Raw genomic sequence first — 130,556 nt, forward strand, 5'->3', positions numbered from 1 at the left:
CGTGCTGATAAGCACATTTCAGCATATTTGTGTTCCCGAGCTAGGTGTGTTTTTGTCGGAGTTTAGATTTTACGTGCTGGAGGGAAGAAAGTTCCTTCAGTCAGTTTATTTGCATAATAAAAACACCAATAAATGACATTTTTGACAATTATCACTTTCAGCCACTTGGGGAAAGTAAATTTTTTTTTTCATGACCAAGGTTAAAAGACTATCTGATTATTGTTGGGTGTTTCTCTTTGGTTTTAAATTCTCTTGTTTTCAGAACATGCTCAGAAAAAGGGTTAATCTTGAGACCACAGGTAAGAACAGGTCTAGGTATGTGATATGGTTTTGCAAGGTGCTACAAATGCTGCCTGAGTGTAATGTGACACCAGGTAGGCCCAAGTGGCCAATGATGGGAAGTGGAGAACAATGTGAAAGAACCGGCCTTTCAGGTCTGGGGAGTGAGTAATTGCAGCCTGTGCTCTGAGTACTGGAACTGTTCTGGGGTGTCAGCAAAAAGGCCAAGCATAGAGAAGTCAGCCTGTTCCCTTGATCATATTGACTTTGTGGGGTTTTTGTTGTTGTTGTTTCATTTTAGCATGGTTGAAGCTAAGGTGAGCTTATTCAGGTTTCCAAGGCCTGCTTTGGCTTTGCATATATCACCAGAATACAAAAAAACATCAATTTGTGTTTCATTCACATGGAAATAAAAATATACTTTTGAAAAAGATCTAAGTACTTCACTTCCCCTGCCCTCCCCCTCAGTTTCAATGAAAGATGTCTAAAGCAGCAGAGCTACTTAAAAGATACAGATGGTTATATATATGGTACTTATATGATTCCAAGAACATATTTTTAAACTTTTTCTACATTTTCTTGAATTCCTTGAATATTTGAAATGAGTTAAAGGTGGTAGTAGAGAAACATTTTCTTTTTGAATTAAGAGAACCCTGAATGCAGTAGGGAATGATTTGCTCCTCTGTGACATTTACTTGTATTTTTTCCTCTTCTATTTTGTGTATAGAGTACATGATTTAGAGAGTGCTATGCAGTGAGATTTATTTTACAATTAGTGTCTTTTTTTGTTTGTTTGTTCCCTTATTCAGTAGAAACTGAGGGACTACCCTTGTTGGGGGAGGTTAAAGTCTGGTTACTTAACTGTAACTACATTTTGATGTGTTTATTATTATTTTTTCTTACCTACAAGTTTTTAGTGTGATAGCAATAGTGTCTTCAAAGAACTAGCAAGAAAAATGTCAACAGAATTTATTTTAAAGTATTTTAATGTGTTATTGTGGTAGCTTTATAAAAAGGCTTACTGATGTTTCCTTTTCACTTTTTTAGGCTGAGTGAAAGGTAAAGCAAGATAGTATGATATGATAGAACTTGGAAACGAACAACAATAGTAAAATTTTAAGATTTAAAGCAATGATAGAAAAATCTAGAAACTCCTCTTTTTCAGTTATTCCACATAAAAATGTGGAAAATGATTTACCAGGTAGCAAGTGTGTGTAAGGGATTTCTTATTTGTCCAAATATTCTACTAATGAAAAATACTAATGAAGTTCTATTAATGTAGAGAATTGGGCTGGGAATTGGGGAAAAGTAGAGAATTGTTGCTTTCTTTGTCATTAACTGTCTGCGTGACCTTGGACAAGTCAGACTGGGCTAGGCCCAAATTCTCTAACTGTTCAACAAATGCATTGTCCTAGGTAATCCTTACATCTTTTTTAGTTCTAAAAGTGTATGATTCCACACTTTTCAGATTGAGAATGGGCAGACCCTTGGAAGATTGTATAGAATTTATCTTGTTACCACTGATTTATTATTTTCATTTCTGCTGGGAGCTAATATAAAGCATTCTACCATACTAGAAAACAACTGGAAAGGCCTAACTATGGTCTGTTACGGAAGAATTCCATTCATTACAGTTTATGGATTTATTGCTTGCTTCTCATTTCTAACTTGAATAGCTTCTCTTCTCTCACGTTTCTTACTCTATTTTCTTTAATTTTTATTGTATTTCTTCTAGTTTCATGGTTTTTCCAGTATACTTCCTGTTCTTACAATGGGTGTATCTGTATGCTGAAAAGGGTGGTTTATCAGGTTACCACTTCATATAAAAATACTTTCTGTTCAGGTACTTGGCATCTGGGGTTACTACATAGTTCTAGTTCTTTAGATACTCCTCGCCTTATAAATACACAAACACACACACACATACACACACACACACACAGTCTGAATACTTTTTTAGAGATAGTCATTCAAATTAAAGGTAGTCATTCAACCACCCATTGCTCTAAGTTGGTGTATTTTACCTTCTTTGGGCCAGTACTGTCTAATCTAGAAACTTGTTCCTCTTTTATTTGATTGGTTCCCTTTGTCAGTTTTCATATTGAGCGTAATGAGTTGGTAACCTAATAACTTCCAAAGGTTGGCAGTGATTATTTAAAAATATCATTATGAATAAATGGGTTTATAGACCCTTGTGTTTAAAGCCCTTTTGAAGGGAACTTAAATTTGCATTCAATTAGGGATTAGAAGGCAAGTGTGAAAAGTATTAAAAACTGATTTTGACTATCATATGTTTATAATACCTGAAATCTTTTATAATAAGTTATATAACAATTAACCATTGAGTTGGTTTTAGTAGCCAGTAATGTGGCTAAGGCTTTTGTATTTACAATCAGTAAATTCATTTTGTTTGGATTAGGGACATAATGGAACTCTGTGTTAAGGGAGCCTTGCCAGACAGGGTGTGGTCCTAACCTTGAAGCAACTGGATTTATCAAACAGGTGCCAAATTTTTAGGCACTGGAGTAGAATTATACTTTTGTTGATAATGGGGCTATAGTGTTCTTTGTTGGAGTCTAGCAAATAGCTGTGGTAAAGGAGACTCCTAGGGAGTATGGAAATGAGACTTAAGGAATAATTTGTTATCTGGCAAGCATGTGTTACATATCTCTTGCACTGTACATAGATTATAATGAAGCTAATGTTTATTGAGTAAAATTTATATGCCAAGCATTCTGCACATACATTCGCATCTCATCTTCACAGAAACTCTAGATGTTGGTGTTGTTATGCCCATTTTACAGAATGAGAAAACTGTGGCTTATACCTATTTTGCAGAAAGAAGAGACTGACACTAAGTAAGTAACTTGTCCAAAGTCACAGTGCAGAAGATTCAAACCCAAGTGGTCTGATTCCAGAGCCTGTGCTCCTAACCGTTTCGCTTGAGCTACTACTTTACCTTAAATTTGAAGCTTAGTTTGGCAATAAGCGGTGAGGACCTCATTGATGAGACATTCCTTTGGCATGTCTCCTTGAAGAATAAGAATATGGTCCTTACCGAGTTGAAAGATATGACAGCCAGCTTGGGGAGTTTTTATTATTTGGTAGATTCCCAACTGGATGACTGCACAAAACTGTGAAGTAAGTTAACTGTCTGTGTCTTTGTGTTGAATTAATAGTTTTCACTTTTTACTTGTTATTTTATAAAGACTAAGTGACACTTTGAAAATGAAATATGTTTGGGAACTATTAATACAGCAAAGTGTTCCTGAATATAATACATATAGCTAATGGTTAATGATTCAACCAATTTTTAAATTTCCTGAAGACCTTATAATTTTGTTAGAGTAGAAAAAAGGCCTCTGCTTTACGCTGAGTACCCATGTTTTTTCCACACTAGAGCAGATTTGAGGAGTAAAACGATAAGTTTAGTTTTGGACATGTAGACACGTTGACTGTGAGGAGCACTGACACGGACTTATCCAGTAGACAGTTTAGTGAGTGGATTTGGACATCGGGAGCTGAACTAGAGAAGGAAGTTTGTTTTTTTCTAATTTGATATATGTATTTACTTAGAAACCTGTGTTCTAGGGAATTCCCTAGCATGGCAGTTCAGTGGTTAAGACTCCGTGCTTCCACTGCAGGGGACACGATTTCCATCCCTGGCCGGGGAGCTAAGATCCCGCAAGCTGCACGGTGCGGCCTAAATAAATAAATAATAAGAAAAAAAACCTTAAAAAGAAAAAGAAACCTGTGTTCTGAACTATTACAGCATAAAGGATTTGGGTAGATTTAGAGGCTGTGTGTATTGTAGTCATGGACAGAGTCCTGATTGAGGAGATGAAGATTCTAGTTATAATTCTGTTAATGCTTTCAGATTGTGAGACCCTGGACACAGAACTCAGTTTACTCATGAAAAATTGAATCATTGATCTAGGTGTCCAGTCTCATCTCTTGCTGAAAAAATTTTAATACACTGAGGCTGTGTTACTTAAGTACCTCTAATATGTAAGGGTGGTACCTCTGGATCAGGAATTAGAAAAATTCTTCCCAAGAACTACCTTGGTGCCGTAGGCTGTATAACTACTCAGAGAAGAGGAAGAGCAGTGGGATAGAGTGAAAGAAGACAGAGGGTCAGAGGCCTAATGAAGCCAATAAAATAATGCAGGAGCTTTCCTTTACTTACACATTTTTAGTTTATGAACTTCTATATAGAAATGAACAGAGTAAAGGTATCTCTTCCTATCGTAACAAAGGCTTAGTGATCATGGGCTGTCATTTCAGTTTCGGTTGATTACTGTTGGTTCCTAGTGTGTACTGTAAGATATAGGTATGTTGATTGCTTGTCCTTATTTTTGAGACTAAAAAAAAACATTTATTAAAGAACAGTAGCACTGTGGAAGTGCTAGTAAGAAAAGGTTTATGACTGCAATGGAAAAGAAAGTGAAACTTCACACAGATGTGTTCACACTGGCCATTGGGACAGTGTCACCTTTGTATTTATGAATAAATGGATTTTGGAATAGTCTTTTGGAATCTAACCTTTTACAGAGAAACTTTTCTATCAGGAAACATCCCTTGATTCTGGTTATACTTTCTTACTGTGGTTCTTTAAGTTTAGAATAATGATTTCCGTCTTATCAAAAGTATTACAGTAATTCTTTCAAAGAACATACATAGAGCGTAAATATCTATGATAGATTTTCAAAACAATATCTGTCATTAATATTGTCCTTTTTATTATTAGTATTATTATCATTAATATAATCCTTTTTATTTTTATTACCAAACCGCAGAGGTTTGGTAGGTACAGAAGAAACTTTAGACAATGGTTATTTATCCAGAGAAGTTTTGCTCTAATTATTTTGGTGCCTGGTACATAGCTTTGCAAATAATAGATACTGAAACACGTACTCAGTTGAATTAGGGGGACATAATTTTCAAGTGTGAGAAGTGTATAGTTAGTGCTAATTTGGTGGTAGGGGCAATAAGTACTGTATTTTTGAAGGCCCATGTAGGTCAAGGCATAGAGGTTGGGAGGCTCTGTGAAAGAAATGGAACTTGAGCATTGAAAGATAGAGAAGATGGGAATGGGTACTGAGAAGTGGGAGGGGAATTCCAGGAATGGGGAACAGTAGAAGTTGAAAATGGAGGTAAGAATGAATGTAGTTTGTGTGGAGGACCTAAGAAGGAAAGCCTAGTACAGAAGAATTAGGTGAGAGTTTAAAGGAAAATATTGTATGTATGTTTTATGTTTCTATGTCTGTCTGATGAATTTTGGTCAAAGTACTTTCCCCCGCACCAGACATGGTGCAGTACTCAAAAACTAACTAAATAGTAGTGCTAAAAATACTTTCCCAGTGTTGGAGTTGAAGTCTTTATTAAAAGAGATGAAGTGGGTGTGGGAAACTGCTGGGTTAGAATTTAGTGAGTAGAAATATTGAATTGAATTGAATTCTTAACTTTTTTTTTTGATTTCCTGTTAGGGAAACCACAGGCATCCATGATGACCCCCTAGAGTCTGCAACATATACGAAATTGGCTTTACTGAAATTAGGAAAATGAGTATGTGATTCAGCTAACACATACTGGCTGGATTTAAGTTTTCAGGGAAACTGATTCACGAGATCAGCTTCATTCCTGAACTTGTCTCTTTAAAATTAAAATTGTAAATGCTGTTTCAAAGAACTAGATGTTATTTAATGTGCTTATTTTTATGTCTTTGTCTTTTCATGTCGTATTTATGGCCATAACCATGTGAAGCAATATTTAATAAAATTGTGATAAACTTTTAATTTCCCTTTACTTTTGTTAGTAGTGGTAACTTTAAAAAAAAATACTGTTAAATATGCAAACATCTTTGGCAGGCACTCTTTAAAGCTTTTCTCCCTCTCCTGCGAAATTGTTTTCACTCTTAAGTTGCGTTTCTGTTTTTCTATTGTAAAGTGCACTTCTTTGCATGTTCTAATTTGCCATGACGTGGTCAAGTGCTGTTTCCTTCCTGTTGCTTGCAAGCCTGTGTTAGAGATAAGGATACATTTCAGTGCATTAAAAAAGAAGCCACCGAAGACAGGCTTAAGCATGGTAAAGCAGTCTACTTATCAGAAACCTTTTTAAAGAACAGAAAGAGTGAGCTTTATTTGTGCTTATTTTTAAAAGCTCTTAAAATAGCACTATTAAACTTTAAATGTATTAGACAGATTTTAAATCCTTATATATATTAGGCCTAACAAGGATACTGTCTGAATGTTTCTATTAAGGCAAAAATATATGTTATGAAATTACTCATGGAGTAGGAATTCCTATGTGTGTGGTTTGCTAGGTTAGTAGGAAGAAGGAAATTGTTTATATATGCTTTATTACAATTACAAAAACCTAGTTATGGCTGGGTAGATTTTTTTTTTTTTTTAATAAATAGTACTTTGTAGTTTATTGGGGGTTCGGGTGAGGGGAGAATGGCTTCAATTTTCAGTAATGAGAGGTGATCTTATCTTAGCAGGAATGAAATCTTAAAAGAAAATATATGTCTAGTTTTTTTTTAAAGAAACAACAACCCTGTATTCTCACTAGTCATGTTGGTTTTGTTTAAAAACATTAACAAAAAAATGCTTTGGAAACATTGCTGTCTGTATTAACTGTTATATTCAAAATAGTATGATTGCTTTCTCATAACTAACTTATGTTTTTCAGGTCAAGAAGTTCTAGAGAAGAAAAATTTCAGAAAAATTGCCTCAATTTAAGTAAAATCCCAGTGAACCAAGAAAATTTGAAGCACCTTCCTTAAAGAAAACCTGGTATACAGTAACTTCACAGACTTAGCTTGGGTTATTTACACAAATTGGTCACTGGACTCTGCTGCCTGGTACTTGAACCTGTTTGGAATTTTTCTCATGTGGATCTAAGGGGAATGCTTTATTATGGCTGCTGTTGTCCAACAGAACGACCTAGTATTTGAATTTGCTAGTAACGTCATGGAGGATGAACAACAGGTATGAATGAGACTTAGAGAAAATTGGATTTTTATAAATTTATTATTTTACTTTTTCTATTTGTCTCAAAATTATTTCCTTTAAAAGACAGTAGGAGAAACTTTATTAATGTAAAAATTTAGATATTAAAAATGTGGAGGTAATGTGATTTTATATGTTAAGTACTAGTTAATTCATTAAGAAAGAATCTTATCCTTAGCTTTGATGTGGTAACAAGGATATAATACTTTTGGGGTTAGCTTGTTTTTCTGTAAAATGAGACTTAACAGGAAATACCTTAAGTAATTATTTCAGAGTACTTTGAAAAGTTCTAGATGACATACTGACAAGACATGTAAATTTTTCTTAGGACTGGTGATTGTAATAGTTGCTTGCAATTACACAGTTTTAATATATGTGGTTAATTAAGATTTATAATCCTGGACTGTTCCTTCAAGGGGATGGAAAGATGTTAGCAGTCTCATTATCAGACATCATTTCAGTCCAAAGCATGTGACTCTGAGGAAGTTACTTAACTTCTCTAGATCCTGATTTCATCATCTGCTGAATGAAGGGATTGAACTGAAGAATTTCTAAATTGGCTTTCTTTTATTGAATTTATACAAGATGTGTAAATTACTATTTCTAGAGTGTAAGAAAGATCCAAGAGATAATGAGAAAAGGACTGAGTTAATTCTGGTCTCCTCCCTCCCCACTAGAGGTTCTTGGGACTTGATAATTTACTTCATTTTGAACAGGTTATTTGGGAATGTAAGACGTGATGTGAGAGAAATCATGTGTTAGAAAGATTCATTGTACTGGGAAAAATATTTTGAGGGCTAGTAGACTTAAAATAATGTCTAATAAAGTTGATTTAAATATTGAAATAAGCCTAATCCTAAATATCTAACTTTAATAGGCCAATTATAATGTATCATGCTTTTATTCTAGGTGATTCTTACTTTTGGCAGGGTATTGTAATTTCTTAGTTCTTTGTATTGTACTGTTGAGTGAAGAGACAGAATAAAACATTTATAAATAAACCTACAAACGGTGAGAATTTCGATTAAGGTGCTGTAAAATCAAGGTGAGCTTTGGCTAGGGAGGAAAAAAGTGTGAGGGAGCAGATTGCATCCCAATTAAAAATGGTTTATGGATTTAATCTAGGGACAATAGAAAAGACATTTTAGAAGGAGAAAGTGTTTTGAATTTGTTTTAAAACAGTATGTTTCTGTATACGTTAAGGTTTGAAAACTGTGTGTTTACTGTGCAGCCCTCGAAGGTGAAAGATGTGGTGAGGTTTGTTCTTGGGATGTGGCCACAGGGGACAGAGCTCTAAGCTGCTCACTGGTATATGCTTCCAGTGCACTGGCTTTGACACTCTTTAACCATAAGAAATACGTTTTACATCATGGTGCAGCATTCATACGTGTATCTATATAGGCTTAGAATAAGTTTTCCAAGACAGTACCTACCCTTACCATCTGTGATGTACTTAGTTTAACTTGGAGAGGTTATTAATGACTTTGGATAGGGAGATGCATTAACATCACAATGCATGTATATATATTTTATTTATTTATTTATCTATTTATAAAAAGTTATTTATCGTTTATCTAACAAAATGAATATGTATTAGTTTTTTCAGATATTATTATAAGGACTTAACAAATGTGAAACATGGGGCAAATACTATCATCCCTAATTTACAATGAGGAAATTGAGAGAATAGATAGGTTGAGTGACTTACCCGAAGTCATACATACAGTTGGTAAATATTGGAGCTACAGCTTGAACCCAAGCAGTTTGACTCTCACTAATGATGTTGAATACTCTTGCCATGATGTACGCTGATTGTACTATATTATAATCAGTTGGCCAGGTTTAGGGTTTTTCCAACTGTGGCCATGAGCACAGCAAACTTAACTTGATGCTTGCAGGGGTAGATCCAGTAGTGTCAGATTTATTAGCATCTTATCTATTAAGTAGATGTAGCTCTACTTTGTTGTTTCCTTAAATTTGTTTTTGGTATAAAAGTCATAGCATGCCAATTATAAAACAAGTCATCTAATAGAAAAAGAAATTAAATAGTGAGAGTCTCTTTTCACTTACTGTCCCTAATCCTGTTCTCCCCAGAAGATACCAGTATTGACTATTTGATGTGTAATTTTTTGGACAAAGGCCTAAACAAAAGAACAATATACATACATACCAACCTATATACACAGGTTGTTTTTAAGATACAAATGAAAGAATGTAATATCTTTTTTGTGACTTATTTTCAGTTAATGTATTATAAATATTTGTGTGTTTGTATGCCGGCTCTGCATCATTTATTTTTCCACATGGTGGATGGATTATAATTTATTTTACCAGTATTTGATCATGGGCAATTGGCTATTCCCACTAGTTTGCTAATATATTATAAATGAATATCCTTGTTTGGGAGGCAATAGACCTATAATGGTTAAGAGCTCAGATATTGGAGTCAGAGCACCTGGATTTGAATCTTTGCTCCACTACTTATTATCTCTGTGACCTTGGGCAAGTTACTTAACCTCCCTGTGTCTTAGTTTCCTTACCTGCAAAACAGGGATCATAATAACAGACTTGATATTGTAGTTAGGGTTGTGACAATTAAATGTGTTGATGTATATAAAGTTCTTAGAACTGTGCCTGGCACATAGTAATATTTACTGAGCACTGTCATTTTATTACTTCACGCGCACGCGCATGAAGTGTGCAGTGTATCTTCGTACACTTGTGTGACTATTTCTGTAGTAAATTTTTAAAAGTAGAATTACTGAGTTTACTAAAAGTATATTCAAAAAACTGTATCAGTTTCTACTACCACTAACAGTATATTTCTCAAACCATCACTAACAGAAATCCTTTTTTTGTTCAGTCTTTTGGGTGAAAAAAATTACATTAAAAAAAATTACATTTTACCATTTAATTTGCATTTTCTTGACTACTAGTATTGAGGTTGTGGGATTGTTCCATTAGCTTTATTTATTGTTGATTTGAATTTTCTTTGAATTAATAATATCCTTTTACCTGGTAGGAGTTCTTTATATATTATGAATTTACATCAGTGTCATTGTCTTCTAATTCACTGTACAGTTAATGGTTAACTCTCTTTTTATGACATGTGATGCAGATATTTTGTCCCAATCTGGTACTGTCTTTTAACAATATGATATCTTGTGCCCTATAGAAATTTTAAATATTTATGTCATAAAATTTACCAGTTTTTTTGGTGATTTTCGTTTAGGAAAGCTTTTCTTACCCCTAAAACTATTAAATATTCTCTTATATTTTCTTCTAGTATATTTTATAGGTTTAACTCCTTAGTCCATATGAAATCTACTTTTTTAAAAAAATTTATTTTATTTATTCTTGGTTGTGTTGGGTCTTTGTTGCTGTGTGTGGGCTTTCTCTAGTTGCGGCGAGCGGGGGCTCCTCTTGGCTGCGGTGCGTGGGCTTCTCACTGTGGTGGCTTTTCTTGTTGCAGAGCACAGGCTCTAGGCTAGTGGGCTTCAGTAGTTGTGGCTCACGGGCTCTAGAGCGCGGGCTCTAGAGCGCAGGCTCAGTAGTTGTAGAGTATGGGCTTAGTTGCTCCGCGGCATGTAGGATCTTCCCGGACCAGGGCTCGAACCTGTGTCCCCTGCATTGGCAGGTGGATTCTTAACCACTGCACCACCAGGGAAGCCCTGAAATCTACTTTTGTAGGATGTGAGGTATAGGGATCTGATGACTCTCCTCTTCCACAAATGGGGATATTGGCCCTTCACCATTTATTGAGTGTTTTATGATTTCCACACGTAGACTGCTGCCTCTGTTGTATACTAAATAACCATATGTATAGACTTTAGTTTTGAACTTGCCCTAGTGTGTTTTATTCCATTTACCTGTTTTGTATTGTGCCAATCTCACATTGCTTTCATTAGTATCACTTCATAGATTTGATACCTGATAAAGGTATTCTTCCCCCCTCCAAAATTGGGATAGAGTTTTGAATGAATTTTAGAACTGACTTGTTAAGTTACATAACTCTGTTGGGATTTTGACTTTTCAAAGTTAAGAAGTATTTGTATCTTTAAAATAATTTGTTCTGTTTTATGATCCTATATTGGTTTAATTGGTTGGTCTTTATAAAATCACTGTTTGAAGGTATCAGATTAGAATGTATTTCCTGTTTTTAGTTATGGTCTGTGGTTATTAATGTAGTCTTGTAAAGAAACTGACACCATTAATGTGTGGTTTCCACCATTTTGATCATTTTCCCTTATATCAGTTAATACTCTTTTCAGAATTGCTTGGAAGAACTTTAGGCAGGAATGAGGAGAGGGGTGTTAGAAAAGAAATATCAATATTGTTATGTCTGACAAGCCATTTAGAAGTCTGTTCTTGCTATCCATTCCAAACTGGGCCTATTTGTAGGTGAGAGCGAGGTACTTCTGTGGGAGAGCAACACTGTCGGTATTGAATTACAGTATACTTTTATTTGAAAGTGCCTTGGTTTGACCTTATTGAACAGGTATGTTTGCCTGGTGAATGTATGAGATAAAAAGAAAGCTGAAGGTTGTGGACCTAAGTATCTAAAGAGGAGGAAACTTGACTATATGCTCAAATATTCCAGAAGTTAATTGAGTGAAAAATAGCTGTTACTTTAATGCTTTTTATAATTTTGATATATCATTACACTATATGTTTTTTCAGTTGTTGGTTCTAAAAGTAGAACTTAGCAAATCATAGTTATTTGTGCTTAACGGACTTAGCTCACTAGGGAGAACCTTGGTGACATGCTAGGGAAAGTAAAAAAAATATTTTTATAGAATCCCGTCCCAATGTAAGAAGGTGGTCTTATGACTTTCGTCCTTAGGGTGTAAATTGGCTCACTCTGCTGATTCCTAGAAGCTAAAGTGTAAACTGCTGTCTTTTCACCAAGCTGCCCGTTAATTCTCATTCAGTGTTTGGCAATCACTACCCAGTGTAACAGAGGTCAGCACAGAGTGCTGTGGATACAGAGAAAGGAGCCTTTGACGGCACTGCAACTTTGGGAAAGCTTCACCATGGAAATTACATTTGAACTGGACCTTGAAGGAAGATCCAGTTTATCTGACAGATGAAGAAGAGGAAGTGTTTCAGAACAGTGGACTGTACCGGAAGTTTTGATGTATTTCTCTTGACTGTATAATCAAACTAAACACCTTAACTTACGGTTAGAAGCTTTTCATAGTGTGACTGTTTCATGCTCTTTTCTTTCTTGTACTACATTAGTTTTGCCAGCCTACTGTATGATTTTCCCAAATGCTTTTCTGCTTCCCCACTGTTTGATCTTCCACATTCATACCTGTTACCTGTTTAAGTTCTAATCATCTTTCAAGATTTTAGGACAAAACCTACTTATTCCAGGAACTTATCCTAAAATCATCCCTTCAGGAATTAACAACTTTATCCTGTTATTCCTACATGACTTAATGTCATTATCATACATTTGCCCGTTAAATTTTTGTATATACATTATTAATTTTCCAGATAAATGCTAAACTACTTGAAGAAAGGGTTTCCTCCCTCCCTTAATATTCCCCATGCCTTTAACATAATTTATCATATATTTATTGGTTGAATCCTTGTAAAGTTTCTTCTTCCTTCTCGTAATCTTGTTGGTAAAATGGTGTGGGATCTATATCTGTTCAGTTATGGCCCTTATTACATCAGAAGCCCTTTTGGTTTGTTTGTTTTGCTTTTGTTTTGTTAACATCTTTATTGGAGTATAATTGCTTTACAAAGGGGTGTTAGTTTCTGCTTTATAACAAAGTGAAACAGCTATACATATATCCCCATATCTCTTCCCTCTTGCGTCTCCCTCCCTCCCACCCTCCCTATCCCACCCCTCCAGGTGGTCACAAAGCACTGAGCTGATCTCCTGTGCTATGCGGCTGCTTCTCACTAGCTATCGATTTTACATTTGGTAGTGTGTATATGTACATGCCACTCTCTCACTTTGTCCCAGTTTCCCCTTCCCCCTCCCCATGTCCTCAAGTCCATTCTCTAGTAGGTCTGCGTCTTTATTCCTGTCTTGCCCCCAGGTTCTTCATGACCACTTTTTTTCCCCCCCCATATAGGTCCATCCACCTCACTACAAATAACTCAGTTTGTTCCTTTTTATGGCTGAGTAGTATTCCATTGTATATATGTGCCACATCTTCTTTATCCATTCATCTGTCGACAGACACTTAGGTTGCTTCCATGTCCTGGCTGTTGTAAATAGAGCTGCAGTGAACCTTGTGGTACATGACTCTTCTTGAATTATGGTTTTCTCAGGGTATATGCCCAGTAGTGGGATTGCTGGGTCATATGGTAGTTCTATTTTTAGTTTTTTAAGGAACCTCCATACTGTTCTCCATAGTGGCTGTATCAATTTACATTCCCACCAACAGTGTAAGAGGGTTCCCTTTTCTCCACACCCTCTCCAGCATTTATTGTTTGTAGAGTTTTTGATGATGCCCATTCTGACTGGTGTGAGGTGATACCACATTGTAGTTTTGATTTGCATTTCTCTAACGATTAATGACGTTGAGCATTCTTTCATGTGTTTGTTGGCAATCTGTATATCTTCTTTGGTGAAATGTCTATTTAGGTCTTCTGCCCAGTTTTGGATTGAGTTGTTTGGTTTTTTTGATATTGAGCTGCATGAGCTGCTTGTAAATTTTGGAGATTAATCCTTTGTCAGTTGCTTCATTTGCCAGTATTTTCTCCCATTTCATCAGAAGGCTTTTGAATGAGAGGTGATATCCTGCCCCACAACTCTCTTGACTACAGTACTTTTTTTTTCTGGGACCTGTGTGTCCACATTCTCACTTAGTGCATGGGCAGTATGGCATGTCACCGCAATTCCAAAACCAGAAACAAATATTCATCGAGTTTTTTTCTTGAAAATGTATTTAGAACTATTGTGTTAAATGTGTTTAGTGAAAACTACCTCAAATAACTTAAGATTTGTTATTGAAATAATCAGTAAGTAAATATTCATTTAGAGTTTTCATGTTTCTTGGGAGACTCGTTCAAGTTGTAGTGAGGGAGTTTTTGACATGGTTGTACCTTGAGAACGAGGTTGTATTTTGTAGACTGAGAAAAATATAGATCACATCAACCTGCCATTTTTTAGCTGAAATGGTAAAATTCTGTTAGGCTAGGGAGTTAGTGTACCTTAGAGTAGAAGGAATGTGTTGACAGTATTCTGTGTGTAACAGCACCAGTGTTGTGGAGACAGGAAGTTGGAATGATGCTACTAACCTGTGCGTGGACATGGTAGAACCTCTTATTTACATACAGTTCCAGATTATATTGACCAGTCTATCTGTTCCTGTTGTCCTCATTCTTAATCTTGCCAGGTCAGATTTATCAGACCCATTAAAAGTTTGACCATCTGTGAAACTAACATACAGAGATTGCTTGTTTCTTTTCTGTACATTTGGAAAAGCCTTCATCAAAGGAGTTATGCTATAGAGCCCCCATTACAAGCCTTATTATCTTTGGGAAAAGTCTGACTTGGCATAAGGTCTAAGGCCCTCTTCAGGTTATATGAAGGGCCAACCCTGCCTGTGGCCTAGAGTTTGGCCTGGCTTATCTCCCTGCCGACTACCGGCAGCAAGGAAGCTGATGGTTGTTAAGAAAGAAGAGTTGGTGAGGGGAGCAGGAACTTACTATCACTCTCTTTTGCAGAGTCTTCCTCTAAGTGTCCCCCAGCCATCACACAGAGGCTCCATGACAACGTCTTAAAAATGAATATGGATGAGATCATTGCATAGGGTAGGACATGGACTGGTCTGGCTCCAGAAACATTCAGTGCTGAATTTTAGTAACTGATGTTTACTTAGCATTTTGTTCTGCGTACTTTGTGCTTTACAGGGATTGTCCTAGTTGATTCTTACAACAACCTGATGAAATAGGTATTCTAATTCTCAATTTACAGAAGAGTAAAGTGAGGTTCTGAGAAGGGGAGCAACTTGCCTGTAAATGCTAAAGCTGGGAATTGCATCCAGCTTGTGCCTTAAACAACTATATTTGGATAATTCCAGCCACTAATGCGTGTAAGTGGTAAAAAAGTAGTTTTAAATGTGGAAGAATTATTATACTTGCATTTGTTATGTTAGCAAAAAGAAAATGTTATTCACTGTAGTTAATTTGTTAGTATAGTTACAGGTTGACAGTCTTCATGCCTGATAAACCTGTGTATTTCTTTTTTTAAAAGAACAGTTTGTTTTGTTTTGTTTTTGCTTCTTATTTTTTATTTGTTTTGGCCGCACCGCACTCGGAATCTTAGTTCCCCGACCAGGGATTGAACCTGGACTCCCAGCAGTGAAAACACCAAGTCCTAACCGCTGGACCGCCAGGGAATTTCCTAAATAACAGTTTTATTGAGATATAATTTATATGCCATATAATTCACCTATTTAAAATGTGTAATTCATTACACATCTAGTATATAAATGGCATCCATCACCATAATCAGCTTTCAAACATCTTAATTATCCCCAAAAGAAACCTCTACTCATTAGCGGTCATGCCCTATTCTTTCCCCCACTCCTAGCCATTAGCAACCACTAATCTACTTTTTGCCTCTATGGATTTGACTATTCTGGACATTTCTTATAAATGGCATACAATATGTTATCTCCTATGACTGACTTCTTTCACTTAGTAGAGGGTTTTCAGGGTTGTAGCACGAACAAGTACCTCCTTTTTGTTATTGAATAATGTTCCATTGTATGGATAATACCACATTGTATTTATCCACTCTGTATACCTTTCAGGAGAAGCTATTTTTTCAGTGAGGTTTGTGTTGGTCAGTTTTTTTTGAGGATAGACTTAGCAGTCTCTGTTCTCCCAGATAGTACTCCATCTCCTAGAGCACCCTTGCTAAGTAAGGAAATTAGTACCTCTTTGATGTATCTCAGTTTAGCTATGTAATCTTGACATTTTTTTGCCCCCATTCTGTTTCACTTAACACATAACACGTAAAGGATAAGCCACTATATATACAGGTGGTGTTACTATGTTACTGGCCTTTCCTGTTTTAAAAGCCATGGTCACCTTCAGTACTATTTAGAGAATACTGATGAAGATAATGTCCTTTGATTTAGTGAAATAAAAAGAAAACTGATAAATTAAAAGAAAAAAAAACTGTTAATGGTTTGTTAAAGTGTGAATTTAACAAAGTGATACCCTTAATAATGTTCATGAATCTAATATGCCTAATATGAAATAAGCTAGAATACAGGCAGGATATTTTTTTTTAACACGGTTATAACCAAAATTCTCAATATTAGGCAATTCTTTTCTTGGAAAGAAGAATTGTAATGACTTGGTGATACGTTTGTGAGCTTATCTGTTTCATCTGTTCCCACCTCTTGTCAATTAAGAGTCTTTGTGATGTAGCATCAAGTGTATCAGCTTGGGGATGAGGCTCCACAGCTTACTAGCTGTATGATTTCAGACAAGATTTTAAATTTCACTGAACTTTGATTTCCTCCACCAAAAGTGAAAGTTACTTCCCAAGGTTATGAGCAGTCAATGTTTATGTAAAACATTTAGCAAGAGCATAGGGCAAAGAAGTAGTCAATAAATGTGGCAGTTGCTGTATTAGTGACCTGAGGTAAATCAAGAAAAGGCATTAAGGTTTGTAGTGTTGCACTGTGTACTCTGCATCACTCAGTTGTTTTGGATAAGTGAGGTAATGAAGGCAATTTTTATGACTTGGATACCAGATAGACAAATACATTCACCCTTTTTTTTTTTGTCTTAAAGTTTTCCTATTTTTTCTTTGATACTTGAGAATGACTGACTTGTTTCTAGAATAAGCCAATAAACTTTTCATTCAGGATTTTAAAAATCTGGGAGATTCATTCTGTAGGGGAGCACTCTCCTTTAACATCTTAGCATGTTAAGTTTATTTTGATGTAGTTTGATCTGGAGTTCAATTTTTTGCAGTGACTCTAATTTCTGTCATTGTCTGTGATCATCTAGTGTGACTTTTGATTCTGGAAAAGGCTTTGTTGTAGCTAAACTGCCTATGTTCACGGATGCCCTGGCTCATTTTATTCTACGAGTTGTGCATATATAAGATTCTTGTCAAAGTTCATCTTTTAGAAGTAGGAATTACCTCTTTAATTATGATTTTACTTAAATTCTTTGAGTTATACAGAATCCGCATGTTTAAAACATTTATCAGTCTGGTACTGACTGTTGTGATGTTGCCTAGTTAGTTTGCAAGTAAACATTTAAACCTGGTTAAAATTTACTACACCTCCTAAAATTTATCTTTTTTTTTTAACCTTGTAATTGATTCTGTTCATACTTAGCTAGACAGACAGACAGACAGACAGACACACACACACACACACACACCCAGTATATTAAGCTTTTAAAGTGGGCACTCTAGTAAAAAAAACTAAGATTGTTTTCAGTGATTATTTTACTTTTTTGAGATGCATGGCCAAGTTGTAATTTATCCTGACTGAAAAAAGAAAACTCTGGGCAAAGACTAAAGAAGGCCAATTGTCATGAAAGACCTAAAATGAGATTAGACTTAGCTAAATCAACTCCACAGGGGTTTACAGTGGAATTTCAGACATTATCTTGGGGAAGTCTGGAGAAAAGACCATTTTACTTAGACCTTTCTGTTTTTCATGGTGCTGTGCAAGAGAAAAGGTTTCTTCAGAAACACTCATCTCTACTGGAGTCAACAGAAATAAAACAAAATTTTTCAGCTGTAGCTTTAACAGTGTACATTAAGAAAAAAAAAAAATATATATATATATATTTTTTAAACCCACACTTTAGCTGAGATGAAACTTTTATTATGACTATAATTTATCTGTAGGATCCTGTACTTGTGGACTCTGGAGTCAGATTGCCTGGGTTCAGATTTCAGCTCTGCCTCTGGCTGACCAGTGGCAACAAAACAACAGCACAGTGTTGTGGGTTAACTGGCATAAGCCATGAGAAGTGCTTAACATGGTAACTGCTTTCATCATCACCACCACCACCATCGCCACCACATTAAGAATATCGTTTTATTTTTACTTTATTCTATTTTATTGTTTAGTGAGGAGCTCTCAAAAATAGAGACTGGAGGATACAACATTGTAATGAGTTCCTTTTTAATCAGATTAAGGAAGGACTTTGACTATGTTAATTACCAGGAATTTGAATCATTTTTCCCTTATACCAAGCCCCTGGCTGTAACATAATATTTATCTACATCATGGTATAAAAGGTACGTAACCCATGAAAGCCTAGGATATTGGAGAACTGAGGGGACTGATAGAAGCATGTATTAAAATTTTGTGCCTTGATGCTGCTTTGGATGTTTACCTGTGTGCCAAGAAAACATTACCTGCTGTATTGTTGAGTAAAGTGTAAAAATAACACTGCCTAACATTTTGTAGAGCCGTTTATAGTTTACAGAGTCTTCTCCACGTACTCTTTGATTCTCACAAATCAACCTGCAATACAGTGTTCTTTCTGTTTCCTGTAGTAGACTACTATCTTGAATTTATTACTGGATGACTAGAAGCACTATATTAGAATCCTGTAATAGATTCCTAGGGCAGGGTTACAAAGGTACGCAGAGTATTGTTCAAAATAACCTAGCTTATTTACTAAAGGTATCTAGATTCCTATTCTTTTTTAAAAAAAAAAAAATTATTTATTTATTTTTGGCTGCGTTGGGTCTTTGTTTCTGCGCGGGGGCTTTCTCTAGTTTGCGGCGAGAGGGGGCTACTCTTTGTTGCGGTGTACGGGCTTCTCATTGTGGTGGCTTCTCTTGTGGAGCATGAGCTCTAGGGGTGCGGGCTTCAGCAGTTGTGGTGCACGGGCTTAGTTGCTCCACGGCATGTGGGATCTTCCCGGACCAGGGCTCGAACCCATGTTCCCTGCATTGGCAGGCAGGTTCTTAACCGCTGCGCCACCAGGGAAGTCCCGTCCTACTTTAATAACATTCTTTTAGAATATCAGTTAGTAGATGGTTTGTCTTATTATTTGTTTATTTCCTCATTAATTTTTTTGACAGAACTTGATTTGTTTATATTTCTATTAAGAGATGATGCAGAACTGTGTAGGGATTTTATATACTGCTTTAGCTAGTGCATTGAAGTATTTTTAAGTTTTCGGAATGTTAGTAACCAATGTTTGGTGTTTCGTTTAAAATGAAAATGTACTAGTAACAACAACAACAAAACCTGGGGAAATTGCCAGGGAACAATCTCCATAAGCATAAAACTGGTAGGCCCAAAGCCTTCCATGGGTGAGTTATCTTAAACTTCAGTGAATCATTTAAACAGTTTCAGTTCAGAGAGAGAAGTTCCCTAATTCATTTTTACAGAGCCAATATAACACTGATGCCAAAAATTGGCACAGTATATGCATACACACATGAACAATAGGCTAATTTCAAGACGGATATTTTGTTTAACTATATGAGGTAATATTTATTGTCTCTTAGCTTTACCAAGTCCTGTAGGTGATGTGCATTCTCTCGATCCTCACAATAAACCCTGGTACAGTATGGCAACTGTTTTCCCCATTTCATGAATAAGGGAAGTCTTTGTAAAGAGGAATCTCGAGAGGTTTGAATGAAGGAATGAGTATTGCCCAGAAACACAACTGTAAAGTGGCAGAGCCTGCATTGGAGTTGAGTCTTTGACTTGAGAAAGTCCAAAATCTTAACCATTATGCTAGGAGAGATATAAGAGATAAAAGGAACTTTGAATGAAAGAGAGAATCTGGAAGAATATTAAGTAAATAGCCTTTTATAGGGATTAAAATTGTGATAAATACAATAGGATTTTTATTTTCTCCCTAATACATTTACATATTAAAAAAAATTTTAATTAGATTCATGTACTACACTTTCAGTCAGGAAAACTGTTTATAAGTTAGACCCGTGTGTTGTTGGGTAATGTGCACTGCAGCTCCTTAAGACTTTTCTGCCTGATTGCTAAAACTGCTTTTCATTTTCTTTTAAAATAAGACTAGAAGGGATAAGCTCCTATAAAGAGAACTTGAGTCAGTCAACAAAAGTATTCTCATTTGCAGATAATGAAGCTGTTTTAATGACAGATTTTCAAAGTATGCAAGGAATCTGGCTGTGAAGAATCCTTCACAAGAACTTAGTGCTGAGCCCCAGAGACCAGCTATACAATACTGGCTTGTTTTATGTAATACATTAATTCCTGAAATCATTTAAAATGCACTTTGGAAATTGGTAACAGTGGTAGCTATTGGGGATGGCGAACTATATAGAAAGGGGGACAGTAATGTTTTACACTCTTGGAATATAAATATGTTCATATATAAATCTATTCCCCAAAATAATTTTTAAAAAATGTTCCACGGGAACTTGTATGAAGGATTTTAATTTTGACTCATTTCGTTCACCAGTCACCCTAATTTTGTGCGTGTATATCCACATAGATGTGCTGTGTCTAGAGATTTTCTTTAATATTATTATGGTTCGTAGGAGGGGATGAAGGAAGACCATCCTAGTGTTTGATCTGGTCCCAGTCTCCTCCCCCTAACTGCTCTGCTTTCACTTCTGCCTGAGAATAGTGCTCAGAGCTGAGAGAACTAGAGTACAGTGAATTGAAGGTATTTTCAGGTTCTTTTTCTCCCATCATATGGACCTCTGCTTTTTAAGCTTTTTATTGAAGTATAGCATAAACACAAAGATGCACAAATCATAAGTGTACAGTTTGATAAATTTTCACAAAGTGAACACACATATGTATCCAGCTTTTGCTTTTAGTGGAAGCTAAATGGTTGTTGCTGGGAGTAGATGGTTTATGTTTCATGCAGCAGTTTTCTAAAAGGACTCTTTCTTACTAAAAACAAAACAAAAGGGACTTCCCTTGCGGTCCAGTGGTTAAGACTCTGTGCTTCCAACGCGGAGGGCGTGGGTTCGATCCCTGGTCAGGGAAGTAAGATCCCACATGCCAAGTGGTGAAGCCAAATTAAAAAACAACACAAAACAAAAAAACATGCCTGTCAATGTACGATTGTAGTAAGCCAAGTCCTGCCCCCCCAGCTTTATTACATATAACATTGTTTAAGGTGTATACAATGTGATGATTTGATTTGTGTGTTTGTATATATGTATATATAGTAAGTCAAGTTTTAAGAGTGTTTATTTTTATCTAAGTCAAATATTGAAGGATTTTGATCATCAAAAAATTCATTGAATGCTTGCTATATGCCATGCAGTATAAGTGATGTATTTACATGTTATTGAATTTTTACAACAACTCTAGAAGATACTATTATTCGTATTTTAGATGGACACAAAAACTAAATCCTAGAGAGACTGAATCATTTGCCTGAGTTCAAGCACCCAGGGCATGGTGTGCAGTCTGGCCTTAAATAGGGTCGTTCTGACTCTAGGGCCTGAGTAGTTACTGTTATATCCTGTTTTCGCTATGTGTATTTCTGGTGCATTTGCTGCATGGTAAATATTGTCAGATTGTGTCCTGATAGAGTAAGGGGTGGGGTTTTTGTTTTTTACATCAAAGGTGGAGGAAGTCATTTCAAAGCAGTGTCTTCATAGGATGAGGCTTCGGGACAGCATTCTGATCGGAAGAGAGGGCACAAGATAAGTTTTTCCAAGTGCGCTGTGCTTAGTTAGTTTGCATGTTTTTGGAATGGGAGATACTGAAGGTATCTCCCATATCCCACTCCTGGTATCGCCTTGACCCGAGGCAGAGAGATGGTATAAACTACTGGAAAGGTGCTTATTTAGCATCTTATCTTTAAAGAGGATTATCTCCATTGGGGAATTTTTCTTTTCTTTTTCCTTTTAGCCGCACCTGCTGCAGGGCATGCGGGATTTTAGTTCCCCAACCAGGAGACCAGGAATCGAACCAGCCCCCTGCAGTGGAAGCACCGAGTCTTAACCACTGGACCACCAGGGAAGTCCCTCCATTGGGGAAATTTTTAAAGACTGTTTTTAACCAGCTTTTTGTTTAGGAAAACATTTGATAGATACATTCATTTCAAGCAGTTTCATAGGCGATCGGCAGGACGTTTCACAACAGCGCGGACCAGATTGAGCTCTGCTATTGGAGAAGCTTGGCAAACAAGTTATTTGAAAGTTCTTTTGCTTTTTTATATCCGAAAACTTGTTGAATAAACTTACTTAATAGAGTTGGAATAATGATCCATAGTTTCTTAAGTATCTGCCTAGGGCTTTGGATCATGGTATACTGAGGAAACAAGCAAGCCTACTCAGGGTAGTAACATATTGTACTGCTTACAGATTGGTCACTTTCCTCCTCTTTTAACTTGATGGTGTTTCCACATATATCATCAGCCACAAATGGCAACTACATCGTGGACAATGTTGAAATTTGGGGAATTGTTTCTCTTCCCTGCTAACACTTGGTTTGATTTTTATTACTGCTGCTAAAAAAGATTGTTAATTTTGCTTTCATCACATGTCATAAATTTACCTGAAATTAATAAAAAGGGAAACCGGTATACGTATTTTTCTGTCCAGACCTGTTAACACCTTCACTAAAGTTACAAAACAGTCAAAAGTCAGTTTTTCACTACAGTTTAATTTGCTGTGGAAGTAGAGGCTTTAATAACTCTGATCTTTAACAGATTTTAATTCTAAGAAGCGTTCCCTCTCTCTTCTCACCCATCATTTGTGATTTATTTTAGTTCTATTCCAAAAGCAAATGGGAAAATAATCTGCAAGTGCCAAATAGCAGAAGATCTCGTAACATAATAATACAACTGTTTGTCTCTTTGGATTACTAGTATCTCAGACATTGGCATAAACAATCAGAGTTGACTCAATTTAGGGAATGCAGTTTAGAATCTTGTAATTCTTTAGAGCAGTGGTTCTGACCCCTACATACTCATTGGAATCACCTGGGAAGCTTCAATAACATGCTCTGGTTACATCCTTAGATATTCTGATTTGTTTGATCCCATATAGGTCAGGGACTGATATTTTTAGATGTTTCCCAGTATATAGTCAGGGTTGATAACCACTGGTAGTTTACTGAGGTTCCCTGGTTCAAATAAAAGGTACTGAAGAGGCAATGCTTATTTAATCTAATTATTTAAATGAGGAGAGGGTTTAGAGCTGATTTAGAAGATTTGGAGAAAAAAAATTTTTTTGAGTAGCCAGCCAAATGAAATGTAATATTTTTGTTCGGGCATCAATGAAGTGTTGACTCCCTCATTTCTTAAAAGGAGGTGACAGATCTTATTGCTAACTATTAGAAATGTGGCCATTTTATGACTAGCTCTGACCTTCCTGAAACTCTCTTTTTAAATAAATCTTGGGAAGGAGTCTGGTCAAAATGATGTAGAAAAACTAGGTGGATAAAGTTTGATGGTCTTCAGCAAAGAAACTTGAAGAATAATGTCTAACCTTAATTTGTGAATAGTAACAAGAATATATATATATCTATCTTTACTGCCATAAGCTGCCATAGGGTAAAGGGAGCTGGTTGTCATATGAGAGATTTAAGCTAAATAAAATGGAGTCCTGTTATGGGCTGAATTGCCCTCCACCCCCAAAATACATATGTTGCAGTCCTAACCTCTGATATCTCAGAGTGTGACCTTGTTTGGAAATAGGGTCATTGTGGATGTAATTAGTTAACATGAGGTTATACTGGAATAGGGTAGGCCGCTAATCCAGTATGGTTAGTGTCTTTATAAGAAGAGAAAACTTGGACACACACATATACAGGGAGAACACCATGTGAACATGATGAGGGTCATTTACAAGCCAAGGAGAGAGGTCTGGAGCAGATCCTTCCCTCAAAGCCCTCAGAAGGAACCAACCCTGCTGACACCTTGATTTCAGTCTCTAGACAGACAGTCTCTAGACAGACACCTTGATTTCAGTCTCTAGACAATCAGACACCTTGATTTCAGACACCTTGATTTCAGTCTCTAGAATTGACAGACAATACGTGTCTGTTGTTTTAGCCACCTAGCCTATGGTGCTTTGTTACAGCAGCTCTAGGAAACTAATACAAGTCCTAATATTTTATTTATTAAAAATTTTTAAATCTAGGAAAATTCAAAATTTGGAATTTGGCAATTTTTTCATTTAAGAGGCTAGGGTCCATTTCTTTATATGGAATGTTAGAATGTGTGGTTATGAAGTTTTTAGGTTCCTGAAGATTCAGTTACTAGTCAGTCGGTTTAGTCAATCAGTTTATAAGGCAGGAGTTTACCATGAGCCCAGATCGGCAGCTGGAGTTTCTGGAGTGTGTGTTTTCCTTCTGTTTATGGTAATAGAGGGAGAGATTCTTTCCAGTCACCTGAGAGGGGTTTCCTAGATCTATTTTGTATATACAGATTCAGGCTTGTTACCTAAGATTCAGAGTTGGTCTGTTTATTGTACGTGAATTAATAGCACCCTGGAGAAATTAGAGATGAACAACTTTGAATATATATCTCAGTGGACTAGAAAAGAGTGGCCTGTGTTTTTCATGAGAGGAGCAAGTATCTAGAAGGAAAAGACAGTATGGCTAAATTGGGAGTGATCCTGGGAAGTCCCTGGGGACCAAGAGGGACTGGCTGTGCCTTCAGGATAGTTTATAATAGATTTGGATCGGAGAAGCCCTGAAAAAAGATAATATTGAAAGTCATACTGCAAACAGCTCCTTGCCTATTCTGTTTTTCTAAGCAGAGCTAAGTAAATATGCCAAAAAAACAAAAACAAAAACCAATCCCAAAACAAAATGGCACCATGTTTAAGGCTGGTTATAGTAGGGAATAGGTAAAGAACATGGACTCTGGAGTCAATTTAACAGTCTTCCGGGGACTTCCCTGGTGGTGCAGTGGTTAGGACTCCGAGCTCCCAATGCAGGGGGCCTCAGTTCGATCCCTGGTCCAGGAACTAGATCCCACACGCATGCTGTAACTAAGAGTTCACATGCCACAACTAAGGAGCCAGCAAGCTGCAACTGAGGAGCCCACATGCCACAACTAAGGAGCCCGCCTGCTGCAACTAAGACCCAACGCAACCAAATAAATACTAAAAAACAGTCTTCCATTAACAGTAAATTATTTCCTTTCTCCTTGAGACTTCCTTTTCCCATGTATAAAACAGATAATCTTATGTGTCTCCTTAATTGGATTTTGTGATGATGAAATAAGGCGGTAATCCATGTGAAGCAATGAGCAAAATGCCTGGTGCTAATAATATTAGCTAACAGCAGTAGCAAAGCCAGAATGTTTGTGACCACTTGTGCATGCGACTCCCTCCCCCAGTTTAGTCCATAAGAATGAGTAATCTCTTCTATTGTAATGTTATCAACAGGCAGTTTTCAAATCCATACCTTTAAAATACATCTTAAAAGCCGGAAGTGCCCTTGGGATCAACTGGTGCTCTTCTTTCGTTTAAAGTGAGGAAGATAAGATCATGACAGTAAGATTGGAGAAGGCCTTGGGTCTCCTGGTTCACAGTCTTTCTTCTTAACTACAGGTTGCCACTCTCTAAATCACACAGCCACATGTCTCTTTTCATCCTTAAGTAACCTTTTGCTTCCGTGGAAACTAATTTTTTCTCTCTACTTTTTGTGTGTTTGAAATTTGTCTTAAACAGTTTTTAAATTATTTTAAAATTTGAACTGAAATTAAAAATGATTGTTTAACGCAAATTAGAATATGCTTGATTATCCACAGACTGCCTCTGTTAGGGAACAAAGAAATTGGCAAGAGTGGTTGCTTCTGGAGAGGGGCACTGAAGTAGATGTAGCATTGATTATAGTGGTATATGACAGGGTGTTCTAACACCTGTACATCTGGAGACTAGAGTCATCAGCTCCAATCCAGTTACAGAGTAAGAGAATAGGACAAGGCAGAAAGTAGTAACACATATCTGTAGTTCTTTGAAACTTGGGAACTTTATAGGTCCAGAAAAAATTTTGGAGATATCCCTCGTAATAGCCACACTCTAAACACTCACTACCCAAACTTAAGGAGCCAAATAGATGTGGGTAGAGAGAAATACTTCGCTTTCATTTGAGGGCTTCTCCTGTGAATTGCATCGACCTGCCTCTGTCTCTGACTTAGTGGTGATCTTGGGTAAATTTTTTAACCTAATTCTTTATCTGCCAGTGGATAGAAATGATACGCCCTGTCCTTACCTGGTACATGGAGTTGTTGCGGCTTAAAATGAAATCATGAGAATTAACTCAACTCTGGGCTCAGCCTTGTCAGAAGACGAGGAGCTTAAGTTTAGCTCTTAGGAGAGAAGAGGAGAAGTGCTGTCAACAAGCATGTGCTCATGCTAAGTTGGGTTGCATGTGCAGCATTCACTCTCAAAAAAGAGAAGGCAAGGCAATGACTATACTTTGGCTACTCTATATGATACTCTCTCTAGTGCCTTCCTGTGTGTGTTTTACATTGTAATGTTTGAGCCTCTTTCTGTTTTAAAACTTATGATTTGGAGAGCCAGTTCCTTCTGACTAACTTTCCTCTTTTCTGAAATAGGAAGAAACATTTTAAAATAAAGCAATCCAAATATGTTTTAGTATTAATGTTATCTTTAAATTTCAGAACATAACATTCTTGAAGGCACAGACAGTATCTGTTTAGTACCTATGATGCCATATATTTAATTTAGGTAATTAAATTCTTATATAAGAAGTAATATTTAACTTCTGTGCACTGCTACAAACATTAATTTTAAAAGATTGAGGCTGCTTAGTTATAATGAAATCATAAATAATATTTTCAATATATATATATATATTTTAAGAAACAGGATATTTACATGAGCTATCTTCCCATAAGATACTTATTAATTATGAAAGGAAAAATAGTAACTTTATGGTAGAGAAGCCTGGTAGACCCCACCCGAACTGAATGATCAAAGTTAATATCACTAGGAATGGGACAAAAAGGTATTTTTTGACCTCCTGATAAGATGTATTTGAAAGGACACAAGATTACTTTTTTTTTATTCTAGCCAAAAATGCAGACTGAATCTAATGATGAGTTAATACCACAAAAACCCAAATTGGGGGACATTTTATGAAACAAATGGCCTGTATTCTTCCAAAGTGTCAAGATCATGAAAGACAAAAACTGAAGAACTGCTCCAGATTAAAGGAGAAGAAATTGTTCTAGATTAAAGGAGTTGTCATGAAGAAACATGATATTTACTAAATGAAACTTAGGATCCTGATCTCAATTTTTTTTCCCATTTTTTGAAAAAAAGACATTAATGAGATGGAGAAATTTGAATAAGGTCTATAGATTAAATAATAGTACTGTATCAATGTTACTTTCCTGGTTTTGATAATTGTGCTATCTTTGTATAAGATAATGGTCATATATTTAGAAAATATATACTTAAGTATTTAGGGTTAAAGGAGCAGTATGTCTACCACTTTCAAATAAGTCAGAAAAACTATGGATATAGAAATGATAATATAGAAAGAGGATGATAGACATGATTAAGTGTTAAAATTTGGGGAATGTGGATGAAGGTTGTAGGAGAATTCTTGGTACTACTTTTACAACTTTTTAAAGTCTGAAGTTTTTTAAAGTAAAAGAGAAATGTAATGACATCTTAATCGTTTTTTTTTTTCATCAATAGACGGTTTAGTGTATATTAGTGGTTTAGGGGATGATGGGGATGATGTGGTTTAGGGGTTTGATGGTGGTTTTTTTTCATCAATAGACGGTTTAGTGTATATTAGTGGTTTAGGGGATGATGATTTGCAGAGAAATGTTGCTATGAAAGTGTAACAAATGAGCAGAACCCTCACCATATGACAAGTAGAGCAATATAAAACAAGTTAATAAATGTCAGCATTTTTGCTATATTTAAAAAGTAATTCTTTTATAGATAGCCCTTATTATATAGTATTATGATTCATGTATACTTAGGTACATTCAAAACATTTTTTTATTTGGCTTTCACTTTTAACATTGAATTTTTTCATGACTAATTAACTGATTTTAGAGTAGGCTGTTAAAAATCCTCTCTGCCTCAGTTTCCTCATCTGTAAAATGAGATGGCTAGACTAGAGTTCTTCCAGTTCTCGACTTCCCTGATCTTATAACCAGATAGAAAGTGAAAGTTAATTTTCCCATTTGAATCAAAAGCAGTTAGTTGTTAAACACGGCCTGTGTGCCAAGTGACAGTGTAATATTTGTTAAGCTCACAGATTTTTTTCTGTCAAAGAAACTTTTGGAGATTTTAGTTGTACATTTTATTTGTATGCCACTTCTTATGCATTAATGATACTAGTTTTTTTAATTTAGTGAGCTTTAAAAACATACTTTTATGGAACTTCCCAATGAAAACTTGGCTGTTAAGACCCAAAATTGGTAATGAAAGTTTTATTTGGTCTTAGTAGATATATATTCTCTGTATCATAGAAAGGTTGTCAATATACAAGTAGCTGATGTTGTGAAAACTGAATTGTGTAAAATAATTTGGGTTGTATTTAACAAAAGCAAAACTTGTTAATCCTTTTTTTCCTTCGCCCCTCCCAGCTTGGTGATCCAGCTATTTTTCCTGCCGTCATTGTGGAACACGTTCCTGGTGCTGATATTCTCAATAGCTATGCGGGTCTAGCCTGTGTGGAGGAGCCCAATGACATGATCACTGAGAGCTCCTTGGATGTCGCCGAAGAGGAAATCATCGATGAGGATGACGACGACATCACCCTTACAGGTGTGTGTGCCTCTGACAGCACCTTCCTTCAGCATAGTTTTAGTCAGTGGGTTAGCCCTGTGATTTGGGGGATATAAAAAGTTCTTGACTCGGTTTTGAGTAACTCCGTTACCTGCGGAAGCTAGAGCCCTGTGGGAAGAAGGAAATGACGTTTTCTTTCTCATCTGCCTGTGCTTCATGGTGCTCGCTTATCTCCTCCTCCTTCTTTCCTAAATAGACAGAGATGAACGTGACGAAATAGAAGGTGTGTAAGAGGAACCAAACCAACTCGGTTCACCAAGTTTTCACTGAGCACTGTTTGTGTTGCCTAGCTCTGTACTCCTGATAACAATGAAAGGTTGTTTGCAGGGCAAAAGATAGGAATATTCTTTTGTTACTGCTGCTGCAGGAAGCAAAATAGGAGGCCGTGACCCAAATGTAGGATAAGGTGCCGAGGTTTAAAGATTTGTTCAGTCAGAACTAGTAGGATATTTCACACTGAATGTAAGTGTTGAGGTGGTGCTTTGTTCCATCAGTTTTAGAAACTGGTGCATGCATTTGTAATTTTATACATTTACATTCATATATCTTGGCCAGAGACGTTTGAGAAAGTTAATTACTTAGAAGCAAAGATTATTTGAATATTTATTCTTTTTTTTTTTTTTTTAGTTTTATTTATTTATCTATGGCTGCATTGGGTCTTTGTTGCTGCGTGCGGGCTTTCTCACGAGTAGGGGCTACTCTTCGTTGTGGTGCGTGGGCTTCTCTTGTTGCAGAGCACAGGCTCTAGGTGCGCAGGCTTCAGTAGTTGTGGCACGCAGCCTCAGTAGTTGTGGCGTACGGGCTTAGTTGCTACACCTCATGTGGGATCTTCCCAGACCAGGGCTCGAACCTGTGTCCCCTGCATTGGCAGGCAGATTCTTAACCACTGCGCCACCAGGGAAGCTCTGAATATTTATTCTTAGATTAAAAACCAGAAATTAACATTAGTCACAGTATTATCAACTAAACCTGGACTTTATTCCACGCATTTCACGCTAACATCCTTTTTCTATTCCAGGATCCTATCTTGAATCTCACATTGCAATTAGTTGGTAATTTTTCCTAGTCACTTCCAGTCTATGACAGTTCCTCTGTCTTTCCTTGTCTCTCATAACCTTGATGCTTTTGAGGAGTACTGGTCAGACACTGTACAATGCCCCTCAGTTTTATTTCTGTGATATTTTCTCATGATTGGAATGAGATAATCCATTTTGGGCAAAAATACCTCCCAAATGGCATTGTCTTCTTATCATTGTATCATATTAATATAGTAGATTTTTTTTAAAGTACAGATTTAATTCTCACAGCAGAAAAAGAAAACTGAAATTAGAGAAGTTAAATGACTTGCTTATGTCATGCACCCAGTGACTGAGTCATTGATAACTTTGATGAACAACACTTAGTTTTTGTACTGTCCTCTTATTTTTTACAAAGCATGTTCTCATATATTCACATTTTTGTTCAGAGCAACCCAATGAAAGTTTTTGATAAATCTATATTTGTTTCTCGCTTATCAATAAGACAGTTGGATTAATCATATTAGAGGTTTCAGCTCATCACTGACTGTGTACTTCGTGTTTTATATAACAGAATGACCACCACTATGCATGTATGTGTTGTGTAGCTAATGGGGTTTTCGCCACAGTGTGTTCTGACCTACTTTCTTGATGCCTTAGGGTAAGGCTATACTCTTTGTGGATTGGGAACCAGGGTCTTCCCTGAAGGGGTGTTTATTCCTGGTTTTAGTCCCTAAGGAAGATACTGGCCCTCAAAGAAGAAGTGGAGACTAGGAAAGCAGATCTTGGATCTTTAGGGGAAGGAATTATTTCTTCCTTCCAGTTGTTCACTCTCTTGGGCTTAGACTTGAAGATAGCTGATGACGAGATGCAGACAAGCTCCTTCCTTCCTGGAAAACAGAACTGGTATGGAATGGATCCAGAAAATAAGCCACATCTTGAAAATCAGATTTGCTATTTGCATGTTTCTTCTCTCTTGCCTTTCTTAACTTCCAACCCAAGCCTTTGTTTAACTCTTCTGTACTTGTTCGAGTCACGTCATGAGAAATGAAAGGATCTTATAGCCCTCCTTAGTCCAGAGTGGGGAAGGGGAGAGTACTGCGCTTTTGAGAAACTACAGGGACGATGATGATGGGGATAGGACAGTTTATAAACTAATTATGGGACCTAGGTAGCACTTCAGATGATAAGGAATATTGTTAACATTTTTAGGCATGATGATAGCATTGTGTTAGATTCTTCATCTTTTAGATACATATGCTCAAATACTTAGAGATAGAATACAGTGTCATGGATTCCTTCAGAGTAATCCTGGGGGTCAGGGTGTGTGTGAGGCGACCTTGAGCAGTAAGTGGAGTATGGATGAAAGATCGACTATGTTCTGAAAATGATTGATGCTGAGAATGGATATGTGAGAATTCATTATATTATGTCCCGTAATTTTGATTCTGTTTTGAAATTTTCAATAAAAAGGTCAAACTATTTTTATGGACTTGAGGGTTATATTAGATGGCAGCTGTCATTGATAACCCCTAATTTCAAATTTTCATGTTCATCAGAACACTTTTTTTTTTTTTGGTACGCGGGCCTCTCACTGTTGTGGCCTCTCTCGTTGCGGAGCACAGGCTCCTGACGTGCAGGCCCAGTGGCCATGGCTCACGGGCCCAGCCGCTCTGCAGCATGTGGGATCCTCCCGCACCGGGGCATGAACCCATGTCCCCTGCATCGGCAGGTGGACTCTCAACCACTGCGCCACCACCCAAACACTTTCATTTTTATCATTTATTTATCTCATATCAAGTTTGATATAAATTTTAACCTTTAAAATGTATAATGATAAAATACTACTTTTATCTGTTTATATGTTGGGGTTTTATATAACATTTCCTTTGAAACAAGGCTGTGCTATAAAAAAATTATGAAGAGCTTTTGACTATGAGCTTTATCTATGTGGAGATCCTTCCATTACCAGTCTTGAGTCTAAAATTGAAATTATTAAAGGAGATGGACCCCTTTGGACCCCTCAGCCAGCTATCTGGGATCCAGCCCCACTCACAGGTGGGCCAACAGCAGCTTTTGGACACCCTTGACCCCACGGCCAGCTGTATAAGGAACTGGCCCTGCCCACCAGCAGGCTGACACTAGATCTTGGGATCCCGAGCCCCACAACTACCCACTCTAGAACCTGGCTCTGCCCACTTGTCAGCCAACACTAGCCCTGGGACCACCTGGGGTCCCTGGCAGCCTCCACGCAAGGCAGGACCTGGCAAACAACTGGAGCACAGGCCAGCCACACCTACCAGACCATCCACAATAGTTAGCCTATCACAAGGGAAGGACCCACGCAGTCCACTAGGGAGCACCCCAGAACACACAGCTCTGGTGACCAGAGGGGAGACCACTGCTGGGATGCATAGGACGGCACCTACAGAAGGCCACTTCTCCAAGGTCGGGAAATGTAACCAACCTACCAAATACATAGAAATAAAAAGAGCAAGTTAGATAAAATGAAGCGACAGAGGAATATCTTCCAAATGAAGGAACAAGATAAAACCCCAGAAGAACTAAGTGAAGTGGAGATAGGCAGCCTGCTCTGTAAAGAGTTCAAGATGATGATCGTAAACACGTTCAAGGAACTATGGAGAAGAATGGGTGCACAGAGCAAGAAGTTAGAAGTTTTTAACAAAGAGTTAGAAAATGTAAAGAACAGCCAAACAGATGAAGAGTACAGTAACTGAAATGAAAAATACACTGGAAGGAATTAACAGTAGACTAAATGACACAGAGGAACAGATCAGTGAGCTGGGAGACAAGAGTAGTGGAACTCACTGAAGTTGAACAGGAAAAGGAAAAAAGTATAGAAAGAAATGAGACAGTTTAAGAGACCTCTCAACAACATCAAGCGTACTAGTATTTGCATTTTAGGGGTTCCAGAGGAGAAGAGAGAGAGAAAGGGGCAGAGAACATGTTTGAATACATAATAGCTGAAAACTTCCCTGACCTGGGAGAGGACACAGACATCCATGTCCAGGAAGCACAGAGAGTCCCAAACAGGATCAACCCAAAGAGGAACACATCAAGACACATTGTAATTAAAGTGGCAAAAATTAAAGAGAGAATTTTGAAAGCAGCAAGGGAAAAGCAACAAGTTACATACAAAGGAACTTGCATAAGGCTGTGAGCTGACTTTTTAGCAGAAACCCTGCAGGCCAGAAGGGAGTGGCTCAATATATTTAAAGTGGTGAAAGGGGAAAACCTACAAACAAGAATACTCTACCCAGCGAGGCTTTCATTCAGGTTTGATGGAGAGATCAAGTTTTACAGACAAGCAAAAGTTAAAAGAGTTCAGCACTAACAAACCAGCTTTACAAGAAATGTTAAAGGGATTTCTCTAACCAAAAAAGGTCACAACAAGAAATATGAAAATTATGAAAGGAAAAATTATGAAAGGAAAAATCTCATTGGTAAAGGCAAATATACAGTAAAGGTAGTAAATCAGCCATGTATAAAGCTAGTAGGAAGGTTAAAAGACAAACATCGTAAAACCATCTGTATTCACAATGAGTAGTTAAGGGATACACAAAACAGAAAGACGTAAAACATGATGTCAGAAATAGTAAACGAGGAGTTGGGGAATAAAAATGCAGGGTTAAAATGCGTTTGAAATTAAGTGATCAACAACTTAATAGGTATATTGCTATATACAGTGTGGAGAATACAGTAAATAACTAGGTAATATCTTTGTATGATGTGTCTTAACTAGACATATTGTGATCATTTTGATATGTATAGCAATAGCACATCACTATGTTGAGGAACTAACAGTGTTGTAGGTCAGGTGTACTTCAAAAACAAATAAACAAACTCATAGAAAATGAGATCAGATTTGTGGTTACCAGAGGCAGGGGTGGGGGGAATGGGAATTAGACCAAGGTGGTCAAAAGGTACAAACATCCAGTTAGAAGATAAAAAAGTACTAGGGATATAATGTACAATATGATAAATATAATTAACACTGCTGTATGTTATATATAAAAGTTGTTAAAAGAGTAATTCCTCAGTTCTTAACACAAGAAAAATTTTTTTGTGTTTCTTTAACTTTGTATCTGTATGAGATGATGGGTGTTCACTAAACTTATTGTGATAATCATTTCATGATGTATGTAAATCAGATCATGCTGTACACCTTAAACATACACAATGCTGTATGTCAATTATAACCTCAATAAAATTGGAAGGAAAAAAAAGCCTGTGGGTTTTATTGTTGCTTACAAGAAATTTTTGTAATCCATTTAATGAAGGGCAAACATTTTCTCTATATTTTTAAAAGCTTAGTTGTACTTTTTTTTGGTTTTCATTCCTGTTTCATGTAGGAGCCACCAATTTATTTTGTATTTCCTGACCTAAGCACTGAAGCTAAGTGGAATAAACAAAGTTTTACAGATTAGATTACTGATATTAAGCACATTAAACTTGCCTTACGTTTTTGCAATTCAGAAGGTAGCATGATTTCTATAGATAGTTGTGGAATGATTTCTATATATAGTTGTGGAATGATTTCTAGTGTATATGAAGTTTAAAAAGCAAGGGTCAGTACAGCACGAATGGTTACCTATATTTAAGATAGGGGAAAGAATATAAATGATATGTATGTGTTTGCTTACATTTAAAAATAGAAAGATATGGGCTTCCCTGGTGGCGCAGTGGTTAAGAATCTGCCTGCCAATGCAGGGGACACAGGTTCGAGCGCTGGTCCGGGAAGATCCCACATGCTGCGGAGCAACTAAGCCCGTGTGCCACAACTACTGAGCCTGTGCTCTAGAGCCCCTGAGCCACAACTACTGAGCCCACGTGCTGCAACTCCTGAAACCCACATGCCTAGAGCCCGTGCTCCACAGCAAGAGAAGCCACAGCAATGAGAAGCCCGCACACCACAGCAAAGAGTAGCCCCTGCTCTCCACAACTAGAGAAAGCCCGCGCCCAGCAATAAAGACCCAACACAGCCAAAAATAAATAAAATAAATAAATTTTAAAATAGAAAGATAAAACCAAAAGCTAATAAAAATATTTTAAACTTAGTGGTCACTTTTTTTTTCTTAAATACTTATTTATTCAGTTGCGCCAGGTCTTAGTTGCGGTACGAGGGATCTTTTAGTTGTAGCATGCAGGATCTTTAGTTGTGGCATGCGGGCTCTTAGTTGGGGCATGCGGGATCTAGTTTCCCGACCAGGGCAGGGGTCAAACCTCGGCCCCCTGCATTGGGAGCATAGAGTTTTAACCACTGGACTACCAGGGAAGCCCCAGTGGTCACTTTTGAAAGATCCCATTTATTATTCTGAAAATCAGTAAATAACGGAAAAAGAACCAAGCGTTTAATTTGCCTTTATTGTATGAACCGTAGCTCAGGGTAACCAGATAGTGTATGACAAAGTTCTTCCTTATAGAGAATTCTAGCTAATAAATGCTAGAGGAATGATAAGATTAGAATTATCACCATTTTGAAATCCCTAATGAAATAGTGCATCTAGGTAACTATCATCAGTAACTTCTAAAGCCATTAGGTAAAAGGCTGATGGAGAATTTTATGCTGGATAGATCAGGTTGGCAACACCTGAACCTGCTTCTCAATCCTCGAAGTACTGAAGGAAGACCTACCTACCTTCAAAAGGCCCATTGAATCACACAGCATCACCTTTGAAGTATTCTTGCCAAAGAATTGAATGCGAATCAAATCAATCTTCTAGATGTAACTACCAGTTTACGGGAAATACACGGGGGGAGGGATATGGTAAGTGACACCACAGATATATAATCAGCAAAATTTAGAATGTGGGAAACTACAAACAGATGACCCTGTTTCTCCTAAGATAAACAACAAAAATGGAAAAAAGCCAAATACTAAGGAAGGTATGTGCCGCCAAATGTAATGCGTGAACTTTGTTTGAAATCTGGTTAACAAACCAACTTTTTCAGATTAAAAAAAATCTGAGACAGAAATTTCAATATTAAGTGGATATCTGATTTAAAGAGTGATTTTTAAAAGATGTGATCATGGTATTGTCTATATACTGTAATATTTACGATTGAATGATAGTCTCTCTGGAGTTCACTTTGAAATAATCCCGTGTCTGTGTTAGGCCAGGGAGTATAGATTAAGGAAGATTGACTGTTAAGTATTGAAGCTGGGCCCTTGATACATTCAGTTCATTATAAATATGATTTCCTATATGTTTATATATGTTTGAAATTTTTCATTATAAAAAGCTTGATAAAGAAGTGATTTGAAATTCTCATTGTATTTTCTTAATTGATAGGCAACTGAATAGTTATACATACTAATTTTATCATTTTCATCGACCCAGTAGACTTTGAAATATTTATAAAACTTATTTATATAAATGAATATTTAGAGTTATATAAATGTTTAGAAGATGGTAATTAATTATGGAGCTACCTGTGCCTTACTTGCCTGATTTTTTCAAAAATTTAGTTTTAGGAGGATATTTTCTTCTATTCATAGAATTTCAAAGCCTTGACAGAGGAGCAGTATGCTTTTCTTCTTTTTTTTTAAAATAAACTTATATATTTATTTATTTTTGGCTGCATTGGGTCTTCGTTGTTGGGTCTTTGTTGCTGTGCGCGGGCTTTCTCTAGTTGCGGTGAGTGGGGGCTACTCTTCATTGCCATGCGTGGACTTCTCATTGCGTTGGCTTCTCTGTGGCAGAGCTTGGGCTCTAGGCGTGCAGGCTTCAGTAGTTGTGGCTCGCGGGCTGTAGAGCACAGGCTCAGTAGTTGTGGCACACAGGCTTAGTTGCTCCAGGGCATGTGGGCTCTTCCTGGACCAGGGCTCAAACCCGTGTGTCCTGCATTGGCAGGCAGATTCTCAACCACTGCGCCACCAGGGAAGTCCCGCAATATGCTTTTCTACTATGCCTTAAATCTACAAGATTTTAAATAGGAGGCTTAAGTTTTTAAGAGCAAGTGTTACAATGCCTTATTTTAATCATTTTGCTAGACTTTTTGAAGTATTTATCTTTTCTGGTTTTTACTATTATGGAGGAATTGGACTTTTAAGCACTTTTTAAAAAAAATTCTTTTAACGTTTTTCTTGGCGTATAATTGCTTTACAATGGAGTGTTAGTTTCTGCTTTATAAAAAAGTGAGTCAGTTATACATATACATATATCCCTGTATCTGGCCTCTTGTGTCTCCCTCCCTCCCACCCTTCTAGGTGGTCACAAAGCACTGAGCTGATCTCCTTATGCTCTGCGACTGCTTCCCACTAGCTATTTTACGTTTGGTAGTGTATATATGTCTATATATGCACTACCACTCTCTCACTTTGTCCCAGCTTACCACTTTCTCCCAGCTTACCCTTCCTCCTCCCCGTGTCCTCAAGTCCATTCTCTAGTAGGTCTGCGTCTTTATTCCCGTCTTGCCCCTAGGTTCTTCATGACCGTTATTTTCTTTTTTTTTAGATTCCATATATATGTGTTAGCATACGGTATTTGTTTTTCTCTTTCTGACTTACTTCACTCTGTATGACAGACTCTAGGTCCATCCACCTCACTACAAATAACTCAATTTCGTTTCTTTTTATGGCTGAGTAATATTCCATTGTATATATGTGCCACATCTTCTTTATCCATTCATCTGTTGATGGACGCTTAGGTTGCTTCCATGTCCTGGCTATTGTAAATAGAGCTGCAGTGAACATTGTGGTACATGACTCTTTTTTTTTTTTTAAATTTAATTTAAGTTATTTTTTTATGCAGCAGGTTCTTATTAGTCATCCATTTTATACACATCAGTGTTTACATGTCAATCCCAATCCCCCAATTCATCACACCACCACCCCCACCCCCCTGCCGCTTTCCCCGCTTGGTGTCCATACGTTTGTTCTCTACATCTGTGTCTCAATATCTGCCCTGCAAACCGGTTCATCTGTACCATTTTTCTAGGTTCCACGTATATGCGTTAATATACGATATTTGTTTTTCTCTTTCTGACTTACTTTACTCTGTATGACAGTCTCCAGATCCATCCACGTCTCTACAAATGACCCAATTTTGTTCCTTTTTATGGCTAATATTCCATTGTATATATGTACCACATCTTTATCTGTTCACCATGACTCTTTTTGAATTATGGTATTCTCGGGGTATATGCCCAGTTGTGGGATTGCTGGGTCGTATGGTAGTACTATTTTTGGTTTTTTAAGGAACCTCCATACTGTTCTCCATTGTGGCTGTATCAATTTACATTCCCACCAACATTGCAAGAGGGTTCCGTTTTCTCCACAACCTCTCCAGCATTTATTGTTTGTAGATTTTTTTTTTTTGCGGTAAGCGGGCCTGTCACTGTGTGGCCTCTCTCGTTGCGGAGCACGGGCTCCGGACGCGCAGGCTCAGCAGCCATGGCTCACGGGGCTAGCCGCTCCGCGGCATGTGGGATCTTCCCGGACCGGGGCACGAACCCCTGTCCCCTGCATCGGCAGGCAGACTCGCAACCACTGCGCCACCAGGGAGGCCCTGTTTGTAGATTTTTTTGATGATGGCCATTCTGACCAGTGTGAGATGATATCGCATTGTAGTTTTGATTTGCATTTCTCTAATGATTAATGATGTTGAACATTCTTTCATGTGTTTGTTGGCAATCTGTATATCTTCTTTGGAGAAATGTCTATTTAGGTCTTCTGCCCATTTTTGGATTGGGTTGTTTTTTTGTTTTTGGCTTTTTATTTTGCAGTACGCGGGCCTCTCACTGTTGAGGCCTCTCCCGTTGCGGAGCACAGGCTCCGGATGCGCAGGCTCAGCGGCCATGGCTCACGGGCCCAGCCACTCCGCAGCATGTGAGATCTTCCCGGACCGGGGCACGAACTCGTGTTCCCCGCATCGGCAGGCGGACTCTCAACCACTGCGCCACCAGGGAAGCCCTGTTTGTTTTTTTGATATTGAGCTGCATGAGCTGCTTGTAAATTTTGGAGATTAATCCTTTGTCAGTTAAGCACTTGTTTTTGATAGAATATATAATTAAAATTTAATTGATTTATTTTTAATTATAATTAGGGGAAGTAGTTTCGTAATGAAGACTGTGAATCTCCTAATGAAGTTTTGTGTATCTTGGTATGAAAATGAAAAGGACACCTACTTTTAGAATTAAAAAACTAGTCAAAAATATATTCAGGTGCTCTAGAGTGCTTTTTGTAGTAACTCAGAAATGTGAGCACTGGCCTTAAGAGGAAAAGCTTAAAGCCTTTAAAAGAGGAAGACTCTATAAGGGTTAAATTGCTGTTAGAGAAATCCAGGCTAGATTAAAATCCTTGCCTCTTTTTATGTTGGCTGTCTTCTTGTTCCTTGTCCTCCCTGTGACCTATAGATATTTGGGTTCAAAGATATTAGCTGAGGGAATGGCGCCCAGAAGGTTGGAATTCTGCAGATACATCTTTCATATCTGGAAGAAGGAGGTTCTCTTCTGGCTTGGCAGGTTGTGGGTACTCCCAGTGTTAGCCAGTATTTTATGAGAGAAAATGTGCTTTGTTGGGAGTTTTTCCTAATTGAGAGGAGCTGACTAGTATATAATCCAAGATCCAGAACTTCTTTGAAAGCATCATTCAGGAATTGTCTCTGGTCTCTGCTCCTTCAGCAGACCATGCCTTCCATTCCTACTGTGGGATTCCTCCCTTGGGGAGGCAGTCAGCCACATTAGTCTATTTGTAAAGCAAATTACTTAATATGCTGTTATTATAATAATCTTTAGCTGTTACACATTTTGCTTTCTAATGGTATAGACTATCTCATTTTCTTTAAATGCATAACACTTCTTCTCATGCCCTTGCTTCTACTATTATTCTTGCTTTAATTCCTCTCTCTTCCTCTCAAAGTATTTAAATCCTAGCTATCTTAAATGACTCAGCCTAAACCCATCTCTTCAGGAAGCCTTCCTAACTTATAATGATATACAGTGCCTGTAGTCAGTCTGCTCTATACTGTAAAACTGATCACTTTGTTATTTTCTTAGACAGTATCTAAGTATCTGTTACCAATAGATAAGGAAAAAGGTCATGTCCTATACTATTGTATCTTCCACATTTCCTTGTACAGTTACTTAAGAGTGATAGTCATTCTATGTTTTTGCCATCTGGGGATTTGCAATCAATGAAGAATTTTGTAGATTCTTGGAAATCTTCAGTCTAAAAGAGAGTGTGAACTGTTTAGGAAATATTTAGGATAATAAATGTTATAATATTCTAATGGAAAGTTAAGGTAAATTTCAAAGAACTACAGATTTCTTGGAAATCTGGTTATAATCTTAATAATGAACAGGAAAATGATTTTGTTGCTTCTCTGGATTGAATAGGAATAGGGAGAGGACAGTGTATAAATGATCACTTTCATTCATTTGATTGAGAAAAAGAACTTTTACTTTAAGTACTACGTTTATATTTACTTTCTAATGTTTTGTAAAATTAAAAGGCTTATATTCATTAAGTTATAAACTATCAGTCCAACCCTGAATCTGAAAACCATGATTTTATTTATATATATATATTTTCAAACTTTAAAAAATAACATGTATAATTTTGTCAGTATTGAGGGGAAAATGTAGCAAGTAAGTACAAGGGATTATGGATGATAAATACCACATTCAGGAAACTTGAGTTTATCCATGCAAAGAGAGCATTGGTAGCTCTATTTAGTTTCTTGGTGCTGATCCTGGAACTGAGGGGCTAAAAGCCATTCAAGGAATTTGCTGTGCAGCTATTTCGGACACTTCTTTGGGATGCAGAGAAGTGTCTAGTGTCTAGCATGTATTTGGATTAATTTTCATTTGTATTTTAATATTTTTAAAGAACAAAAAAATAACTTGGACTAGGCACAGTTCACAGTAGGGAAATTAGTGTTCTATGTTACACATTAGAGAAGAGAGGTACCAGAATACTATAATTATCAAAGAGTGTTTAGATTCTAATCATGTGACTACGACTAAAACTTTTGGTGATGATGGCAATTCACTAATTACAGAAGAAGATTCAGAAATTAACAGAGACTCATATTCATTCCTGTGAGTGAACTAAGAGTATTGCAATCAGTGTTAGAGCTAAAAGGGACCTAAAACTATCAACCCAGTCGTTTTAAAGTATGGAGTCAACAGAAACAGCACGACCTGCCCAGTGACATCTTAGTTTACTATTCATGTAAATACAAGAATTATCAGAAATGACTGGTGTTTTCCTCCTAGAGTACGAGTTCTATTTTGCTTACTTTTTTATCTCCCAGTGTCTTACAGAGGTTTTTGGTTGTTGTTGTCGTTATTTTTAATAAAACCCCCGCATCTTGCAAAGTTTTAAATGAGAAATAGTGATTTTCAGTATAGATTTTATATGTTGAGACAAACTATTGTTACCAACCAGAGTATTAAGTGATGTATCCTGGTTCAAGAGATGAGAATCTATGCTTTTTAATTCATTAATTTATTTATGTATTTATTTATTTACTTAGACCATGCCACACGGCTTATGGGATCTTAGGTCCCCGGCCAGGGATTGAACCTGGGCCCCTGGCAGTGAAAGTGCTGAGTCCCAGCCACTGGACCACCAGGGAATTTCCGAATCTGTGCTTTTTAGAAGAACAAATGTCTTGTAGCTAATTCTGTTTTCTCTTTAAATGTATTGTAGTTGAAGCTTCCTGTCATAATGGGGATGAAACAATTGAAACTATCGAGGCTGCTGAAGCACTCCTCAATATGGATTCTCCTGGCCCTATGCTGGATGAAAAGCGCATCAGTGAGTGTTGTGTTATGACTGTTCGTGTTTATATGCTTTTTTTTTGAAGTATAGTTGATTTACAATATTGTGTTAATTTCTGCTGTACAGCAAAGTGATTCCGTAATACATATGTATACATTCTTTTTTGTATTCTTTTCCATTATGGTTTATCATAAGATATTGAATACAGCTCCCTGTGCTATAGTAGGACCATGTTTATATGCTTTGAAAAGCTCTTCTTCCATCTCTCTCTCAGATGATAAATATCAAGAGACCAGAGACTATGTTTTATATTTTTTTGGTCCCAAGTGCATCTTAAGGTACAGTACTAGTTGAGGCACCTTTGCTAAAGTGTTCAGTTAAACAAGATTTTTTTTTTTAATTTAGGGAGTGAGGACGTTAAGGATAAAAAAGTAATTTAGTTGTCAAATAGCAGATTATGCAGAATTTCTTCTTAACCTCATTTGTGAAGTATTTAGGGCCCAAACTATTATAATTTAGTGATCTTTAGTCAATATTGATCTTTATTGATCAATAAAAATTGATCTTTAGTCAGTATTCATCAGTGAATAGGCAAAAATCCATTGCAATGTTTTCTTAGACTTGATGGCATAAAATTCACTGCCACATTTATTGATCTCCTTTTAAATCCATGTTCTCCTTTGGATGTAGTCAAACTCATAAACTTAATTATTATTAAATCAATTTAAGATGTTTATTGAATATTTTCTATACGCACAGCAACGTATCAGGCAATAACATGTTATGGAAATGAACAGATCTTGTTTCTTTCCTCAAGCTGACAGTTTTCTTTTGAAGATAGTTGTTTATGTAAATAACTGTAAAAGCCAAAAATAAAGGCCATGAGAGGGATAGCAGAGTGTTCTGGAAGGAGAGATTTCTCTAGCTGAAAACACCTGAGACAGGCTTTATGGAGGCAGTGTTTTGACCTGGGCGATTAGTAACAAATAAGCTTTTCATGGGTGGAGGAGACAGGAAGGGGCATTCAACATAGGCAGAGGCAGACACAGACCTGTAAAAAAAAAACAATGAAATGTTTGAGATTCAAAATGCTTTGGTATAGCTGAAGTATAAGCTTCATAATGGTTTGTAGATTGTGGAACCTCAGAATGGCATGCTATGGAGTTTGGGTTGTTGCTATCTTTTTTCCCCTGTAAACTATGGGAAGATATGTTAATTTTATTTTTCTTTCTAATCTTCAGGGTGTAAAGTTTTTATAGAGAAGAATAATATGGTCAGGCCAGACTTAGGTTTTAAAGAAAAACTTTAGCGGCAATGTGAAGAATGGAGAAGACAGACAAGATAGACTGGGGATAGGAAGTCAGGTAAGGGAGGCGTTGAATAGTCCCATCAAGCCTGGGCTGCCTCAGGGTACTTGACTTAGGGCAGAGGAAATAAAAAGCAGGGACTAGATTTCAAAATCTTATTTCTATTTTAATCTTCAAAGAAACAGGAAACATTTTATGAAATTATTTTGATTTATAATACAAAGTTGATTACAATTAGTTGATTTTATTTCCATTAGATAATAATATATTTAGTTCATCTGAAGATGACATTGTTGTTGCCCCAATCACCCATGTATCCGTCACATTAGATGGGATTCCTGAAGTGATGGAAACTCAGCACGTTCAAGAGACATATGCACATTCACCAGGACGCTCATCACCAGAACAACCTAAGAGAAAGAAAGGTGAGTGGTTAATTTGTTAAGGGAAAACAGTCAACTCTTGATGTGGAATCTAAATATAACTTTTATTCAAGGATATTTCTACCTGAATTAAAACTTATGTGAGAAAAAATTGAATGTACAAAACAGAGTTATTTCTTCGTATTAGATGAATTTAAAGAATTATTTTATACTTTTTTATACATTTAAAATACTTGATCTATCTCACAGAAAAGGGATTTTCCAACTTTCTAAAGCCTCAATCTTTTATCTAAACTCTTTTATCCAAGCTCAGAAAGAGCTCAGGGGTAAGGGCTGAGGTCAGTTTCCTTCTGCAGAACATAGTTTGAAAACCACCAGCATAGATTCCAGTATAAGATTCCAGTGGGAAGAATACAAGTTGGGAATCAGCAGGTAAGTAACTGAAGAGGGAAATGTTAGAATGTGTTAGAGGGAATTTTAAAGTTTTCACAAATTAGGACCATACTTACATTCTAACACTGACACTCTTCCCATTTCATTGCCTTTTGATTCTACTCCAGCTTGTTTGATATTTTGAGTTTAATATCTTGGTTGATGGCATCACCAGCCACCACATAACCTAACTTCACATGAAAGTAAGGGAAATTCCAAGAGCCAAAAATGCAGAGGAAAATAAGAGTGACCTGACACTGCAACAGCTCTGAGGGCTGAGAAGGACATGTCAGTCTGGACGTCCAAGGGGCTTGGTTTTATTGCCCCCATAGAGGCAGATGCTTAAGTCTTGGTCCAGTGCAAGATGGGCTATTAGACAGAGACCTCAGCATATAATTGGGATCCCTTAGCTATACCCTAAGGGGAAAAACAGTCCACCCTTTGGCACAGACAGATGTTAAGAAGCTTGTATTTCTTAGCTGGGTGGAAAAAATTTTTCCTTTGAGAATTCATAATCCTAGGTTTGTCTTAACTTAGGTTTATGATTAGATTTTAAACTGTTACTGACTTTAGGAATTTCCAGCCACGTAATTAACATAACAATGGCCCCAGGCTGGCAGTAACTTTGGGCACCAGGCGAAGCTCTTGTAAAATTGCTGTGGCACGTCATACGTTTAATCCAGGCTGCACAGTATTTCTTCAAATAAAACCCTGTTGAAGGTGAACTCACATTTCAGTATCACAGAATGCATAAGAAAGATACTTCCTGAATGAGAAGCAGCAGACATAGAAAACCCTAAGGTTAGTTTGCTAAGAACCTCAGATAATAGGATTATCAAATAGAAACTTTCAACGAATATGATTGTAATTATTAATGCAAGGGAATAAAAAGCATTGTCAAAGAATGAGACTATTAAAAAATACCAGGTGAAACTTCCTCTTCTAGTCCAGATGGAGTAACAGAACCTGACTTGGCAACAATTTTTTGGATATGTCACCAAAAGCACAAGCAACAGAAGCAAAAATTAATAAGTGGGACTACAATAAATGAAAAGACTGCACGGCAAAAGAGACAATCAACAACATGAAGATGCAACTTACAGAACAGGAGAAAATATTTGTAAATCATACATCGGATGAGGGGTTAATATCCAAAATATATAAACAATTCATATAACTCAATAGCGAAAAAAATCCAATTAAAGAATGTGCAGAGGACCTGAATAGACGTTTTTCTAAAGGAGACATACAAACAGCTAGCAGGTACATGAAAAGATGCTCAGTATCACTAATCATCAGGGCAGTGTAATCAAAACCACAGTAAGATACCACCTCACACCTATAGAATGGCTAGAAAAAGTGATAGAAAAGACAAGAGATAGAGTGTTGGTAGAGATATGGAGAAAAGGGGATCTTTCTGCACTGTTGGTGGAAATTTAAATTGGTACAGCCACTGTAGAAAACAGTATGGAGGTTCCGCAAAGAGTTAAAACTAGAAATACCGTATGATTCAGCAATCCCACTTCTTAGGTATATATCCAAAGGAAGTGAAAACAGGATGTTAAAGAGATACTTGCACTCCCATATTCTCTGCGGCATTATTCACAGTAGCCAAGATTTGGAAACAACTAAGTCTTCATCCACAGATGAATGGATAAAGATGTGATATATAAATAAACAGAATGGAATATAATTCAGCTGTGAGAAAGAGGGAAATCCTGCCATTTGTGACAGCATGGACAGACCTTGAGGACTTTCTGCTAAGTGAAATAAGTCAGAAAGACAAATACTGTATGCTATCTTTTTTTTTTTTTTTTTGCGGTACTAGGGCCTGTCACTGTTGTGGCCTTTCCTGTTGTGGAGCACAGGCTCCGGACATGCAGGCCCAGTGGCCATGGCTCACGGGCCCAGCCGTTCCGCGGCATGTGGGATCTTCCAGGACTGGGGCGCGAACCCATGTCCCCTGCATCAGCAGGTGGACTCTCAACCACTGCGCCACGAGGGAAGCCCTATGCTATCATTTTATGTGGAGTCTGAAAGAGCCACACTCATGGAAACAGAGAGAAGAATGGTGTTTGTTGCAGGGTGGAGGAAATGGAGAGATGTCAGTCAAGGGGTACAAACTTCCATTTATATGATGAGTAAGTTCTGGGGACTAATGTACAAGCATGGTGACTATGGAAATTTCTAAGAGAATAGATCTTAAGTGTTCTCAGAAAGGAAGTGATTATTATGTGAAGTGATGGGTATGTTAACTAACCCTACTGTGGTAATCATTTTGCAATATATAAGCATATCAGATCATCATGTTGTACCCTTTAAACTTACACAGTATGTCAATTATATATCAATAAAGCTGGAAAAAAACCCCAACAAAAACAGAACCTGGATTTACCCTCCTGTTTGAAACAGCTAAAACCACAGATAAAATATATGAAGCAATGGTACTAAAGAAAGTGGTGGACATCTGTCAACAAAAGTGAGTGATCCCTGGGAAACAGGAAACCAATGAGGTGAGCCCTATGATTACCCCACCTTCCTGCATGGAGGAAATATTTTTGGAAAACAGTTTGAAAATTCCTTAAAGAACTTAATGTATACTTAACATGTGACCCAGCCATTCTACTACTCAGTATTTACCCAAAAGAAATGAAGCCATACATTTCACAGAAAAACTTATGCATGAATGAAGGTTCTTAGCAGCTGTATTTGCAGTAGCCCCAAACTGGAAATGACCCAAACGTCCATCACCTGCTGATTGGATAAACAAATTTGTGGTATATCCATACAATGAAAGACCATTCAGCAATGAAATGAAATGTACCATTGATACATAAAACAAAAATGGATGAATTTCAACATAATTATGCTGAAGGAAAGAAGGCAGACTCCCTCCCCCTCTGCCAAAAACAAGAAGAGTATGGTTCTGTTTATATAAAATTGTACAAACTGTAAATTAATCTGTAATGACAGAAAATATATGAGTGGATTGGGCAGGGTGGGGAAAGGTGAGATGTGAGGATTACAAAAGGACACAAAGCATTTTTGGGGGCGAAGAATATGTTTATTATCTTTGAGTGTAGTGATGATTTCACAGGTGTATACATATGTCAGAACTTATCAAATTGTAAATTTAAACATAAGCAGTTTATTGTATATCAGTTATACCTCAATAAAGCTGTTCTTAGAAAGTGAAAGACTAACATCCTATTTAATGGTGAAAGGCTGATATGATAAGGAACCAAATAGAACACATAATATATGGGTTAAACAGCAAATGAGTCACTGCTTAAGAGAATTAGTGAGCTCCAATACAGATCTGATGTAGAATAAAAAGTATGAAAGAGTTAGAGATGTGAGGATTGCGTGAAAAGGTCTACATGTTTAATCAAAGCTCTAGGAGGAGAGAATGTGTAGAGTGAGGAAGAGGCAGTATTCAAAGATAATGACTGAGGAATTTTCAAGAATGATGTTAATCCCAGCATGGTGAATCCTGAGTAGCATAACTAAAATAGATCCAAGCCTAAATATATTATGGTAAAAATGTGGAACATCAAAGACTCCCCTCCACCCCCCGTCAAAAAAAGAAAAGAAAAAAAAAAAAAGAAGAAGCAAACCAACCAGGGAGGATCTGCATTACCTGAAGAAGATTGATTATTGGATTGGCAGCTTACAAGCTCCCGGTAAAGGCTGGAAGGGCTGGATATGTTCAAAGCACTGAGAAGAAATAACTGTTACCAGAATTTCTATACCCAACTAATCTGTAATTCATGTGGAGCTGTGTACATTGCCATCGTGAACAGTAAGGAAGATGATGGAGAGGATGGATATTGGGTAGGCTACTGACAGTATCTGCCATGACTAAAACGAGTGGAGGAAAACTGGAGGATAAAGAAAATATTATCTATCAGAGCAAGTCAATAAATAGCATAAAGTAAGATGGGAGGAAGGATAGGAGCTAACTGAAGTCTGGCTTCTCTCAGTCCTTACTGTCATGAACACAGTTAGCTAGAAGTCTCTGTGTCATGCAGAGATTCTCTGCAGATGTCTGCAGTGATGGAAGTTGAGACACTGGGCTCCTACGGTCTACGTTTGTACATCTGATAGTTTCAAGAGGAACCTGGCCTTAAGAGTGACTTTTTTGACCCTCTTTTCCTTGACTCTTACCTTAACTTCAGAAATGTTTTCCTGGGAATTCCCCAGCAGTCCAGTGGTCAGGAGTCCATGCTTTCACTGCCCAGGGCCTGGGTTCAACCCCTGGTTGGGGAACTACAATCCCGCAAGCCACGCGGCATGGGCAAAAAAAAAAAAAAAAAAAAAAAAGAAACGTTTTCCTATTCAGTTTGTCTTGGGATGTGTTGTCACTAACCTTGTGACTTTAGCTCTAGGATTCTGCTTTTCTGAATTACTGCCTATATTATATTACCCCAGCATTCACCCTTATGATCTAAGATCAGAGAGTCAGCTTCAAGAATGTAGGGGTAAATGGTACTAACTAAAGTATCTATTTATGCTTAATCTTCATTGTCTCTCATATACAGGGTGGTAGTCTGTTCAGACAGCATCATCAGCTTAACCTAAATCATAGGCAACGTTGCTGCCGAGTTGTGGTTCTAGATAAGTGGCAAAAACAGATCACAAACACAGTTTTAGAATAGTTGGTTGACCCAGACTAAGGCTGCACAAAATATAGTTTAACTCTGTTGCATTGGACTTGTTTAGGACTGGATGATGGATAATCATAAAGTAAATTTGTTTGCTGTAAATTGAAAGAAATATAGAAGGATGAGATGTTTAAAAATACACAAGAAAATAAAAATGGACTATGTGGTTCACAAAAATTTAGCCTCACTTATTTTTTATATCTCTAGAAGTTTTGGGTAGTTTCCAGTATTTGAGAACTAACCAAGAGGCAGACAAACTGTGTGGCTTATTTTTTGAGCCCAAGTTTTATCAGCATCAAGAATAGTCCCCCAGATTTTAAGAAAGCACTGTCAGTATTGTCACCTCAAAGACAAAATGTAAAGTTTAAACTTAACCTCATTTTTACAAATGAGCCAAAGTATCGTTTTCTACATAAAAGTGTTTGTGATCTAACCTAAGTTAACGTCAAATTTTTACTGAAGTTATTTTCCTTTTAATAAATAGCACTTAGGAGACCAATATATGTGTTCCATGTATAAAATATTTGGCACTTGAAATTTAGGATAAATGACAAAACAGCATTTATAAACAGCTAAATTGTCCATTCCCTCTCTCTTTTGAGGGCAAATATTTATGTAGAGCCATTGTGATTTCAGGGAGAAAAACTAAACCACCACGACCAGATTCGCCAGCCACTACACCAAACATATCTCTGAGGAAGAAAAACAAAGATGGGAAGGGTAAGTACTACTACTGTAACTTCCCTATAATACTTATGGGTCAAGTAACATTCCGATTGCTTTAAAATGTCTGCATATTTTAAGTAGAAACCACCAGCTTTCATTGAAGTGGATCTTATTGCTGCCACATGCTTAGAAGGTACGGTTACCACCTTCTGTAGAAAGACTGGTAATAATGTAGTCCAAGAAATTCATCTAGGAGATTTTCACTTACCTGTCAAAATAATCCATCCTTTCATTTTTTTTTTTTTTTTTTTGCGGTACGCGGGCCTCTCACTGTTGTGGCCTCTCCCGTTGCGGAGCACAGGCTCCGGACGCGCAGGCTCAGCGGCCATGGCTCACGGGCCCAGCTGCTCCACAGCATGTGGGATCTTCCCGGATGGGGGCACGAACCCGCATCCCCTGCATCGGCAGGCGGACTCTCAACCACTGCACCACGGGGGAAGCCCATCCTTTCATTTAATAAAGAGCCTCTTGGAAGAATTCAGCCACGTTAGGTTTTCAGTTCATAGACACTTTATTATATTGTCTTGGAGTTTTAGTATTTTCATAACTGCTACCTAAATTTGAAGAAAATTATTAAGGCTAATCTTCTGGCTCTTTATATAAAAAGAACAACTATTGAAAGGTTTTGTACAACTCTTTCTCAGTTTCTTAGGCGTAATAATGGTTCTTAAAGAGGCTGAAAAAAAATTTGTCTCAAAGTGCTTTCTCCCTAAGTCATTGCACATCTAATTGGCAGGATTGCTCTGTTCAGACATCTTATACGGGACTAATAAAAAGATCTATGTTAGACCCTAAAAATTATGACCATTATATCACCAGTACTAACTGAACTGTGTAGTATGTTTGTATAATTATAGATGGAACTTAAGAAGACCTTTAGTTGTGTTTTATTGTGTTCTTTCAAATGAAATTTGGGGCAGTTAAAAAGAAATTGCTTTTGTTTCAGGAAACACAATTTATCTTTGGGAGTTTTTACTGGCACTGCTCCAGGACAAAGCTACTTGTCCTAAATATATCAAGTGGACCCAGCGAGAAAAAGGCATTTTTAAATTGGTAGATTCTAAAGCAGTGTCCCGGTTGTGGGGGAAGCACAAAAACAAGCCTGACATGAATTATGAGACCATGGGAAGAGCCCTCAGGTACGTGAGGCTTCTGTAGTTCACTGTGTGACCAGTAGTGGTGCCTAAATACTGAAAAGTAGGTGACTTCTAAAAAGTGCGTTGGTTAAAGAAATGGTGAATTTTATTGTTGAAGGGCTAAAACCTCACTGCTTATAGAAATGAGTATTTAAGTTGAAATCTTATTTCAGTCTGGGAAAACGTTCTCCTTCCTCCCCCTAAATCTTCATGCAAATGAGATATTTTATTTATGAAGGGATCAGAAAATGTTAAGCTGTCATCAGAAATTGTAAATTGACCACAAGGCTCACGTTTTGAGTCATTAAACTTAAGTTCAGCACAAAGTAACAACTAGTGGTAATGCAGGTACTGAATAAGAGGGTGCATTTTTAAACATGAATCTCAGGTATGATGTGTAATATATTGTGTTGGAATAAATTAATGCTTCGAGCATAATATTAGCCATTGTGAAAATGTTGAACAAAAGTATCACTTAAACCCACTTTTAGTTTGTTTTTCTTGTGATCATGTCATTTAGTCTTCAGGATCTGGGTATATTTGAGAAAGATTTATTAGAAATATCAGTGATCTGAGAACTCGGTAAACTTTTAAAACCAGAACTATTTAGTTACAGTTGGCATTTTATATTTTAACTCACGCTTTTTAAGTTCTTGATTTAATTAAAATAAATGACAGAATTTGAATCACTTCTATTTGTACATCATTAAGTTTTATACAGAAAATTGTTTCAGATTTACTGAGGCAGATTTAAACAGGTTAGGGACATTATAATTATAGTAAGCTATGGAAGAGAAATAAAAATAGCTACCCTTCATTTAGAAAGTCTTTTCTCACCTGTTTGTTTCTAGCTTTAAACTTCTGTTTATGATTAGGAAATTTTTATTGTGTTGAAGATTATTTTAGTTTATGTATAACTGAATACAATATTGATGAAATTGTCTGCTTTGAATAGGTACTATTACCAAAGGGGTATTCTGGCAAAAGTAGAAGGTCAGCGCTTGGTGTATCAGTTTAAGGATATGCCGAAAGACCTTATTTATATAGATGATGAGGATCCAAGTTCCAGCATAGAGTCTTCAGATCCATCACTGTCTTCAACAACCACTTCGAGTAGGAACCAGGCAAGTCGATCGAGAGTATCTTCAGGTCCAGGAATAAAAGGAGGAGCCACTACAGTTCTAAAACCAGGGAATTCTAAAGCTGCAAAACCCAAAGATCCTGTGGAACCTGCACAGCCATCAGAGGTTCTTAGGACAATGCAGTCCACACAGACTCCATATCCTACCCAGCTCTTCCGGACTATTCATGTAGTACAGCCAGTACAAGCTGTTCCAGAAGGAGAAGCAACCAGTAGCATGCAGGACGAAACATTAAATTCTTCCGTTCAGAGTATTAGGTGAGAAAATTAAACTTACTGGTGCAGATCATTGTGCGATGTTTCTGACCAGAGTCGTCTTTAAACGTGTCAGGATTCAGAAGTGAAAATAAAACTTATATACATGTCAAGCTAGAATTCTTGGTCAACAGATTGTTTCAGAAGCGTTGCATCAGTCCTGTGATTGTATCAATGATTCCTTATTTTTATTTATTTATTTTTAAAGCACTCTTTTTTTTTTTTACAAATTTATTTACTTTATTTCTCTTTGGCCGCGTTGGGTCTTCGTTGCTGCGTGTGGGCTTTCTCTAGTTGCGGTGAGCGGGGGCTACTCTTCGTTGTGGTGCACAGGCTTCTCACTGCGGTGGCTTCTCTTGTTGCTGAGCATGGGCTCTGGGTGTATGGCCTCAGTAGTTGTGGCGCATGGGCTTAGTTGCTCTGCGGCATGTGGGATCTTCCCGGACCAGGGTTCGAACCCATGTCCCCTGCATTGGCAGGCGGATTCTTAACCACTGCATCACCAGGGAAGACCCTATACCTTACTTTTAAACTGTGACATTACTTGATGTTATTCAATCAATTTGAATCAGTTCTCTATAGCTTTGTGTAACTGAATTGATCCATATAAGAAGGGATCCACATATAAGAAAATCCAGAGAATAGTTTCAGATCCTTTTTCAAATAAAGTTAGAAGCTGTAAAAATTTAACATAAATTTACATATCATGACCCTTTGGAATGCATTGAGTTCTAAGAAATCCACATTAGTCTTTGGGAAGATACTATCTTCTCAGATAGTATCCAGCATAGTTCTAAAGTTCAAACAGTTGGAGGCCAAGAATCGAAGGTCCTCTTTTTTGGGCTTTTAGAGTGGCAGAGTTGGAAGAATAGTTTTGTGGTTTAATCGAATCTGCCTCATAACCCCAGAAAAGGCAACAAATTAGAAACAACAAATTAGACTGCTCTATTGCAGACACTTGGGACTGGTCTTGACTGATTTAGAATGGGGAAAAGGGAGGAAGGCAGAAAATTAGATGGACATTTTCAGGTTCTGTTTTTCCATTTCTACTGCCATGAATTTCCAGAACATGAATTATAATAAAATATAGGAGCCCCTCCAAATCCAGTAAAAATGATTCTTTGATTATTTTCATTAGCTGACTTCAATCTTACAGTTGTATATTCTAGAATATAAATGCTGGGTTTTTGTTCAATTGATCTTGAAGTATACATTACCTAGAATCAAAACAGACTTACAGACGATTCAGTCTTCCTTGTATGTTCCATTTAAACTTTTGACAAGTTTGATTTAAGAGAATTGAATTCTCTTAAATCGTTGACTTGTAAGGAGTATAAAGATCACATTTTTTCCATCTTAATTAAAGAAGTACTTATTTAACTCTGTATTTTCCCTTTAATGTTGTATTTTCCTCTAAGTTCTGTTGGTTACTTATGATGACTGAATATCTAATGGAAATTATGTGGTTCCTCGCGTTGATTTCTGTGCTCTTTGTCATCTTATCATTGTATGTATTTGTGTTGATATGAAACATACAATGGCCACAGCTGATCACTGGGACTCCCTTCTTGGACTGATTCAGTTGTTTTTTAGCATCTCTAATCAAAGTTTCCTTTTTAGACCTAGAGAATAAAAACAAACCAGAAGAAAAACAAGAAGAGCAACAAAAACACATACCTTTAGCTCTGAAAGATAGTAAATTGTGTATTATATTGGATAGTTTATTACTCTGAATGTCAATTTCTGAGTAGGACTCACTGCCAGATATTAAAACATTGTAATTACACTCCCTACCTCTGATTTTCAAACCATCTTTGGTGTACCTTTCAGAATCTTCATTTCCACAGTCTCAGAGTTCTGTGGACTCTCTGCCTGCTTCCTGTTTCTCCTATTTTTTTCTCTGGCAACCTACATGTTACCGATGCATATCATTATGTGATGTTTCTGACCAGAGCCATTCTTTGTTTAATGGCTCAAGAGTCAGCATTCGTGACAGTGCCTTCTTGCAGCTTTCGTTAGATCTATTTTGCACACAGAGTGCAGTCCAATTTCTGTAGCCTCCACTGCCAGCTCTCACTCTACTCATAATTCCTTCCTTGCTCTCCAGCTAAAGCTTACTTCTTGCCTGTACCACATTCTGGTACATAAACCAGGTGTTTCAGGTGACTTTAATGCCTGTCTCCTGCTATGCATTTAAATCTGTAGGAGCTAGATTCTATTCATTGTTCTTTTCCTAACACCTAACATAGTCTGACATATAACACCCCCTCATATTTATAGAATTTATTTTGAAGTAGTGTATATGATCATTCTTTATCTCCTTTTAGAATAATGAGTTCTCTACGTGGACTACTTATAAAATGAAGAAATATAAAATTTAACTTTTCAAACTTAAAGACAGTTTTTTTCTTTTCTTTTCTTTTTTTGACCATGCTGTGCGGCTTGTGGGAGGGATCTTAGTTCCCTGACCAGGGATTGAACCCGGGCCCATGACAGTGAAAGCGCTGAGAACTAATCACTGGACCAGCGGGGAATTCCCAAAACACAATTTCTTCTTGTAGAAGTTATTATGTATTTATATGAATGTATGTATGTATCCACATACATTCTTTTTTTTTTAATATAAATTTATTTTATTTATTTATTTTTGGCTGCGTTGGGTCTTCGCTGTTGCACATGGGCCTTCTCCAGTTTCAGCAAGTGGGGGCTACTCTTCCTTGTGGTGCGTGGGCCTCTCGTCACAGCGGCACCCCCCATTGCAGAGCACGGCCTCCAGGTGCGCGGGCCTCAGTAGTTGTGGCTCACAGGCTCTAGAGTGAATGCAGGCTCAGCAGCTGTGGCGCACAGGCCCAGTTGCTCCACAGCATGTGGGATCCTCCCGGACCAGGGCTCGAAACCCGTGTCCCCTGCATTGACAGGAGGATTCCTAACCACTATGCCACTGTGGAAGCCCCACATACATTCTTAATCATTCATTTGACTTTAAAAAAAATTATTTTCTCATTTGGTTATATTTTATTTCCCCCCACAAATCCTACTTATTTTCACTGTAATTATCCCAACTTTTAGCTATGAGAAATTTCAAAATATGGGAAGGCTGAAATAGTACACCGAACAACTATACCATCCACCTGGATTCACAGTTGATAGCATTTTGCCTTATTTGTTTCCTCTCTATATTTATTTATACCCTTTTTTTCCTGTTTGGCTATTTGTCAAGTCAGTTGACATCACCATGACATTTCACCCCTAAATACTTCAGTGTACACTCTTTAAGAATAGAGACATCCTAAATAATCATATTATCACTCCTAAGAAAAGTAACAGAAATTTGGCTATATCTTTCTTGACTACTTTTTAATAAAATCAAAGACCTTTGAAATATTTTTTTCTATAGTTGAGGGAAGGTCAAATGATTATGACTTAAATTTAGATTATTAAATTAATATACAGCAAGAGATGATACTTTCAAAAAACTCTATATTCATACACTTTACATATATTAATGTATAGAAAATTCTTATTGCTCAGTGAGGTGTAGGTAATATTCCTGTTTTACAGTTGAGGAAACAGAGTCAAGGAGAGGCCACGGAGCCTGGTCACCTTTAGTAAGTGGTGAAGGTAGTGTTTTAATGCAAGCAGTTTAGTCTAAAGCAGTGAACTTAATGAGTTGCCATACTGTCAGTTAATTCACATAATCACATGAATTATCACTTACCTACAATGAAGTAGCAATATATTTTTTCTCAAGTTTTTCCTTTGCTCTTTTCTTTGTATCTCACATAATTGCACATAGAGTTATCCCTCAGTATCCTCAGGGGATTGGTTCCAGAACCCCCTTTGGAGTCCAAAACCTGAGGATGCTCAAGCCCCTTATGTAAAATGGCATAGTATATGCGTATAAGCTCCATATACCCTCCCATATACTTTAAATCATCTGTAGATTACTTATAATACCTAAAACAGTGTAAGTGCTATGTAAATAGTTGCCAGCATGTGGCAAATTCAAGTTTTGTGGTTTGGAACTTTCTGGAAATTTTTTTTGGGGGGGCATGGATATTTTCCACCAGAGAGGTTGGTGGAATCTGTGGATGTGGAGACTGTGGATATGGAAGGCCAGCTGTATCTATATTGAAATTGATTAAATTTCCTTAATTGATTTAGGGTATATATGCTCAGTTTTACAAATTTTAACTTTGGCTTCACAAAAATAAACCTCTGGTAAAATATTTTCCTAAAATTGTTCCTTGGTAAATCTGCAAGTCCATATACCAACCCAGTATAACTTATTTCTCTATAATGTTTATCCAAGTACTAATAGTTTGTCTTAGAGTCTTTTAAATAATTAGCCTCTAAAAATGTATAATGTATACATTATACATTTTAAAGCAGTGTAATGGAGTAGGAAGAATGTGGGCATAACCTTCTCGCCCTCCAGCCTTGTCAATTATTAGATGTGACGCTGGATCACATTAACTAACTATTCCGAGTCTGTTTCCTCCTCTATAAAATGAAGATGATATTATTTAAGCTTATAGGTGGTTGTAACAATTAAATGACACTTTCTGACATCTGATATTCAACAAAAGCCAAATATTATATTGTATATGTTTCTTAGCTTCAGAAAGTTTGAGGAATTTTAAATTACCAATATTGTACCAGTTGGTTACGAGCAGCTTAAGTTTTTTAAAAGTAGTTAACTGTAATATAACCTTTGTTATATAATATAATGAGACACAACTGACAGTTTAATCATTAACTAAGAAAAAAATAATTTAAAATTCCTTTGTTTAGGAAAAGGCTGTGTAGTATTTAATCCTTTAATCTCTGAATTTTTTATTAGTGAAAATTTATTGTTTTAGAATTTGTTCAAATAAGCTAATATATTTATATTGCAGATATATATATATATGTATATGTCTCAGTATATATATTTTCTGGCAGATGGCAGTCAGGTGTTCAGGAAAGGGACATCTTTTTCTGACTTGAATAAAAGCATTGAAAGTCTAGTGATAGCCCTGATGAGCAATAGGGAAATTTTCCAAGTACATTATTGCTCATGCCACATCTGAGAGAAGGAAAGGGGAAGGGGGAGGGGTATGTATTAAAGGTTGTTAACTCCCCACAGTTTAAAGATCTAATAGAAAGTATTCAGCTTTGGCTGAAGTTATTCAGGACTTAAGAAGTGACAGTATGTTGTAATGGTTAAGCACATAGGCTCTGCAGTTGAATGACCCCTTTTCTTATCTAACTGCTCACCTTATGCAAGCTGTTCAACTACTTTGTGCATTAATTTTTTCATATGGAAAATTGGGATAATACTTATAGGGTGGCAAGGCTATACATATTTATAGATACAATCTGTGTGCTTCCTATATGCCAAGTTCTATTTTATCTATACATACATGTACATGAACTCTTGGCATGGGAAGCCCTTGGGTCTTTTTTATTTAAAAAATGGTATCTGTCAGCTACCATTTGCAGGCTTAGATTCCACCCAAGATATCCTGATTCAGGCGGGCAGGGAAGAAGGGAGGCACAGTGTATTTTGGAAAAGTGCCCTAGTTCCCGAAGTTATTCTGTATCCTTCCTACTCATCCCTTCCTGCCCAATAGTATTAGTACATCTGGCCATACCCTGCCAGCCTATTAAATCTTCATTACCTGACTCATATTCTCTTCTAGCAGTGTCCTTCAAGAGAGCTGCCGATCTCCTGCTGTAGACTACTCCTCACAGTGGTGACTATGGTGGCAAACTGAATTTGGGAATCAGTATCCTACATGTATGGGTGGGCTGCAGTTATCTTGTGTCTTTCTGCTTCCTTTGAACTTCTTCTGAGTTGTGCTGAGTCATCTTTCCATCTAGCCCATTTGTCTTCTCCTCCAGAATTTCATTTCTCACATGTGACAGGCCACATAATTGTAACTTGCTAAAATTTACCTGTGATAGTCTCCTGGCAATAATTAACATTTGGTTTACGGGGACTAATCCAGCTCCTAGCCATTTGGAGTAGCAATCATCTCTCTTTTGTAAAATAGCTTTATAGAATTCAGAGGAAACAGAGTTGAGATCCAGATGCTGAGTTTTTTCAACAACATTTGTTTTATATTAACAATGGCCATAACTGTAAACTTCACAGCTGTGAACTTTTAAAATTAGATTGACTTATAATATCATTTATGTACCACTTTTCTTCAATAAATGGAATTAAAACCTTACATAAACTGGATTTTACGTTAAAGCATTTTAAAAATTTTTTTTGCGGTACGCGGGCCTCTCACTGCTGTGGCCTCTCCCGTTGCGGAGCACAGGCTCCGGACACGCAGGCCCAGCGGCCATGGCTCACAGGCCCAGCCGCCCCGCGGCATGTGAGATCTTCCCGGACCGGGGCACGAACCTGCGTCCCCTGCGTCGGCAGGCGGACTCTCAACCACTGCGCCACCAGGGAAGCCCACGTTAAAAGATTTTATGTTAAAATTGTATCTTTATGACTAAAATTTGTGAAAATTACTTGAGCTGAGAAAACTGCTAAAACACGCCTCTATTTTTGCCAAGGGTTGGCCTTATTTTTTGTTCTATCTGCCAGCCTAAAGAACCCTCATGAGTTAATTATATTCATGACTTGTTTTATGTAATATGAACCGTGAACTATTAAAATTCTTCTAATAATTCTGTCTCATACATTTAAGATTGTTTTTTATTTTAGTTAATTGAGCGTTTTCTCTATATATAGAAAAACAGGTTGAAAACAATTATAATCATGTGAAGTTTGGTAATTTGGTTGGGTATATTGATGACATTACCCCTCAAATATTAAAATGATAGTGAGTCCAATATGTTTATTTATAAGTCCCTAATTTTCTTTCAGGCAGCTTTTACATAACTTCCTTGGGAAACATTTTGATATCCTCCTCCCCCAACAAAATTGCTTCCCCGTTTGTGTTAATATAGCACTTAGTATAGACTTTTTTTTTCCCACCAGATGGTATCATAGTTAATGGACTGAGAGTTTTGTGTTGGGCATTTCTGTATGTAGAGTGTTTAATGCAGGGTCTGGCGCAATGTTTATGTTGTGTTGAAAATATGGGAAGGAGCATTTGAAATGAATAACTCATGTTTTGTCAAAGTGAGTTGTCAAATGTTAAGTTTTAAACAATGTAGAATATGCTAATTTCCTCACTTTTATTTCATAATCTCAATAGGACTATACAGGCTCCAGCCCAAGTTCCTGTGGTCGTATCTCCTGGGAATCAGCATTTGCACACAGTAACACTTCAGACAGTGCCAATCACAACAGTTATAGCCAGCACAGATCCATCATCAGGTGCTGGATCTCAGAAATTTATCTTACAAGCCATTCCATCATCACAGCCCATGACAGTACTGAAAGAAAATGTTGTGCTCCAGTCGCAGAAGCCGGGCTCTCCTCCTTCCATTGTCCTGAGTCCTGCCCACGTACAGCAGGTTCTTACTAGCAATGTTCAGTCCATTTGCAATGGAACCGTCAGCGTGGCTTCATCTCCGTCCTTCAGTGCTACCACACCTGTGGTGACCTTTTCTCCTCGCAATTCACAACTGGTTACTCACCCACCTGGCACTGTAATCACTTCAGTTATCAAAGCTCAAGAAACAAAAACTCATATACAGGAAGTAGAGAAAAAGGAGGTTGAAGATAATTTGAAAGAAGGCACTGGGGAAACTGAGCAGCAGTCACAGCCTTATGTGATGGTGGTATCCAATGGATTTACCTCTCAGGTAGCTATAAAAAACGAACTGCTGGAACCCAACTCTTTCTAAGTAATATACCAAAGGAATTACAGATGGTGGTTTTTTAATTGAACATTTTCAGTTGTATGCAAACTATTGATTGATTCTAAGGTAAATTCTCCAAATGTTCCTAATTTTATAGTTACTTGTTAAAAATAATAACTTAGAGTTAATTTTGACTTTGTTAGATGAGGGGAGGAAAACCCAAGTGTTTCCTTTTGTTCTTCAAATGTTTCAGAATTCAATTGTGAAGGAACAGGCGTTTTATACTAGGAAGACATTCTTTTGAGATTTTTTCCAGTGGCTATATCATAAGCATTTTTAAAGTTTCTTTTTAAATTTTACATTGTATTAGCTTTTCTGATTCTTCTGTAAATACAGTACTTAAATATGACATCAGGAAATTTATATAGGAGCTATTTTCATTCCACTTGTATAGGTTAAGTCTTGACTCTTTCAAATGCAAGACACCTATTTTATGCCTTGTTAAAATTATGATTTCACTTAGATCGACTTTAGTTTGTTGCACTGTATATTGAACTATTACTATGTAAATTATAACATTAAAAATCGAAATGTGCCCATGATATCATGGCTGAACCTGTTTCAGAAGCAGGATAATATAAAAGTATCAGCCTAAGAGTGGCTCTCCTACTAACTAGTTGTATAACCTTGGGCAAGCCACTTGATCTTTCTGGGCATCATAAGAGGAGGGATGCATTGGATTAGATTAGATGATCTCCAATTTCCTATCTAGTTCTAAATTTTATGATTCTAAGCCCTATGTTTTAAGCGTATCTCCTACTGTAAATATAGCTAAAATATTGCAGAAAAATTAATGACCCTACAAAATTCATTTTGCTGTTACCTGTTAAGATTTGCCCTGAACCTGAATTCCTCCTAAATACTTTGTTCATTAACTCTTTAGGCCACTGTGCACTGTGGCCCACTAGTAAAAAACTTATGTTGCTGAGTGCTAAATGATATACTGCTATTCTGAAAGAGTCAGGGCTCTTTAAGGCCCCAGAAAGCAACCAAGCCTTGGGCTAATCTGGCTGAGTAGTCAGTTGCTATAAAAGCATAATTGCTTTATATTTTGGATCATTTTTTTTAATTGAGAGTGGGGGGAGGGGGAATTGCATACAAAGATATACATTATATATCCCAGTTTCTGAAATGCAATAGTTTTTAGATTACTTTTTCAACTGTAAATAATGTACATTTAATTTCACAAGAAAAATTGTTTTCTGCAAATTTTCTAGTATAGCAAAAAGAAATTTTTGTAGTTGAAAGAATCATTATGTTTAGAGGTCTAATGTTATATGTTTTCATGTTACAGAGTGAATTTGTATTTAAACAAAAATTTAAATTTTGGAATCCTCTAAACGTTTTTGTATCTTTAATTGGTTTATTATTAAATAAATCATGTAAAAATCCTGTGTTTTTGTTTTCAAGAAAATGTTCCTTAAGAACAAGTATACAGACAATGTTGCTAGTATTACAGTGTTATTAAACGTTTATATAACAGCCTCCATTAGTCAGATTAGAATTGCAGAATGTCATCCTCTCAGTTTTCCTTTCTACCATGCCAAATGGCAGTTTCCGGACACGACACAATGGATTACAAAGCTCCAAAAATTAGAAAATAAAATGTTCCCAGCGATAATATTAAACACACTCTAAAAAAAGTGTTTTCTAATTAGAAATTAGATCAGTTAATTGTTAAACTTGGAAAACACAGAAACAGAAAAATGTAACAAAATTAAAATCTCAATCCAATATGCCTATACCCAGTAGTAACTTCCACTTATTCATTTCCTCATGTCAGTTAATATTCTTCCCAAATATGATTTTTTTTTTTTTTTTGCAATACGCGGGCCTCTTACCGTTGTGGCCTCTCCTGTTGCGGAGCACGGGCTCCAGACGTGTAGGCTCAGCGGCCATGGTTCACGGGCCCAGCCGCTCCCCGGCATGTGGGATCTTCCTGGACCGGGGCACGAACCCGCGTCCCCTGCATCGGCAGGCGGACTCTCAACCACTGCGCCACCAGGGAAGCCCCCCAAATATGATTTTTAAAGGAGCATTCTTATCTCTGAAGATGGAGGGAAACAGAAGAATCTGAAGGAAAAGACCTTGCTAGTTTTCTCCAGTTTACTACCCTTAGCTCATACCCTTCTGTTCCATTGTTTTTCTGTGACTTTCCATTCTTCATCAAACCTAGTATAAAAATGTTCAGGCTTAACCATTTCTTTGAGTCTTCATTTCCTTATGGAGGCTCCCATGTTACAGAAAACTTAAATAAATTTATATGCTTTTCTTCTTTAATGTCTTTGTCAGTTTGAGTTTTAGGCCCAGGCAGGGACCCTAAGAGGATCAAGGAAAAGTTTTCCTCCCTTAGAACTCTAGCCATGCATCCCCTAATATAATCTCCCAGTACTGAACTCCTGAACAGGGACATAACTCTTACTCAGTACGTGGCCTTTCTACATCAAGTCATTGATTCAACATGTATTAAGGAAGTACCTGCAATGTTACTGTCACTGTCCTTAACTTATAAACCTGCTGCTTTCCTCACTTTCCATTCATTCTTTTTCTTAAAAATTTCATTGAAGTATAGTTGATTTACAGTGTTAATTTCTTTTATACCGCAAAGTAACTCAGTTATACATTTATATATTCCTTCTTTTTTTGGCCACTCGGCATGTGGGATCATGGTTCCTTGAGCAGGAGCCAGACCCGCGCCCCCTGCAGTGGAAGTGTGGAGTCTTAACCGCTGGACCACCAAGGAAGTCCCTATATCTTTTTCATATTCTTTTCCACTGTGGTGTGCCGCAGAGTATTGAAAATAGTTTCCTGTGCTATACAGTATGACCTTGTTGTTTAAACATGCTATATGTAATCGTTTGCCTCTGCTAATCCCAAACTCCCATTCCTTCCCTCCCCTAGCCCCCCCACCCACCCCGCTCCTTGGCAACCACAAGTCTGTTCTCTGTATCTGAGTCTGTTTTTATTTCATAGATGTGTTGATTTGTACCATATTTTAGATGCCACATATAAGTGATATCATATGGTATTTCTCTTTCTGATTTACTTCACTTAGTATGGTAATCTATAGGTCCATCCATGTTGCTGCAAATGACATTATCTCATTCTTTTTGATGGCTGAGTAATATTCCATTGTATATATGTACCACATCTTTATCCATTCGTCTGTCAGTGGTTCTTTAACCCACTGTAGTAGTACATTTGCCCTATCACCCTGAAATTACTGTTGCAGAAGTCACTAAAAAGGAATCAATTTCCATATTGCCAGATTCCCCCCTTCTTCTCTTTCTTGACCTCTCCAATATTTGATAACCTTTTATAACTCACTGTTCCTTTAAACTCTCTATTGCCTTTACTTTTGTGCCCAACTCTCTCCTGTCCTCTTCCTGCCTTTATAATAATTTCTTAATGTTCCTCTTGGGTTGCTCCAGAGACTTTTTCAAAGGTTAGAGTTCTCCCAAGTTTTATCTAATGATCACTGTTCTTCTCTGTTGTCTTCACCTTGTCCCCCTTCAATGTGTTCTTCCCCAGTGCAACAGGGGTGCACTTAATTGTACCAAGCCATTCAGTGGTTTCTTACTATTCTCAGCTGGATTTGAGGCCCTGCATGGTTTCACAAAACTCCTTGATCCCACCAGCCTTATCTTCAAATTTTACTCTCCAAATCATACTGTCAGATAGGATTTGGATGCTTTCAATTGCAAGGAACCAAAAAACCCTATTCAAAATTACTAAATAGTACAAAATTAGAAGTCTAAAGTTCGGAGGTTTCCAGGTTTGTTAATTCAGGAGCACAGTAGTGATATTGAGCAACCAGATTTCTTCCATCTTTCTGCTTTTCTCAGTATTTTGGTTTAGTTTCCAGGATGGCTTCTGCTGTGCTGCAAGATAGCTGCAGTAGTTCTTCTATGTTTCTGTTTATCAGTAAGGAGACCTTTCCCAGAGCACCCTGAGCAGCCATCTCTTCAGAGCTCATTGGCTAGACTGGTCATATATACCCCTTCCTAAACCAAGTGCTGGCCAAGGAAGCAGGATTACCATAGATGACATAGTCATGTGTTGGGGAGATGGACAGTCAAACAAAATTGGACTCCATAGCAAGGAATAAGGGAGGAATGATGTAGTCTACTGTCATCTATACACAGCCTTCTTCCCACACATATACTTCCAAAAATGCTCACACCTACAGGAAGCATGATTTCTCTCCTAAAGAGAGATCAGCTGAAGTGTCATCCAGCTACTTGATCCAGTTTCATGACTAGGGTCTTCAAGGTGATTCGCAGTCCTCTGTTTCAGACCACCTGTGGCCCCTGCTTTCTTGTCCTCCACTGCCACACCAGCATGAGCACTGGGAATAAATCTCTTTCCAAGGCTTCTCAGCTTTAGAATACATTTCTTGATGGTGTGAGTTTGATGTCCTGTCTCAGGGTCACCATTTTCCCAGTCTGGAGTAGTTGTCTTCAGTGCCTTGCATCCTTTCTTTTCCATCTGGCGGGTGATACATACTAGAGTCTGTTTTGTAGCATTCCACTTCCAAATACCAAACTGTGTGTCAGTTTGGGTTCTTGGTCGTTAGCAACAGAGATGGATTCTGGTTTTCAGCATAAAAGAAATTTTATTAGAAGAATATCATGCAGTTTACAGAATAGACAAAAAGACTAGAGAATCGGGGTCAGTCTGAGTCACACAGTTAAACAAATCGCAAAACCATATTGCACAACTGGTCCACTTGTAGCCACTGTTGCCAAGCACCTAAACACCGAGCTTTGTACCACTGTCTCTACTGCTTCCGAAATTTGAGAGAATAGAATTTGCATCGAGAGAGAATAACCAAGGTCCTTCCTTGACTCCTTACGTTAACTAGCTACCAATTTATGTGACTGGCTGCCCAAAAGAATGACCGACGTCCTCTATCGGGGCAAATCTAGATTTTTATGGGGTACACAGTTTGGTGGTTGGATGGGTGAGGGGAACTTACTTAGGAAAAACAGAAAAGTAGAATACCAACTTAGAGGGTTTGAAGGGGCTTATGCAAATGAACAGCTCTAAACGCTGTACTTGCCAACTCTTTGAGCTCCCTTTACTTTCCAGACCTCTGCACTTGCTGTCACTCTGCTTGGCACAGTTGCTCTCATTCTATTTGGCTAAATTCGATCTTCTACCTTCAGGCCTCAGCTTAGACATTACTTCCTCTGAGAGCTTTCTCTGAGTTCTTAAAAGTTCCCCACTACTGTCATAGAGCCTTTTAGTTTCTCATTTGGGCACAGATGACACTATAATAATTGACTGCTGGTATGTGTGATTCCAACACTACATTATAAAGAGCCAAGACTGTAGTCATTTTAGTACCCTCAGTCCCTACTGTAGTATCTCCACATAGTAGGTACAGTACTCCATAGTTATTAAATATGTGACTAAGCTACATACATGTTCTCCTTACCTGTTTTTATGTTCATGTTCTCATGTTGCTAACCACCATCTGTGTGCCAATGACTATCAATTCTTACCTACAACTCCGAGCTTGTTTTACAAATAGCTTTATAGAGCTATAATTGACATACAATAAGTGGCACGTATTTAAATAGAGTATAAAACGAAATCATCGCCATAATCAAGTAGTGAACCTACTCATGTTTGGTGAACATTAGCCTAAAAGTTTCCTTGTGCCCCTTTGTAACCACTCCCTTCCTGCTGATCTGCTTTCTGTCTACATAGATTATATTAGTTTGCATTTTCTAGTATTTTATGTAAATGGAGTCATATAACATGCGCTATATTTTTGGTCTGGCTCCTTGCACGTAGCGTTAACTTTTTTGAGATTCATCCATGTTGTAGTCTGTATCAGCATATTTTTCCTTTTATTACTGAAAAAATTCCCTTGTTTTCTTATAGTATTCTATTACATGGATATACTAGTTTATCCATCCACCTGTTAATGGACATTTGGGTTGTTTCTAGTCTTCAGCTATTATCATTAAAGCTGATAGAATATTCCTGTACAAATCTTTATATTGGACATGTATTTTCATATCTGTTGAACAAATACCTAGGAGTGGTCTGGCTAGGTCATACGATGGTTGTACCATCTTACATTCCCACCAGCAGTGTATGAGGCTTTCAGTTGCTCTACATCCTCTTCAACATGCTCTTTTATATTCAATATTTTTGCCATTTTAATGGGTGTGTAGTAGTATCGCATTGTGGTTTTAATTTCCCTAACGACTAATGATTTTGAGCAATTTTCATGAGCTTACTTGACATCCATGTATCTTCTTTGATGAAGTGATTGTTCAGGTTTTTTTGCCCATTTAAAAATGCCCTTGTTTTCTTATTACTGAGTTTTGAGAACTCTATATATTCTGAATACTAGCTCTTCATCAGATATATGATTCACAAATAACTTCAAAGTGCAGAAACTTCTAAATTTTCATAAAGTTTATCAACTTCTTTTATGGATCATGCTCTTGGTGTCATATCTAAGAAATCTTTGTCTAACCCAAGGACACAACAATCTTTTTTCTAGAAGTTTTATAGTCTTAACATTTAGGTCCATGATCCATTTTGAGTTAGATTTTGTAGATGGTGCAAGGTATATATTGAAGTTCACTTTTTTGCTTTTGTATATCCAATTTGTTGAATAGACTATCCTTTTCAATTGAAAAGTCTGAAAAGACTATCTTTTTCAACTGTCCTTTCTGCCCTCAATTACCTTTGGACCTTTGCTTAAAATCAGTTGTTCATACACATACGAATCTCTGGACTCTCTTTTCTGTGCTATTGATTTGTCTATCTTTGTACCAATACACAAGATTGATGTGTTGAAATCAGGTAGTGTTAGTTCTCCAACTCTGTTATTTTTCAAAGTTGATTTGGCTATTCTGAGTCTTTTGCATTTGTATTTAAATTTCAGAATCAGTTTGTCAACTTATAAAATGGAAAAAGTCTTTGGGATTTTGATTGGGATTGGGTTAATCAATAGATCAGTTTGGGAAGAACTGACATCTTAAGTCTGAATCATGAGCATAGAATCTCTCTCCATATGTTTGTTTAAGTGTCTTTAATTTCTCTCAGCAATATTTTGTAATTCTCAATGTATATGTTTTGCACATCTTTCATCAGATTTAATTTTCAGTATTTAATATTTAATGCTATTGTAAATGTCATTTAAAAAATTTCAGATTGATTTTTCATTGCTGACTTTGTTTTAATCTTTCCCCCTGTTGAAGCATAAAGTGCACAAATCTTAAGTGTATAAGTTGAAAAAATTTGATATGTGACTACATTACTGTAATTGTCACCTAGTCAAGATATATAACATTTCCCACATCAGGAAGTCTTTCTTCCTCATGGCCCTTCCCAGCCAGGAGATCACTCTCTGACGTCCCTCACAATGTTTTTTATTTTCATATAAATGGAATCAACCAGGATGTACTCTGTCTGGCTTCTTTAGCTCAACATTATGTATGTGAGGTTCATCCATATTGTTGTGTGTACTGGTAGTTCATTCTTAGTCTTTGATCTCTAGTATTTTTCTTCTGTGAAAGGACATTTAGGTTATTTCCAGTTTTTGCTACTGTGACTAATGCTGCAATCAATATTCTTGTACACAAACTTAAGTATTCTTTTCTCTTGGGCATATGCCTAGTGGTAGAATTACTGGGCAATAGGGTTCATGTATGACTAGCTTTAGTAGTGTCAAAGTTTTCTAGAGTAGCTATACCAATTTATACTCTCCCTAGCAATACGTGAAAGTTACAGGTGTTCCATATCCTTGTCAATGCTTGGCACTGGAATTCCTTTTAATTTTAGCCATTTTGGTGGGAGTGTTTAGTACCAAATTATGATTTTACTGTCCCTGATATAGCTATTGATGTAGAACTTCTTTTCGTATGCACATTGGCCATTTAGAGAACATCTGAAAATCAACCAAAGTAATTAACATTAACTTATTAAAGAAAAAATAAACATGGACATTTCAATAAAGGCAGAAAAAGCATTTCATATTGAATGCTTTCTCCCTAATGTTACAATCAAGATAGGAAGTCCATCATCACTACTTTTACTCAACACTATAGTAGACATCCTTAGCCAGTGACAACCAGCAAGAAAAATAAAAGGTATAATGATTGCACAGGAAGATGTCAAACCATCTATCACAGATCACAAGACACTGTGATGACTGAAATTCTAAAAAAGTCTACAAAGTATTAGAAATAGTAAGGGAACTTAGCAAGATGGTTGAATATAAGGTCAATATGTAAAAACCAGCAGTGTTTCTATACACGAGCAACAAATATTAAAAATTTAGAATGCCATTTAAAACGCATAAAAACCCTCAAATACCCAAGAATAAATTTAATGAAAGATATGTAAGACTTCTACACTGTAACCTACAAAACACTGCTGAGAAAAATTAAAGACCACTTAAATAAATGGAGGGGTGTATTATATTCATGGATTGGAGGAATCAACATAAAGATGTCAGAAAAAAAAGAAATGGAGGCAACCTAAATGTCCATCAACAGATGAATGGATAAAGATGTGGTATACAGATATACAATGGAATACTACTCAGCCATAAAAAAGAATGAAATAATGCCATTTGCAGCAACATGGATTGGTACAGAGATTACCATACTGAGGTAAGTCAGACAAAGGCAAATATCATATGATATCACTTAATATGTGGAATCTAAAATACGATACAAATGAACTTATTTACAAAACAGAAACTGACTCACAGACATAGAAAACAAACTTATGGTTACCAAAGGGGGAAGATGCGGGGAGGGAAAAATTAGGAGTTGGGGTTAGCAGATACAAGCTACTATATATAAAACAGATAAACTACTGCATAGGATAGGGAACTATATTCAATATCTTGTAATAAACTACAATGGAAATGAAAAAGAATATCCATCTATCTATCTGTATCTGAATCAGTCTGTGTACACCAAAAAGTAACACAACGTTGTAAATTAACTATACTTCAATTAAAAAAAAATTAGGCAGTTTTCCCCAAATAGATTGATCTATAGATTTGATGCAAGCCCAGTTAAAATCCTAGCAGGATTTTTTGTTTTGGGGGGTTCTTTTTTTTTTTTGAAATTAACAGGTTCTTTCTAAAATTTATAAATAAATGGAAATAAGTTCTATAAAATGTATAAAATGTAAATACAAAGGCCTTTGACTAGCCAAGGCAATCTTTAAGAAAAAGTTATAGGGCTTCAAGACTTATAAAGCTACATTAAGATAGTGCGGGACAAGGTTAGACAGACCAACGTAATGAGAACCTGGAAACAGACCCTCATATATGTGGTCATCTACTTTACAACAAAGGTGCCATAATCATTTAGTGGGGGAAATGGCAAATGACAGCCTTTTCAGCAAGTAGGGCTGGGTCAATCAATCGGCTATCCATAAGGGGGGAAAAGGAAACTTGATCCCAACCTCCTACCTTTCATAAAAATGAATAAACCTGTCTGTGAAAGGTAAAATAGTCAAGCAACTAGAAGAAAACACAGGTGACTATCCTCATGGCTTTGGAGCAGACAAGGCCTTACATATGACACAAAAAGCATTGATCACAAAAGGAGAGATCAGCAAACCCAGACAGTTTTACCTCAATTATTTCTGTAATTCTTACGATCCCCTACAATCACTAACCTATTTAAGAGTCACTTGGCCTGTAATACAGCAGTTGTCTCCCAACAACTGTTCTTTTCCCTTTAATCAGTCTTCCATAGTACAGACAGAATAACAAACATAAAAATGCAAATTTAACTGTTACTGCCTTTTTTGAGTAAAAATCCTATAACGGGTTAACATCTTTAAGAGAATTACATCCAAACTTCTCAGCAGATTACAACTAGCCCTTTATGATCTGGCAGTTACCTGCCTCTCCACCACCCATTCAGTCTGCTTCTAGCTTGAATTTTGGCTCTACCAATTTCAGAGTTCACATTATCACTTTCTAACATTCGGCCTATTCTGCCTGAATTGCCTTTTCCATTTCCTTCACTAATTCGAATTCATCTTTCCAGACTGAGGTTCCGGTACAACATATTTGAGGATTCCATCCCTTGTTGCTATCACATCACTGACTATTGCCCTTCTTTGGTTTTAGCACTTTGAACAAAACTGGCTTTAAGTTTCTGGAAGGCGTTAACATCACTGAATCCCAGGACTTAGTTTAGATTCTGGATGTGGCAGACACTCGAGTTCAGTTACTTGTTTACCTCTACTGAGAGCCGCTCACTCCCACTCCTTCCTGCCCCCCTCACCCCCGTCCCCATCCCCGTCCCGTGGAACTTGCTGGAAGTTTTTTTCTATCTGAATTGCACGGGTCAAAGGGCGGTGACGGAAGGCCTGACCAAAGAGGTGGAAAGTAAAGCAGCACTGAGACAAATTCAGGCCACCTTTCTCCCTTCAGTGCCTTCGGATGGTACACGTTTTTCTTCTGTCTGGGAAGCCAAGTAGGAAGAAAGCCTGGGCCTGTGTCGTTCTGGGGAAAGGAATAGTCCACCCACACCAGAACCAAAAGGTTTCCTCCAGTGCAGCCTCTGCAAGGGCGGAGCGACTTCCGGCGAGTCCGAGTCGTTTAGGGTTCCCAGCGCCAAGATCCCGGCATCGACGCGCCATCCGGAACTCGCTCCCGGAAAAGAACACGTAGCCGAGAACGTCACGGGTCACGAAAAGCTTGGCTGTCTCCGGGAGCCATGATGAGAGCTGCAGAGAAAAGGGAGCTCGATGTGCCTTGTGTTATTATTATTAACAGACATACAAACGACCCCAAACGCCACACGTTCCTGAGCGATAACAGTACGACACAAACGTCCTTTCGACCTACCACCCACTGAGTCTCTGCGGCTGTGTGGGTGCGCGCTGGGACTGGTTTACGCCGCCGCCCGCGTAACCATGGCTGCAGGGGGCGGGGCCTGACAGGCTGCTCGCCGGCCGGGGGTGGGGGCGGGGTGAGCCAGGAGAGACGGTCCTCCAAGGTCCCAGCCCAACCCGCGCCCGCGCTTCACCTCCCCTCCCCTCGCGGCACGCTACGTGGCTGCTCATTGGCTACGTAGGACGGATGCTCGGTTGGTGTTTCTCCAGAAGTTTCCCCCTTGGGCGGCGGCGGAGCTGGTAACCTCGGTAGGAGCAGCTCCAGCAGCGGTAACAGTAACTATTAGAGATGGCGGCGGCTGCTGCGGCACCTGCCGCAGCCCAGAGGTGCGTGTTTTTCCTTCTCTTTGCTATCATTTGTATCCCCCTTCGTCTTTCTTTAGTTAGAGATCCCTGCTGAAGTCGTTGTTTTCCTGGCAGGTTTTTCCGGAGCTTCTCTGATGCTCTGATCGACGAGGACCCCCAGGCGGCGTTGGAGGTGAGAGAGCCGGTTCACTGTGCTCTGGGGAACGCAGCCGCGTTGGGTTCCGGCCCACCCCGCCTCTTCCCAGCACTGTCTTCCTGGGGTCGGGGCTGCTGCTTTTCCTGTCTCAGCCCCGATGTTGACAGACTCCGCCTCTCCCTTCTGTGTCCCGCAGCGGCCCGGTTACGCTTCCCATCCCTAGTCCGTTCCTGCATCCTTGGAGCTGCTTAGTAAAACCTGCTCTCCATTTTGGGGGTAGAGGTAACATTCATAGTTGGTCTGAAAGGGTTGGTTTGTTTTTAAAATGGCATTTGTGACTGAGAGCAAAAAGTGAAATCTAAGGCTTGATGTTTATTCATTCGGTTTTTCGTTTGCCATTTCTGTGTACCAGGTTTGTGCTGAGTGCGTGTATGAACTCACACTATTGGAACAGAAACCTTTTCCCGTGTGTGCCCGAAAATTTACAGATGTCCAGTCACTGTTCATTATCCACTCATTTGTTTATTCCTCAAAACAATTTCTTGGGGGCAGCTGTGTGGAAGGCACTGTCTGCTCTGGATTAAAGTCTTATTTATGTATTTGACTGACTTGGAAGGCACTTTGTGTTAAGTGAAAAACTATAACGCTGTGAAGGAAAGCAAAAGAGCAAGAGTTAAATAATAATTTGAAGTAATAAAGAGAGCCCAAACTAAGAATACATGATGTAGTGGGTCACAAAATTTAGCCAGGGGTTTCTTGCTTTGAAGCATAAAAAAGAGGAAACTTTGTTTTGCTCTTATGGCTTAACATATGTAAGGTTAGGAATTTGAGGCAAGAGAACCTTTTTCCTAGCTATGACTTCTAAAAGAAATTTGTTCCGTGGTTAGTAGAGGAGGTGACATTTGAGAAGAGGCATGAGGGAGTGAGCTTGGAAGCTCTGGGTAAAGATTATTTCAGGCAGGAAGAGGAGTCAGTGTCAGGATGCTGAGGTAGGAATGAAGTCAGCTGTGCAAGGAGCAGCAAGAAGGCCCATTTGGTTAGGCTGGGATGAAAGTGGAGTAAGAAATGAGGTGGGGAGGAAACCAGGGCGTGGGTCCTTTGGGGCCTTTTAGATTGGATTATGCTTTTGGGGCTGGGATACGAACACCTTCAAATAAAGTGGTTGATTACTTGGTAGTGCTGTGATGTTTCCTAGTGATGCTTTTGGGATCACTATTAGAGTAATGTTACCAGAGGCACTGAGAGTTTTTCTCCATAATTCCTTATGTCAGCTAGATAGCTGTTAATTTTCAGAATCTACCTTTGTTGTGGTCCTTTTAGGCCCCATGCCTCCTTTGGAAATCTAGTTTATATAATAGTTGCTATTAAAGGATTAATGTAATGAATTCTTTGTCACGTTACATCTCAGTTACTTTTAAAATTATTTATTGAAGTGGGATATCTAACACAAATATTAAGTCTGTACTAATGAACTTGAAGTTTTACATGTATGTATACCACCCAGATCAAGATATAGAATACTTCCATTCTCAAGGCTTTCTCATGTTTTTCCCCAGCCAGTAATTCCTCTTACCCACCTGTTCTGTACTCTGTCACCATCAGTTAGTTTTTCTTGGACTTCATATAAAAAGTATCATACACTAGGTATTCAGTTGAGTGTAGATACTCTGTCTTGCTTTAATCATTATGGGAGATACATCCATAAGTTGTTTGCTTTTCACTGCTGTGTAGTATTCCACTGTATTAATATAGCACAGTTTATTCTAACAGTGAACATTTGGGATATTTCCAGTTGTTAGCTAGTATGAATAAAACCACTGTGAATTTTCTTGTACATGTATTTTGGTGAACACATGCAGTCCTTTCTTTTGGGAGTGCATTTGTTTTTTTCTTTCTAGGAGTGAAATTGGATAGTGTAGGTGTGTGATTAGCTCTAGTACATTTGTCCGTAAAGTGTGGCTCTTGGACCAGTAGCATCAGCATCACTTAGGAACTCAGAAATGCAAATTCTTGGACCCCACCCCAGATTTTGTTTTTTTTTTTTTTGGCTGCGCTGCAGGCATGTGGGATCTTAGTTCCCCAAACAGGGATCAAACCCGTGTCCCCTGCAGTGGAAGCACGGACTGCCAGGGAATTCTCCACCCCAGATTTTCTGAAAGTACTTATGACTCCGGTAGGCCAGTACTCCTTACCCGTGCATCTTACAGAAGAAAACAGACCAAAAGAAGTCCAAGTGATCTGTCATAGAGATGTATGCGGCCAGTTAGAGGCAGAATAGGGGCCTCAGGACACATGTTTCCTGATTCTTAGTCTAGTGCTGTAGAATAGCGGCTTTCAAAAGCATGATCCCCAGACCTTCTGCAGAAGCATCACCTGGGAATTTGTTAGAAATGCAGATTCTCAGGACCTACCACAGACCTGAATCAAAAACTGGGAGTGGGGAGAATGATCATGATAAGAACCAGCTTGTGTTAAGAGGAAATGTTCTTTTTAAAACTTAAGATGACCTCACAGAGATAAACAGGCAAATGTTAATTACTAAGTAATTGGTAATAATGAGTAGGGCCGGAACCTTGATGAGAAGTGAGAGTCTGTTTCCCTCTAGATTTTCCCAAGGGTTGGTTTAACAGTAGCTATTTTAAAATTAAGGTCGCTTGATATTAACATCAGTTAAAATGTCACATTTTTATGTAAGACCATCAATTAAGAATAAAGAGAAAGTGTATCAAGCTGATTACATTTTTCATTCATTAAACAAACAACGTTAGTGGCAAATGCTGTACTGGGAGCCAGCGAGCTAAAGATGAAACTACTATAGTGAGGGAGTTTGTAGTCTAGTGGAGAGAGACAGGCAAGTCAACAGATCATTAAAATATAAGTACTCCAGTGGAGTGGTGTATCAGGTACAGTAAAGAGCATAGCAGAGGCTAACTGGGGAAGTAAAAAAAACTTTGCAGAGGAATTCTCAATTCAGTAGAGGGAGAAAACATATATGTGGATTATGAGAATCTTTTGAGGTCCAGTGTGAGTAGTGCTTAAGAGCGTGGGCTCTGGAATCAGACTGCTTGGGTCCATATCCTGGTTTCAAGAAAGTTCCTGCTATCACTTTTCTGGATCAGATTTCCTGTCTGTAAAATGGGATTAACTAGGACCACTTGAAAGGGTGATTATGAGGATAAGTAATGTAAGGTACAAGGGTGAGGCCCTTGAGGTCGACATCTTATAGTTTCTCCTCTGGGTTCTAGCCACGCTGGCTTGCTTTCTGCTACCCAAATGTGTTGAGCTCAGTCCTGGTGCAGGGCCTTTGGACTTGGCAGTTCTTTTGCCTAGAACGTACTTTCTATTGACTACCTCTTGTTTTGCTTGGAAATGCTCATCACTCTAGATTTCTCTGAAATGTCACCTTCTCAAGGAAGATGTTTTCTCTGACGACCTTATCTGAATTGGGCCCCAATGTAAGCTTCAAGAGTGCAGGGGGTTTGTGTATCTGTTTACCACTGTGTTCTCAGCCTAGTGCCTGGGATGTAGTAGGCACTCAGGTGTGTTAAATGATTCCTACCACAGTTCTTGGAACAACTGTGAGGTGCATTTACAAGGACGCTGAGGCTAAAGAGATTAACTTGCTCAAGGTTATCGAATTTAGAAGTGACAGGTCGCAGGTTCAAGGCATCAAGGTCATCCTCTGGAGGAGTGGGTAGGATTGGGGTGTATGATATAATTGTTTGGGAGCTGACTTTGAAGTAGTTGACCACAGGTAGCTTTGTTGAGGGCATAGCTGGTTAGCGTAAAGTATACCAGTTCTACATGGTTATGTGATTTTTCTCCAGGGGTGCTTGCTAGTTTAGGAATGGAGAAGGCTTGATCCTCTTGTTTATCCATGATTGGGGTTTAGCTGTGACTAGAAGAAAATGGCAAGTGGAGTCAGGCTGAGATATCCAGAGCTAAAGGCCTTTAAATGTTAGGTCAGTCTGAGCAGTCTGCTTTTGCTTATAATCTTAACAACAAGTAACCTTTTTGGATAGCATTTTAAGAGAGCCTAAAGCTCTATAAAGATTTGGAAATTAATTTTCTAAGATCCAAGTCTTAAACAATTTTAATGCCTTAAAAAGGAATTTTCCCCCTCTTGTTCTGTGTTATCAGGGTACTTCCTTTATCATTATCTTGTTAAAGATTTCAGTGTAATTATATTTTACACTTCATGGGTTTCTTTACTTTTGTGAACTATAACACAACCCATTTTCTGTGAGAAGTACTATATCTTTGGATACGTTTTGTGTAAGTCTGATTAAATAGCACTTTGCTGCCGTGATTCAAATGTTGGCACTGAAGTCCTTGCCTTTTGAGATACCTCTTTAGTCCCTTTGTATTCTAGCAGCCAGCAGCTGTTGTTACAGAAACAGTAGAACACTGAAAACACTGCCACAAGTCAGATGTAGTTAAGACAACCACAAGTAATTATTTTAACGTCACTTTTTCTGGTGTATTCCTTATTCAAAATAAATTTATTGTTGTGTTTTATTCATGACTTACAAGTTGGTGTGTTATAATGTTCAGTTTGTGTTGAGTGGTTTTTTGGTAACTTTTTTTATTGATAGCCTAATAAGTCAGTTGCTTAGTTTATTTAACTGAATGACCATAACTGGTTCTCCTTAACCAACAATTGGTTTGTGTTTTTAAAGGTCACTTGCAAGTTGGTTCAAAATTCAGAAGTTTATACCTGACTCCTAAAGAAAAGGAATATTTTATTCATCTTTGAACCTCCAGTGTCTGGCCTATGTTTATTCCATAATATGTGTTTAAAAATACTTTTTGAAAAACAAACAGAAAAACCTGACTACTGAAAAAAATACTTTTTGAATTGATGATCCAGATATTATTATAATCTGTAACAGCCTTTTTGACCTATAATATACATTTTCTTGGTGAGGAGAGGCTGGAAATGTGGTTTTATGATATATTTGAGTAGATATGTAAGAAGCCATCAGCTGTTTTCAAAATTGTTTGAAAGCTTAGTGGAAGATGGTGTTTTTAGCTTAAGAATTTCAAAGTATTAGAAAATCTTGTATTAATACAAATGTTAGATGGTGTGTGAAAGAAACTTGGAGTAAAATTTTACCACGAGGCAATGTTTAGTGGTTAAAATTTGATTTGGAGTCAGACAGACCTGGATTTGAATCCTATCTCTGGCACAGTCACTGACTAGGAAGTGAGGGAATGGATTTTCTGCGCACATCTGGGGGAAGAGCATTCTAGTGAGAGGGAGCAGCAGGTGCAGGGTCCTGAGATGTTCGAAGAACAGCAAGGAGGCCATTGTGGCTAGAATGGTGGCGCAAGGAGAAGAGTTTTAAGAGGTGAGATGAGAGGGAGAGCAGAAGGTTATATCAAGGAGGGCCTTGCAGATCATTGGAAGGACTTGGGCTTTTGCTGTGAGTCAGCTGGAAAGATGTTGGAAAGTTTTGAGCAGAGACATAGTAACAAGATCTGATTTTCATTACTGCTTGGATCAGGGTGATAGGGGTTAAGATAGTAAAAAGTGGTTTAGATCTTAGGTATGTTGGGTTTTAGGTTTACGATTACCAAGTATAGTATACATTGCTTTGTGAGAATCACACTGCGAGGTTCAAGCAAAGCCACACGTGTGGCTATTGAAGTAATTTTGCCTGTTAAGAAAACTACCAAGTCCCTAGGCTGTGTGGGCAATGGGTAGAGAATCAAAGCCTTCCTGTTTGCCTGCATTTGTCCTTGGCTTCACTGATCGTGCTCTCTCTTCTTGCATCAGTATTGTTCCAGCTACCACTTATGAACTGTGACTGCCCAGACTGGCAGAGTTTTAATCGCTCTGTTAATTCTTGATCAACTGATAGTAGCTATCTATGAGATATTGTATCTGGGCTTTTGACAGAATGCTGTAATTTCTTAGGCCATTGATAAGAGGATAGGAGAGGGCCAGGTAAACTTGATTATGTATTTATTGGTTCCATTAACCTCTTTGAGCTCTAGGTTTAACTTCCATTTTAAAAATTTTTTAAATTTTTGTTTTTATTGGACAGCTTCACATTTTCTAGGCATCTCAAACTCTACATGATCTTTGAATCTTCTCCAAATTAGAAGGAGAAAATCAGTGGTGGTCAATGTATATGAACTAAACTCTCCAGAATAAATGAGGTGATAATAATTACCATTTATTGAGTTCTGCTGTAGGCCAGGCACTGCTAAGTGCTTTAGGTAGATATTACATTCAGTTGTGGTCTTTTGAGGGGAGAAGGGAGGAGAAAGGGGGATATTGATCCTCTTGGAAAGAAAAGCTCCAAGCTTGTTTCCCTGTTATCTTTCCTCCAAATACTTTATGATAATAGGTTATTTGATTAAAAATCATGTTTAATTAGAACTCGATGGCTTTTAAAAAACATTTACTGACACTCAGCGTGTTTGTATTTGTAGGAGCTGACTAAGGCTCTGGAGCAGAAACCAGACGACGCACAGTCTTACTGTCAAAGAGCTTATTGTCACATTCTTCTTGGGAATTACCGTGGTAACTTTTCTTAAAAGTATATTGACTCTATAAGTTACTTACAAATTTTGCCCAAGATACAATGAATCAAATAAAATAAAGGTTATCTTCCAGGATTTTTAACTTGGTCTTTCATACAAGGTAAAGTAGCCGAAATGTGACAAACATGTTGAGCATCACCCATTTAAATTTTATGGTTGTCTGTTCTTTCTTCAGTGGGTGTAGAATTTGTACAGATTTCATTCATGGTTACTGGATATGCTAACAAAGAATAACATCAAATTTACTATTTTACAAAGTATTTAAATGAATTCCCTTGTTTTATTTTTTATAAAAAGAATGTATTTCTATATTCTGTAATTTTAATTATCTGGATAGATAATCCGAGTAGGGAGAAATTAAATACCTTGAGTCAGATTACATAAATGATGTTAATGAGAAAATTAGATGAACTTTGTGATACAGAGCTTTATTCATTGCCTGAAGCGCTTTAAGAAGGAAGCTCAATATTAGGTCATTAGGAAGGTATGAGGGTAATTTTATTTTGGATTAACTTTTCCTAATTTAAAATCATTTGTCCATTCCACCAGCTTGAAAACTTAAAAATCAGAGGCTAATTCAAATTTTGTGTGTAGTATTTGTTAGGGTCCATAAGTCACTGACTAAAACCCCATTTTTTTCCATATGCAGATGCTGTTGCTGATGCAAAGAAATCTCTTGAACTTAATCCAAATAGTTCCATTGCTCTGCTGAGAAAGGGGTATGCAGTAACTACTCTTCTTGCTGGGTCTGGACTATAGTTTCTTGAATGAATTAATTGTAAGCTTTATATAAATAGTAAATTCTGTATTTATACATTTTATAGCTGAGATAGGATTCAATTTTAGGTATATTTTATACTTTTATTGTAGTATAGTTAGTATATATATATATAGTTTAAAGTAGTGATGGTTGAGGGCAAAGTCTAGATGAAACTCTTGGATTTCACATCCCTTTTTTGCTTCATCATTTGGAATTTACTGTATTTAATTGACCAGAGAACATCTGTTCCTCACCCAAGCTGGACAGGCTACATTTAATGAAGACTCTGTTATCTGTGTACTTTATATCCCAGTTTGTTTCTGTTGATAAGTGTGACTTTATTCTTTAAGAATCAGAAACGTCTTTAATTCCTTAATATAACTATATTTTGGAATAAGCAAGTATATACAATTAAAATCAAGAAATTCCTTCTGAAATGAGTTCCAAAATTGGATTCTAATGGGAATTATACTAGATATTATAGTAGAGTATTTTAGGAAATCTCTTGGCTGGCTTATTAACATATACTTAAATTCTTACTTTTAATAGTAGGGAAAATAGTTTCTTTTTTTTTATTATTTAGAAAGAAGGCTGTTTTTCATGATCTCATGTATGTGTATTTGTTTTTAATATTCTCATGCAGGATATGTGAATACCATGAAAAAAACTATGCTGCTGCTCTAGAAGCTTTTACAGAAGGACAGAAATTAGATAGTAAGTATTAGAATTATATGTTAGTACACTAATCCATTATACCTATGTGTCTTAAATACCATAGCTGAATTTTGTTAGTGTAATCTCAAGTTAATTATAGAAACCCAGCTTTTTTCTCTTCTCGATGACATTTCGTGTTGATTGCAGAATTTGAATTTACTTAAAAATTGATTAAATTGGCCTTTCTTTAGCACTTAAATCACAGATAAACTATCATCAGAAGCAGAAAACTATATAAACACTTAGTGTGCTCCCAAGTACTTAGTCTGGCTTTATTTTTTTTTTCTAATGGATAAGTGAAAGTATAATTTGCTCTCACATTCAGAAGTCTATTTAAGTTATTATCCAGACGGCTGAGATAATGAAATCTTACAATGAAAATTTTTATTGAGAAATGAAGTGTTAAGTTTGGGGTAAAGTATGATAGGGTATTGAAGAAACATGGAGGTTTGAGAGTATTGTGAGTTTCTAATATCACCTTTTTGAGAGAAATAGATGAAAATTATCACAGCAGTATAGATATCTGTGCATAATATATAGAAATTGTAAAAGCCAAGTATCAAAAACTCTGCAGAGTACAAAAAGGTTATAAGTAATCTCATAGATAGTTACAGTACATAATCCTAATTGTGTACTATCATTTTATCTTCATCTTATGATAGAGTGTTATCACAATTCTCTAAAGCAGTAGCTCCTAACTGGGAATGGTTTTGCCCCATAGGGGACATGGAGCAGACTTCAGTAGTTGTGGCTCGCGGGCTCTAGAGCACAGGCTCAGTAGTTGTGGTGCACGGGCTTAGTTGCTCCGTAGCATGTGGGATCTTCCTGGACCAGGGATCGAACCCGTGTCCCCTGCATTGGCAGGCAGATAAAATTGATTTTTTAAAAATCAGAATTCTTCAGGATGAACAAGTAACTAATAGGTTTAATATTAGGATAGCTATAAACTCTGTTAGGACAGATATTTTTGTCTAATTCACTGTTGCATCCACAGTGCCTAGAATAGTGTTTGGAACATAGGTATTCAGTAATTTATGTTGAATGAATATGTGAGGTTGTGCGGATGGGTGATGTTACAGTAAGTTTGTTCTTTCTAGGTACGGATACTGATTTCATTGTCTGGATTAAAAGGTGTCAAGAAGCTCAGAATGGTAAGTATGCAGGTTTCCTGTGGTCTTTCCGTTTAAAAAGAAGTAAATGTTTGACATTTGTTTGTTTTGAACTTTATAACTTATAATTTAAGTAGTGGATGTTCTCTTAGGTTGGGCATTCCCAAGGTATTTTGATTTTTTACCTCATTCGATATGTTGAAAGGGAAATTTGGATGGATTTGTTTTGCAGTGGTATTACTGGTAAGAAATTACTGAGGAGTCTCAAGTGACTCCAGGATGCAGTTAAACCCCTTTCCCTTATTAGGTATGCATGGAGAATTGGTTTGCTTAATCACTGTTTGTGCCATAGAAATCATATATGTAATTTTGCCTATACATGTACTGTTACCTGAAAATGTTTCCTTTTTATGTTTTTAACAGGATCACAGCCTGAGGTGGTAAGTCCAAAGGTTTTATCCTTTGTGTGTGTGTGTGTGTTTTTTTTTTTGGCTGTGTTGGGTCTTCGTTTCTGTGTGAGGGCTTTCTCCAGTTGCGGCGAGCGGGGGCCACTTCATCACGGTGCACAGGCCTCTCGCTGTCGCGGCCTCTCACATTGTGGAGCACAGGCTTCAGACGCGCAGGCTGAGTAGTTGTGGCTCACGGGCCCAGCCGCTCCGCGGCATGTGGGATCTTCCTGGACCGGGGCACGAACCCGTGTCCCCTGCATTTGCAGGCGGACTCTCAACCACTGCGCCACCAGGGAAGCCCCTATTCTTTGTGTTTTTACTTAATTATATTATTACTAAGTATATTTGAGGCTGGACTCGGAATGAGCTTTCTGTCAGTTACATATCTCTCTAGGGCTGTTTTACTAATTTTCTTCCTCCAAACGCTGTCTCTTCCCTTCTTACTTAGGGACAACTTGGAGGCCACCATTGACCCAGGACAAGTTCTTTAGATTTACAGTCTGAACTGGCACACGTAGTTTAGAAAAGTTTGGATTGGTTAAGAGTCACTTTGTTTCTCAGTGGTCGGTGTAGAATGTTTGTAGCAGAGAGGCCAGCCATAAATGGTGTAAGACAATATCAGGAAGGCACCATGGAAATAGTGCTTCATATGTTTTTCCAGAGCAGTTTGATGCCATTGTTAAGCCTGAAGGTTATACTATAATCTTAAAAATGTTTTTTTAAATGTTATTGTTATTTTCAACTTAGAGAGTTACTGAATCTTGGAACTGGACATTTTATATGTAACCTTTTCCAAACGTATCTTCAGAAATTTTTCTGTTTTTTATCCTTCTTTTAATTTAGAAGAAAAACGGTTTTTTGTAATTGAAACTCATAAAATTTAAAAAATGCTGAGTAACAGGGAGATCAGCTCGGTGCTTTGTGACCACCTGGAGTGGTGGGATAGGGAGGGTGGGAGGGAGGGAGACGCAAGAGGGAAGAGATGTGGGGACATATGTATATGTATAACTGATTCACTTTGTTATAAAGCAGAAGCTAACATCATTGTAAATCAATTATACTCCAATAAAGATGTTAAAAAAAATAAAATTAAAAAACAACAACTGAGGGCTTCCCTGGTGGCGCAGTGGTTGAGAGTCCGCCTGACGATGCGGGGGACACGAGTTCGTGCCCCGGTCTGGGAAGATCCCACATGCCGCGGAGCGGCTGGGCCCGTGAGCCATGGCCGCTGAGCCTGCGCGTCCGGAGCCTGTGCTCCGCAACGGGAGAGGCCACAACAGTGAGAGGCCCGCGTACCGCAAAAAAAAAAAAAAAAAAAAAAACAACAACTGAGTATTCTAATTCCTGTGAAGATGAGTATTATTTAACAATTATGGATACCATGCTCTGTAAGAAGTTTTCATGTAGTTATTCCATATCAAAGTATTCCATATCAAACTATAACACTGGGTAAATTAATAATACATGCATTTTTAATATGCAGTTACTAAACTAACTTGTAAAAATCTTTCTCTTTGAACTTGTCAGAATCAGTCTGCATCCCAGAGGACTTATCAGTCAAAAATCAAGTAAGTGTTTGGTTTTCATAATGCGTGATAAATATGCCTAAAGGGAAAAAACCCTGTTGTTTAATAGTAAGCAAGTCCTTACCTGTGATTTAAGTATTTCTTAGTTTATAAGAGAAATCATATTAAAGCCTTGAAAAACTAATTGTAAGACTGTTAACTGATTTGAATTAGTGTTTATATTAAGGTTAAAATCAAATCAATTGCCAATTAAAACTTACTTCACCTGATTCCACATTATGTCACCTTTCCATGTATTAAAGAGAGTCTCTTCCATTTAAGTTATTGCTGTTACCTAGGTAAATAAGTTAGTAGACTTGATAGAATTGTAACTCTACCTGCCTTTTATATGTGGAGTAAATTTTTCATAGACTAATTTTGCATGAGTTGAAAGTCACTTGCTGAGGGCAGCAGTTACAATCATGAATAAGTATTTAGCAAGGATTTGAGTTATTTTTAGTTGTTCATTAGCTGTGTGTACAGCTTGTATTCTTAGTGTAACAGAAAGAAACACAAGGCATTAATCTCGAGCTTTGCATCCTAACTGAATTTCAAAGGAAAACTGTGAGTCTTTTAAAGATCCAGTGCTTTTGACGTAAAATGGCTTGAAAGTGTTAAAACAATTTACTCATGTTCTTTCTGGGGAGATAACAGGATGACTCTCCAAGTACCTAGTAAACAAAGAACTTTAGTGACAGGAGCAGGGGTAGGGTACATAAACTTAATAATTGGAGCGTTCGGAGTATAAAATAATCCCACATTGATGTAATAAATATACCATGTATCAGGGTACTGTGCTTAGTCCTGGGAATGTGATAGTGGCAGGATAGATAAATAGCTCTGCTTTCATGGAGTTTATAATCCACTCTAATTTGAAAGTGATGATATATTTTTAGAGCTTTCAGTGGGAAAGATACACATAATTAGAATCTCTAGGCACACTAATCTTTCCACATACTTTGAGATTGAAGGAAGGTACTATATTTAATATTGTGCCTGGCAGAATGAGTTAAATTATTTTAATTTTAGCTCATTTGCTTCTGTTCCCTGTGCTCAGGGCTGTTTGCCCTCAGCTTCAGTAAAGAGATCCTGGAGTGCGGGGTCAGGTTGACCTGGGTCCAGTGTAACACCTGCTACTGATGTGCCAGTTGCCTCACCCTTCTGAGCTTACTTTTTTTTTCATTTGTAAAATAGGGATGGAAGTGTTTACTTCTTAGTATTAGGTTGAAATGAGAGGATAAAACTGTTGGTGTATTAGAATTGTTACCTGTTAGAATAAATTTTATCTTTAAAACTAGCTGTGCATGTGTCCTCATGCTGTGTGGTGTGGCCAAAAAAAACCAATTAGCTTAAGCACAACAGTATTAGAGATATGTTAGAACCTAGAAAATTATGTAAGTATTTATTAAATTCACTGGAGGGGTTTTGGACATCATCAACCTTACTTTTCTCTTCCCTTAGTACAGGTCATATGAAATTAGTTACATAAAATTGTTTCTGTGAATCAGCAGCTGCTTTGCTATTTTGTTCCTCAAGGTGGCGCTCTTGTTGTTCATCAGATTATATACAGTTTTTATCTTGACAAAACAAGCAACAACTTTAAGAAAATTTAAGTTCTCTTTTAAGTTTCCTTTTTCTTTTTTATAGGTATGACTGGTATCAAACAGAATCTCAAGTAATCATTACACTTATGATCAAGAATGTTCAGAAGAATGATGTAAATGTGGAATTTTCAGAAAAAGAGGTTATTACAGTGTTTGAATTATTTTTGGTTGAGGTTAAATACGTTTATTTGTAAATATAAATATATATTGCAGAGTAATCTATAGCAGTCTATTAGATATATATCATTTTTTCCTGAGATAATGTGGAAAATGATGAAAATCTGAAGCATTGCTTTTCCATTTGAATCATTTTAAGTTTTGAGATGAGTATGTATACTGTAGGTTATAGCTAGGTGTGCATTGTTTTCTCTTTCTTTAGCTTTGGAATTCAAAGCAGAATTTGGTTGACAAATATAAAAGACATTAGTAAGATACGTGCTTTGGTTACACATATGTGTGGTATACTTCATGAAAAAGATCCACTTAATTTTTGTGACTTATATATCTTAGAATTTACTAACCATATTAAATGAGTATAACTTTCAATAACTTGGTTTCTTAGCATTTAGTAGAAAACCTTGTGATAGATATTTAAGAGAGTTCATGGTAGAACTAGATGTTTTGCACATGAATATTTCTTTGTTACGTACTGTATTATTTTGTTCTTGTAGATTGAGTTTCCTTGAGATTTAAATGTTCAGTATGTGTTATGAAACATACTCTGTTCTGCTACTTAATTATGTATATGAGAATTCATGAGAAGGATACCAGATATTTAAAAGATTATTTTGAGATTCTTAAGTCTGATATTCCATAGAAAGTTTTGAAAATAATCTGCAGCATGTAATTGTAGTCAGTTTAAGTACTTTACCCTTCTTTAAATAAATTTATAAAATGTGCTACTAATTTTGTGATCATTAGTTGTCCGCATTGGTGAAACTTCCTTCTGGAGAGGATTATAATTTGAAGCTGAGACTTCTTCATCCTATAATACCAGAACAGAGCACATTTAAAGTACTTTCAACAAAGGTAAGATAATTGAAAAGGGTTGTCAGTGGTAATCTGTGATTGTGAGCTTATAGATCCTTCCAGCCACATATCTTTAAATTAAATACAAACAATAATTTTTGAATAGTTTTTCCACCTTCCCAAATTCTAGGAAAATGGATTGTAAAAATCTAACCTCAAAAGTGTTTATATGCTTATTAAGATAGGTATAATACTTCTCAATAAAGAGGTTTTCATAAAAGATACAGTGATCAGCATTTTTTTAAGATTTGATACTGACAGTGTCTCATGTCTTGAACTTGTCATTTTGGTCTGTTGTGATATACAAATACTTCTCTCACACTTTCTTATGCAGTTAAAAATACAGACTACTATCAAGATGAATCTGCTTTCTTGTTTTTTAGTTAAGCTGACTTTTAGGTTACTTTGTTATGAAGGATTAATGAATAATTTAAATTGCTGTTTGAGTAACCATAATTTTTAGATTCCTTTATATTTTCAAAAAGAGGTAAAAATATGCAATAGAATTAAAATTCATGGTATATATCAGCTACCAGTCAAAAGATGTAGTACGAGTAGGTAGAAGTATAATTTAGCAGGAATAATACTAAGCTGAAAATCAAAAAATCTGACTGGTTCTTTGCTTGCCCTGTTAATTTAGAGTAGTTACACATAGGACAAGATTTTCAGCATCTGTAAAAATGAGAGGGATATGGACTGTGAACTCTGAAATCCTTTCATCTGTAAGATTGTATGAAGGTATATGATGAGTTAATGAGAAAGAATGATATAAATTCCATTACTAAACCTTTTTTATGCATATGTCCTGCATGCAACACAGTGTGTTATTTAACTTTTGAGTTTAGTTGTGTAAATTTTCCTATCATAGAATAGAATCAGGGTTGGCCTGTGTCATGAAGAATGGTAACTGGGCCTGCAGGAAGAAGGGGACACCTGAAGAGGGTTGGAGCAGGAAGTAAAGAAGTAAAGAAGCAGTAGTTTTTGCATCTAGTTAAAAATGATCTGCTCATTTATCTATTTGAAATGTACAAAGTACAAAGCTGTTTACTTAAGAGGCAGAGATAGGAAACAGTTGCTTGGACAATAGAAAGTGAGAAAAAGGGTGACATACTGTGAAGATTTTCATCTTACTGGCCCCATCCACATTGGGTAGAATTTAATAAGATAATATTGGGTACAATAAGCACAAAACTATAACTAGATTTGAGAGGGAGATAGGTCAGAAAATTAGGAGTTTGGCATTTTTGTACATCTTTCTATTGAGAGGTTGTTAATGCATGTTTTTTTGAAGTAATTTAAATATAAATTGATTTGTGTGATAGATGGCAAATAACTTAAAAACCTGTGTTACTGAGCCACCTTGTATAATGGAATTGTGTGGTTGGTGAATACACAAGTATGTGTGGCTACAATTGAGGTTTTAATTAAGCAGTGTCCTGTCTTACTCTTGATTCTCCTTTGAATCTTGTGAGTGCTTATTGATTCTAACCATTCCTCAGCCCCCCTTACTGTGTTCCCAGTTTACTTTTTTTGCCCCTTGCTCCTTTCTTTAAATGCTACATAACTACTTTCCTTTCCTGTATACTAGTTTGTTTATATGTACACATTTATTTCCCTTACTCTTTTTTTTTTTTTTTTTTGGCGGTACGCGGGCCTCTCACTGTTGTGGCCCCTCCCATTGCGAAGCGCAGGCTCAGCGGCCATGGCTCACGGGCCCAGCCGTTGCGTGGCATGTGGGATCTTCCTGGACCGGGGCACGAACCCATGTCCCCTGCATTGGCAGGAGGACGCTCAACCACTGCGCCACCAGGGAAGCCCTATTTCCCTTACTCTTAGTAAGTCTTCTGAAGATAAGAAGGTGTCATATTTGTGTCTATTTATGTGCTTCATGTAGGGTTACCAGATACAGTATAGGATGCCCAGTTAACTTTCTGTTTTTATTTTTCTGAATTTTATTTTATTTATTTATTATTTATACAGCAGGTTCTTATCATCTGTTTTATACACATCACTGTGTATGTGTCAATCCCAATCTCCCAGTTCATCCCACCACCACCCCACCCCCGCTTTCCCCCCTTGGTGTCCGCTTTCCCCCCTTGATGTCCATACGTTTGCTCTCTACATCTGTCTCTCCATTTCTGCCTTGCAAACCAGTTCATCTGTACCATTTTTCTAGATTCCACACATATGCGTTAATATACAATATTTGTTTTTCTCTTTCTGACTTCACTCTGTATGGCAGTTTCTAGGTCCATCCACATCTCTACAAATGACCCAGTTTCGTTCCTTTTTATGGCTAGTATTCCATCGTATATATGTACCACATCTTCTTTATCCATTCATCTGTCAGTGAGCACTTAAGTTGCTTCCATGACCTGGCTGTTGTAAATAGTGCTGCAGTGAACATTGGGGTGCATGTGCCTTTTCATTTTCGACGTACCACAGTTTATTTATTTTTTAAAATTTATTTATTTTTTAACATCTTTATTGGAGTATAATTGCTTTATAATGTTGTGTTAGTTTCTGCTGTATAACAAAGTGAATCAGCTATAAGTATACATATATCCCCATATCCCCTCCCTCTTGCGTCTCCCTCCCACCCTCTCTATCCCACCCCTATGGGTGGTCACAAAGCACCAAGCTGATCTCACTGTGCTATGTGGCTGCTTCCCACTAGCTGTTTTACATTTGGTAGTGTATATATGTCAATGCCACTCTCTCACTTCATCCCAGCTTACCCTTACCCCTCCCTGTGTCCTCAAGTTCATTCTCTATGTCTGTGTCTTTATTTCTGTCCTGCCCCTAGGTTCTTCAGAACAATTTTTTTTTTAAGATTCCATATGTATGTGTTAGCCTACGGTATTTGTTTTTCTCTTTCTGACTTCACTGCGTATGACAGACTCTAGGTCCATCCATCTCACTACGAATAACTCAATTTCGTTTCTTTTTATGGCTGAGTAATATTCCATTGTACATATGTGCCACATCTTTTTTATCCATTCATTTGTTGATGGACACTTAGGTTGCTTCCATGTCCTGGCTATTGTAAATAGTGCTGCAGTGAACATTGTGGTACATGTGTCTTTTTGAATTATGGTTTTCTCAGGGTATATGCCCAGTGGTGGGATTGCTGACTCGTATGGTAGTTCTGTTTTTAGTTTCTTAAGGAAACTCCATAGTGGCTGTATCAATTTATATTCCCACCAACAGTGCAAGAGGGTTCCCTGTTCTCCACACCCTCTCTAGCATTTGTTGTTTGTAGATTTTCTGATGATGCCCATTCATTCTGACCAGTGTGAAGTGATACTTCATTGTAGTTTTGATTTGCATTTCTCTATTAATTAGTGATGTTGAGCATCTTTTCATGTGCCTCTTGGCCATCTGTATGTCTGTATGTCTTCTTTGGAGAAATGTCTATTTAGGTCTTCTGCCCTTTTTTTTCAATATATAAAATTAATTTAATTTATTTATTTTTGGCTGCATTGGGTCTTTGTTGCTGCGTGCAGGCTTTTTCAGGTTGTGGTGAGGGGGGGCTACTTTTTGTTGCAGTGCGTGCACTTCTCGTTGTGGTGGCTTCTGTTGTTGCGTAGCACGGGCTCTAGGCGCACAGGCTTCAGTAGTTGTGCGGCACGTAGGCTTAGTTGCTCTGTGGCATGTGGGATCTTCCCAGACCAGGGCTCGAACCCACGTCCCCTGCATTGGCAGGCGGATTCTTAATCACTGCACCAGCAGGGAAGCCCTTCTGCCCATTTTTTGAGTGGGTTTGTTTTTTTAATATTGAGCTCATGAGCTGTTTATATATTGTAGAGATTAATCCTTTGTCCGTTGATTTGTTTGCATATAATTTCTCTTATTCTGAGGTTTGTCTTTTGGTCTTATTTATGGTTTCATTTGCTGTGCAAAAGCTTTGAAGTTTCGTTAGGTCCCATTTGTTTATTTTGTTTTTATTTCCATTACTCCAGGATGTGGGTCAAAAAAGATCTTGCTGTGATTTATGTCAAAGAGTGTTTTTCCTATGTTTTCCTCTAAGAGTTTTATAGTGTCTGGTCTTACATTTAGGTCTTTAATCCATTTTGAGTTTATTTTTGTGTATGGTGTTAGAGAATGTTCTAATTTCATTCTTGTACATGTAGCTGTCCAGTTTTCCCAGCACCACTTATTGAAGAGACTGTCTTTTCTCCACTGTATATCCTTGCCTCCTTTGTCATAGATTAGTTGACCATAGGTGTGTGGGTTTATCTCTGGGCTTTCTTACCTGTTCCATTGATCTATATTTCTGTTTCTGTGCCACTACCATATTGTCTTGATTACTGTAGCTTTGTAGTATAGTCTGAAGCCAGGAAGCCTGATTACTCCAGCTCTTTTTTTTTCCATCAAGATTGCTTTGGGTATTTGGGGTCTTTTGTGTTTCCATACAAATTTTAAGATTTTTTGCTCTAGTTCTGTAAAAACTGCCATTGGTAATTTGATAGAGATTGCATTGAATCTGTCGATTGCTTTGGGTAGTATAGTCATTTTCACAGTATTGATTCTTCCAATCCAAGAACATGGTATATCTCTCGATCTGTTTTTGTCATCTTTGATTTCTTTCATCAGTGTCTTATAGTTTTCTCAGTATGGTCTTCTACCTCCTTAGGTAGGTTTATTCCTAGGTATTTTACTCTATTTTGTGGCAATGGTGAATAGGATTGTTTCCTTAATTTCTTTCTGATCTTTCGTTGTTAGTGTCTAGGAATGCAAGAGATTTCTGTGCATTAATTTTGTATCCTGCTACTTTACCAAATTCATTGATTAGCTCTAGTAGTTTTCTGGTGGCATCTTTAGGATTCTCTGTGTATAGTATCGTGTAATTTGCAAACACTGACAGTTTTACTTTTTCTTTTCCGATTTGTATTCCTTTTATTTCTTTTTCTTCTCTGATTGCCGTGGCTAGGACTTCCAAAACTATGTTGAGTAATAGTGGCAAGAGGGAACATCCTTGTCTTGTTCCTGATCTTAGAGGAAATGCTTTCAGTTTTTCACCATTGAGAATGATGTTTGCTGTGGGTTTGTTGTATATGGCCTTTATTATGTTGAGGTAGGTTCCCTCTATGTCCACTTTCTGGAGAGTTTTTATCATAAATGGGTGTTGAATTTTGTCAGAAGCTTTTTCTGCATCTATTGAGATGATCATGTGGTTTTCATTCTTCAGTTTGTTAATATGGTGTATTAATTTGCCTATACTGAAGAACCCTTGCATCCGTGGGATAAGTCCCACTTGATCATGGTCTATGATCCTTTAAATGTGTTGTTAGATTCTGTTTGCTAGTATTTTGCTGAGGATTTTTGCATCTATATTTATCACTGGTACTGGTCTGAAATTTTCTTGTTTTGTAGTATCTCTGTCTGGTTTTGGTATCAAGGTGATGGTGGCCACAAAGAATGAGTTTGGGAGTGTTCCTTCCTCTGCAACTTTTTGGAAGAGTGTGAGAAGGATGGGTGTTAGCTCTTCTCTAAATGTTTGATAGAATTCACCTGTGAAGCCATCTGGTCCTGGACTTCTGTTTATTGGAAGATTTTTAATCACAGTTTCAATTTCATTACTTGTGATTGGTCTGTTCATATTTTCTATTTCTTCCTGGTTCAGTCTTGGAAAGTTATACCTTTCTAAGAATTTGTCCATTTCTTCCAAGTTGTCTACTTTATTGACATAGAGTTGCTTATAGTAGTCTCTTAGGATGCTTTGTATTTCTGTGGCGTCCATTGTAACTTCTTTTTCATTTCTAATTTTTATTGATTTGAGTCCTCTCCCTCTTTTTCTTGATGAGTCTGGCTAAAGGTTTTTCAATTTTGTTTATCTCCTCAAAGAACCAGCTTTTAGTATTATTGATCTTTACTGTTGTTTTCTTTGTTTCTATTTCATTTATTTCTGCTCTGATCTTTATGATTTTTTGCTTCTACCAACTTTGGGTTTTGTTTGTTCTTCTTTCTCTAGTTCCTTTAGGTGTAAGTTTAGATTGTTTATTTGAGATTTTTCTTGTTTCTGGAGGTAGGATTGTACTGCTATAAACGTCCCTCTTAGAATTGCTTTTGCCACATCCCATGTGTTTGTGTTTTTTACCTTTTTTTCCCTGTAGTTGATTTCTAATCTCATAGCATTGTGGTCAGAAAAGATGCTTGATATGATTTCAGTTTTCTTAAATTTACCGAGGCTTGATTTGTGACCCAGGATGTGGTCTATTCTGGAGAATGTTCCATGCACACTTGAGAAGAAAGTGTAATCTTCTGTTCTCGGATGCAGTGTCCTATAAACATCAATTAAATCTGTCTGGTCTGTTGTGTCACTTAAAGCTTTTGTTTCCTTATTAATTTTCTGTGTGGATTATCTGTCCATTGGTGTAAGTGAGGTGTTAAGTTCCCCCACTATTATTGTCTTACTGTCAATTTTCTGTTTTATAGCTGTTAGCATTTGTCTTATGTATTGAGTTGCTCCTTTGTTGGGTACATATATATTTGTAATTGTTATATCTTCTTTTTGGATTAATCCCTTAATCATTAGGTAGTGTCCTTTCTTGTCTCTTGTAACATTTTTTATTTTAAAGTCTATTTTATCTGATATGAGTATTGCTGCTCCAGCTTTCTTTTGATTTCCATTTGCATGGAATATCTATTTCCATCCTTTCACTTTCAGTCTGTATGTGTCCCTAGGTCTGAAGTGGATCTCTTTTAGACAGCATGTATGTGGGTCTTGTGTTTGTATCCTTTCAGCAAGCCTGTGTCTTTTGGTTGGAGAATTTAATCCATTCACGTTGAAGGTAATTATCGATATGTATGTTCCTGTTACCATGTTTTTAATTGTTTTCAGTTTGTTTTTGTAGGTTCTTTTCTTCTCTTGTGTTTCCCACTTAGAGAAGTTCCTTTAGCATTTGTTGTAGAGCTGGTTTGGTGGTGCTGGATTCTCTTAGCTTCTCCTTGTCTGTAAAGCTTTTGATTTCTCTGTCAAATCTGAATGAGATCCTTTCTGGGTAGAGTAATCTTGGTTGTAGGTTCTTCCCTTTCATCACTTTAAATATATTGTTCCAATTCCTTCTGGCTTGTAGATTTTCTGCTGAGAAATCAGGTGTTAACGTTATGGGAGCTCCCTTGTATTGGTCGTTTTTCCCTTGTTGCTTTTAATAATTTTTCTTTGTCTTTAATTTTTGTCATTTTGACTACTATATGTCTCAGCCTGTTTCTCCTTGGGTTTATCCTGCCTGGGACTCTCTGAGCTTCCTGGACTTGGGTGGCTATTTCCTTTCCTATGTTAGGGAAGTTTTCAACTATAATCTCTTCAAATATTTTCTTGGGTCCTTTCTCTCTCTCTTCTCCTTCTGAGACCCCTATAATGTCAATGTTGTTGCATTTAATGTTGTCCCAGAGGTCTCCTAGGCTGTCTTCATTTCTTTTCATTCTTTTTTCTTTATTCTGTTCAGCAGCAGTGAATTCCACCGTTCTGTCTTCAGATCACTTATCCGTTCTTCTGCCTCAGTTATTCTGCTATTGGTTCCTTCTAGTGTATTTTTCATTTCAGTTATTGTATTGTTCGTCTCTGTTTGTGTGTTCTTTAATTCTTCTAGGTGTTTGTTCTTTAACTCTTTGGGGTCTTCGTTAAACATTTCTTGCATCTTCTCAATTTTTGCCTCCATTCTTTTTCCGAGGTCCTGGATCATCTTCACTGTCATTATTCTGAATTCTTTTTCTGGACGGTTGCCTATCTCCGCTTCATTTGTTTTTCTGGGGTTTTATATTGTTCCTTCCTCTGCCTTTTTATTTTGTCTATCTTTCTGTGATTATGGTTTTCATTCCACAGGCTGCAGGATTGTAGTTCTTTTTGCTTCTGCTGCCTGCCCTGTGGTGGATGAGGCTATCTAAGAGGCTTGTGCAAGCTTCCTGATGGGAGGGACTGGCGGTGGGTAGAGCTGGGTGTTACTTTGGTGGGCAGAGCTCAGTAAAACTTTAATCCACTTGTCTGCTGATGGGTGGAGCTGGGTTCCTCCCTGTTGGTTGTTTGACCTGAGGTGACCCAGCACTGGAGCGTACCTGGCTCTTTGGTGGGGCTAATGGCAGACTCCAGGAGGGTTCACCAAGGAGTACTTCCCAGAACTTCTGCTGTGAGTGTCCTTGTCCCTGTGGTAGCCACGTCTTCCCCCTGCTTCTGCCGGAGTCCCTGCAATACTAGCAGGTAGGTCTGGTTCAGTCTCCTATGGGGTCACTGCTCCTTCCACCTGGGTCTTGGTGGGCACACTACTTTGTGTGTGCCCTCCAAGAGTGGAGTCTGTGTTTCCCCCAGTCCTGTCAAAGTCCTGCAATCAATTCCCACTAACCTTCAAAGTCTGATTCTCTAGGAATTCCTCCTCCCGTTGCTGGACCTCCAGGTTGGGAAGCCTGACGTGGGGCTCAGAACCTTCACTCCAGTGGGTGGACTTCCGTGGTCTAAGTGTTCTCCAGTTTGTGAGTCACCCACCCAGCAGTTATGGGATTTGATTTTATTGTGATTGCGCCCCTCCTACCATCTCACTGTGGCTTCTCCTTTGTCTCTGGATGTGGGGTGTCTTTTTTGCTGAGTTCCAGTGTCTTCCTGTCGATGATTGTTCAGCAGTTAGTTGTGATTATGGTGTTCTTGCAAGAGGAATTCGCAAGACACAGTTCTTGTCTTTTTTTTTTCTTTTCCTTTGTGCTTCCTCTAGTTTCACTTGTTCACAGGGTGCTTCATGCACAGGCCTCACACCTGGCACTTCACATCAGTGACTATTGAGAAATGGCTGATGTGACATCTCAGCTTGGCGGGCTGGCAAACAGTGAATAATTTTTAAATATAAGTATGTTTCATTTGCTAAATTTGGCATCCTTAGCCATATGGCACTGTGTGTAGTGAGTGAGTGGTCAGTAATTTTTCAGAGAATGAATTTATGTTGGATTCTGATGTTGGCCTTATGAAGTTGGCAGGGTGTAGTAAGTATTTTCCTTCTTAGTTTTACAGGTGAAAAGAAATTGAGGTTCATGGACTTAAAATGCCTTCCCCAAGTTCACAAGTTACTAAATTGTTCAGTGTGGCCCAGGAAAAATACTTACCCTTCTGTAAAGCAGTTGCTTCTTTTCATAGGTTTTTCTCTCTGGACTAAAGAATTTATATTTGTAGGATATATTCGGGAGGATGATTATTTTTATTGTCCTAACCCGAAGTAATATATATTACTTGGTTAAACTACCAGTTTTTAAGCTGTGTTTTATGGGAAACAAATGGAAAGAATTGTACTTAATTATATCTTAATGGAAATGATGAAATTTTTGAATCTTTTTTATACAGCAGAGGGAGACAATGTTAAAATACTGAAAATCTTTCTCTGGGTTACTGAGTCTTGTTTAGTGATGACACTAAAAGGGAAAAATAGTAATTTGCTTTTCATACATTTGCAGGCGTCTTCAATCATTTATGTGGTTTGATAAAAGGGTGCATTTTGCTTGGGAAAATATTCCTGAAATTAGAGATTCTGTAAAATCTGTGGTTTAAAAGGCCTATTTCTTTGCCTTTTGAGAATCCTGTTTTCTTTCTCACCTTCAAATATGCATGTTGCGGGCTTCCCTGGTGGTGCAGTGGTTGAGAGTCCGCCTGCCGATGCAGGGAACACGGGTTCGTGCCCCGGTCCGGGAGGATCCCACATGCCGCGGAGTGGCTGGGCCCGTGAGCCATGGCCGCTGGGCCTGCGCGTCCGGAGCCTGTGCTCCGCAACGGGAGAGGCCACAACAGTGAGAGGCCTGCGTACCGCAAAAAAAAAAAAAAATGCGTGTTGTATATTTATGTATAACCATTGGTTAAGTGTTATTAATTCAAACTAAATCTAATTTGCAATGAAAAGAGGAAGAGGTAGTATCCTTACAATACTGAAATAGCATTTCTTAACTAAATTTTTTTTTTTTTGGTGGGGGGCGGTGGTGCCGCACTGCTCAGCTTGCAGGATCTTAATTCCCTGACAGGGATTGAACCTGGGCCCTGGCAGTGAAAGTGCTGAGTCCTAACCACTGGACTGCTGGGGAATTCGCTTAATTAAATGTTTTACAGTGTAATATGTAATATGTTTTTCTTAGTCAGAATTTATATTTTTTTAGTACCTTTGGTAGTTATTTCTATGTTTTACTGAATACCAGCTTACATATCTGCCTATTAATCCATTTTTTTATTAAGAAGCTGTAATGGTTCTTTTATTTCATTTTGTTAATATCGTGACAATATTCTCTTAACACAATCACAGGATTATAACTTCAGTAACAGCTATGCTGTGAAATATTCATTTTAAAGATTAATATTCACTCCCTGTAAGAAAAAATTAGAATTCTCAGAATCCTTTGGAGTAAATTTGCCCTTGTGGAAATGTTCTTGTGTTCCTATTTTTAGTCAAAGTAATTTTTTGTATTATATCACTATAAAATATGAAGGCTTTTAACTGAAATTGTGGGAAATAAAAATGTGTGTCTTAGAGACAAAGAGCCCCCTTCTGCCTTCTTAACCCACTGACATTTAAAATTCCTTTACTTGATATTCATAGAAGAATCTTAATTATGATATAATGGGGTTGGAGGTGTCCCGGCAGGATACTACTGCTTTTTGAAACACACAGATGTGTGTGGGGTTTTGGATTATTGTTTTGTTATGCCTTTTTGATATGGTCGTGGTAACAGGGTTTTTTTTGTTGTTGTAGTTGTTTGTTTTTTTAAATAACTTTAGTTGCTGATACCCACAAATTGTAGAGCTGCCTTTTCTATTAATGTATATACATTTATTTTCAAAAGAAAAGGATTTTACTGTCCATACTGTCTGTAGCTGTCTTGTTAAACTTATTCATTATGGGTATTTTTTTATGCCCTTAGATGTTTTACAGCAAAGTATTTCATGATAGACATTTACTGTAGCTTATTTAGCCAATGCCATGTTGTTTGACCTTTGGAGAATTACAGTAGGTAACTGTTTTGATTGCTGTGTATTATCCCATGTAATCCTCACAGTTACTGAATGGTGTAGGTATTGTTATTACCTCTTTACAGGTATGGAAACTGAACCTAGAGATGTAAAATAATTTGCCCAGATTTTCAGCTAATTGTAACAATGATGAAGATATTCATAATAGCATTCAGTTGTTACTTGCCAGACACAATGCTATATTGTTTTCATACGTGGTTTTATTTAATCCTCAAAAGAATCCTAAGTGAGGTAGACCCTATTAATCCCATTTTACAAGCGAAACTGAGGCTCAGTGTGATTAGTCATACATCCAGCAAGTGGCACCTATTTGTGACTCTTTGGAATTACACAACTGACTGTTTTTGACTTGTCCTCAACCTCTGCTTATTTCTGAGGAAATAAAATAAGTAAAACTTCTAGCAGAAAAAGACACTTCCAGCAGGTTACTCTATTTATTGGCTCTCTCATCTCTAAAATATAGGTGGTTTTCTCCTCTCACTTTCTGTTAAGTGAGATGATATATATGAAGCACTTAGTACATGGGGTATATAAGTGCTCAATAAATATTACTGCTATTATTATTTAATACTGATGATTTAGTTTTTATTCAGGTTGTAAAAGCAATAAATGCATATCATAGAAAATTTGGAAAGATGTAAGTGAGCTGAGAATGTAATCACTCAGTCTCATTACTGATGACATTTTGGCATACTTCCTTCCAGATAATTAGATATTTCCCAAAACTTAGGTCTGTCACTACAGATGATGGATGCTGGAATTTTTTGTTTATGGGAATGTGTCTTCTGATTGATTTCTTCAAGAAGAATAGAGGTGGTGGTCTTATGCACCAGCATAGTGCCTGGCTCACAGTAGGTACTCAATAAATACTTGAACTGAGCTTCTAGAACTTCGGAGAAGTTTATTCAGTTCCTCTTCATTCATTACCATCCTTTGCTTTAAAAACAATTATAGGGCTTCCCTGGTGGCGCAGTGGTCGAGAGTCTGCCTGCCGATGCAGGGGACATGGGTTCGTGCCCTGGTCTGGGAAGATCCCACATGCTGCAGAGCGGCTGGGCCCGTGAGCCATGGCCACTGAGCCTGCGCGTCCGGAGCCTGTGCTCTGCAGCGGGAGAGGCCACAGCAGTGAGAGGCCCGCGTACCACCAAAAAAAAAAAAAAAACAAACAATTATAAAATGATTTGAGTGTAAAAATAAAGACAGTAGATGTGCAGTCTGACCTCAGGGAAGACCGAGCTATTCTAATATTGGACAGAGGGTTTTGGTACAGCAATTAAATGTGCAAAGAGCTGAGTGAGAGAATACTGGAAAAGCTGCGTTCTAGAGATCAGGAAACATTTATTGAGTGCAGACTTGAAACAGATGGTTCTCAAAAGTTTGCCAGAAAAAGTGTTCACCAGTAAACTGCACAGCCCTCTAGTCTCTGGGAAAGATTCCTTCACCATCACTTTGTAGTAAGTGGGAGGTCACTTACCTCTTTTTAAGAAGGTAGTGTCTGGAAGAGCCTTGACCCTTTAGAAGTATGACTTTTCTTTAAACCTGAAGTTCCATTCATTGGAAAAAATTAGACTCTCTGCTGTGCAAAGGAGACCTTAGAAGTGGGTGGTAGTACACATAATATTGAAAACTGACAACCCAACAGAGGAGGGATTCTTATTAGTAGTTTGTGCATGCTGCTTTGGGATATTATGGCACATTGAAAGCCTTCCCTGTGCATATGAGAGCAACATTCAAGCAAACTACCAAAGATTTGTTCGTTTGTTTTTTAATTGGAGTACAGTTGCTTTACAAAGCTGTGTTCGTTTCTACTGTACAGCAAAGTGAATCAGCTATACATATTCATATATCCCTTCATTTTTGGATTTCCTTCCCATTTAGGTCACCACAGAGCACTGAGTAGAGTTCTCTGTGCTATACAGTAGGTTATAAACTACCAAAGTTTTAAGTTAACTTTTAAATTCTTTTTGACTTAAATAAAAATAGAATGGCTGATTAATGGTCCCAATAAAAATATCTGAAATTGTACTGGTGGTGATTTGAGAAGTATCTGTCAGAATCATTTTTAAAAGCATATATAAGCATTAAAAATGAAGTAGGTGTAAAAAGGAATTCATAGAATATTAGTCTCTCCCCCCTTTTACCTTTTAAAAAAGCTGTTTTAAATGGTTTATTATGTGCACCTCTTTTAATGAATGGATTAAGTATAATTTCAAGTTCAGGTCAGCATGTCTCAGTTGAAACAGGTTGTGACTTAGGGCTTTGGCTTTATAAAGGCCTCTTTGTTCATAGTGCACAATTATTTAGGTCATAGAGGCTTTCAGAGATGTGAGTGCTCTTCATGTGAAACAAGGGACTTTTTATAGATGGTGCTTAGCTCAGGAACACGTGTGAATATAGGGTGCCCCGTGGCTGAGGTTAGTTAAGGATAGTTTTGATGTACACACTGTTTGTGAGGTCTTCATTTCTGGATGAGTTGAAAATTAAAGGAGCAAGATGCAGTTTTAAATTTTAGTATAATATTAATAGTCCTTTTCAGTAACTATTTCTGTGTCATTGCAGCTGTTGGATTTCTGACCCTTTTTGATAAATATCCCAGCAGTGACAGCTTAAAATAATCAGAGTACTTTCACTTAATACTGTGTATGAGAAAATATTGGTAGTATTTTACTTTATAAAAGTTAATCATAGTTCATTTTAGGGAATTCTGGAGATCCTTTTAAATGTTTCATTTTATTTATGTAGAATTTAAACATGTAAATTACATTAAAAATGCTAATTGTTTTGCCCCTTTTCTAGTGAGATTTGTTTCCTGCTTTTCTCATGAAAACATTTTTTGTTACATTTCTATGCGCCTTAAGAAAATACCCTTCCATTCCATCACTTCATATCTGACTGAAAATATTGGCAGATTTCTCTTAGTGTTTTGTTAGAGTATTTTAAAATGCACATTTTAAGGATTCTCCCCCTAAATGCTGTTGGTAGAAAGATTACCAGTAATTGTTAATTTAAATGATTCATCTTCCCCAAAGGGGTCAAAGAACCAAAGTGTGACACAGTAGGCTTTTCTTTTTGTAAAGTCTGTCTTCTGGGTGTTTTTCTACTTACAAAAGTAGTAATTCTTTTCTTAGAAAAAGCATTAGAATATAAAATTCTAATTTGATTCTTAAACCATTTCCATAATAATTATAACTGTGTTTACCAGCACTGTAAATGCTTACTTTTGCTAGGCTAAAAATGAGGGCGAGAGCATTATTTGAATAAGGAAAGCATAAGGTAAGTGCTATGCGAGTGTATGTTACGGTTAAGGGTAGATTCTAAGGGAGCAGCCTTGATTAGAGAGTTAAAGACGCTTTTAGGATGCTTTTAACATTTCATTGTAGTAAATGGCCTTAGTTTAAGCCTTCCGAAGCTCCTCATGGTCTGTAAAAAATATGTAAAAATGTTAGCATAACTTGTGTTACCAAACCAGGTCCATTTACCCAGTGCACAGCAAGCCAAACACTGGGACGCCGGGATTTGCAAAAGGCAAAGGGTTTGTTCGTGAGGCAGCCGAATGAGGAGATGGGAGAACAAATCTTGTATCTGCCTCACCAGAGGTGAGGGGCTTGGGATATTTATGGGATAAAGAAGCAAGGTGGTCTGAGGTGTGGGAAACGATGATGAAGTGAGGTCATTGGTGTTCTGTGTAGGCATATCTGAGTTACATGCTTCTTCATGGGATGCATGTTCAGAAAATGGCATTAGCATGATTTGGGGGGTGAAGATTTTTGCCCTCTGATGTCAAAAGGTCATCCATGAATATGGGAACATATGTATATGTATAGCTGATTCACTTTGTTATAAAGCAGAAACTAACACACCATTGTAAAGCAATTATACCCCAATAAAGATGTTTAAAAAAAAAAAAGGTCATCCATGAGATACTCGAGATGGCCCAGTTGAGTGGTCAGTGGTCTTGACTGGTTTGAACTGGGCAAGAGTAGCTCCATGTTCCTGGAAAACAGTTACCATTACTATAATGCCCCATATATCAGAGGTGTTTTATATAGGGGATGGTTAAAGGAGTCTTGTGATATGTTGTTCAGGTTACATGAAACTTGGAGGGTATGCAGTTTGCAAGAACAATAAAAGTGAGCTTAATCAGTGAAGGCATGTTACAGGATGTTATTTATCAAGCAAGTTATAGTTTAAGGGATCTACCTGGTGACTGCCCTCAGTTTCACTTGTATCATTTTTATACAATGGAATGAATTTCTCTACTCTAAAACAGGTTAATGTACATGGAAATATAGTAATTCCTTTAGAACATGGTTTCTCAGTGGTGGGCACTGTTAACATTTGGGGCTGGATAATTCTTTGTCATGGGAATTGCCCTGCATGTTGTAGGATGTTTAGTAGTACCCCTAGTCACTCCTCACTCCCACCTCAGTTGTGATGACCCAACAGTGTCTCCAGACATTGCCAGATTTCCCCAGGGGACAAAATTACCCCTGGTTGACAACACTGCTTTAGAAGAAGAAAAGCATGTGGATTTCAAGACTCTTAATTGTAGTTTATAGTGTGTATGTATATTGTTTTTGAAGGGTGACTTTTAAGTAGAAACAAAATAAATGTTTCAAGTTTTTCGAATTTAACTTGGTATTAGTTTAAGGAAACTGTTTGAGGACACTATTCTTATAAAACATTGATAAGTTAAAGAAATTGCATTTTTTTCGCTGTTTTGTGTATCTTACATTGAATAATAGATTTTATTTGGTGTTTCCTCTAGATTGAAATTAAAATGAAAAAGCCAGAGGCTGTGAGATGGGAAAAGCTAGAGGGGCAAGGAGATGTGCCTAACCCCAGACAGTTCATAACAGGTTTGTTTTCTGGCCTTGATGAGCTTTAAATTCATATTGTGTTATATAGTTGAAATTAAATAGTAATGAGTATTCTATTTTCATTATTTATGTTCCCAAGATAAGATACATTGAATATAAGGAGGTTGCTCTGTAATGAAAACAGAGTATTTCTTATGATGGTTCTAACTTCTTAAACTCCATAAGAATACAGATAAATGGCAGCAGAAGCCCAGAGGGAATTGGGATTTGTTGTTTATCATGTCAGTTTGTGACGTCAGTTGGGGGTTGTTTGCTTTTGTGTGTTGGCCTTTCCTATTTTTTCTTTCTGTGTTTTACGTGAATTAGTAGTTTACTCTGCTGATGTATTTCCTCCTCTTCCCTTCTCCCCTCTTATTTATTCCTTTCTGTTTCTTCTAATTATGTCAACTCTAATTTCCTGGAATTTCAAGTCTTCACAGTGAAAAGTATCTAGCCCATTTCTCCCTCTCTCTCTCTGTCTATGTCTGTATGTCTGTGTCTCTCTGTCTGTCTCTCATGTTTTGGCTGTGCTGGGTCTTCGTTGTGGTGTGCGGGCTTCTCTAGTTGTGTGGTTCAGTAGTTTTAGCACACAGACTTGTTGTGCCATGTGGAATCTTGGTTCCCCGACCAGGGATCGAACAGGCCCCCAGCATTGGGAGCGTCGAATCGTAACTGCTGGACCATCAGAGAAGTTCCCCATTTCAGTATATTTCTCTCTTTTTTTTATATATATAAATTTATTTATTTATTTTTGGCTGCGTTGGGTCTTCATTGCTACACGCAGACTTTCTCCAGTTGTGGCGAGCAGGGGCACTCTTCATTGTGGTGCACGGGCTTCTCGTTGCGGGGTCTTCTCTTGTTGTGGAGCACGGGCTTCAGTAGTTGTGGCTCATGGGCTCTAGAGCGCAGGCTCAGTAGTTGTGGCTCACGGGCTTAGTTGCTCCGCAGCATTTGGGATCTTCCCAGACTGGAGATCGAACCCGTGTCCCCTGCATTGGCAGGCAGATTCTTAACCATTGCACCACCAGGGAAGTCCCTCAGTATATTTCTAAGAGGTGGAGGCAAACAGCTAATGAAGGCCTAAGGCAGGCTTAGGGGTAGAATAGAAAACTAAGGTTGATTGCTTAACCCTTTAAGGGACAGACTATGTTGTGGTCAGTTCTGAGCATAGGCAATAGGCACACACGTATTTTTCTAATGGAATGATTAATCTGTAGGACACACTTAGAACTACAGTCTAAGACTATTTTATAGCAATGGCCTCATTAATGAATGGAGAGAAATTTCCTTTGATTAGAGATAATGTTCTGATTTGATGACTGAAAAGAGGTAACTCTAAGTTTCAGCTACTTTTAGATTTTTCACTGCTTTCTTCTATAACAGAAAATATAATTTCCTTATGGCACTTTGTAGAAAACACTAAGTTAACCAACAGATCATTTTTAAATTTTATTTTTAAATGATTTTAGATTCTAATAGAAGTTGCAGAAATAATAGAGTTCCCATGTACCCTTCACCCAGTTTCCCTGCATGATAATATTGTAACTAACCTATAGCATGATTAACAAAGCCAGGGAATTGACACCAATAGATAATTTTTAAGAATTGAAATACTTCAAGTTGGTATATAAGCTGTTTATTAAGCTTCTGCTTCCCACTTTATGTGAAAGGTATAGTAAAGATATTATGCATTCTTCTTGGGGCTGACTCCCAGATAATTTTGGATTGAGGTTTATATATAGCTTAAAGCATTTTTTAAAAGAAGTATCAACACTTTTAATATAGTATATCACCTAAGTCTAACAGCAGCCCTGATATTAAGTAGCCTAGTATTGTTCTTCCTATTTTACAGGCTCAGAAAGGTTAAGCAACTTGCCTAAGATTACCTAGTAGTTTTCGTTGTCTGGGACTAAATCCAGCCATTTAGAGTCTGGCTCTGGTTCTTCTACCCCATGTGTGATACTGCTTGTTGCTGCATTTTTAACAATGGGAAGCCTCTGCTGACATGAGTATCTTTGCAGTTATTTGAATCAATATTATAGTGAATAAGCAAGGAAGTTAGGTTACCTGTCTCTCAGTAGTTCATCTACCATCTCTACAGGTGTTAACGTTTTTCTGAGATTAAAGATTTTTTGGTGTTATAGTTACAAACTCTCTAAACTCAGTGCCTTGGAGATTCAAGATGCTATTCCTCCTGACCTGTTATATTTTTGTAAGGAGTTAATATGCTTGTCAGAGTTTTGACAAGCTGGAGACTGCAGATAAAGGCAAGTTGATTAACCTATCTGGGTCAGCTTTCTTATCTGTGAAATGGAGATTAGAACTGTGCTCCCATCTGGCGAATCAGCATTAGGATTAATTAAACCCATGTTTCCTAGGTTCTTAATTTACCATGGCACGCATGTTTTTGTTTTCCTGGCTAGTAGTGAAAATGTACAGAAGATAGAGGAGATTACTTGTAGAGGAAGGATAGATAAAATTTGGAAAACAGTATGCTTGCCCTGAATAAAACTGTGGTGTGCTGTGGTTTTGTTTTGTTGTGGGGTGGGGGTGAGATGAGCAGGGAGGGAGTTGGTTTACAGGTGAAGAGAAAGGATGGAAAAGCAGAATGAACAGTTAGTAGTTTCTCAACTATTTTGAGAAAGGGCATATATAGAGCTCTAGGCAGCAGTGCAAGAGGGACATTTAGACTAGCATTCTTGTGTCCTAGTATACTCATAGGGAAGTTTTGAATCAGGTTTTTTTTAAAGCTCTATAGCTGTACTGTCCAGGGTAGTAGCTGCAAGCCACCTGTACCTGTTGACTACTTGGAATATGACTAGTCTGGATTGAGATGTGCTCTAAATGTAAAATACCTACCAGATTTTGAAGACTTAGTATGAAAAAAAGAATATAAAATATCTTAATATTTTTATATTGATTTCATGTTGACCTGATATTATTTTGCATGTATTAGGCTAAATAAAACATATAATTAGGATACCTTTCACCTGATTCTTTTTAGTAATGTGGCTATTAGAAATTTTTAAATTATGTATGTGAGTCGCATTTGTGGCTTACATTATATTTCCATTGCGTAGTGGACAGAACTGCTCTTACAGCTCTTAGGTAACTGTTTAGTTACTTTTTAATTATTTGTGTATGAAGATCTTGATTCCCTTGGTCTTTGGGGCAGCGTTGGCAGTGCCTGAGTCCCTGGATTCGTTGCCTCTCTGGCTGCAAGCAGCCTCTGTTTATCCCAATGTGCCCTACAAATATTATCATTTTCTATGTGTGCATGATGTGGGCACTGAACTCTAGATCATCACGTGTAGTATTTTTCAACATTCAGGAATTCTTTATTGTTTTCTCCTACTGAAGTAATCTAATGTTTTTAATGTGGGGAGAGGATCGAGTCTTAACTCACTGGCAGATGGCCTGGCAGTTCAATACTTCCAGCTTATTTCTACTCTGAAAGATATAAGTACCTCAGGAAAAGCCACATTTTTAACATTTATTAAAACTGTTTAGAGAAATTTGTTAATGAAGCATCTTTTTAAAAAATTACTATTTTTAGAATTGTTTGTACTATCTTTGCACCTGTTTTGTAAACATAAAAGTTTCTGTATGCTTCTCACCCAGTTTCTCGTATTACTAACATGAAGGATCTTTTTTTTAGTCTAATTTTGCATAATGTACCAAAAGTTTACACTTTGAGTTATTTTGCTCAAAAGAAATTCCCAGATTTTACATTATGCTAACTGATTCAGTTTTTAGAAGTGTAAATGTTAATTATTGATTTATATATCAGAAAGACATTTATTACAAACATGAAATTCAGTGACTTAAAACTGTTTGCTAAGATGTTGTATACATCATGGTCAGGAAGTTACATATGCTTGACATAATCACATGTTGATTAATCACTTTTGTCTTTTTTTACTCCATAGATATAAAGAACCTGTATCCATCATCATCTCATTATACAAGAAATTGGGATAAATTAGTTGGTGAGATCAAAGAAGAAGAAAAGAATGAGAAGTTGGAGGGAGATGCAGCTTTAAACAAATTATTTCAGCAGATCTATTCAGATGGTTCTGATGAAGTGAAACGTGCCATGAACAAATCATTTGTAAGAACATAAACTTTAAGAAAATCTATTGTAGTAGTAAATTTCACAAATTAAAAAAAAATAAGTATGTAATTTGAGATCAGATTGCATGTACTGTAGTTGGGAGACCATTTTGAATGGACTTTGTCTGAACATTTGTTCTTGCTCTAAACTTAGAGTAATTACTGAGGAAGTTGGGAACTTGTGGAGGAGGTGAGAAACAAATGGTATATTCCAAATAAATTTTTTCATCAGGGAGTTAGAACTTGGAAGTCTTAAGAAATACCAAGCTTATAGTTAGTGGATGATATAGAGTTATTCCACTTGGATTTATCACAATAGCTGAGTGAACTTCTGGTGTTTACCTTCTGGTATCATGTATAATCTCAGTGTCAGATGAAGAATATAGAAGGGAAACTTCCAGAACAGTGTTTGCCAAGTAGAAGGTGCACATTAATTATTCATTGGTTTGTTAATAATTTCTGTATTGATTAAGGAAATTCAGGCTTTTTGCCAGGGCATGAATACCACCTGAATTAGACATCAAGTTCTGAGATTTTAATGACTAGTCATCACTATAGAACCATGTAGATTTTGCTTGAAGCTGTGATCATTTGACTTACCCGTAGCTCTGGAAATGTCACTGTCTTCTTTTAAGGTGTTGATATTTACAGTAGAAAGTTAAAGTTAATATTTAATAATTAAAATTAATATGTAGGTAATAAGTGTGTTTGTGGCTCAGATATTCCATGTAAGTTACCAAGTGGTAACTGATCATGATTATGCTTTTCACTATTGCCTTAAAAAGTTGTTTTTAATTAAACTTTTTATTTTGAGATAATTGTAGACTCACATGCAGTTGGAAGAAGTAATAGAGATCCCTTATATCCTTTACAGTTTTCCCCAGTAGAAACGTCTTGCAGAATTATAATATTACAACCATGATATTGACAGTTAAGATAGAGAACATTTCTTTTTTATTTATTTGTTTATTTATTTATTTTGGCTGCATTGGCTCTTCGTTGCTGCGCGTGGGTTTTCTCTAGTTGCGGCTAGCGGGGGCTTCTCTTCATTGAGGTGCTCAGGCTTCTCATTGCAGTGGCTTCTCTTGTTGTGGAGCATGGGCTCTAGGTGCGTGGGCTTCGGTAGTTGTGTGTTGTACTAGATATACCTAAGTATTGGGTTCTTTTTTTGAGTGATTATAAATGGTATTATATGTTTAATTTTGGCATCCATGTGTTTGTTGTTAGTATCTAGAAATACAGGGGTTTTTTGGTTTTGTTTTTAATGTTTATCTTGTATTTATCTTGTATTTACCTTGTTGAACTCACTTACTGGTTCTAGGAGATTTTTTTTGGTAGATTCTTTGTGATTCCTTGTGATTTTCTATGTAGACAATCATATCTTCAAATAGGGACAGTTTAATCTCTTGCAATTCCTATACACTAACAACAAAAGATCAGAAAGAGAAATTACAGAAACAATTCCACTCACCATTGCAACAAAAAGAATAAAATACCTAGGAATAAACCTACCTAAGGAGGTATTTCAGATAGGGACAGTTTAATTTCTTCCTTTCCAATATGTGTGTCCTTTATTTCCTTTTATTGGCTAGAACTTCCAGCACTATGTTGAATAAGATTGGTGAGAGTAGACACCGATGCCTTGTTCTCCATCTTAAGAGAAAAACCATTCAGTCTTTCACCATTAAGTATAATGTTAGCTGTAGGTTTTTGTAGATGCTTATCAAATTAAGAAAGTTTTGCTCTATTTCTTTTTTTCTGAGATTTTTATCATGAATGGCTGTTGACTTATCAAATACTTTTTCTGCAGTATTTCTGCATGTGGTCAATATGATTAGGTGATTTTTTTCTTTAATTTGTCAAAGTGGTGATTTTATATGATTAATATGATTGATTTCTGCTGTTCTACTGTTGAACCAGCTTTGCATCCCTGGGATAAACTCCAGTTGGTCATAGTGTATAATTCTTTTTATATATTACTCAATTCTATTTTTAAATACTTTAAGCATTTTTGTGTCTATATTTATGAGGCATGTTGGTCTAGAGTATTCTTTTTTGGTGCTTTTTCTGGTTTTGGTTATCAGGGTAATACGTCATAGAATGGATTGGGAAGTGCTCCATCCTCTTTCTTTTTTGGGGGGAGGGTATTTGTAGAATTAGTGTTGTCTTTAAAGGTTATTTGAACCAATGAAGCCATCTAGGCCTTGATACTTCTTTTTTTGGGAGATTTTAAATTATGAATTTCGTTATCCCAATAGCTTATAGGACTCTTCAGGTTGTCTATTTCATATTGAGTGACTTGTGGTAGTTTGTTTTTGAGGAATTGGTCCGTTTAAGTTGTTAGTGTTGGTAGGGTTCCCTTCAACTTTGAAGGGAACTGCAGGGTCTTTTGATGACTGCAGGGTCTGTAGTGATAACCCATTTCATTCCTATAATGGTAATTTGTGTCAATTTTTTTTTTTCCTTTGTCTTGCTAGGGTTTGTCAATTTTATTTACTTTTTTTCCCCAAAGAATCAGCTTTTTGTTGATCTTAAATTTTTCCTCCTATTTTTTTTGTTCTAAATTTCATTTATTTCTGCTTTTAATTATTTTCTTCCTTATGCTTGCTTTGGGTTTATTTTGTTATTCTTTTTTTAGTAGGTTCTGTGGATATGAGCTTAGATTATTGATTTGACCCTTTTTCTTTTTTCTGTTATATGTGTTTATGCTATAAATTTCCCTCTCAGAAGAATTCAGCTGTCTTCCACAAATTTTGATGTTACTTTTTCATTTTTATTCAGTTCAGTATATATTTTGATTTCACTTGAGACTTCTTATCCTAAGTATATATTCCACTTGAAAAGCATGTATATTCTGCTCTTGTTGAATGGAGTGTTCCGTAAACGTCACTTAGATCCTGTTCATTGATACTCCTGTTGATTTTCTGTCTTACTGTTCTACTGATTGAGAGAGGGTTTTCAGCTATAATTGTGGATTTATTGATTTCACCTTTAAGTTCTGTCAATTTTTGCTTCACATATTTTGCAGCTCTGTTGTTTGGTTCATATGCATTTAGTATTGCTATATTTTCATGGTGGATTGACCTTTTTATCATTATATAATGTCATTCTCTAGCTCTGGTAATTTTCTTTGCTTTGATGTTAATATAGCTGATTCTTATGTCTTTTGGTTAATTTTTGCATGATATATCTTGTTCCGTCCTTTTACTTTCAACCTGCCTAAGTCGTTTTTTAAACATTTTTAATTTTAACAATTTTATTGGAGTATAGTTGATTTACAGTGTTGTGTTAGTTTCAGGTGTACAGCAAAGTGATTCACTTATATATATTCATTCTTTTTCAGATTTCTAAGTCATATTTAAAGGGAATTTCTTTTAGACAGCATGTTGGGTCATGTTTTTTTAAATTTATTCTGCCAGTCTCTTTTAATTGATGCATTTGGACCACTTAACTTTTTTTTTTTTTTTTTTTTTTTTTTTGCGGTATGCGGGCCTCTCACTGTTGTGGCCTCTCCCGTTGCGGGGCACAGGCACCGGACGCGCAGGCCCAGCGGCCATGGCTCACGGGCCCAGCCGCTCCGCGGCATGTGGGATCTTCCCGGTCCGGGGCACGAACCCGCGTCCCCTGCATCGGCAGGCGGACTCTCAACCACTGCGCCACCAGGGAAGCCCGGACCACTTAACTTTTAATGTAATTATTGGTACATTAGGACTTACTTATGTTTACCATGTAAGTTTTCTGTTTGTTCTGTATTTGTTTTTCCTGCCTTCCTATGGGTACTTGAACAGTTTTTAGAATTTCATCTTGATTTATCTGTAGTGTTTTGTAGTGTATCTTTGGTTGCTCTAAATTTTATATTAGCTATATTATACTTAGTTTATCATAGTCTACTGGTGTTATTTTTTTTTGACACTGAATGATGTATAGAAACCTTACCTCCCTTTATGTCCTTTTACTTTTTCTCATTTATAATTTTCTTAAATAATTCTTCTATATATGTTTAGAAAGCACAGCATACAGTGTAATAATTTAGAAAACGTAGAGGAAAAGCAAACTCTATTGCATTTATCTATATTGTGACCTTTTTCTTTCTTCCTTTCTGACTTTCAGGTTTCCATTGTTTGTTTTTTTTTTCTTTTTAAACTCCTGAACACATTGTCTCCTCTCATTTTTTTAAAAAATATTTATTCATTTTATTTTTGGCTGCATAAGGTCTTAGTTGCAGCATGCAGGATCCTCCGCTGTGGCTTTTGAGCTCCTCATTGCGGCACGTGGACTTCTCTCTAGTTGTGGTGCTCAGGCTCAGTAGTTGTGGTGCGTGGGCTCTGTAGTTGAGGCACGCTGGCTCTCTAGTTGTGCCCCACATGCTCAGTAGTTGGCCGCACACAGGCTTAGTTCCCTGACCAGGGATTGAACCCGTGTTCTCTGTACTGGAAGGCAGATTCTTAACCACTGGACCACCAGGGAAGTCCCTCCTTCTGTTTGGAGAACTTCCTTTGGGCATTCTTTCAGAGTAGATCTGTCCATAACAGATTCTTTCTATTGACAAGGATTTCTTTGGGTTTATACTGGTTGGGATTTACTCAGTTTCTTGTATATGTAGGTTTATGTCTTTTGCCAAATTTGGGATCTTTTCATTCATTATATCATTGAGTACTTTTTCAGACCTTCCTTCTTTGTTTTCTTCTTCCTGGAACCCGATGACACAGGTATTGGATATTTTGTTACAGTACTATACATTCCTGAGAACCGTTTATTTTATCTCTGTTTTGTCTCTGTCATTCAGATTGGGTGATTTATATTGTTCTGTTTTCCAGTTCACTGATTCTTTGCTCTATTCTCTCTATTCTGCTCTTGAGCCGTTCACTGACGTTTTTATTTCAAGTGTATTTTTCAATTATAAAACTTTCATTTGGTTCTTCTTTATGTCTTCTGTCTCTTTACTGAGGTTTTCTATTTTTTTCATTTGTTTCAAGATAGTTCATAATTCTTGTTGAAGCATTTTTACCCTGACTGCTTTAAAAATGTGTCAGATAATTTTAACATCTCTTTCATCTCTGTGTTAGCATCTATTGATTGTCTTCTCTTTTTAAACATATAATCTGAAATCTTCCTGGTTCTTGGTGTTTTTCACCAGTGCCAAGTGATATTCAGTTGAAATCTGGACATTTTCATGTTACAAGACTCTGGATCTTATTTAAACCATCTGTCTTAGATGGCTTTCTCTGACAACCCCTCTGGCAAAGGAAGGGAAGTCACTACCTCACTATTGCCAAGTGGAGGTAGAAATCCAGGTACCCCACTCTACCTCCGTTGACACCCCAGGACATCTCCTTGTTACTGCTGGGAATAGGTAGGAATTCTAGCTCCCCACGTGGTTTCCACTGACACCACAGGCAACAGAGGAGGCCGGTTTGTGATAGCATAGCATGGGTGGAAGTTTAGGCTCTTCATTCAGCCTTCACTGGCCTGGGTGGGGATGGGACCACAGTTTTTTACTGTGGTGTTTTAGCTAGAGTGATTATTGTCTAAAAGTTTTCTCTCTTTCTGTTTGTCTTTGTCCATTGGCTAGAGAAATAAGGCTTTTGTTGGGGCTTTTTTTGTTTGCACCCTTTGGCATTTCCAGCCTCTTCAGTTCCAGCTCTTGGAAAACATAAGGCAAAAAGAAAACCCAAAGAACTCACCACCGTGTTGTTCCTTGGGTCGCAAGGTCCCTAGCTGATTTGTCTTCTTTTCACCTTTTAGAGTTGTCTTATATTTGTTACTTATATAACATACAAGGTTTTTAGTTGTACTTAGTGGGAAGACTAGGAAAAAGTACACTCACTTAATGCCTCCAAAAGGAGAAATCAGGGTTTTGTTAGTTTGTTTTGCCACGCTGTGCAGCTTGCAGGCTCTTAGTTCCCCCACCAGGGATTGAATGTGTGCCCCCTGCAGTGGATACGTGGAGTCCTAACCACTGGACCGCCAGGGAATTCCCTGAAATCAGTTTCAGTGTTGACTTTTAAGAACTTCTGGACAAAATAGTGTGTGAGATTTCAAAGTTATATTAGAGAATCTGTGTCCATTTTCATACAGAAACTTTGCTAAGTGTAACTGAACCATACGTATGCATAAAATAAGCCATCTGTTTGGCAGCATTGACCTGGAACATACCAAGGGCTTGCTTCTGTCTTTGTGGGGGGAATACAGGCATACCTTGGAAAACTGTGGGTTCAGTTCTAGACCACCATCATAAAGCAAATTTTGCAATAAAGTGAGTCACACTTTTTTGGTTTCTCAGTACATATGAAAGTTATGTTTACACTATGCTGTAGTCTACTGAATGTGTAATAACATTATGTCTAAAAAATAATGCATGTACCTTAATTTAAAAATTCTTTATTGCTAAAATATGCTAGCTTTATCATCTCAGTCTTCAGCAAGTCATAGTTTTTTGCAGTAGTAACATCAAAGATCACTGATCACACATCCCCATAACAAAGATAATAACAGTGAAAAAGTTTGAAATATAAGAGTTATCAAAATGTGAGACAGGAAGTGAGCACATGCTGTTGGAAGAATGACGTCAATAGATTCACTTTATGCAGGGTTGCCACAAATCTTCAGTTTGTAAAAAATGCAGTATCTGCAAAGTGCAGTAAAGTGAAGCACAATAAAACGAGATCTGCCTGTACAAAGAAGCAGACTCTATCTTATTCTCTGTCTCATTGGGCAAAAAGATCAGCATACACAGAATAATCATGGAAGTGCTCAGGTGCACTGCAGTCCATAAGAAGAAAGGGGAAAATAAATGTCATCAGCAAATATGATCAGATTATAAATTAAATCTGCTTCCTTTAGTTCTCTTAGGAGTAGTTATTATATAAACTTGTCCCATTATATTCAGTATTTTATTTGCAGCCTACTGTGTGCCAGGCTACTGCACTTAGATCTAGGATATAAGTATTGGTAAAATATGTTTCTTTCCTTTTAGAAACTCTCAGCTTTAGTTTGGAGCCACGGGTGGGAAGCAGGTATGAGAAGGCAGATTCGTAAAATTTTATCAGTGCAGTGTCATAGACAAGTCCTACAAGAGTAGCTAGAGTCCTGACTAGGGTCAAAGAAGGCCACAGAGAGATGGTGACATGTCATGTTTGGAGGATAACTAAAGACATAAAAAGAACCGGGACAGAGGAGAGCATCCTGTGCAAAGGAACCCATGGAAAGGAGCTTGGTAGAGAGTGTGGGGCATTGGGATTATTTTGAGGCTCCAGTGTAATGGTAGCATATGTAACTTTATACATTCACCAGTAACATAGCTGATTATTTTCAAATGTTTAGATTTTAACAATTTTCTGTTCTTTGCTGTGATCCAAATCAATGAATTTTTATTGCATTAACAGTTACAGCTTTATTTTTTAAATGTATTTATGAATGTGCTGGGTTTGTTAGTAGGTGTTATACTCAGTGGGTAGTAAATAGATGACCAGTGCTTTACTGAGACACTAACTTTATGTGTCTGTGTATGTATGTACCTTGATTTAAAAATAATTCCAGGGCTTCCCTGGTGGCGCAGTGGTTGAGAGTCCGCCTGCCGATGCGGGGGACACTGGTTCGTGCCCCGGTCCGGGAAGATTCCACATGCCGCAGAGTGGCTGGGTCCGTGAGCCATGGCTGCTGAGCCTGCGCATCCGGAGCCTGTGCCCCGCAACGGGAGAGGCCACAACAGTGAGAGGCCCGCCCGCGTACAGCAAAAAAAAAAAAAAAATAATTCCAGCATACACTTGTGTACATTTGACAGAGAGAGAACATTAAGAAGGGGCTCTTAAAGTTCTCTCCAACTAGAAAGAGTTTACTTCGCAAAGTCTTCACTGGGCTCAGCAAAAGAGATTACATTATCGTTTTCTTTGGGAGCCAATTTCATTGGGTTGGCCAAAAAGTTCGTTCGGTTTCCCCAGTAAGATGGCTCTAGTAAGTGCTTAGTTGTCTTTAGCTTCATTCGAAACAATTTTGTTAGATTGTGTTGTGACAGCTGTCATATCAGGGTGCATTTTTTAAAAACTTACCAAATTAGTGAATTTTTGTGTAGCCATTTTAATATTGAAGATGGAAGGAAAATAACAACATTTTCTGCATATTATGCTTTATTATTTCAAGAAAGGTAAAAACGCAACTGAAACACAAAAACAGATTTGTGCAGTGTATGGAGAAGGTGCTCTGACTGATCAAAAGTGGTTTGTGAAGTTTCGTGCTGGAGGTTTCTCACTGGACGATGCTCCATGGTTGGGTAGACCAGTTGAAGTTGATAGCGGTCAAATCGAGACATTAATTGAGAACAATCAATGTTAGACCATGCGGGAGATAGCTGACATACTCAAAATATCTAAATCAAGCGTTGAAAATCATTTGCACCAGCTTGGTTATGTTAATCGCTTTGATGTTTGGGTTCCACATAAGTTAAGTGAAAAAAAGCCTTGACTGTATTTCCGCATGTGATTCTCTACTTAAACGTAATGTGATGGGCAATGAAAAGTAGATGCTGTACAATATTGTGGAACAATATTTCGCTTGTGGGGCAAGCAAAATGAACCACCACCAACCACACCAAAGGCCAGTCTTCATCCAGAGAAGGTGATGTTGTGTATATGGTGAGATTGGAAGGGAGTCCTCTATTATGAGCTACTTTTGGAAAAGCAAACAATTGCTTCCAACAAGTACTGCTCCCAGTTAGATGAACTGAAAGCAGCACTTAATGAAAAGCGTTCAGAATTAGTCAACAGAAAATGCGTAATCTTCCATCAGGATAACACGAGACCACATGTTACTTTGATGACCAGGCAAAAACTGTTACAACTTGGCTGAGAAGTTCCCATTCATCCACTGTAGTCACCAGATTATTGCACCTTCGGATTTCCATGTATTTCGGTCTTTACAAAATTCTCTTAATGGAAAAATTTCAATTCCCTGGAAGACTGCAAAAGGCACCTGGAACAATTCTTTGCTCAAAAAGATAAGTTTTGGGAAGATGGAATTATAAGGTTGCCTGAAAAATGGCAGAAGGTAGGGGAACCAAATGGTGAATACGTTGTTCAATAAAGTTCTTGGTGAAAATGAAAAATGTGTCTTTTATTTTTACTTTAAAACTGAAGGGACTTTTTGGCCAACCCAATATTTTCATCTGAAGGTGGTTTTTCCACATATACCTCTGTGCTGATTAGCAGGGAGACATGTGCTTTATATGGCAGTGTGTGTGGACGTGGTCCTCCTACCTAACTAGAGTTTCCTTTTCAGATTTTTACACGATATGGTAACTTATCTGGAAAGCCTAAGGTTAAACCAGAATATTGTCTTGTGTATATTGAGCCAAACATAGCTTATATTGGGGACTCTGTGCTTGGAATGTTTTTAGAAAAATATTCTGTTTTGATTACATGGGCCAATAATTAATCTATTCTTATTTTTTATTGCAGATGGAGTCTGGTGGTACAGTTTTGAGTACCAATTGGTCTGATGTAGGTAAAAGGAAAGTTGAAATCAATCCTCCTGATGATATGGAATGGAAAAAGTACTAAATAAATTAATTTGCTATCACCGTATTGCATATGTTCAGCTAACGCCCATTGTGTATTAATACTGCATTCTTGAATTTTGAACACTGAGTACATCTTTTTAAAGGATTATACCTCTTTACCTCTTTGTGCTTTAGAAATTATTTTCCTTCAAGTGTTCTAAGAGTCTAATGAAGAATGAAGATCATGTTTTATCACTTTTGCCCTTAAGGACTTCAGATATGCTGAAACGGAATGAAGTATCATTTGCTACTAGATAGATTAATTCTTCCTAGTTGTGGGAGTGGAGAAATTGTTAATGGGATATCTTGGGTTATTGCCTTATTTTTGATGCAGTATTCTGTTAATAATTTATTAGACATGGCAACTTCGGGTGAGCATAGATTTCTCAATTTCAGTGTTAAATTGTTTGCTTTTAAAAACTGCTTTTGAATGGAGTTGTAAATACAATTTTTCTATGAAGAAGTTTGGTTTATTTACCTTTTTCTTAAGTTTCTAATGAAAACTTTGAGAAATTATTTATCACAGGGGATTCCCGTTTGATTATTTTTATGGGAAGTGTTTGTAATTGCACTGAGAATTTTGGTCCTTACCCTTCAAATTCCTGTATAAAACATTGACACCTGAGTTTATCATGCTGCAAGTTTAACTGTACTGAAGGCTGTCTGTGAAGCGGGGTCAAACAGTAACTGAGGAGAGCCCAACTCCACTTCTTGCTGCTTTTGCCACAGCAGGATTCCCGAAATTCCAAGACTGGTGGTTTGGTTTGGGTTTTTTTCCTTCTTTTTTTCTTTATTAGAAAATCTCTCTTCTTATAGCCCCATGCTTTTGGTGGTTTAGGGCAGCTACTGAGAGAGTAATATGTATACATTTAGTATCTATTCTGTTTATAGAATAAACAGATACCATGGGAATACAAAAACTAAAAGACATGATCGTTGGCTTCAGAGACTTTATAATCTAGCAGAGAGAGGAAATTAACATTCAGGAAGGACTTATGAATGGTTGAATGGTGAACTTATTACAAATACACTTTTGAGATAGAAAAAATATCTATCTGTGATCAAATGTTCTGTGATTAAAACTATTGACAGTCCAGGCTGTTATAAAGCAAAGGCAATGGATGACCTGTAGGTGTGATTCCTTTTCTTGTAATTTCGGAACCATAGAGGGTGGTGTCTATTAGGTCTCACTAACATTTTGTGGCAAGGAAGTACTCTATACCCTCATAGCTGAGGATAGGGTAAATGGGGGGCAAATTAACCGCCATCTCCAAAAAGAGTGGGAATTCAGCCTCTTCCTTCTAGTCATTTGACATGTGTAGGGGAGTTTATAAGGAAAAAGTGGTGGGGTGATACCAGATCATGCCCAGACTTGCTGTTACTGCTTGTTTATGCATGTAGGGATTTTCACTTGTCCTTCTGCCCACTTAGAGTTACAGGCTACTTTTTTTGATCTTGAACACTGAAGGAAAAGGCAAAATTAAGTTCTTGCATGTATGAATTTCTAAAATTTTCTCCTTAGGAAACGAGATAGTGATTATGTTAAGTTTTCTCAGTATCATTAGTCCCCAGGGGTAGGGAGGCTCTTCTACAGAGATGGTAAGTCAGGGGCATACCCCAGAGACGAGACTCCTGGCTCTAGCAGGTCTCTGCCACCCACTAGCTTTAAAATCTTTAACAGGTTTACAACCTTCCTATGTTTTATTAGTTCCTTTATCTGCAAATCCATAGGGTCTTAAAGTTTAATTAAAAGTCCATGATTCTAAATAAGGAAGCATTTTTGCCTCTTAAAAGCAACTTTTTTCTTTCTTAGGAATGACACTATTATAATAGAAGTTGGGTTTTTTAAAAAAAGGTTCTAGTACTAGTTTTGCTTTTATTTTAAAGGATACACTGTCTAAAGTGTGTTTATCTGTTGTCTAGATTTGCTTAAGGATGTCTGATTCAGGATTTTGCTGAGCCAAATGGAGTTCCTAATATACATGACTATGTTATATTACAATGTTACCTTGTCTAAATACAATAGGTTTATGGGTAAAGAAGGGAATTTTGAGAAGTAGGTTAGACAGCTTGCCCTAAAGGACCACTCTAAAGTACTGCTTCTCTTTCACCATTCTAGACAATGAAAAATTGTAAGTCCAGAAAGTTAAAAAAACTCATTTTGAGCCTTTATCTTTATTCTCTGCTATCTCAGCTTGGCTATTAATGGGTCCCACTTTCTTTCTAGACTCCCATTTCCTTCCTCCCCCCTCCCCTCCCCCCTCCCCCCTCCCCTCCCCCCTCCCCTCCCCCCTCCCCTCCCCCCTCCCCTCCCCCCTCCCCTCCCCCCTCCCCCCTCCCCTCCCCCTCCCCTCCCCCTCCCCTCCCCCTCCCCTCCCCCCTCCCCTCCCCCCTCCCCCTCCCCCTCCCCCTCCCCCTCCCCCTCCCCCTCCCCCTCCCCCTCCCCCCTCTCCCCATCCCCCTCCCCCTCCCCCTCTCCCCTCCCCTCCCCCTCTCCCCTCCCCTCCCCCTCCCCTCCCCCTCCCCCTTCCCTCCCCCTCCCCCCTTCCTCCCTTCCCCCCTTCTCCCACATGGCTTTCAGGATCTCAGTTCCCCCACCAGGGATTGAACCCGGGTCATGGCAGTGAAAGCCCAGAATCCTAACCACTAGGCTACCAGGGAACTCCCTAGACTCCCATTTTCAGTTCTCAAATCTTGGTTCTCTTTGTGCTCTAGTTACCCTTCTGTTTCTTTAGAATGTACATTTTTCTCTTAGTATTTATTTTCCTTTTTGAGGTTCAGTCTTGGAATACATTTTTTTCTATCCTTATATGGAATGGAAGAAAAGGATGGTTTGCACTAATAACTACAGTTCTCCCGCACTCCATCCCCACCCCCAAAATTTCCATTCCTTTGATTTGAGATATTCACTAACTGCAGAACATTGAATTGTTATTGTCTCCTTGAGTCTGGAAAAACTTTTATTTTCTTAGCAGGCTAACTATATAGGACAGGGAGAAAATAATTGACCTGTCCTAGATAAATTTTTTAGATAAATTTCAAATAAACATTTAAAATGAAGCTATGGGCTTCCCTTGTGGCACAGTGGTTAAGAATCCGCCTGCCATTGCAGGGGACACGGGTTCGAGCCCTGGTCCGGGAAGATCCCACATGCCGCAGAGCAACTAAGCCCTTGCACCACAACTACTGAGCCTGTGCTCTAGAGCCCGCGAGCCACAACTGCCGAGGCGTGCACACCTAGAGCCTATGCTCTGTAACAAGAGAAGCCACCACAATGAGAAGCCTGCGCACTCCAACAAAGAGTAGCCCCTGCTCACCACAAATAGAGAAAGCCTGCACGCAGCAACAAAGACCCAGCACAGCCATAAATAAATAAATAAATAAATAAAAATAAAATGAAGCTATGTCACTATGCTATTATGAATAGTTTAGATAGACATTTTAATTTAGTTCACTACTGAAATGTGTTTTGGCTATCCTTTCCCATTTTACCTTTTCTCCTTCCCCAATTGTCTACATATCAGATTAGGTCGTTGATCTGAGAAATACATCACTGACCCAGAGCAGTATTGCCTATTAATTGACCATCTGATCTGCTTAGTGCACTTTAATTTTATTGGGCTCTTCCTTGTCCAGGTTAGTGTGCGTGTCTCTGACTTGTAGCTATTACTGATACTTCCAAAAATAGGTAGAACTTTTCTGGGTGTTAACGTGGTGTTTGTTACTAGAGCCACTTTTTTTTTTTTTTGTAACCAGCTAGCTGTAAAGAAGTTTACCTTGACACTCTTACCTGCTATTTTAGCCCCATATTTTAGCATCCATAACAGCATATGGTTATCTGTTATCTCTGCCTTGGAGGAACCAAGGAGAGGAAATAATAAAAGCTAAAAGGACAAAATAATGGTTTCTGTGCCAGGAAGAGTCATGTGTAGTTTTAAATAAGGGGGATCGTCAACATTGATGTGGTTTATTTTGTCTCCAACTATGCATATTCTCTTGTAAGACCATTTTACACGTATCAAGAGATTTTATTTTGGAAACATTGGGTACTGGTGGGTAAGTTGGAGATACTGCTTTACTCAAAAGTGTTACTATTAGGTGCCACATTTGTGATTTGCTTCTGAAATTAATTTAACTCTTAGCCTCTCTTCCTACCTCAGTAAACTTATCCCCCAAATCAGCTAAAATCATACACATTGCTAGCCCATGCAGGCAGTATCAGTGATAGCTGTTCTGTACTAGTGCTTTTTATGGGCCAGGTGTGCTTTATATGTACTACCTCGTTTATAACAGCCTTGTGAGGTAATGATAGCATCCTGTCATTTCAGATAGAAAAATGAGGCCCAAGTTAAGTTCTTTGCCTAGTTCAGTCCACTGATAAGTGATGGACCTGGGATTTGAACCGAGGCCTGTCAGAATTCAGTTCCCATGCTTTTAACAACTGAATGAATTGGGTGGACGAGTGATTTTTATTAATTAATCAGCTGTCTCACAATGAAGCAGAGGATATGCAAGTTGAATTTTTTAATTCTTGTACATGAGCTGGGAAGTACATTTCTTAAAGATCAGAATGTTATCATCAGTTTCATAAGTAGGAAAGCTTATTAGGAGTCCAGATCTCTTGCCTCTTGTAAAGGTAATACAAGCAAGTAGTCTTGACTTTTGCGTTGAAGGTTTTGTTTTTCTCAAATGCAGAAAATTACAGAGAAACAAGATATGCTTAGAACTGTTACAGGTGAAAGAAGACTGGCACATCATCCTGGTCAAATTCTTGTTCTTTAAACTTGGGAGCTCTCACACTAGTTCTCCTTGTTCAAATACTAAAATTGTTTCAAGGTTTTTTTTTTTCCTATTTAGATACGTGTATTAGGATCAGTGTATCACTGATTTCTTCAATAAAATTGGAATGATTCAGGTTTAGTCCCTTTGTTCCAATCATGTGAACATTTTTTACATATTCTGAATTTTGCCTTGTCTGGAGTCTTCTAAATGTTACCTTTGCTGTGCCTTCAAATCTGATTTTTTAATTCTTATTTTTGCATTGAGACTTCTCATACATAGCTCGTTGACTTTACTTTCTCTTATAGGATTCAGTTATACAAAAGATGTTTCAAAAACAGTACTCTTGGCCCAAAAGCAATTTTTACACATCAGAAAGGAGTAAGGAAGATAATCTTCAGTGCTTGTATATGGGCTTTTAAAAACCATGCTCTACAGTGCAACTACAAAAGCTCTAAGTAATAGTAAACTGTTATACATACTGTGTGCTTGATGCTCTGTTAAGTGCATTAAAAGGCAATATTGCATAGTAGTTAAATGCTGGACTCAGAAGACGGCCTGCTTGAGATCAGTCCTGGCTACACCGCTTACTAGCTGTGTGACAGTGGGCAGGTAGTTAATGTCTCTGAGCCTCAGTTTTCCTATCTAAATTGGGCTAATATACCCACCTCATGGACGTATGTGAGTTGAATGTGTTAATACAGTTCTACAATTATTTATCCTAATCCAGAGAGCTCTAAAAACTAGATTTGTGTGTGTGTGAGACTCAGTGGTTAAAAAAAACAAAAACCTGTCCTAAACTTGCAGTTTGAATAGTCATATTTTCCTGCAGAAGTATTAATTTGTTTAATAACAGTGCTACCACAGATCCTGCTGAGGATATTAAAAAGTCAATAGTATAGCTATACTAAATTCTAAAATTCAGAATCCTGAATTCAGAAACACATCTGGCTCCAAAGTTTTTGAATAGAGTTACATGTACCTGTATATGTAAAGTGCAGAGAGCGGTGCTTAATGTATATGCATTTAGGCTGCGAGGTTTAAATACTGTGGTGAGCCTTTTTGTTCGAAGTTCAGTCCTTCAAGATTCAGGATTCTGTCTGAGGAAAGTATATCAGCTGCTTAAAAATCATTAGTATGAACAGAAAGATAGATCAGTGGAACAGGATAGAAAGCCCAGAGATAAACCCACGCACATATGGACACCTTATCTTTGATAAAGGAGGCAGGAATGTACAGTGGAGAAAGGACAGCCTCTTCAATAAATGGTGCTGGGAAAACTGGACAGGTACATGTAAAAGTATGAGATTAGATCACTCCCTAACACCATACACAAAAATAAGCTCAAAATGGATTAAAGACCTAAATGTAAGGCCAGAAACTATCAAACTCTTAGAAGAAAACATAGGAAGAACACTCTATGACATAAATCACAGCAAGATCCTTTCTGACCCACCTCCTAGAGTAATGGAAATAAAAACAAAAATAAACAAATGGGACCTAATGAAACTTCAAAGCTTTTGCACAGCAAAGGAAACCATAACCAAGACCAAAAGACAACCCTCAGAATGGGAGAAAACATTTGCAAATGAAGCAACTGACAAAGGATTAATCTCCAAAATTTACAAGCAGCTCATGCAGCTCAATAACAAAAAAACAAACAACCCCATCCAAAAATGGGCAGAAGACCTAAATAGACATTTCTCCAAAGAAGATATACAGACTGCCAACAAACACATGAAAGAATGCTCAACATCATTAATCATTAGAGAAATGCAAATCAAAACTACAATGAGATATCATCTCACACCAGTCAGAATGGCCATCATCAAAAAATCTAGAAACAATAAATGCTGGAGAGGGTGTGGAGAAAAGGGGACACTCTTGCACTGCTGGTGGGAATGTGAATTGGTTCAGCCACTGTGGAGAACAGTATGGAGGTTCCTTAAAAAACTACAAATAGAATTACCATATGACCCAGCAATCCCACTACTTGGCATATACCCTGAGAAAACCAAAATTCAAAAAGAGTCATGTACCAAAATGTTCATTGTAGCTCTATTTACAATAGCCAGGACATGGAAACAACCTAAGCGCCCATCATCGGATGAATGGATAAAGAAGATGTGGCACATATACACAATGGAATATTACTCAGCCTTAAAAAGAAATGAAATTGAGCTATTTGTAATGAGATGGATAGACCTAGAGTCTGTCATACAGAGTGAAGTAAGTCAGAAAGAAAAAGACAAATACCGTATGCTAACACATATATATGGAATTTAAGGGAAAAAAATGTCATGAAGAACCTAGGGGTAAGATAGGAATAAAGACGCAGACCTACTGGAGAACGGACTTGAGGATATGGGGAGGGGGAAGGGTGAGTTTTGACAGGGCGAGAGAGAGTCATGGACATATACACACTAACAAACGTAGTAAGGTAGATAGCTGGGGGAAGCAGCCGCAAGGCACAGGGATATTAGCTCGGTGCTTTGTGACAGCCTGGAAGTGTGGGATGGGGAGAGTGGGAGGGAGGGAGACGCAAGAGGGAAGACATATGGGAACATATGTATATGTATAGCTGATTCACTTTGTTATAAAGCAGAAACTAACACACCATTGTAAAGCAATTATACCCCAATAAAGATGTTTAAAAAAAAAAAAAAAAAAGAAGTGATTATAACAAAGAAAGGATTGCATAACAATTGGGTCCTATTTCAAAAAAAAAAAATCATTAGTATGGTTTAAAAAATTATAGTGAGAGCATAAAAGTTCACAGAAAAGCTTTTATTTTGAATGAGTAGTTATTTTAATTTACCTAAGCAGAGCTTAAATATGCAAGTATTGTCAGCAGTACTTTAAAAAGAATCATAAAGTAGGAACTTCCGTGGTGGCACTGTGGTTAAGAATCCACCTGCCCATGCAGGGGACACGGGTTCGAGCCCTGGTCCGGGAAGATCCCACATGCCACGGAGCAGCTAAGCCCGTGCGCCACAACTACCGAGCCTGTGCTCTAGAGCCTGTGTGCCACAACTACTGAAGCCCGTGCACAGCATCGAAGAGTAGCCCCACTCGCTGCAGCTAGAAAAAGCCCGCGAGCAGCAACAAAGGCCTAACGCAGGCATAAAATAATTAATTTTAAAAAAAGGAATCATAAAGTATAGTGGTGCCAGAACACACAAACTGTATGTAGAATGTTAAGGGACTTCCTTTCAGAAGTTCTTTGATTTTAATTCCATTTTAACTTAAATTCAAGACAGTAAAGCTATTAGGGCTTATAAAAACAAGTCGCAAAATCATGCTACTTGTAAACCACGGATTCTGTCCCGTTGTTTCCATCAGTGTAGAGAAACTGATAGTTGTTTTTTTACAAGAGTTCATCAGTCTATTCCCTCTCTACCCTGCTTCCTGCCCCTCAAACAATCAGTGGGGAGCAAAAAATACGTGCAGTCCTTTGTATATAGACACTAGTACTATACATTCAAGTTTGGGGGTCTTCTCTCCCAACTACCGCTTTTTGTCACTCATTTGTACTCGAACATTGACCTTTTCTGTGACCTAATTGACTACAAATGAACACTTTCCTAAGTTAGCTAGCTTAACTTAGTGCCTGTGAAATATGCTAAGAAATTGAATGTATTTCCTTGGAATTACTACTTACTATTTTGCTATTAATTAGTTGCAAAATGATCAGTTTATTTCGACTACCACAGAGGTAATGGTCTCATAGCAGAAAGGACACCAACACGTGAATTGGGAATCTTAAAACCCCAGTTTTGATATGTTAATAATGGTGTGTTTTGAGGACAAGTGACTTAACCCTTCTGAACTATTTTTCTCACCTCTAACACTAGATGATAATTACCTGTCAGGACTGTGAGGACTTAACTAAGTCCTGACTCAAGAAGTATGTGACCAATAATTGTCACTTAGTATAAGTCCTTGATTTTTTTTCTCAGTGCTGTTGAGTAGTAGAATTCCTAAAAGGAAGGTAACAAATCTGACTTAGCTGCTATTCAAGGGCAGCCCCAGCCGTGTTTTTAGCTGTATCTGTCACTGTTTCACTGTGTACCTAAGCTCCAGGCACACAGGAATAGTCTGTTTAGGGGTTTGCATACTTCCCACGTAAAGGGCCATATAGTGAATATTTTAGGCTTTGTGTGGCACATAAAGACCCTATTGCATGTTGTTCTTTTTAGTTTGCAGACCTCTGTCTGAACATCCCATGTATTTTTATTCCTTCTTCCATCAAATGGAAGCTGGAAAGCTTCAGTTTCCTATTGATGTGTCAAAACTAAGTTCATATGCCCCCTCCAGGAAAGCTGTTTAATCTTGTGCTACTCTGTCAGTGACTGGCTTTGTAGCAGTTGGATTGGGTTATTTGCTTATGGTTGAGACACCCACTAGATCCTTTGATAGAATCAAACCCAAACCACAGTGTCCTGTGAGCGTGTTTGAGAGTTTGTTCATTATCAAGTCACTACAGTTGACTCATTTCTTCCCCCGTGACTGAGCTGCTTTGGGGAGGGTCGAGGGGGCTGGCTTTGAACTTTGTACCTGCAGTACCTGGTGCACAGAGAAGCTTTCAGAATTTGGTAGGTGGTCTTAACGCTGCACAGAGGAATGCCCTTATTTTCTTCTCTTCATTCTTTTAAGTGTCCTCAGTTAGAATACTCTTGTTAAATCCCCACTTCCATCCCCTCCACAGGAATTCACTGCCACTCCAGCTGTGTTGTGGTGGAGGTGCCTTGTTGATGCATCTGTTAAGGCACCGCTCAGAGTTTCAACCAATTTTAGGGTTAGTTGCGTGGTGTCTGTTTTACCCTGTGTGTCCCTACTTCATTACGTTGTTATTTACTTATTTTTGGATCTTTGATGCCGAGCACAGTGCCTTTCACATAGTAGACATTCAAGTATTGAAACTCTCGTTGCACACTAAAGAATTAGTTTTAAAAACTGTACTTTGTTTATAATATGTGCCCTTGAAATTATTTATTCATCAATATAGATAGAATATTGATTTAAAAATAGATATTTAACCCTGGTCATGAGAGCTAAATCTCAGTTATGTACATCACTAGAGGGAATAGCAATTATATAACTAATCAAAAGCCATGTAAAACATTTTTTTGTGTTGCCATTTAATTTTCAGACTGCTTTTATTCCCCCCTGATTGTTTTAAAACCAAAATATATGTGTTTCCTTAAAGAAAGGACTGAAATTTACTTTCTAATTAGGTTAGTCATCCTTTGAGAAGAAATTTTGAGCCCAAGGAACTTGGGTAAAGGAGGCCAGAGTTTTACAGACCCCGGAATTGGTTTGGGCATAGGCACAGGTCTGGAAACTAAGAGTGAGTCGAGCAGTTTCATTTATAAGCATACCAACTTCTGGAGGCAAAAATTTGGACTGCTTACTAGTACATTTTTTTTTTACTGGAAAACCCACAAAGAGATTTTGAGCTACTGAATACTACATGAACCTCTTCGGTGAGGGTTACGTACTTTATTTTTTTAACAATATTAATACCTTTGCCGTCTTTCAAAAGCCATATACTTTTTTTTTTTGGATTGGGTTTTCACTTTAATATTGGTAATAGAATAATATATAGAATAATATAGATAAGTGACAAATACATGTTCATGGTATCATACCCATTCATTCATTCATCAGCGTTGAGTGCAAGGTATGTGCCAGACACTGCTCTGGACACTAGGGATACACTGGTGAACAGATGCCCTGCATTTATGAAGCCTAATTTATGGGGGAGATGAGCAGAATGTATGTTAAATGATGTTAAGTGCTAAGGGAGGAAACTGCACGTGCGAAGAGGCCCGTAGGTGGTTGAAATTTGAGATAGGAGACCAATCGAGAACTCGGGGAGCCGACTGGAACTCAGTACAGACTCGAAGGAAGCAGAGGGAGCGGTGGAGATTCCTGAGACGGAGCACCGCCAGCGGGAGAAGCAGCAGACGTGCAGGCCTCGGTGTGCGTGGGCGCTAGGAAGGCCGTGGGGCTGGGGCCGACTTGGTGAGGGTCGGGATTGAGTGAGTGGAGGCAGTGGGGGCCTCAGTCACATGGGGCCTTGCAGGTGGTAGAGGTGACGTGGTAGCCAGTGCCAGGGCTCGCCCCAGCTTAATGTGGAATCCTGTTGTCCTCAGTGCTGTCAAAATTTTACTGGTTATCGTCCTTTTTAAAAATGTTCTGATTTTTATCAAGTGTATATACAGTGGAATCAAATTTAGTTTATAGATCTAGCAGGGGTTGCAGTGGAGTTTTGCTCTGAGCACCTGGCGGTATTGATGTGAATGAATTTGAGTCGTGGTATATGATTTAGTGGGTATAGGCGAAGGCCTCAGGCTCAGTGCTTCACTGAAATATTTATTTCTGTTCTTTTAACCCATTAAATTACAGATAATGTCACATTTTAGTGTAACCTGTGTTTAGCAAAGCTGTTTCCTGTTCTGGAATATAAGTGTGGTTACCGCATACTAGATGCTGAGACAGAATTGGATTAATTAGAATGATTGGTTGTGGACAGGGACTTAATGAGTGTGGCATAGGATTTTATGTTTAATAGAATTGTCAAAATCAGATCAGCAGGCATGTTTTTATGGGCCGTCTGCCAAGACTAGAAGTCGCTTTGGTACCTGTACTCCCTTAAACATATGTTTGCATTCCATTCCTTGTCAACGTGAGACAAAACAAAGAAAAATAAATTCAGAATTTTAGAGCTGGAATGAATCTTAAGTAGTGTCTGGTTTTACAAATGCATTTTTTTCCAGAGCACTCTCATACACTTTTTTCTTCATAAGAGTTCTTCAACTCACACAGATAGTTAGTTGGTGATAGAATCAGAATTTAACTTGGATAAAACTTATTTACCCCAGTCTTGTACTGATCTTCTGACAGTTGTCCCAAATATCAGGCAACTAAAAATTCCAGCATTGGGAAGATATTCTGTATAAGATAGTAGTTCTCAAGCTTGAGGGTGAGTGACCCTCACCTGGGAAGCTTGTTTTTTTTTAATGTAGGCTTTCTCTCTTTCCTTCCTGAGATTTTGAATCAGTAGGTTTGTGATAGGGCCCAGTAAATCTGTGTTTATCATGACCTGGTGACTTTGAAGTATGTGACCTGGGACCTTGCCCTTAAACAAATGATTTCGCAGAGTAAAGGTGAGAGAAGAGGTTATTAGTTAGCACTAATCATCTCTGATGTCTTATTTCTGAAAAATTTTAGAAAAAAGTAAAAAGCTACTTGAGATCTTGTTCTTTTGAAGAATTTGTTTCCCTCTCACACAGATGTAAAGGCAGAGGAGAGATGCTTAATGGTTATTTTTGTTCCTCTGTCATCAGAACCTTCGGGTCATTATGAAACAAGTCATTGAATCCATATAACCACAATGGTACACCACATGATGAAGGGAAGTCTTTTTCAATGAAAGTGAAACAAATTGAGACTATTTGGACAAGATGCTAGTTTATCATTGCTGAGATATTACTAAAACTGAGCAGAGAATATTAGAAGAGTCAATATTCATGGAGTATATATGGAATATGATAGTACTGATTGATGATAAGGCACTATTTCTTTAGCGACCGGAATATTCTCAGATGTTGCCTGATTACACCTAGGTGCTAAGTGAATTAAAAATTATGGTGGTGCTGGTGGATTAAGTCGAGTAGAATATGTTAGGGAGATCTTTCTGGAGTGGAGATCTTTTTCACTATGTAGTTGTATAGTTACCTTAGTAACTAATAGGCAGGAATATGGTTTTAGTTGAAAAGAAACCACTTGCCTTTAAAAGCATAATGTCCTAGATGAATGGATAAAGAAGATGTGGCACATATATGCAATGGAATATTACTCAGCCATAAAAAGAAACGAAATTGAGTTATTTGTAGTGAGGTGGATGGACCGAGACTCTGTCTTACAGAGTGAAGTAAGAAAGAGAAAAATACTGTATGCTAACACATATATATGGAATCTAAAAAAACAAAAGGTTCTGAAAAACCTAGGGGGCAGGACAGGAATAAAGATGCAGACATAGAAAATGGACTTGAGGACGTGGGGAGGGGAAGGGTAAGCTGGGATGAAATGGGAGAGTGGCGTGGACATATAAACACTACCAAATGTAAAATAGACAGCTAGTGTCTTGCAGCTAATGTCCTGCTAAGAGAAAATTTATGCTTGGTAAGTTTATTCCAGGTCTTTGACTATGTCAGTATAAAGTAAATTCATTATAGAAAGATGGATAATAGTCTAGGTTAATGGAATATAGGTAGTTGAAAATGTTTAGTAATTAAATAATCCACACCTTTGAAAGGCTGAAGAGCAGGAAGCTAAAGAAATCATGTTTTGAAAAAAAATGTATTGCAAGTAAATTTGCAAATACAATGCTAGTTTTAAGAAAAAGTGTATAGAGGTTATTTCTTCCAAACTATCTCATTGCTATTAGAATTTTTGTAGCCATGTTACAGATGAGAAAAAGATTGATTCAATTACAGAAATTTGATATGAAGAGAATATTTGTAAAGGAAGAGGCACAAAGAGAACAGGAATATGACGTATCTGTAAAGTTATTAGTAAGCTCATTTGTTTAAAGGAACTTAAAATGGTTTTTAATAATTTGGTGTTTTAACCTAATGATTTATTTATAGCTTTGTAGGTATACTGTTTCCAGTCCCATTACTTATCTTTATCACTCTATGGTGATAACATAGACCCTAATAAAGACTGACGCCTGTGTATTTGATTTAAAAAATATTAAGACATGGTAAAGGTTCAGTAAACCAAACACCTTAGCAAATATTTGCTGGGTCAGGTTATACACGCATAAATGTATATATAGATGTACTTACCTTTTACACAGTAAGTACCCAAAAATTGTATGTAAATTGATTACTTTTGAGTGTAGGCAGTTTAAATAAAGCCTGTGGTTGAGTCCCTTTATTGTTAAAGGTCAGTCAACACTAACTTAGTCTTGTAAATTTGATTCTAACATACTGGGCTTTTCAAAGTGAAACCTGTATATGCATATAAAATATGATCATTGCATATATGTACCAAAGCCCTTAAAAGGAATTCAGCTTTCTTTTATAAACACCAAAACTCACTCTGCCTGTAAACTGTTTTTGCTAAAGTTTGCATCACTGACTCTCAAATTTGCACCTTTCTGTCTGCATACGCTACTAGGACTATTCTGTGCATGTAGATTTTTGTCAGCTCCCTCCTTCCCCCTCAGTAAATCCGTTAACTTAAAAAAAAATGTGACACTTCTATAGAATAAATGTTCATAAAGCAAATTAGCATATTCAGCTTATACAGAAATACAAATTATTCCACTCACACAAGGAATTTCTACTTTGTAAAAATGTAGCTTGTATTTTGGAGTGTAATAAAATCTGGTGTAAGAACAACTGTTGAGTGGGTTAAGTGATTATTCTGAATATATTTACTTTTTTAGTGTCAACAGTTATTTGAGGTGATGGTGGGAAGGAGGTATGAGGATGAAGTTAAACAAGTTTTTAACATTGCAGTGGAAGTTTGTTCCATGGGATATGTTCATGTAACATAGAACACTTACTGAAGCCCAGCAGTACCATTTCTTCATTTTCTCTCTGTGCTGACACAGCAGCATCTGTCACATTCAAGACTACTGAGTCAAACTAGGACCTTAGGACCTTGAAAACGAACCTGTGATGTCCATTGGGATTGGTTTATGTCATCACTGAGAATTAATTAAAGGACAAGTCAAGATTCAGCACAGCAAACTGGGCAGCATTTGCAGCTTTTGGACTGGCCTGGTTAGAGGTTATTTAGGGATTGGTACCAATTTGCAAAAAGTTTGTATTCAGCAGTGTCCTCTCTTCCGTAAAGTACATTTCTTCCTTTGTACACTTGATTCTTCTCTTTCAAAGTAGACCTTCAGTTTTCTTCATTGAACACAATTTGAGTCTCTTTTGTCATTCCTATGATTAATCCAACCTTGAGTTTCCCCTCTGCCCTTAAAACATCCATTTCCTTTCATGTTAAGTTGACTTCCTTGGGTATTGAGTGACTTTTCATAACACAGCATAATTCCATTCTCTGTTAAGTAAATTAAGTAAATACACCTCCTGTATTTCATTTAATTGTGGTGCTTTGAAAAGGAAACACCTTTTCAAGAGGCAGCCTTCCTTCCCTATGACGTGCTCTCCTCCTTGCTAAGTCTGGCACCTCTTCAGTTCTCACATGGAAAGCTACCAAGGGGATCCAGCTAAAATGGAAACCAGCCTCCTCCTTGCTGGAAACCTTTCATTGGTTTCCTATTCCTTATCCCCAAATAAATTCAATTAACATGCAATATGAGTAAGATACAGCTCCTGCCTACATTTCCTTTTCTTTTTTTGCGGGGGGGGGGGGCACACCTTGTGGCAGGTGGGATCTTCCCAACCAGGAATCGAACCTATGCCCCGTGCAGTGGAAGCGAGGATTCTTAGCCACTGGACCACCAGGGAAGTCCTACATTTCCATCTTGATATTGCCTGCCTCAGCCTGAATGCTCTGTTTCCCTGCTCGAACCATACAACCTCACCTCTACCTGACCTATTCCCTCTGCCTGGAATGCCCTTCCTTTCACCACCCGGTGCTCTCCTGCTCATCCTTGAGTACCCATTGAAGGCACTCTTTCTCCAAGAAGCCCAATGATCCCATCTTCATCAAGGCCTTTGGTGTACCGAATCCCAATTATCTGTTCTCTCATTAGACCACAGGCTCTTGTGGGGTGGGATCACTGGCTCAATCTTTTTTTTTTTCCTTTTATTTCCAGAACCAAGTACATACAGTTTGCTGGGTGGTAAGGTGGGAGATGGTGTGCAGAAACATTGGCACTTATTTGCTTATTAGTTAGTAGAGTGACAACCATTTTGAAAACGTGTAAGATTTGTAGCTGCAGGAAGTTGCTTCTGCCTGAACAGTGTGATCATTACATATAATTCAATGTGCATCTTTCCTTCATCCCTTTTTTCTCCAAAGACTAGCTTGCTGTACACTCCATTAAATGCAGGTATATGAGTGTTCATCTGATAACCAAGTTTTTAAAATTCCGTATGACTTTACAGATGTAAATTGGCAACACTAGATATACAGTAGTATGGTGTATATAGACTATGGGACTGTCATGGTATCAAGACCTTTCATCTCTGAATCTTTGTGTTGTTTTGGAAAACTTTTATTTTCCTTAAGAAAGTTCTTAATCTCTTAAACTATGAGAGTCAAAACCAAAATGTCAAAAACATGAAATACCTGCTCATCTTCCTGATCTAATATTTCAGTTTTTAAAGACAGTCCTTGTTCCTGAGATTCTTTATGTCATTATAGATACATAAGCCATTCCTCCTCAGCCGTGTCTGTCAAGCCACACTGCCAGCCCTGTTACTAGGAGAGTAACTTATTGGTAATTGGACTACGTCAGCAGCCTGATTTGTACTGCAAAGGTAGAAATCGTTATGCTGCTTCATGCCCAATGACCACTTTCTGAAAGCA

The 130,556-nt window shown here is 37.6% G+C and overlaps 2 protein-coding genes across 4 annotated transcripts; both read left to right on the forward strand.

Moving 5' to 3' along the window:
* Positions 1–7,196: 7,196 nt before the first annotated feature.
* On the forward strand, positions 7,197–59,601 carry ELF1 (E74 like ETS transcription factor 1). 2 transcript variants are annotated; one of them, XM_065896196.1, is made up of 8 exons: positions 7,197–7,268; positions 28,794–28,974; positions 41,689–41,796; positions 43,325–43,492; positions 49,183–49,266; positions 50,219–50,411; positions 51,364–51,807; positions 59,007–59,601. In XM_065896196.1, the coding sequence occupies exons 1-8, from the start codon at positions 7,197–7,199 to the stop codon at positions 59,599–59,601; spliced, it is 1,845 nt and encodes a 614-aa protein (XP_065752268.1). The 2 variants fall into 2 exon arrangements, with proteins under 2 accessions (XP_065752268.1, XP_065752269.1); XM_065896197.1 differs by having other exon boundaries at positions 43,397–43,492.
* An 11,066-nt stretch (positions 59,602–70,667) lies between these two features.
* Positions 70,668–114,297, forward strand: SUGT1 (SGT1 homolog, MIS12 kinetochore complex assembly cochaperone). 2 transcript variants are annotated; one of them, XM_065895990.1, is made up of 13 exons: positions 70,668–70,839; positions 70,933–70,990; positions 77,396–77,486; positions 78,156–78,225; positions 78,910–78,980; positions 80,078–80,131; positions 80,513–80,529; positions 82,072–82,106; positions 83,751–83,847; positions 84,629–84,736; positions 100,498–100,588; positions 104,518–104,699; positions 114,154–114,297. In XM_065895990.1, exons 1-13 carry the CDS (start codon positions 70,802–70,804, stop codon positions 114,253–114,255), a joined length of 1,014 nt encoding a protein of 337 aa, XP_065752062.1. In that variant the 5' UTR covers positions 70,668–70,801; the 3' UTR covers positions 114,256–114,297. The 2 variants fall into 2 exon arrangements, with proteins under 2 accessions (XP_065752062.1, XP_065752063.1); XM_065895991.1 differs by lacking the exon at positions 80,513–80,529 and having other exon boundaries at positions 70,802–70,839; positions 80,078–80,153; positions 82,086–82,106.
* Positions 114,298–130,556: the final 16,259 nt, after the last annotated feature.

The sequence above is a fragment of the Phocoena phocoena genome, chromosome 18 (genome assembly GCF_963924675.1).
Source record: "Phocoena phocoena chromosome 18, mPhoPho1.1, whole genome shotgun sequence".
Classification (NCBI taxonomy): domain Eukaryota; kingdom Metazoa; phylum Chordata; class Mammalia; order Artiodactyla; family Phocoenidae; genus Phocoena; species Phocoena phocoena.

Excerpts from the sequence above, each read along its gene's own strand:
- ELF1 (XM_065896196.1), top strand. The coding sequence starts at position 7,197 with ATGGCTGCTGTTGTCCAACAGAACGACCTAGTATTTGAATTTGCTAGT. Across the intron at positions 28,975-41,688 it reads CGACGACATCACCCTTACAG|TTGAAGCTTCCTGTCATAAT; the intron begins GTGTGTGTGCCT and ends AATGTATTGTAG. Across the intron at positions 41,797-43,324 it reads GCTGGATGAAAAGCGCATCA|ATAATAATATATTTAGTTCA; the intron begins GTGAGTGTTGTG and ends TATTTCCATTAG.
- SUGT1 (XM_065895990.1), top strand. The coding sequence starts at position 70,802 with ATGGCGGCGGCTGCTGCGGCACCTGCCGCAGCCCAGAG. Across the intron at positions 70,991-77,395 it reads ACCCCCAGGCGGCGTTGGAG|GAGCTGACTAAGGCTCTGGA; the intron begins GTGAGAGAGCCG and ends TTGTATTTGTAG. Across the intron at positions 84,737-100,497 it reads TTAAAGTACTTTCAACAAAG|ATTGAAATTAAAATGAAAAA; the intron begins GTAAGATAATTG and ends TGTTTCCTCTAG.